Below are 121,896 nucleotides of genomic sequence, written 5' to 3'. Positions count from 1 at the left end.
TCTGTCCTGGGGACATTTGCTCTGTAGTGCTCACAGAGAAGAACCCCGGATCGGTGCAGTTCTCTTTTAACAGGAGAACCGGCCTAATATATCAGCCCAGGTCTATCATTTGGCACGCCCAGTGATATATACTTTCCTTCTGCTTATTGTACTTTTCCATTGGTCCATAAAACCACGCGGAAATAACCATATACTCATTCCGCCTTTTCATGTATATCAATAAAAAGTACTAGGGTTATTGCCAAAACAAATTCAATTTACCAGTACAAGGCCTTGTGGATACTAAGACTAAAACTGATACACTTTTATTAAAATAAGGCTAACAGTCACTTTGAAATGTATACTAGGGCTAGGTGGTCAGGCCCAAAACCAGCAGATAGGGTGGGTTTGGGCTGAAAACATGGGCCAGAGTTTGGGATTTAGTCCCACTTCAAAATTTTGAATATTTGTGCTGCACTTGGGTCCAAATCTGTTCCCAAAGCCCTGATATTATTTCTGACCTCAGCTCAGATAACAGAGCAGGTTTGGGCCTTAAAAGTACTTTCTCAACATCAAGCCAGGCTGAGAAGGGACGTGTTTAGGTGGATGTTGGTTGGAAAATGTCTAGAAATCACTAGCACAAAAATATGAATACAGTATATGAGTGTGTAAATATGGCTACTGCCACTATTGATAAAATGCCTTTGCAGTCATTTGGGCTTGTGTATCCAACTTGGGACACAATTCAAAGTTCAAATAATGCCTGTTTTGATATAGTTTTTAAAAAAAAATAAAAAAAAATTGATATCACTTGAAATGTTATAGCTATGGCATTAATAATATTAACTGTTATTATTATTACTAATCTGAGCATTGGTAGGTTACCTGGATTGGGGAGTTAGCACAAAAGAATACAAAAGTTGTATCTTAGTGTGTATCTTTTTTGTTGCCATTCTAAGACAAATATGGCTCACATACTAAATATTATCACCAGTCACTTACTATGTCAGCGGTTGCTCCAGACACTAGTTTTTCAAAAGGCTTCCCCAGGCAGCAAGGGAACACAGCACAAAGATTAAGAGGTGTAACTACAACGTATCAGGATGTAATAACACCAATAAAATGTAAAAAGCCTCGGATATTAAGCAAAGTTAAAGTACCAGGAATCCTCATTAACTATACCAAGAATCACATTTATATGAGAAAGTCATATGATTAATAAATCATACACAGCTCCTATGGATATACCATAATTTCAGCAATAGAGTAAGGCATTTCAATGTATATTGCACTTGCAATAAAAAGATAACTTTTACTTTAAAGAAAACAATTGTATATGCTCAGGATAGAAAAAATTGATATGTAAGTTTGTATGAATATCCTTCATTTTGTTTGGATGTTGCTGGTCCTTTCATTGAAACATTACTTTGGGTTTTTCTCAATTATTTCAAGATTTACTTCTCAGAAGTGTCAATACAGGCAGTCCTTGGGTTACGAAGGAGATAGGGTCTCTAAGTTTGTTCTGAAGTTGAATTTGTATGTAAGTTGAAACATATACATTTACTTATCAAATGCAACTTAAGGCAGATATATCACATGCCCATGTAGAAATGTAAATATAAAGTCCTCATAGCATGGGTTTTGTACTGCTACTGACAAGATTAACATCTATCTCACAATGGTGAAAACCAAGATATCCACAATTGATTCCAGTCAGACATAATGGGGGGCAATTTAAAAGTTAAAAAAACTGACACACAGTACTGTAGACCTGAGTTAACTGGAGGTGGTGCAAAGATAAAGCATCAGAAACATGGCCATAAACAAACTACCCAAAAGGTGGGCTGAAAGACATTTCAATGAATGAGTGGGATCTAAAAGGATGTGTTTTTCCAATACCCAACTATCATGAAAATGATTCAGAGGGCGGGTATTTGAACAGTTATTTTATGAAATGATAATACAGTATTAGAGCGTAGTGTTGTTATGGTACATGTTCACGAACTGTAATTATAATACAGCATAGATTATCACCTGGTAAAAAAACCCTACCCAAACATTCACCAAATCTAACCACTGAACAGAAGCTGATGCTGCACTGCCTTTCCTGCAACTAGGGATGCACCAAATACACTATTTTGGATTTGGCCGAACCCCCTAATCCTTTGCGAAAGATTCGGCCGAATACGGAACCGAATTTGCATATGCAAATTAGAGGTGGGAAGGAGAAAACATGTTTTACTTCCTTGTTTTGTGACAAAAGTCATGTGATTTCCCTCCCCACCTCTAATTTGCATATGCAAATTAGGATTCGGTTTGGCCTGGCATAAGGATTTGGCCGAATCTTGCTGAATGCTGGCCGAATCCTGAACAAAATCCTGGATTCGGTGCATCCCCTACCTGCAACACTAGGTACATTTTTTTTAAAAGTATATAACAAGATCCACATGATAAAGTAAGCATCTTCTCTGAGTAAATGTAGCTCCTCTATTTGTTAATAAAAGCTGGCAAAAAGTCTCTGTAAGAGTATCATGCAGCACTCACTAAAGCATAGTTTTTATCCTTGACTACAAGGAAGAGGCACAACAGAGCAACAGGACAGAATTAGGATTCATCAAGAATCATGCCATCCCTTGCTGTAATCACAATGCGAAAGAGTTCTGTAAGAAGGACTCTCACGGTGCATAGCTAAATACCTGAAACAGAGAAAAGCAAGAGTTTAGGAGGGAAAACATCACTGATACAAGTATAGGTGGGGAAGATGGAGGACCATAGATATAATCCTCTTTATACTGTGCATAGCGAGAAGCAGGAAGCAGCCTCCAAAAAGACCCACGTTCAGTCCTAAATCCAACGCCACAAAGACTCTGTAGATTATTTCACTAGACAACTTGATAAGATTCAGCCACATGGACAACTATTTCCACTGTTTGACTTCTATTCTATGTATGAAGACGGTAACGGGTGATGTTTCATTTAATGGTTTAACAGACAGACCTACACTGAAAGGTGAATTGCCTTGAACAAGCAGAATCCTCAGAAGAGAATATGTCGGAGCATCAGTCACTCATCAGCAGATTGAGATTGGAAGACTTACTGAATAACGCTCCAAAGAGTACATAGCTGGCTATATTTAGTGTTTGAGACAGACTTCAAAATGGTAACATCTAAGGGTTAAAGTAGCACACATATTAGCTGCATGTCTCAATGGAAGACTGAACTACCCAGCATCTTTACAAGAAAAGCAATTACAGTTCCGTTGTTAAAAAACTAAAGCAATTGAGACTGCCTTGTTAAATCCACGTTGCATTGACAATAGGTAGCGCTGCAGTGTCCAGAGTGCTGCTCCTTGTCTTATATAAATGGCTTGGAAAGGCCACCGCTTTATAAATCCTTGCATAGGTGGTGGGGGGGCTATGTATTGCTCTGCAATGTGTTGTGGGGTCCTTCAGCACCTTGCTTGCTTCAAGACCCTTTGCAAAATCAACCCCTAATAAAGATGAAATTGGATCTTTTGACCATAATATGTATCCACTGACTTGCCATAACAATGAAATTCCATGGACAGTTAGAGGCTGGATGACATTGCTTTTTCCAGGGAGTAAATGACAAAAAGATAAGATGTGGAAGAGTCGCACTGAGTAATAAGGTAGACTGTAATAGTGGACCTGATAATATGGGAAGGTGCAGTGCTCAGGCAAGGAGCACCAGGGAAAAAAAACCCACCCTGCTGGCACTGAAATGCTTAAACCTTATATTGAAGTCCCATTTGCTCAAGTAAACTTTAGGACTGCAATTCTAGTAGGCCACATGGTGTGTGTTTTGGTGTCTTTAGAGCATGTCCACTGGTGTCTTCAAAGCATGTCCATTAGTGCATGAAGCCCTTGTTTTCACGATTGCCAGTATGTTAGTGCTTTGACCTGTTGGGATCTTTAGTTAGTGCTTCAATCACTTGAAATATGTGTATCTCTGTACGTTTAATTAAAGTCTCCCTACGCAACCCTTACCGAACTTTAAAAACGAAATATATGTTTATATATTTATAATCCGGATCCGCCCATTCGTTACTCGGGCTTAGTTTTTGCAGCTCAGTCTCTTGGGCTGAGACGTTCCACTGGTTAGTTCTAGGTCAAATAACATTGTTTCATCATCTGCTGGTTGCCTGGGACTGTGGTGACATGATGACGTGTGATTGCAGAATCTGACTGTGGCCATCTGTCCTTTGGCTGGCCATTTGTGTGAGCACGGAGGTGGCCATGTGTTCAGCCGGAGAACGGAGGCCATTGGGGGAGGCAGCAGTCAAGGAGCTGTGCTGAGTGACTGGCCCTGGAGATCTCGTTGCATCACAGTTGTCCTTTAAAGTTTCTGAAAAGGAATTAAAAGGTATTAAACCAATAAATTGTCAAGTTTGTTACATGTCTAGTAACCCAAAGGTAGCATTTATTGGTCAGCTATTTGAAAACAAACATCTGATTGGCTGCTGTGGGCTATTAGATGTTAGCAAATGTAAGACGTTGCACTGTATACATTTTTAATGAAATATACACCAAGCTATTTGTAAAACACCATAATTCAGTAACCTAGTTTATCAGACCAATCCTAGAATTCCCCACTTAACTTCTAGCTTAACCAACTCTAAGGTTAAGGTTATACATTGTCACCCAAGCAAAATATCCTCTCACAGGGGACATCAACCACTGAATACAATATAGCTGTTCCTTTATCTTCAGGTTTGTCTACAGCTCCCAACTGTTCCTTTAATGAATGGCACCAATTTTCACAATTCAACTTTCCCCCAAGGTCGCAACTACAGTTCAGTGGTGATTGAGCCCTTATGTAACTACACAGAAGCTAAGACTTACTGTACCTGGAGCATTTTCTGGTATTTCTTCCCAGTGCCTTTATACAAAGACAGGTGGTCATAAAAGGGAAAGTGATTATGGTGCAATTATTTCCTCAACCCATATGACTGCTTTTAGGAGTTGATAATTATAGACAAGCACCATAACCACAGGTATTTTCTAGGGATACACTGAATCCAGGATTCGGTTCGGGATTTGGCCGTTTTCAGCAGGATTCGGATTTGGCCATTTCCTTCTGCCTCGCCGAACAAAATCCTAATTTGCACATGCAAATTAGGGTTGGGAAGGAAATCAAGTGACTTTTCGACACAAAACAAGGAAGTAATATAATTTTTCCCCACGTTTCCCTTTCCTGACCCTAATTTGCATATGCAAATTAGGATTCAGATTTGGTTTGGTAATCGGCCAAATCTTTCACAAAGGATTTGGGGATTCATTCGAACCCAAATAGTGGATTCGGTGCATCCCTAGTATTTTCCCTTACATTTTTCTCTGATTTCATACATTTTAACTTCAATGCTCTACATGTTTTTAGTTTGTGTAACTCACCCAAATAAACTTGATTCTTCTTCTGCAGAGCTGTTACGGGACAGTCCTTGTGGGCCAGCAGCAGCTGCTTTAACTGGGCCACTTCATTCCTAAGAAGTGTCACCTCATTCTGCAGGTAGAAGACAAAAAAATGTCTAAAGGAGCTACTGACTTTCAATAATAATAATATCACTACATATGCTAAAGTGACCTACATTAAGCTGGACATTTTGAGTGGTCAGCTCTTCTGCCTTCTTCTCCAGAGAGCACACCCAGACCTTGCGCTTCTGACGACAACGAGAGGCAGCTGCTCTGTTCCGTTCTAGAAATCTCTGCCTGCGCTCATCTGGATCATCATCCGCTGCTCTGCGCCTTCGACTTCCTGTGGGCTGTGCAGGGGAGAACTGAAAGGAAAAAAGCATGTCACCAGAAACTTACACTTTCATTAAAGAGATTATTTATTTGTTTCCTGTATTTATTGCTTCGATTCTGAAAATTTCTGGGAAAATGTATTTAAAATATACAAATCCTGTAAGGTACTGGCACGATGATGCATTCTCAGTGTCTTAAAGGGGTTGTTCACCTTACAGCACTTTTTTCAGTTCGGTTGGTTTCAGATTGTTCAGCAGAAATACATACTTTTCCCAATGACTTTATATTTGTGACCATTTTTCGAATATTGAAGTGTAAGTCTTATTTTTCACCTTTCTAAAGGTGCTCGGGGGGGGGGCACCCTCCAAACTGTTCTAAATTGGAAATTTTTGGAATGTTAACAACCCCTTTAAGCCAAGGGATACCTTCTAAATGTACTGATTGTATTCCATGATAACCTTTGTATAAAAATGTTATTAGGTATTTCGTTTGTAGTTTTTACTAGACATTCTCAATGTCAGATATATGAAGAGCACAACATCATCTAAAGTCTGTAACCTGATTCTTACAATAAAATAAATGTAAATGCATAGTAAGCAAAGATGTTTCATAACTTGTTTTCTACCTTGCAGTCTGGTGGCAGGTTTACAGTTTGTGATTATAAAATCAGGGGCTCAGAAGGATGCTGGGATTTTTAAGTCAATAGCAGAAGGCAAGATTATATAGGGGGCAAACAGAAAGTTGAGTGGCAGCTCTACAGTGAGCAAGTGTTGGTGCCACTGGAAAAAAAAAATGAACATGACATTCACTCATGTAAAATATTGTTCACTTTATGATCACCTGAGGTTGTGCGGGAGATGGTGCATCTGGGTGCTGGACAAGGATCTGGCTCTGTTCAGGCCGTGGTGTAACCATTGCCATGCCTCCATTTAGAGAAGATGGGCTCTGTTGGGTTAGGGAGGCTTTAAGTCTCTGTAAAAGGCAAAGTAGAGTCAGACAAATTACCATTTTGTTTGTATGGATGTGCAAACTATAATGACTTGCGCTTGTATACCAATGGCAGTATATACAGTTAGGTCCATAAATCTTTGGCCAGAGACAACTTTTTTCTAATTTTGGTTCTGTAAATTACCACAATGAATTTTGATGTTTCAATGAAACAACTCAGACACAGTTGAACTGCAGACTTTCAGCTTTAATTCAGTGGGTTGAACAAAAAGATTGCATAAAAATGTGAGGAACTAAAGCCTTTTTTTTTTTTTTTTAAAAACACAATCACTTCATTTCAGGGGCTCAAAAGTAATTGGATCATTGACTCAAAGGCTATTTCATGGGTAGGTGTGAGCAATTCCTTTGTTATGTCATTATCAATGAAGCAGATAAAAGCCCTGGAGTTGATTTGAGGGGGGGGGGGGGTGATTGTATGTGGAAGATTTGGACAACATGCGTTCAAAGGAGCTCTCCATGCAGGTGAAACAAGCCATCCTTAAGCTGCAAAAGCAGAAAAAACCCATCCGAGAAATTACCTACAATATTAGGAGTGGCAAAATGTACAGTTTGGTACATCCTGAGAAAGAAAGAAATCTCTGGTGAACTCAGCAACGCAAAAAGACCTGGATGTCCAAGGAAGACAACAGTGGTGAAGAGAAACCTCTTCACAACAGCCAAACAAGTGAACAACACTATCCAGGAGGTAGGCGTATCAATCAAGTCTACTATAAAGAGAAGACTGCATGAAAGAAAATACAGAGGGTGCACTGCAAGGTGCAAGCCACTCATAAGCCTCTAGAATAGAAAGGCTAGATTGGACTTTGCTAAAAAAAAAACAGCACAGCTCTGGAAAACATTCTTTGGACAGATGAAACCAAGATCAACCACTACCAGAAAGATGGCAAGAAGGAGAAGGCGTGGAACAGATCATGATCCAAAGCATACCACATCATCTGTAAAATGGTGGAGGCAGTGTGATGGCTTGGGTGTGCATGGCTGCCAGTGGCACTGGGACACTAGAGTTTATCCATGATGGGACACAGGACAGAAGCAGTAGAATGAAGTCTGAGGTTTTAAGAGACACAATGTCTGCTCAAATCCAGCTAAATGCAGTCAAATTGATTGGGAGGCGTTTAATAATGACCCAAAACATACAGTCAAAGCAACCCAGGGGTTTATTAAAGCACATAAGTGGAATATTCTTGAATGGCCAAGTCAGTCACCTGATCTGAACCCAATTGAGCATGCATTTCACTTGTTCAAGACAAAACTTCCGACAGAAAGGCCCACAAAGAGCAACTAAAAGCTGCTGCAGTAAGGGCCAGGCAGACCAATAAAAAGGAGGAAACCCAGAATCTGGTTTTCAACCAAGTATTAGTAATGAACATTTTATTTTCAGTTTTTTAATTTGTCCAATTACTTTTGAGCCCTTGTAATGAAGTGATTGTGTTAAAAAAAAAGGCTTTAGTTCCTCACATTTGTATGCAATCTTTTTGTTCAATTATCCTATATACAAAAGAGGACTTATCCCCCTATCCCGTTGCACTGTAGAAAATTAGACACAATGTATTACAGTAAAAAGCAATATTTATTAATAACCATGCTAGTGAAACAAATTAAAACATATTTAAAAACCAACAGCGCTGCTGGAAACAAAAAACGGGGAATACCCTGATGTTAATTAGTGATCACTATTTTTCATACTGGTTGAAAAACCTTGCGTAGGTAAAGAAATGTGGTTGGAGCAGTAAAGGTGGTTTGGTAAAACGTATTAGGGGTGAACTCCCGGCAAAGACCACATTAAGGGCATGTATGCCAAAATGTCCCTTCTTCTCTGTATAAGAACTATGTCCCAAGCAGGGTAGGGGCTGGCTCCCCTTGCAAGTCCCTCAGCGGAAGCCCCTTGAGCCGAGGTTAAATGCAGGGTAAGTAAGGAGTTAGCTGTAGCAAACGCTGGATCCAATGTAGTAGCCAAAAGGCTATATATGCAGAACCCCAGTTCAGTATGCTAGCAATAGGTTTCCTATACTTGCCCTTGTGTGGATATCGTCCGTGGTGTGGAACGCTCACAAATATCCGTCAGATCATCCCCGGGATAAAAACTGCATCCAATCCGCAAGGGAAAAACACCGCTTTTGCAATCTTTTTGTTCAACACACTGAATTAAAGCTGAAAGTCTGCAGTTCAACTGCATCTGAGTTGTTTCATTTAAAATTCATTGTGCTAATGTACAGAACCAAAATTAGAAAAACGTTGTCTCTGACCAAAGATTTATGGACCTAACTGTAATAAGCATTTACAAAACTGGTGCTGTCTGACAAATACAGGTTTTTCATGAACAGAAAAGGCTAATTGAAGGTCCAGCATTAGAATCCCAGTACTCACTGTAATGAATTAATGAGTACAAATGCATTTCTTCTTTTAGTGAATCCTTTTGTGGGTGCTGCTCCAGAGCATTCTGGATAACAGGTCCAATACCTATCTATACATATTATCTCTAGCAGCATAAGCAAGGCTTGTGCACAGGATGCATTTTGACTTTTTTTGTCTGTATCTATGGTTTAGACCATCTTGATTTCATAATAGCACTTACCATTTTGGCCTCTGAATGAGCAGAAAGTCCTGAAGGAGATATATGTCCACCACCACCAATTAATGGTGGGCCAGGGATTCCAGGAATGTTAGGTACCATGGATAAAGGCCTTGCCAACTAAATCATACAAGTAACGGATGAGTTAAACAATAATGAGCCCAATAAAGGACTTAAGAAAAGAAATATACAATATAATATAATATACAAGTAACAAAAATTCATACCGATATAACGGAGGGCATCTGTACGTGAGGACCTGGCAGGAAAGGGACATTATGTCCATTTCCCAGATGCATCATTAGAGGGACAATACTGCTGGGAGAACTGTAACACATAAAATAAGCACACTGCAATACTGTATATTGTAGCAATAATGATAATAGAAAGTCAATGTAACATGAGGGTTCAAAAACTTGATGAGACAACATAATGGAAGACAACAAAATTAAGATGGGAGGATAAAGACAGGAGAAAAGCAAGTAATAAAAGTGAGTCTTTGGGATAAGAAAGAGACTTTAGAATAAGAGGTGATGAAATGTGTTTCACTGTAAATGACAACATAAGAAGATAACAGATATTTCCATTACAGCTGCCTTACCCCAGCTGTCTGTTGGATGGCGGAGCCTGTGTGATGACAGACGTGGGGGAAGGCAGTGTAGGGTGCAGGGGGTCGTAGCCCAGGTGGAGGGGTAGAGAGCCAGGTCGAACTATTGTCGGAGTGGGAGTAGAGCTGACCTGTGGCTTCAGTGGCACCTTAACCAGAGCAAATCATCATTTACAATTCAGACATAAAATAATGTAGGCTGAACACTTCTCATAACAAAAAGAAAGCATAGATCTTAAGAAAACATCTCCCTAATTAAATAAAAATACATATACACAGCTATACATAGGGCAGCACACATTCATCAAGTTCTATATCTAAAAAACATTGACCCTTTTTAAAAGTCACTATACAACTGATAAAAGCAAAAATAATGAGCATGTAGATGTAGAGCATGATTAGGCAGTGATAAGTTGGTACAGTTGTGAACACATTTAGCATAGATATTAAAAAATAAGATAATGAACTATGCCCAGAAACCCCTCATTCAAATCACTATGATTTCTTATTTAGAGACGGTTCCTAATGGCACTTTCCTATCATGTTCTGGAGCCTTTTGCAAATACCAGCACTGCATCGTACCTTTTCGTCAGTAAAAGAATTTGGGCTGTCAGGAGGGGAGGAGTCCACTTCTACTGGTTCCTCTTCCTTGATTTTTATGTCAGGGGTGGATGGCAGAGACATGTCCAGTGGTCCTGCACTCTGCATCGATAGAAGAACAAACTTGTATTCAATTTCTGAAATAACCTGTAAGATCTATAGTGCCTCAGCTTGACATAGGATCGGGGGGAGACATCAATCGTTGCTACATCATAAGAATGAGCATAATGAGTTGTTTTATGTGCATGTATGGTCCCCAACATGGCCCCCCACGCATCAGGGACTCCCTCTCAGTGCAAGGAACTCTTTATTGAGCAGCTACTTGAAAACATGAGAAGGGAAAATATTACATTCATTTAGAACAATTTTTATGAAAGGGGATTGAAACAAGCGAAAAATAAAAAAATAATTAATTGTGGTATACAATTTTAAGAACAATGGGACATGCATACAGTGGGCAAATGTGCACTAGTGTAGGAAACCATGCCAACCAATTAAAATGTTGCTTTCATTATTCTTCCTGCAGCTGGCGGAACACAGCTAAATACTCAATATCTCTATAGGTTACTGCCCAGATTGGCAAACTTGTCCAATGTCTTTTATATTTAATGCCATGTGGGATAAGTCAAGCACCTAATTCTTAGAAGTATTGCAAGGATATTTTACTATTATAAAACATATTTCAGGTTATTCACTAAGAACATGGTGCCCAAAGTATCCCCCCCCCCAGCATCAAATAAAAAAACACACCACCCCTTTCTTAAAAAATAATTAATTATAAAGCCAATTATGGCTCTCTTTATCTTGCAATTGAAAATCCTGTCTGGTCCTTCGGGTCAATGACCCTATAATCAAAAACATATCGACTGCTAGTCTTTAATTTTGCAATTATTCTTGCTGCTTATTGCTAATTTTTTTCATCCCATCCACTATTTATTTTCAATTTCAACATTGCTTCATTATAATTACCAGCTGGCTACCATTTAACAATTTCCAGGTCCAAGCCTGAGAGATGTGGAACAAAAATGGTAAATAAGTAAATGAAAACAAAGGAGTAACTGCAAAAAATCTTAGAATACTGCAGCACACTCAAATTTAAAGGGGAAATTTGCCTTAATTTTTTTTATTTATTTATTTTTATTTTTTTTAGAGTTCAGGTGTTTTCAGATAGTAGACCAGAAATAAAATACTTTAACTGCTTTCTGAATTTTTTATACTTTTCCAATATTTTTGTAAGTTTCTTTTATTCCCATGTCTGCCTGGAGCAGCTCTGGAAAGGGGGGTGATTGATTCTGTAAACTGTAACTTCTAATTTGACTTTCCCTGCTGAGCATAACCCCTGTGTTTTGTGAAAGACAGCTGTTATAACTGGTACAATATTTGCTGCCAGACAAACACCAAAGACAGCAACAAAGTCATTTAAACTACAATTTTAGAAAAAAATGTAAAAAAAAACACAACTGAAAAAGGTCTTTAGTTGATTTTAAAAAGTACACCAGAAGTAAACTGAAAAATGTATAAACTACCCATTTATTCATTACTGAATCTATGGCATACATTCCTTATAGGTCATAGATGTTCTAAGTACACACCTTCTTGTCTTCATCATCTTCTGCTCCTTTTTTAAAATCATGTTCAAATGAGCTGGCAATCTCACTAAACAATCCCACTTCTTCACAATTCTTCAGGAAGCGTGTAGGGGTTGGGGTTTGATCTGCTCAACAGAGAAGACTCCATAAGGAAAAACTACCACAGAAATGTAGTATGTAGAGATTTTATACATAAAGAATATTATTTGGGTATGTAGAGATTGTATACATAAAGAATTTTATTTGGGTATATAGAGATTGTATACATAAAGATTATTATTTGGGTATGTAGAGATTGTTTACATAAAGAATATTTTTTGGGTATGAAGAGAGTGTATACATAAACAATATTATTTGGGTATACAGAGATTGTATACATAAAGAATATTATTTGGGTATGTAGAGATTATACACATAAAGAATATTATTTGGGTATGTAGAGATTATACACAAAGAATATTATTTGGGTATGTAGAGATTGTATACATAAAGAATATTTTTTGGGTATGAAGAGATTTTATACATAAAGAATATTATTTGGGTATACAGAGAGTATTGTATACATAAATAATATTATTTGGGTATACATAGAGTATATACATAAAGAATATTATTTGGGTATGTAGAGATTGTATACATAAAGAATATTATTTGGGTTTGTAGAGATTATATACATAAAGAATATTATTTGGGTATGTAGAGTGTATAGATAAAACATATTTGGATATACAGAGAGTGTATACATAAAGAATATTATTTGGGTATGTACAGATTATACACAAAGAATATTATTTGGGTATGTACAGATTATTTACATAAATAATATTATTTGGGTATGTAGAGATTGTATACATAAATAATATTATTTGGGTATGTAGAGATTGTATAAAAAGAATATTTTTTGGGTATGTAGAGATTGTATACATAAAGAATATTATTTGGGCATGTAGAGATTGTATACATAAAGAATATTATTTGGGTATGTAAAGAATATAGAAGATGTTGGCACTGCATCCAGGATAAACTGTGCACAATTTAGTTAATTTGGGAAAAGGTTGGGCCTTGAAAGACAGCTGCAGCCTATTGTAAATATACTGCTCCTTTTCAAATAAAAAATATGGCATATGAAGTGCACTGTTAAAGTATCAAGCTGAAAGATACATGCTAGCAAATGCAACAAAGTAACAAAGCATTGCACTGAACACCTAACAAAATGCTAAAAGAACCCAAACCAATTATGCTTACCCTACATTAGATACAATACCTGCAATGATCACAGAGTCTGTCCTTGCTGGCCCAAACTTTAGAGTCATTTCATGTTTGTGCTTGTGGACAGCCAAATGGTCTTCGTTTGTAAATCGCTGTATTACAGAACAAAGATTAGAGAATGAACAGTGTGCATTAAGGTCAAATGAAGGTTAAAGAGTATAGTAATATTAATCTTTATTTACTGAACAGCAAGTGTTGTTAAAGCAGATACCTAAAGAGATGCCTTTACATAAATACTCAACAAAAGTACAGAAATCAAGCAACCAAGAAATCACAATGCCCAGTGAGAAAGTACCTAAACAGTCTATCCAAGTAAACACAGAGAAAAAATATAGCACAGAATGGGTTAGGTAATAGATTGAGAGGAATTCTCCTTCCTGGGCTTGAAAGTAGGTACCGTACTATTTTAACCTATTATAATAACGTTTGACTTCACTTCCCAGGTCCTTCCATGAACTCTTTTATAGCGCCGTGCTTTTCCCCAGTTAAGTTATGTGTTGGCTAAAGGAACAGTTCAGTGTAAAAATAAAAATTATGTAAATAGATAGACTGTGCCAAATAAAAAAAACATTTCTAATATAGTTAGCCAAAAATATAATGTATAAAGGCTGGATGTCTAACATAATAGCCAGAACACTACTTCCTGCTTTTCAGCTCTCTAACTCAGAGTTAGTCAGTGACTTTAAGGGGGGGGGGCACATGGGATATAACTGTTCAGTGAGTTTGCAATTCATCCTCAGCATTCAAAAGCAACAGATATGACCCATGTGCCCCCTCAAGTCACTGATTGGTCACTGCCTGGTAACCCATCAGTGGAAACCAAAAGAGCTGCAAAGCAGGAAGTAGTGTTCTGGCAATTATGTTAGACATCCAGTCACTCCAGCCTTTATACATTACATTTTCGACTAACTAACTATATTAGAAACATTTTTTATTTTGCACAGCCTATCATAGTTACATAGTTAAATTGGGTTGAAAAAAGACAAAGCTCATCAAGTTCAACCCCTCCAAATGAAAACCCAGCATACATACACACACCCCTCCCTACTTTTAATTAAATTCTATATACCCATACCTATAATAACTATCGCCACGCGAGCAAATCTTTCCCCTAATAGGCTCACATTGGGTGGGTAATACTGTGGTAATGAGACCGTTGTGGTAATGTTGACCATTTGGAGGCCTGTCGGAGGGCCTCATACAGGGGCAGGTAACCTGTCAAATCGGACTAAAGGACACAGCCAGCTGGTAGATTCAACAGCCATTAAGCTCAGCATCTAAAATAAATCATTTCTAGCTCATTTTCGTTTTTCGATTTTATTTCTCCTTAAAGCGTCTGCTATACTAGTATGCCAGTTACAATGTGCAGAACTACCTTCAGCGTTCAACTCCAACTGATCTAAAGGACTGTCCTTCCTTACAGACTTGTAAATGTAAAAGATTTATAATGAAAAGCCAGAGTTTTCTAAAAATGGTGAAAATGAAGCAAAGCACTTTGTCTAATATAGTAAAGACATACACAACACTAGTATGGATGTTAACATTAGTTGGCATTAGTAGAAATGATGTAACTGTTCCAGAATATGAACAACACAGATCTATTTATAATCAATCAGACTGAAAAACAGGTGTGTTTCCAAGCTCAGCTGAATGTTTTTCTGTTTCCAGGAGCAGTTATGGAGTTTTGGGTAGACAGACAAGGGTCAAATGCCACTAGCTGCAGTGTACACACCCACGGCATGAGAAACATGACTAAAATGCGGAACGTCAAAACACTGGATGACAAACAGAATTGTAAAGCATACGAAAATAGACCTTATAGATCCTATGAAATGGGTCCATCTTTAATGTAACTTTTAGTATGTCATAGAATGGCCAGTGCTAATGAACTTTTCCATTGGTCTTCATTATTTATTTTGAATAGCTTTTGAATTATTTGCCTCCGTCTTCTGACTCTTTCCAGCTTTCAATTATGGGTCACTGACCACATCTAAAAAAACAAATGCTCTGTAAAGCTACAAATTTATTGTTATTGCTGATTTAATTACTTATCTGCCTATCCTATCAATATTCCAGTCTCATTCAAATCAGTGCATGGCTGCTAAGGTCATTTGGACCCTAGCAGCCAGATTGCTGAAACTGCAAACTGGAGAACTGCTGAATAAAAAGGTAAATAACTCAAAAACAACAAATAATAAACAATGAAAACAATTTGCAAATTGTCTCAGAATATTACTCTCTACAACATACTAAAAGTTAAATACCAGTAACATAAAAATTGTTTAAAAAAATGTGTTTCTACATAAAGAAAAAAAAAACCACCAAGACACTTAACTTTAAATTTGCAAAGTCTTTATTAAGAAATAACTTACCAGTTCTCCGCTTGCGCTCCTCTTCAGAAACTGCGACATGGCGACGATCCATCGTGAGGCGCTCAATTTCACCTCCCTGCCTTCTATAGGAGATAGCCAGGGAGAAGAAATCAAGTGCCACACGATGGATCGTCGCCCTGTTGCAGTTTCTGAAGAGGAGCGCAAATGGAGAATCGGTAAGTTATTTCTCAATAAAGACTCTGCGAATTTAAAGTTAAAAGTGTCTTGGTGTTTTTTTTCCGTTAAGTACAAACTACATTTTTTTTACTTTTTTTTATGTTACTGGTCTTTTAACGCAAAGCTGAACAACCTCTTTAATACTTCTGTCCTGTGACGCTGATGGGCCCCATCTGAGATCATTTTTCATTTTGTTTCAGTCTTTTTACTAGGGATGCACCAAATCCAGGATTCGGTTTGGGATTCAGCCAGGATTCTGCAAGATTCGGATTCGGCCGAATCATTCTGCCCGGCCAAATCGAATCTGAATCCTATTTTGCATATGTAAATTAGGGATGGGGAGGAAAATCGCGTGACTTTTTGTAACAAAACAAGGAAGTAAAAAATGTTTTCCCCTTCCCATACCTAATTTGCATATACAAATTAGAAATCAGTTCGATATTTGGCCGAATCTTTCATGAAGGATTTGGGGGTTTGCCGAATCCAAAATAGTGGATTCGGTGCATTCCTACTTTTTACATATTAGGCCATTATCTATTATTAAATGGACAATTATCAAAATGTGAATAACACTGCCTCTGCCAGTAGGCATGTGATATGGCTGTAAATAGTGCCCTCTACATCTGACCACTGTCTTCTGAACACTCCTACACATGAATAAAACAAAGTTCTTACACACTTGCAACCCATAATCAAGCTGGAAAATCAGGTACAGGAAGAGAGGGCCCCTCAATAGGCAATTACTTACTGCTCACCCCATATCTTTGCATGCCAATAACAAGCTCCTATGTATGTGTCAACTACTATAAAGCGGCTCCAGGTGCAGCACCTCAGAATGCTGTTTTAAGCACAGGTGTGGAATAAGCCTAAGGGCTCTTACAGACAAGCGTTTTTACCTGCGCTCCCCTGTGTTCCATTTTTCTGCGTTCAGCCGCAGGGGAGCGCAGGAATAGACGCATTACATTTTTTACAATGGGGCTGTACTCACACAGGCGCCGAACGCAGGTTGAGACGCAACATGCTTTGAGACGCAACATGCTGCATTTTTCCTGCGTTCGGCACCTACACGCGCCTGTGTGAGTACAGCCCCATTGTAAAAAAATGTAATGCGCAGGGGAGCGCAGGTAAAAACGCTTGTCTGTAAGAGCCCAAAGGGCAACACCACAAAGAGCTGAAACTTGGCCTGCAGAAAAACATAGGCCCAGAAATAGCCCCAACTTTTCAATCTGTCCGTATCTTGTCTGCATCCAGAACCGTCGGCCCCAGTGCAGGCACACGAGGCAGATTTCGGTGCCAAAAAAAGGGGTAAAAGAGCACCTTGGTGTGTGTGTGTGTGTCAAAGAAAGCTGTAACCCTTCCATAAAGCAGTCTGTCACCTCTGACTGAAAGCCTTGCAAATTACTGTAGTGTTATTAAGAAAAATACATAATAAAAGGTACAGCATTTTCTTCCGCACACACATTATATTCCCTGACAGTTGTGTGCTGTTCCCTGAAAGTAAGCAGAATAAAAACAGAGCACAGCATATTTTTAAACCACAAATATATAGTTTCTAATGAATTGGCCGTGAATCTTTAACCATTGCAAGCACTCCTCTCTTCTGTACTCATTACTGCTGTATCCACCACAGTGTGCAACTCTGAGCAAAGATGGAGAGCTTGTTAAAACAAACGATAGTCGTTTATAATAAAAATAAAGAAGAGTGAAGCTGAACACAATTGTGACATTCTTTACAGGAGTGAGTTACATTCCTGCAGCCAATAAAGTGAATAAAGGGCAGTGTGCCCCCTCACATCCAGCAATTTTGGTGCCAAAACAATCTCACTAAAAGCAGGCCCCTAGACCTGGCACGCATACCCTGAGGAAACATGAGAACGTCAGGATTACTCCATACGTACAATCACATAACCATACTCCTACACTTCCGCTGGGCTCAGGGAAAATGTGTGCGGGGGTGGAGGACCCAGAGAGGGTAGAAAGACATAAGTGCAGGAGCCCAGGAGCATGAATTACAGATAGGAATGGATAAAAGTAAGCTAGAGTTAGCATACACATACCTTTAACCACGGCATTTTGGATATTCGTGTAAAATTAGCCCACATACACAAAAAACACTATAAAAAAAAATAATAATGATATCCCACTAAGAATTGCTCATGGTAATATTCAGCAGCAGTTGTCAGCAAGAGTAATATAGTAGAGGCATGCTAAAAAATATTAGTGTCTTGAAGTGAAAAGAGGCAAAAAATAAAATGAAAGTTGTTTATCAGTATTACGGTTTACATTCATTCCAGTAATATAGAAAATATGTCTGTATGGCTATTACTTGGTGCCTACATAAGGGGGAAAAAAGGCACTTAAAAAAAAAAACATCCATCAAACATACTGCTGAAAACTGGCAGCTAAAGCTGGCAGTGGAGCTGTGGAAAGCAAACCCTTTTCTGAGCAACCAGAGCATGCACAGGACAGTATGCAGAGCAGCAAGTGAAGTGGAGCAGGTGGAGGTCTGGTTCATACCTCCCAACTGTCCCATTTTTCGCAGGACAGTCCCGATTTTGACAGCTCAACTCGCAGTCCCGGATTGTTACTAAAAACTCTTTGATCTCCGGCACTGAACAGCAAGAAAAAGATACAAAGTTTCTAAAACCTTATTGCCTTTTGGCAGAGAGCACAGAATATGTGGCACGAACACTTAGATATATTTGTAACAATTTAAGAAAAACAAAGATACAATTGTAACTATTTAAGCAAGTCTCTTCGGGAAACAGTGACTTGCAGCTTAAAGGGCAATCCACCTTCATTAGCAAAACTGTAATAACATTAAAACCACAGAAATGTGTTCAAACTTTCATAACCTGACAAATTTTGTAAATGAACATGGTAATTAGGGTGTGTGGCCACAAAACAGGCGTGGTCAAAAAAAAATCACCAGGCTCTGCGTAGCAAATCTTTTTGTCCCTCTTTCTATTTCCAAAATGTTGGGAGGTATGCTGGTGCTGGGGCAACGTCGGAGCTAAATACAGTTCTGATAAAAGCTCCATGGAAAGTTTTTCATCTGTAATGGGTAAATGAAAGCCGCTAGTATGAAAATGAAAGTCTGGAGAGAGATACTGGTATTTCTAACATCACTGCCATCGAGTGGAAAACTGCATTGAAAATGACCTCCCCAGCCTGTCGGTGATTCTTATATTCATTTTATAGGAAGTGCTGTGTATGAAGCTCACATAGCAGCTTAGACATGCTTGCAGTGTCGGACTGGGACACCAGGGGCCCACCCGAAAACCTTTGACCAGGGGCCCACCAATTAATCTTAGACAAGGGGCCCACTTTCAGTATTATTATTCTTCCTCTACTCACTCAACCTCTATTCTCCTAGTCTCTTTTCTTTACATACTATAATCTATTATTCCATCTATTTAGTCTCTTTGTTCTCATAGAAATAGGGAATGGCCATAAAATAGGCCAAAAGTTTAGCCCACTGACACCTTGGCCCACCGGGAGTTTTCCTGGTATCCCGGTGGGCCAGTCCGACACTGCATGCTTGTGCAAATATTTTATATTTTACATGTACTTCAGGACTTCCTATAAGCATATATGGGAAGCTGTAACATCCAGAAAGGATCCTTTTCCCAACCGATATTTTCCACTATACCTCTTTTGCCAGAGTCCCTTCACCAGCTAAGACCTGCTGAACGATAAGATGAAGCTACATCCTCCTCAATCTTATGTCAGTGACATTGTATACTGTACGTCGAAGAAAGTGGGATTTCCTTCAAAAGTCCTAAAAATTTTTCTGTTAAATCTAGTATAGGTAATCCTAAAACAACTGGACTTGCTGAATAATCATTGAAGACGTTTCACTACTCATCTGAGCAGCTTGAACTGAAGAAGCTGCTCTGATGAGTAGTGAAATGTCTTCAATGATTACTCAGCAAGTCCAGTTGTTTAAGAATTACCTTTACTAGATTTACCATTAACGGGATGAATGAAAATCTCCAGTCATTTTTCGGTTTTCCTAATCATTTGAGGGGCATATCACATTTGTTTTAGGGTGGGCTCAGGTCTAGGACATAAGAGTCCTCTTTTGTCTTTATCATGCATCCTTGGACATTTGTAACAAGTGGCCAATTCAAGAATTTGCACCAACATCACTAATAAAGATGTCTATATGACCTATATGTAACCGCCGTATTCAAATTGACATAAGCGCAAGAGTACCAACGAACTTTCGTTAGGCAGAAATGAACGCTAGTGAAAGATCGCTAAGAAATGTTTGCGCTAACGAATTAATGCTAGTGAAACTTCGGCAGCATTCGGCTACATCTTTGCATTTTAGTGAATTGGCGTAGTGGTAACTCGTTTACACCTGGCGAAGTGGCGCAAAGTGTGGCAGAGTGTTCACTGCCAAGAATTCACCCTTAAGTAAATTTGCCCCCATGTGTTCAGTTAGAAATAGACAAGCTGGTAATGACATTTCCCCTACTCAGTAGTAGTAAAATGATTTTCCTCCACACACAATAGTTTCCTGTTTACATGTGACTGCCAAGCAGTGTTTTTATAACTCCCTGTGTACCAGGTCTGGCCTTAATCAAAATAGGAATCAAAATAGGCCCTGGCATTTCAGGTACACAGAGGCCCAAACAGCCCCTCACCACCCCAATAAATAGCGACGGTCTATGGAGACATACAGCAGCCCCTCTGGCATTTGCCAGAACCCACAGATTGCCAGTCCGGGCCTGCTGTGTACTAGTGAAACAGCCCTGTCAAATGGCACTATTTCTAGTGGTCTCTTATGCAACACAATCTATTAGCTTCAGGTCTCCCTGGTAGCCTTTTCACAGCAACGGAGGCTTTAACCCCCAGCTGTCATTTTGTGTGCGCTCTGATTAGACAGCTGGGAAGTCTCTATTTGCGGCATGAGTAATGTCCTGGATATTACTCAGGTGCTACGATATCCTGGATGACTAAATTAACTCTACAGAATGGTAGTCAAATAAAACCCTGGGGTATGTACACATCATAGGACGTTTCACAGATTCTGATATAACTTTTGATTTCAAATACATGAAAAATGTGTGTGGAAGAACAGGAATAGAACACAAAGGGGTAAATACCTCATGGGTAAATAAACACAAACGTGCTGCTTCTAGCTTCATAGGAACTCAGCTACACACAAAGCACTTGCCTGTTATTCTCTTTGTAGGAAAGCAGCGCTAGAGTGTAACCCTGGGAAAAAGTCACAGGAATATCAATAGACTACATGTGCTTTATAAAAGAGTGAGTTCATCAGCCAAGTCAGACAGAGATCATCTGCAGTCTCTTCACTTCAATGTGTAAGCCATTACTCCCCAACTTTAATGAACAATACAGACAATTACTCATCTCCGTTTTAATGGGGGCACACATGACCCAGAGGGAAAAAACTAAAATTATGACAATATGTTGGTTGATCTAATTGAAGAGTTCTGTTTTACTCTGTAGCTGTCAACTGCATAATTTCTTACGCCACTGTTGTACCGGTTATCTTTCCTTGGAATTGAAGATCAATAAAATTTAAATTTCAAAAAAATTATGACAATATTTATCAATAGTAGGCTAGTGAAGAATGAAAAAGGGGCTAACATTTTTTTTTTTTGGCCAAGCCAAATCACAGCAGAACTCAGCCCATGCACCTATGTAAGCATAGGACAAAAAGTATTTAACTCAAATACGGGTGTGAGATATTTTATATGGAAACTAAATATCCAGAAACCTTCAGGAAGGCCATCTCTCACATAGCCCTTTTGAAAGGGATTATGTTGTCATGTTTATGGTGTAGTTTTTATTTCTAAATTACACTTTTTACACTGCAAATAATTCACTCTACCATGTAAAATTTCATTCCTTACCCAACAAGTGTATTTTATTTTGCTATAATATTGGTGTGTAGGCAGCCATCTCAGGTCATTTTGCCTGGTCATGTGCTTTCAGAAAGAGCCAGTGATGCACTATGAAACTATTTTCTGACAGGCTGTTGTTTCTCCTACTCAATGTAACTGAAGGAGCGCGACATGGATTTTTACATTTGAGTAAAGGGAGCTGTTATCCGGTTACCTTCCAATTGTTCTGCTGATGGGCTGCTGGAGGGGGGGGGGTTGATTTCACTCCAACTTGCAGTACAGCAGTAAAGAGTGACTGAAGTTTATCAATGCACAAATCAAATGACTGGGGGCACCTGGGAAAATAACAATATGTCTAGCATAATTTTTAGAAATGTTTCCCTTGCATTTGATGGTAATTAAGTTTCACAAATCAGTGTTGGTGGCAAAAACAATCCTATTGGGTTTAAACTTGGGATTTATTGCTCCACAAAGGTACTGGTGAGAGATCCTGAAACATGCAAATATATAGTTAACAAATCACACAATTCCAAATATTAGTGTATTCCGCACAGCAACATATTTAAATATAGTAGTAGTGTGTTTCATTACCAGGCCCATTAACAACCTCAATTAGATGTTCAGCAATATATCCAGGTATATGCAGCAATTCCCAGCAATTAATAACTCCTTTACAATACAAAGTCCTGTGTCCTACAGAAATTGCCACAGCACGCTCATACGCTCATCTCTTTTGAGAAACGGATTTCAGTGCAAAATTCTGCTGGAGCAGTATACAGTATATGGTGGGGACCATCCAAATATGAGAGGTCGGCTTTAGGAGAATAAAAGTGTGATCAGAAGAGGGACTTGTCAGGTATCACTATGCATTGATCATAGGCAGAAGTGGCCCATTAGGGGGGGATCATTCACACACACATATGTCTGTACTCACTATTGTATGTCTTGTGCATGTAAAGCTGTGCTCAGATGAAACATGGATGGGGATGGAAAATATGTAACGTTCTGTTAGCCTTTATATCTGATGACAACTTTCACCCCCTGGAATAACCAATTGTGGAAATTGTTGTAATAATAGTATTGCATTTACATTATGGCCTGCATGCCATAAACCTTACTCCCTTTAAAATAATAAAAAAAAGTCTTCCCCTCTGTCATAGCATTCAGTATGAATCACACTGTAAATCAATTAATTGAAAGGAGCAATTTTACTAAGAGCATGCTACACCTAGGGGCAACTCGAATTTCAAGTTTATTTTAGTGTAATTCGACTAGGGAATAGTCCAAATTGGATTTGAGTTTAAAAAAAATTCAAAATTTTTCATGTACTGTCCCTTAAGGATTCAAATTCCGACTATTCGCTAAAAGCTGCCGAATTGGTGCTGTAACCTATGGGGGGACTTCCTACAATCAATTTGGAGTCGTTTGGTGGACTTTTGAAAAGCAAATTGTTTTTTAAAAAAAAAAAAAGTTTCTAACTCACTCCAAAAAACTCTAAATTCGACCCTTGATAAATATGCCAAAATCCTGTCAACAAACAGAGCTCAGCTGCTCACTCTTAGGGGCAGATTTATCAAGGGTCGAAGTGAAAATTTGATGTAAAAAAAATTTGAATTTTGAGCTATTTTTGTGTAGTTTTGAATAGGCCAAAATTTGATTTGAATTAGAAAAAAATTTGACTATTCGAATATCGAACTTTATCATGTCTCTTTATAACTTCGACTGTGACCATGCGCCATCTAAAACCTGTGAATTGCTGTTTTAGCCTATGGGGGACCTCCTAGAACCGATTTGGAGTCATTTGGTGGACTTTGAAAAATCAAAGTTTTCTGGGGCAAATCCTTCTATTCGAATTCGATCGAATGTGCTAAAACTTAGTTTCAAACGATTTGATTACAGCCTATTCACCTGAAGTTAAAAACTTTGATTTTTTTTTTTAAATAAATTTCGATTGTTTTTTTTTTTTATTTGAATTTCAGAATTATGGGAGTTCAAAAAACTCCCGTTACTTCGAAATTCGACCCTCGGTAAATCTGCCCCTTAATGAATACAGTGCTAGTGAACAAAGTTATTGTTGTATTCATGGGACAAACACAGATCTCTGCACCATTTATGGACAGCAGTCTGCCAGCAATACTTCTATCTGTAAGACAGGGTGCATAAAACATGGTGGTACAGCACCTTTTATTTGCAATTTCTACCCAGCCCTACAGGTAGTAAATGACCCCTCACATCTAAATTATTTGTGCCCAGTTCAGGAAATGTCATTAATTAATTTCAGTCCAGTCTGCTTTCAATGAATATCGTTATACAAAAGATAAACTGAGCTGCCTAATCAAATGACTAAACCATGGCAAGAGAAGCCCACCCCTGTAAGGTCACAAAAGTCAAGTGAGGTACAGACAGCTTTTACGTTCTCAGCTGTGTTAGCTGGGGAACCGAGAGCCAAGTCCCAAAATAACAGCAAGAGGAGACTTAGCAACCATACAGTGTTTATACCTCCATCCAACAGAACCCTCCTCCCTCCAAGGATAGGGAACCTAACTGTTGTGGGCTCAGCAAGATTGTGAACATTCTGCCCTGAATTGTCACACTGATAATCAGTACTTTGAATGGCTGCCCCCATTGCTACACAGTAACTTATGGATATAAACTAGGGATGCACCGAATCCACTATTTTGGATTCGGCCGAACCCTTCTTGAAAGATTCAGCCGAATACCGAACCGAATCTAAATCCTAATTTGCATATGGTGGGAAGGGGAAAATGTTTTTTATTACCTTCCAAAAAAGTCACGCGTTTTTCCCTCCCCGTCCCTAATTTGCAAATGCAAATTCAGATTTGGTTCGGCCTGGCAGAAGGATTCGGCCGAATCGGAATCCTGCTGAAAAAGGCCGAATCCCGAACCGAATCCTGGATTCGTTGCATTCCTAATATAAACAAAAGTAGTGTTTCTGAAGCAAACATAGGGTTTTACCAGTGCAGGGCAACACTGCATTATATTTGTTTTACGTTAAAACACTTTCATTTTTTGATTTTACTGTTCATTTAATTACAAAAAGTCCAAGTTCCATAGACTCCATTAAAATCAACATTTTTAACACATTTTGTACACAATAGAAGGAAAGAAATGCAGTGTTTCTTTTGACAGAGGACTTTACTAGTATTTTTAAATAGACCTTTCTGATAAAGCTTACTTAATTTTAGCCTTTCCTTCTCCTTTAAGGTATAAAGAACCAAATTACGGATCCATTATTCGGAAAACCCCAGGTCCCAAGCATTCTAGATAAAAGGTCCCATACCTCTAGAGAACTAAAGCTTACATGCAAAATGTAATTCCCAGGCTAAGCTTGTAGATTTGTTCCGTAGTCTTGGAACAGAAGTCAGAATAGAGCTCAGAGTAATGGGTCCATACTGGAAACTAGATGCTAAAGGCTACCTGGTGTTAATTTCCCATTGAACTTCCTTGCCACCATGAACTTCCCATTAAGGAGTCAATAAATTAAACAGTCTCTGCTATCTAGAGGTAGAGTAAACATTAGGAAAAAGTGTCCCTGTACAGAGCCCCTATCTGCAGCCATTGGCTCAACAATGTCCCTATTTTTGTCTCAGCTGCCCCACTATTCTTCGGTAAGGGAACTGAGTTTGCATTGACAGCAGTGTAACAGCAGCCACAAAGTAGAACATTTATTTTCTGTTTTTTTTATTAAATTCAACTTTGTGACCGTAACCTTAAGTTGGTGCTATAAAGACAAAATAGTCAAAAACATAGAGTGACCTAAGTAAAAAAAAAAGATGTCCCAGGGTTTCATCTTGAAAATTGTCAACCTTAGCTGAAGGGGCAGAGTGAAGTCTCAATGGAATGGTCACAGTTGAGATTTGTTGAAGTCAGGTACTGTGAAGGTAAGCAACCCAGTAATGTAGGCTATAGGGAGCACAATAAAAGGGAGATGAGCAAAGCGTAACCTAATAAAGCGTAACCTAATAAAGGCACAGAGACAAGGTCCTGGGCAAGATTGACAAGTGTGACTATTCTACGGACTGCAGCTACTTACTTAATTACTACTTACTTACTACTTACTTACTGTGTGACTGAGCCTTTAGATACCAAAGATGCAGAAGCATGCTGATGGCAAATATTAGTAGAAGCATATGAACTGCAATAAGCGGAGTACACTACACTACCCCAAGGATTCCCAACTCCCACATACAAAGTCATCCCCCACTCTTAAAAAAACACTCATATATATCCAACCATGTTTGTATAGTTGCAGCCACATGCCCTCTATTTTGGCAAGACCAAGACTGTTGGTCATGTGCAGAATAATGAAGGATCAGGTGGTGCATTACAAAACTTTAGTAGCGCACCTTCTACTTCAATGAGCCCTACCATTCCAAGCCCTCCCCTCTTCAAGCGTGTGCCAATGGCAGCAGCCTGGTATGGTTGCCATGGTGAGGCACAAAGCTAAAGAAGAAAGGAGCGTGTTTTATTGCAGCACACAAGCTTCATAGACATGCTTGTGTCCAAGGGGTGGCATAACTGGCACGTGCACATTTAGTTCGCTATCACCATCTTGATGACATCAGGCAAACTAAAATGGCGGCTGTGAGTAAGGAGAAATAGAGGTAAATTCGAGACAACTCTACGGGAGACGAGCGGTATTTTTAAAAAACCCATCAACGGTCTGGTACATATAAGGGACCTCTATAAGATAATGTGAAATTTTGCAGCAGTTGCACATGCAGAGTAAGGGAAGCAGAGCTCATGGGCGCAATCTTCTCTTCAGTTATCTTCATGAAGTGAGCGGCGCATTGGTGCATGCGCAATGCAAGCAATCTTCCGGTTTGTGACAACTGCGCATGCGCCAAAAGAGACAGAACTTGTCAAAGGGGAGGAAGAAGACACTAAGATTAGCGAAGAGAAGAAGATGGCGCCCGTGAGCTCCTCTGCGCCCACTCTGCACGTGTGGTCCCTATTTCAAGAGGGGACAGAATTCTGGGGTAAGACTATTTAGAGGGGAGGCAGGAACGAGGGTCAATGGAGGGGGGCCAGTGGGGACTTCATTGTGGGAGGTTTAGTTCTCCTTTAACGTGTATGGTCAGCTTTAGAGTTGCTCAGCATAAAACCAGTGAGTATTATTATTTATGAATTCATCTTACCTGCCCACAGCCAGGAGCACTACACACAAAGGGTCGATCGTCTCCCATTTCTCCTGCTAAAAAATACCAAAAAAAAGATGTTAGAATGCATGTATGAATAATGCATCTTTTCTACAAGAAGCATGATGTCATTAAAAATCTTGAAGGTCAAGTTTCAGAACTATAATGCACAATATTACCTTTAAGTATACACTACCAGATGTTGTCCAGCAACACCAAAATACCAACACAGACCGCAAATTTGGAAATACAAGTGTAATAACCCCGTTTTGTACAATGCCCCTAAGGGAGGGAATTTGTCCATCCCCATACAGGACAGACAGTACAAATACAGAGTAATTACACTTGTATTTCCAAATTTGTGGTCTATGTCTTGATATGTCCGTGTGGTTTCATCTATGTGGGTGAGACCAGACAGATGATTAAATCACAAATTTCACAACATCATTCGGCTATTAATTTGGGAAATATTACTTTGCCTATCTCAAGACACTTTGTGGAAAAAGGACACACCTCTGACCAGCCGAGGTTTATGGTATTGGAAACTATACCCCATCAGAAAAGGGGGGAAGTTGGTGGATTAAAGGGGTGGCTCACCTTCAAACAACTAGTGGTTTTCAGACAGACCAGAAATAACGACTTTTTCCAATTACTTTCTATTTTCTAAGTGTCACTGTTTTTCTAATATTGAAATGTAAAGTGCAATTTTTCACCTAAAGCAGCTCTGGGAGGGTGGGTCACCGACCCTGCAAACTGTTGTAAATTGATACATTTAGTTGATACATTTCTAATCTTTGTCTCTGCTGAGCAGAATCTATGGGTTTCATTACAGGCAGCTGTTAGAATTGATACAATAGTTGCTATTATTCCAGAGATGCTGCTGAGAAATGTATCAACTAAATGTTGCAAAATCGTAACAGTTCAGAGTCTTCCACCTGAATTACTGAGCTGCCAGACTGAAACACCAGAGACACAGAGACAGGAACATTCAACTTTAAACTTAGATTTTGAAAAAACTGTACAAAATAAATAATGGATAGTAATTGAAAAAATAATCCGGGGAACAATCTGAAAACAACTGAACTGAAACAAGTGTTTGGAAGGTGAACAACCCCTTTAATAAACTAAAGTCACTATATCCTATGGGTCTCAATAGAGATTATCCTCTGTTCTTGTTTGTGTGAAATACAATGATGCTTGATAAATTTGACTGTACATTTCATTATATAGTTGTTGTTTATATGGATTTGAATAATGAATGCATTATAAATGCAGTCTGTTTGATCAGTTGCATATTGCTTGATAAAGGGATTTACGGATGTGATGTAATTCTTTTAATAAACTTTTGCAGCATTTACAAAACTGTGTGCCGATTTGGCTTATGGAAACATATTGGGACGTAGCGGGATTCCTTATGCTTGCTGAGCACCGGGACTATAAGCTGTTTGTGAGATATATAAATATGTATTGCTTGAATGGAAGAGTTTAATAACATCTGCACACCATGTATGTATAATGATATGATATGTTTTATTGAGAAATATGTAAATGATTATGTTTTATGATGATGATGATACGTCAATTTCTATTGGTCTATTTTTCCTGCCAATTCTTATATTTAAGACATTCTTACAACTGCCTAGACACTTTGAGAAAGGCCTCGGAGGAGGCCGAAACGTTAGTCGCATGTAAACAATAAAACTTTTTATTATTTTCATAAGACCTGAGAGTGTGGATCTTCTTTGGTGGATATATATATATATATATATATATATATATATATATATATATATATATATATATAAAATGCAAAGATAGACAGCACTCACAAATATTATGCAAAAGCTTGTATTATTGTTCACATGGCTTGAGAAAGAGCCTATATTGGCTCGAAACGTCGCTACATTATGTGTACATGGTGATGTATATGCTTTTTTCACTTTAATACAAGCTTTTGCATAATATTTGTGAGTGCTGTCTATCTTTACATTTTATATAACGAGGGAAGACCGGAAAACCTCAATGGGACGTGCACCACAGACAAAGGAAGAGAATATAGCGTGAGTGCTGTTACTAACCAATACAAGTGGAATTATATATATCTATATATATATATATATATATATATATATATATATATATATATATATATATATATATATATATATATCTCACAAACAGCTTATAGTCCCGGTGCTCAGCAAGCATAAGGAATGCACAATTTTGAAAAATAAATGTATTTTTGGTTCACTAACCAAGGAGTGCGGGTCCTCTTGAACTTTATATATATATATATATATATATATATATATATATATATATATATATATATATATATATATATATATATATATATATTATATATATATATATATATATATATATATATATATATATATATACACATATATACATACACACACACACACTGGAGAGATTCTGCCTTCGAAATGAGAACAGTCCAGGCAAGGCGCAAGCGTGGAATGCAATTACTGGAAGGAATTCAGTGGGTGTGAAAGTGCCATTTGCATTCCTTCCTCTCTGTAGAAGTACAAACCAATGTCGCCCAAAGAACAGATTCTATTAGGGGCTCATGTTCTTGCTGATTCATTTCAGTCTCTGTGACTCATTTTATAAAGAAAAGCAAAACCAAATTATCCACCTCTCTGACTACAAGTTATACAGCCAGCCGTTACATGAAGATGCTTATCTTGTTAGCTTTGCCAAGAAACAATAACAGATGAAATGATGTTCTCAAACAGCTGCATCATCTCTGAATGTCCTTCTGCATCAGAGATTTGCAGTGTTAATGGCAACTAATTCTGTATCATTCTGCATGATAATTGATTTCAGGGTGTGCAGCTGCTGTTTTAAGAAGGGACACATTTTGAAGACAAATTGAAACCACATGAAATGAAAAATGTTAAAAAAAAATTTCTCTCTCTTTGGAAATAAAATGTTGAAAATATCAGAATCACAAAGTTATGCCTCGTTAGTAGCAACTGCAATAGTATTTGTGTTTCTTTATGCTGTTGCTCCATATGGGAGCATGGACTTTATGGCACATTTTAAGGTAATTTCCTGTTGTGGGCACTTCCATGGAGCAAACTGGCCATTCACAATGATCATGGCCCAGTAATCCAGATCAAAGACATTTGCCCATCAATGTGTATGGTTAAACTGGACAATATGTAACTAATCTGCAGCCTAATGAGTTGTATACAAAAGCCTGGCATGTCTCAAACAAACAAGCTTTACGGTACAGCCACTAGGACCGATGCAGCCTGATGTCAATAATGGTGTGGTTCAACTTTTAGGGTCAGTCCACATGAGCAGATTCGGGGAGATTAGTCGCCCCAGCGACAAATCGCCTCTTCTTCGGGGCGACAATCTCCCCAAACTGCCTTCCCCCTGCCCTCCGCCAGCTAAAATGAAAATTGGCTGCAGCAATTCACACACGCCACTTTCATTTTAGCTGGCAGAGGGCAGGCAGAAGAAGAGGCGATTTGTCGCTGGGGCGACTAATCTCCCCGAATCTGCTCTTGTGGACTGGCCCTTAGGGGGTTATTTAAAAGGAAAATATCCAAAAAAGTCATGCATTTCGGGAAAAAGCCCAACAATAATTAGGGATGCACCGAAACCACTATTTGGGATTCGGCCGAATCCCCGAATCCTTGGTAAAAGATTCGGCCGAATCTCCGAATCCTTGGTGAAAGATTCGGCCGGATTACCGAACCGAATTTGCATAGGCAAAGGAAAGGAAAAAGTGAAAAAAATATTTTGTGATGAAAAGTCATGTGATTTCCCTACCCGCCCCTAATTTAAATATACAAATTAGGATTCGGTCCGGCCAGGCACAAGGATTCGGCCGAATCCCAAACCGAATCCTGTATTTGGTGCATCCCTAAAAAAAAGAGAGCGATTTGGGGGGGGGGGGAAATATTGAAAAGAAGATTTATCGAGTGTTTCCCCCAATCAAATTAAATCATCCTATTTTTTAATAAAAAATAAGGTCAAATCGTGGATTCTAGTTTGATCTGACTGTTTTAATAAAATAATCAGAAAAATTCAGATTTTGTAAATAACCCCCTTAGTATCTTATAGAATGGCAAAATCAAAAAAAATGTCAATAGGTCATCATTATTTATTCAAGTTTTTTAAATTATTTACATTTTCTGTCTCTTTCCAGCATTAAGATGGGGGTAACTGCAGCTTTTTAAAACTATTTCTTTGTAAGGCTACAATGTATTGTTATTGCTATTTATTACTCATACTAATTATGCCTCTTCTATTCATATTCAAGTCTCTCATTCAAATCACTGCATGGTTGCTAGGGTAATTTGGACCCTAGCAACCAGATTGCTAAATTGGCCAACTGTAAAAGCTGCTGAATAAAAAGCTAAATAAATCAAACACCACAAATTATAAAAAATTAAAACCAACTGCAAACTGTCTCATAATATCACTCTTTACATCATACTAAAAGTTAATTTTTTAAAGGTGAACAACCCCTTTAACTATTGGCATCTGTTTGCTGAACATGTAGGATGTTAATGAATGTGTAACTGTTAATAATGAGGCAACATTCCAACAGTAAAGTTCATGTTTTAGAAGATGATCTTGTGTGTTTTGCCTGACAAGGGAACATGGTCTTAACTGCAGGAAATTACATTTTAATGTGCCATAATGTTTAAAAAAAATGCTGCTGTTCAGGCTGGACTATTGAAATTCAGTTTTATTAGTGAGCAAATGAGCAAATCTGACCCGTTCTGCTAAAAATCCGTTAAAATGGCTAGAAATACAGAAAATGCATTGACGTTAATGGGGCTTAACTATACATTAGAATCTATGGGAGTTTTTTTTCCCAGCGAAACACAGTGAAATATTTTGGTCCTCCCTAAAAGCTACATAATGAGACAACCAATATATTTCCACATACGATAAAAAGTTATGTGGCTAAGCCCTGATCAGAATATAGGTGAGGGAGATTGCTTACAGTCTTCAAATATCAAGGTATACATTATCTAAAAATTAATCTTCAGATGTACAGGTATGTTCCCATTAAGTGCAATAAATGTGTTTTATGCGGAACCCCTTCATGCAACAGAAAATTATTTTGCAATTTAATACAAAAACGAAAAATGTTATGATAAAAGCATCTCTTAAAATATGAAATGTAGAGCAGATAAATGATATGCTCTTGGAAAACTTGTGTCATTGAGGTAAGCTAATAAAAGGAACATTAGCAGGTTTCAGTGAATCCAGCTGCCAGGATTCCACCCAAGAGTTGACAGCACAAACCATGCTGGTAATACAGAAAGCAGAATTGCTGTAGAGGCTCAGAAACCATGAGTGCTGACACAAATGATTTGTTCTTTTACACATTTCCTATTCTGAGACTACTGTTAAAACAACTGGCCCACTAGTCTGGCTCTCTGTCTACATGGGACAAAGGAAACTAAAATCAACTGTGGAGGACAAAGTAAAGTATTTGTTTTTAAAGGAATTTAAGAAAATATCTCAGGAACCAGGCAGAGGTTGACAATGTTCTTAGGTTTGTTTGCACTAGCAAAATGAGGGCTCCAAATAAATACAAATGCATACAAATTGTAGCCCCGTGTGGCTAGTGCAAAGAAGCCTTAAAGGAGAAGGAAAGTCTTCTTCCACTTGGGGGTGCCAAATGTTACACACCCCCAAGTGATTGTTTTTACTTACCTGAAACCCTGGGCTGGTGCTCCTATCAGCAGAAAACTGTACCGGCCCAGGGTTATACCAGTGCGCACCACGGAGCGATCCTCTTCCGGCTTCTTCTTTCTTAAATTCCCCGGGGGAGACGCATGCGCAGTAGAACGAAATAGCTGACTTTTTAGTTAAAGTTCCGCTTTCACTCTACTGCACATACGCAGCTGCGAGAAGAAGAAGGCGGAAGAAGATCGCTCCGTGGTGCTCGCTGGAAGAACCCCGGGCCGGTGCAGTTTTCTGCTGATAGGAGCACCGGCCTGGGGTTTCAAGTAAGTATATACAATCACTTGGGGGTGCCTAACATGTTGCACCCCCAAGTGGAAGAAGACTTTCCTTCTCCTTTAAAGGGGACCTGTTATTTGGAAGAAATACTTCCAAATATATCTTCTATTGGGTTAGTCAAGTAAAATAAACTTTACTTACACTATATACTTTATTAATCTTGTTTCCTTGAGTCTTGGAATTATACAATCACAGCAAGCAGGCAGTAGCCATTTTGTGAACACTGCTATTAAGACTTTCTGCATCATACTTCTTGTTTTTCCACCAGAATGGGGGACATGATGTCCATATCCATACACTGGTTACACAATTAGATGGTGAAGAGGGAGGGGGAATGTGAGGAGTGCAGTGACATCTAGGAAGTGCTGAATGGAAAGCAAAGTAATTGCCTGAGGCATAGAGGTGGAGCAGACAATATGTGATTGAGAGCTGAGAATTTTAAATACCTTTATAACAGGTATGGATGTAATGAATTGATAAAAATTAGAATTTGATATTTCATTTGAAAAGAACAATAATTAAACAGGTTTTTATGTCTCCCCCCCCCCCTTGTATGGCCCCCCACATCAATGTCTGCCTGCTGTGTCTGTTTAAAATGTATAAGCTTTAAAGTGTATCACTACAGAGATTAACTGGTGCCTGCATTGTTTAAAGGACCAGAAACAAAAAAAAAATTCGTTAGTATACATCAAAAAATAAACACCAAGACAAATAAAACTTTAAAATAGCGAAGCCTTTATAAGAAATAACTTACCGAAACTCCACTTCCGTTCCTGTTCAGAAAAGGCAACAGGGCGACCATCCATTGTGCGGCGCTGGATTTCTTCTCCGTGGCTGTCTCTCATGGTGTACTGACAGCATGTGAAGCGGCTGCTGCATCAGGGAGCTCTATATTGTACACATCACCCCGGCTTCTGTGTAACTACCCGTTCCAGAGTACAGAGTCTCAGCAGGGAAAGAGGGCACCGGGCTGCTACTGTCTGGGCCATAATCCACAGGGGGCAGCTTAGGGATCTAAGCGCTGGCTCGGGTTCTCCGTGCTCTTCTGGAAGTCGCCCTCTACATTACCCAGCTATACAGGCTTGCCAGATCCCTGATGCTCACAAGCTGTAGGGATCACATGTGGAATCCATTTGACTCTTGCCAGGCACAAGAAGCCAGATCCTGCTGCTCTCTCATACCGGACCTATTCCCCCCTCTCTCCAGGCTTCTTGTCACTCAGTAATATATACACTGTCCCTCCTTCGCCGCACACGGATCTGAAGACCCTGTAGGCTGGCCGGGGTGGGATGATGCCATTTGCCGCCGCTAGTGCCAGTCCTTCGGCAGTTCCATAGAGCAGCTGCAGCTCCAACTCCCGGGCCTCATTTTCTTCCTGGGCTTGCTGCCTCCGGAGCACAACTTGTGCGCCATCACCCTCTGGCGCTCAGCGTTCACTTTGCACACATACAGTCTTTCCAGCAGCAGTAGCGCTTCTGGCCCTTGAGCGCAGACACTGCCCCGTGATTCCTGCCGATTTAAAAACTGCACGGATCAGTGTCTATAGATTATGCAACTATGGCCGCGCAAGTTGTGCTCCGGAGGCAGCAAGCCCAGGATCCGTGTGCGGCAAAGGAGGGACAGTGTATATATTACTGAGTGACAAGAAGCCTGGAGAGATGGGGGGGGGAATAGGTCCAGTATGAGAGAGCAGCAGGATCTGGCTTCTTGTGCCTGGCAGGAGTCAAATCAATTCCGTATGTGATCCCTACAGCTTGTGAGCATCAGGGATCTGTCAAGCCTGTATAGCTGGACGATGTAGAGGGCGACTCCCAGAAGAGCACAGAGAAGTCGAGCCAGCACACACAAGCCGGGGTGATGTACAATATAGAGCTCCCTGATGCAGCAGCCGCTTGACATGCTGTCAGTACACCATGAGAGAGAGCCAGGGAGGAGAAATCCAGCGCCGCACAATGGATGGTCGCCCTGTCACCTTTTCTGAACAGGAACGGAAGTGGAGTTTCGGTAAGTTATTTCTTAATAAAGGCTTTGCTATTTTAAAGTTTTATTTGTCTTGGTGTTCATTTTTTGATGTATACAAATGAATTTTAAAAACATTTTTTTCATGTTACTGGTCCTTTAATCAAATTCAGATTGTAATCCACTGTATTGTTCACACATGTAATCCCCCACCAGTATTGTTCACACTTGTGACACCTCTATTGTTCACATCCTAAAGCCCAGTACTGTATTAGTATTTCCGGTACAATAGTATTTCATGAAAGCTGTGCCACCCACCGGGAGGGGGCTCCCTTTGCTTCAGAGGTAATATGTGGCTTCTTGTAAGGGATTAACTAGAAAAGAACTAGAAGAAATATACAGATGCTTGGAAAGACTGCAATCAGTCAAAGAACAACTGATTATGTCTCCAAAATGCCTCAGTCACATTCAAAAATAATTTTAGGGAAGCTAGATAACATAAATCAGGAAAACAACAACTAAACATGCAGTTTGTATAGAGAGAAAAAACAACAGTAGAGTCCTTTGTGGAACAAGTTTTTGAAACATGGACATGACCAAGACCGGACTCACATTTTTACTTGCTTGGATCCGCTATCTGACCCGCAACAGCCTTATCCACAACCAGATCGGCAACTAGCTGACCACCCTTAAATTAGGAAGTGCTGTTGCTGCAAACTGGAAGTGAATTTATCAGAAGCTGGCAGGGCAGAATAAAAGTTAAAAAAAGGAATAAAGATAATATGGAAAACAAAAGAAATAAAGATTAGACCGTGACCCACATCTATACCTGCACCCAACAATCTGAAATGCAACCTGCAGGGTATCTGCTTTTTTGTGGGTAACCAGTGGGTACGCAACCCAATGCTCTAAAAGACTGTAAAGTTTTCCTGTAAATATATTTGTAATTCTAAATCTAACCCATGCTTGCATTCTCTGTTTTAATGTATGCACAAACCTTTCCCTTGCTGGAGCCCAGGTACTATACAACCAAAATCAGTTTCCCAAAAATTGTCATCTATGAACCGCAGGTTAGTAATTCCATTAACCTATATACATCCAGACTAAAGTTACACGTAACTCACCACATGTAACGATGTAGTGTCCGTGAACTTCCAGCTTACCAGTTCAGAGCTAGATAATAAGTGAGTAATTTAAAACGTAACTTTTAATAATATCACTCTTTAAAAAAGGTGTACACACGCTACCATATATGAACCGACTCACTACTCTCTGTCCTAGAGAGTAGTGTGGGACCGTGTCCCAAAAAAACACATTTAATTAAAACTACAGACACAAGGTGGATCGGTGGTTGTTGGTAATCATTCTTTTATTCTTTTAAGTTTCAAGTAAAGGTTAAAGGTTAATAGTCTGTACCACTTGGAATTAAGCCCATTCACCCTCCCTTCCGTTCGATTCCCCAAATAATTCTACCTGCCTTTGCGGGGAACGAGTTGGCACTGGTCCCCCACCACGGTCCACCTATGCCACCTGCCCTACGCGTTTTGCCGTTCGCTCGGCTTCTTCAGGGGCATAAGTAAGTCTTAAATTACTCACTCCGACAGTCTGATAAATGTAGTTCTTACATGAGATTCTCCTTCACTTCCTGTTTCTTCACAACATCAGACACGTCGCATGGCGACTTGTCAGCACCAAACGCATCATGGAGTTCCTCCCTTAAACATTAATAGAATAAGCCATCACAACATCATCTGCAGTACATTCCACAACCTCACTGTCCTCACTGTGAATAATCACCTATGCTGCTTCGAATTAAAGTTCAGTTCCTTTAGTCTATAGGGGGTGACCTCTGGTGCAGTGATCCATTATAAGGGAAAAAGATCTTCTGCTATCTGACTATAATGCCCTCTAATGTACTTCTAAAGAGTAATCATGTGCCCTCACAAGCGTCTTTTTTCCCAAAAAGAACAATTCCAACCTCAACAGTCTACCCTCATAGTTTAAATCTTCCATCCCCTTAACCAGTTTATTAATATCATTTATATCCTTCTTAAAAACTGGAGCCCAAAACTGAACTGCATACTTCAGATGAGGCCTTACCGGGGACCTATAAAGAGGCAGAATTCTTTTTTAAGCCCTTTAATGCCCTTTTTTATGCAAAACAGAACTTTATTTGCTTTAGTAGCTACAGAATTACACAACTTCTCTTCAAAAACTCAGATACTTCTCAATTAAGGAAACCCCCAACACACTTCCAGTTAATAGTATAACTATATAGTATTTTATTTGTGTCAAAGTACATAAACTTGCATTTATCAACATTCAACCTCATTTTCCAGATTGCTGACAAGTTTTCCAATTTTGTCAGATCACTCTGCAAAGTGGCAACATCCTGCATGGAACTTATAGTTCGGCAAGTAGCATCAGCAAACATAGAGATTGTACTTTCAATGCCCTCCTCAAGGTCATTAATAAACAAGTGAAAAAGCAGTACTCCACTAACAACACTAGTCCAATTATAAAATGCCATTTAACACTACTCTCTGTATTCCATCCTTCAGACTGTTCTCTATCCAGGTGCAAATACTATTTTCCAGGCCAATATCCCTTAATTTTACAATTAACCACCTGTGTGACCGACCCTGTAGCAAAAGTCCAAGTAGATTACATCCACTGCCAACCCAGAGTCAAGGTTCCTGCTCACCTCCTCATAAAAGGCAATTCAATTAGTCTGGCAAGATCTGTTGCATATAAAAAAAATGCTGGAACAAATTCATGGGGGGAAATTCACAAAAGTGAAGGAAGCTTTTTTTTTGGTGTAAAAGTAGTGTTAAAAGTGGTGTAAACACAATCTCCATATTTCCAAAGATCTGCCAAAATACCGGCTCAACTGGCACTTTTCATATTCTGGTGAAAGAAAGAACAGTTTACAGAGACTTTTGTGAATAGGTCGTTAAAACGGAGAAGAAAACAACATTTTAACAACATTTTCTCCTTACATTTTTAAAATCGAGTACAGATCAGCGTAAAACACTTCCACATGTGTGAGCTCTGCATTGTTTGACCCAATCTCCATTCACCCCACTTTTTAGTTCAGTATGGGGGACTAATTAGCATATTCATTCGGATTAACAGCCTATTGTCAGGGTACAATCTTATTCTCTGTGTAATCAGAAATGAATAAAAATAGATTATTCATTTTCAGGGAATAGAAAAACAATTTATATTATTTTTAAATATAAAAAAAATCATTTATTTCCAGCATAAAATAGGTGACAAAAAATGATTTTACCCCACATTTGCATTATTTTGCTATTTGCTAAATGAATGAAGCAATGTTAGAATTTAGAGTAAATATATATTATAGATCTTTATTTAAAGGTGAAGTAAAGCTACCCTGACAAATGTTCATTTTGTACCAGTAAGCAGCCCATCCCCCATCATGCTCACTACTACAGAGTTGCCCAGCAGTGTTGCACCATTTAACTGTGCCCTTTCTGTTCCCAGCATCCATCAGTCAGCAATGCATACACACTGGAAGCTAAAGGGGGATCTTGGTCATGTTACTAGGTGAGATAAATAATGGACACCATGAGTTCAGCACTGCGGGCGCTCAGCTGGATAAAGCAGGAGGCGTATATTGCTTCATCCAATATGGCAGAGCTATCAGCACTTCATCAGCTCTGATGAAGTGCCGGTAGCTCTGGGCACAAAACGCGTAGGCTGATCTGCACTATTGTGTGCCACTCTATGCCACGCTGTTTGATTTAACAAAGCCATATTGGATGAAGCAATATACGCCTCCTACTTTATTCGTCGGATCGCCCGCAGTGCTGAATTCATCGTGTCCTGTGTAGAGTTGGGAGTGTATGCGCCTGTGGAGTTTTCACGGGATGCTGCTGGAGGGGAGACGTGCTTCGAAGACGCTGAACGGGTGAGCTCCACTTCCTATATTCTCCTCATTATTTATTTCTCAAAAGAGATAATGGGAATGGATATGCGGTAAAGAAAAAAAAAAAGAAAAAAAGAGGGAACAAAAGTTGGCGTGTGTAGCATGGCAAAAATCTTTTGATCACGCCCCTTTTTTGTGGCCCCACACCCTAATTACCATGTTCATTTGGCAAGATATGAAAGTTTGAACACATTTCTGTGTTTTTTTCAGTTATTTCAATCTGGAACTGTTCTGTTTAAAAGACATTCACAAAATCTGAGCTAGAGGTTTGTGAATATGGCGAGAAATCCAACAATTTTATCTCCACTTTTGTCTCTATATTATTTGCAGTGAATTCCTTAATACCCTTTCCAAAAGCGTTCCTGCCATCGACATCAAACTAACCGGCCTATAGTTTTGAGGCTGGGAACCGAATCCCTTTTTAAATATCGGCACCTCATTTGCAATTTGCCAGTCTCTTGGCACCATGCTGGACCTCAATGAATCCTGTAAATTTAAATAAAGAGGTTTGGCAATCACAGAGCTAAGCTTGTTTAGTACCTTGGGATGAATACCATCCAGTCTTGGACCTTTGTTTAGGTTTACATGTCCTAGTTTCTTTTGAATTACCTCTTGCATGAACCATGGATCAGTAGTTGTATTACTAGAATTGGGAGTATTAAGAAGAAAACCATCATTAGTAGGTTCCTCAGCTGTGTATACAGACGAAAAACAAGCCCATTTTTTTTTTATATTGGTTACATATTAAATACCCTTTTCCATCCCAACTGCAGCTCGTCTTTTTTGCATGATTTATTGGCCTTCTTGTACCTGGCAAAAGTTTCAGCTGTCCCTGCTAACTTAAAAGCATGTTTTTTCTTACGAACCACAAAGGTTTTGCTTTGTGATGACGTTTCTTGCTTACAAAGGGAATATACTGAAATGTATATTTATCAAGAAACATTTCAAAGACATCCCATTTTTCTTCTGTGTTTAACCCTGTGAAAATCCATTCCGAGTTGCTAAGAGGTGCCCTTATATTGGCAACGTTTGTGCATTTTGTGTTTTGGTTGCACTTTATAGAGTTGCCTTTGTATCATAATCTCAAAGGAGACCATGTTATGATCACTATTCCTTTAATGCTCACCCACACAAATGCTAGAGTTGCATCCAGTATTATTAGTTATTACAAGGTGCAAGAGAGAGCCATACCTAGTAGGTTGCTGAATGAGATGAAATAAAAGTTGTCATTTAGCATATTAACAAATCTGATAGCTTTATCTGACTTGGCAACCATATTCAATGTCTGGATAATTAAAGTCACCTATAATAATAACAACGTGACCAAGTTTATAAGTCACCTCTATTTGTAAAATTAGCTGGGCTTCATTCTCGTCACTTATACCTTTTGCGAAGTTGATAACTCTACCAAGAGGGATTCCACATTGTCACCAATGCTACCAATTATCGTTTCTTTAGTGCATGGCGTTAATGGAGGCTTTACACACAGACAAACTACCCTACCCTTTTTCATCCCACCAGGTCTCTGTTATACCAATTATTTAATATTTTTTAGTTCATGTAATTAACTCTAGCTCTCCCATTTTAACTGACAAACTTGGTGCAGTCGTCAACATACATTGGAGATTACTACTAATATTTACATTACCTAAAAGAGAATTAGTTCTTAAATTAGTATGAGCCTGAGGGATCTCACTCTTCCCTCATTATCCCTTACTAATTCCACTGCCCAGTTTACCATAGCTTCCCCATAATTCTCTAGCTCTCCCACCGGGCCTAGTAAGACTCCTCCAACCTATTATCCATTCTTTCCCCCAGCACAGTGTACCCCCAGGAAGTGTCAGCCATGTGCTCTAGGAACCCAAATCCTTCCTTCCTACACCAAGACTTTAGCTCCCTAAGCTCCCGCTGTCTTCCTAAACTTGCATGAGGCACAGGCAAAGTTTCCGAAAAAGACATTGAAAGACCTTGCCTTAATCTTAGAGCCTAAATCCCTGAACTCACTCTTTAAGGTCATCCATCTACCATTGATTTTATCATTAGTACCAATATGTATTAAGACAGCTGGGTCATACCCTGCCCCACCCAATTATTTGTCAACTCTATCAACCACATGCCAAACCCTGGCACCAGGAAGACAGTAAACAGTTAGGTTGTATTGACCTGGACGACAGATTACCCAACCCATTTTCCTAATAAACGAATCCCCAATAATTGAAAAAGCTTTTGCAAGGAGGTGGTCAGTGGGGACTTCAGTGACGAATGGACAAAAACTGCAGGAACCAGAAGTTCAAAGCTGATAGAACTGGGCATTGTTGTTTAGTTGCATCAGCCCATTTGTCCATTATGCAGATGAGTTTTTCTCTTGGAATTCTACTATATTCCACTGAACGTCTATAGTAAACTCTTATAGATCTTGGCCATGTGGTATTTAAGGAGGCATTATTCCTAGAAAGTTCTAGTACAATATGCCAGTTATTTAATATTTTTTTTGCGATCAGTTTGCTTGGCAGCCCTCTTGCTAGTGGAGGTATCATGTGCACCCTTTCAATAGCAAAGGTGGGTGACAACTGCTAGACACCATTTGACACTGCATTATTCATATTCAAAATATTGTTTTAGTAGGTGCAAAAAAAGTGCACAATAGTCTTTTCAAGCAATTTAAGCCTATAGTAACTATGCACAAGAAAATACTCACTTGGAGTGTTCTTTATAAGTTTCATTAGCCATTGAGAGGAACGTAGATGTTTTGATCCTGGCAATTGTAGCACCTGTGAAGACGGCATTTACAAAGTCCAAGCTCTGAATTTTTTTATTAAGAAAGTCGCCAAAACACTGTTTCTACACTGCTTCTGCACGAAGAACTAAACCGATTGTCCATTTCACACTGATGGTTTGAAACACATGTCAAATTCCCCCAGCTTTGTTCCCCCCTAACTCTCATATCCAGACCGGTGCTCCTAAAATAGAATTCCCACAACTGTTCCTTACGGCTCAGCTATTTTCTGTCTGCATTAAACACATCCTCAGGAAAACCTCTTTCTTTTGTGAGAGAGAACATTATGTTTTTTGTGCCCCAGCCAGCAGCTTTTTATCCCACTTAGGGTGAAGCTTAAACAATATGCATGCACCTAACATGTACAACCTGGTTAGACTGGAAAAAAATCACAAGGTGTCACGTCCAATGTGAGTAAAGTTGAGATATTCCTTAGGTCAGGAGCACCCATACTTTACTAATGTGAAGTCTACTTTTAGGGATGTTGTACCACTTTGATCTACATCCACAAAAGCATTGTTAGCTGTTCTGTGGAAAATGTTACTTATATATGGATCAATGGGAAAATATATATTATTAAAGTCAACAAACAACTATTTCTTATGTAATTTTAACATACTAAATATCTGAATGAAAAGAATGAAATAGGAGGGTGATTTAAACAAGCTGTTTGTTTATCTGAAATCATTAAGAAACCACCCACTGGTCATGGAATCGTCCCAATACCTCAGAAACTTACATCAGAAATGGAAACAACCAGACTACGCACCCCCAGGAGTCACCAAATTAACAGATTATTGGTCGCTTATAAATTATACTCCTCATAAGTCTCTATATAGAATTTAAAAGAGCTGAAAGTTAGACATGTTACTAAAATGTTAATTATTTACTGTTGATGTAACCATATGAATCGTCATAAGCCTCATTGAAAATAATTGTACATTTGATACAAAAAGATTTCATGTTACAATAATAAATAAAAACAAGTAAAAAAAAACAAAAACAAAACAAAAAACAAACTGTTTGTTGACAGTGTCTTGAGATCTGTTGATCACCAGCTAACGATCTACTGGTAGATGACTGTCTACCTTTTGGGCAGCCCTGCCTCATGTGTTAAAAAATATATCACATTGTTATTCCTTATGCATTTTAGCAATCCATTTTATCTGGGCCTACCAGCATTCATGAACTAAACCACAGTGTATACAGGTCAGAAGGAAAACATTTATCCTTCACTGCTGTTATATAAACACAAATGCAACCTTCGTGTGTACAAGAAATGAGAAGTCACCTAGTATACATCCATCACCCACTAAAGTGCCCCTTACCCTTGCCCCCAGGTAACATGCCAGAAGATTTTTATTAATATAATTTTGAATTGAAACATGTCCTTACATTCTCTGGGTCATTATGACCCTTTGGGGACCACAGACTGCAACTTTCTGTCTGGTGTTTAAAGTGCAGCATGGTGGATAGTATAGTTTTACAGTGTCTCATTAATAAAGGCATTCCAAATATTTTAACATTTATCAGCAAATTCAAATAGTTGGACTTTACAAAGTTGAAGCATTAGTCCATGTTGAGAGAATAATAATTTCATGACCCAAAAACCCAACTGACCAACTGTTGAAACGATTGTAAATTTTATAATCAATTGTACTCGATCAATGTAATGAGACAATCAACCTGAATCCACTTACATCCAGTTTCACCGGACGAAATCTGCCCGTTTATGGACTATAACACAGAGGAGCAATTAGTCTCCTTGTTTTTTTTTTTGTTTTTGTTTTTTTAAAAAAACTGTTTGCAACAACTACTTGCTATATATGGATAGCGATGTCGATTTTTACATTCCGGTTGTATAGATTTAGCAGCTAGCCCAGCGGTGGATTCAGAATAGCACAATTTTGTTTACACGTGTCGACTTTTATTTCTTTGGTTGGGGGGGGGGAGACTTTGGTGATTTGTGATTCGCAATCAGGGTTTTTAATCATGCCGTGAGTCATTGCAAGGGCACCTTCATTGGCTTCTAACCTTCTTGAGCAACAAAAATAGCAATCAATGCAGTATGTTTTCTGTACTATCAGACAAGTCCAGGTAACAATCAGGCATCAGAAACTCGCATTGTACCAACAAGAGTTTGTGAAACATATGCAAACAAGCACCACCATCATCATCACCATCAACCACCACTACCTGGCCCAGGAAACAAGCATATTTTCAGTGTATGCTCAGCTGGTTTTAGTAGGGTGGTTTGCAAAATAGGTTTGAGACACCACCAATAAAACACTTACAATTTTCATTTTTTAGGGCACGTACACACAGTTCTATTTGTCACCTGTGTTTTGCCACAGTGGCATTTTTCAGCAATAACGCAATCTGAGTGGTATTTTTCTGCCATTTTCTAACTTCGATAAAGAGCAGACAATAAATAGCTTTGTGTAGCAACATTGCCCTTAGTTATTGCAAATATCACACACACAAACAGTTTACAAAATAAAATATTTTCATAATGATATTGTTTGTATAAGAGATAGAGACATTATTATGATCAGTGCTCTAAGCTTTTCCAAAGTCAACAGGGCAATGAGATCTTACAAAGGTCTAACTTTACCACCCGACTACTTTCTTATCTCCCAAAAACAGAGGTGCTGTCATTCTTTCAACCACTGCCCTATGCAATGTGATTAGCATTTGTCCTTACCAAGTGTTCCAAGCACATGCCCTGTAGGACCTGTTTCTCCGACTGACAGCATGCACTAATAAGCTAGATATCATCACTTCCACTAAATGCTAAAGCTGTTATACCATTTCAAAGAAGCACAATTAAAAGACAGCACTTATTATGCACAATATTTATATTTATAATATGTTTTACAAAATAATGTTTTTATGAGCCAGATTTCCCTGCCAACACATATCAATAAGTACCTTGCCACTGTGCTATTGCCTAGCCCTCGCAGCAACTTAATATTTTAGCTTTAATCATTCATACTTTCAGCCATATTTAGCAGAAATAATGAAAATTGCCATACAATCTTATAACATGTATAGATTTAAATGCTGTAATGTCCAAAATCAAATAGTGCCATCACAGAACATTATATTGAATATACTTTAATAAATGGACCCCCTTAACCAAAAAAAGCCACTAAAGAATGAAGAACAGAAGAATGAACATCAGAAGAATGAACATACATTTTGATAAAGGGAAACCAACATCACATGCACATGGTGCAGATTTACACTTTACACTGGGGAATTCGGTGGGATTATTAGCAATTTGGGTTTATTAACACTTTCCTGTCTTTTTCCTAGAGAGTCCAGCTCCATTCTGTGCTACAGGATGTTAAGAGCTCAGCAGCGCCACATTGTTTTGCTGGTTTTTGATTTGGATCTTAATACCGTAAAGGGATCCTGTCATCGGAAAACATGTTTTTTTCAAAACGCATCAATTAATAGTGCTACTCCAGCAGAATTCTTTGCTGAAATCCATTTCTCAAAAGAGCAAACAGATTTTTTTATGTTCAATTTTGAAATCTGACATGGGGCTAGACATTTTGTCAATTTCCCAGCTGCCCCTGGTCATGTGACTTGTGCCTGCACTTCAGGGTAGAAATGCTTTCTGGCAGGCTGCTGTTTTTCCTTCCCAATGTAACTGAATGTGTCTCAGTGGGACATGGGTTTTTACTATTGAGTGTTGTTCTTAGATCTATTAGGCAGCTGTTATCTTGTGATAGGGAGCTGCTATCTGGTTACCTTCCCATTGTTCTTTTGTTTGGCTGCTGGGGGGGAGGGAGGTGGGTGATATCACTCCAACTTGCAGTACAGCAGTAATGAGTGACTGAAGTTTATCAGAGCTCAATTCACATGACTTGGGGCAGCTGGGAAATTGACAATATGTCTAGCCCCATGTCAGATTTCAAAATTGAATTTAAAAAATCTGTTTGCTCTTTTGAGAAATGGATTTCAGTGCAGAATTCTGCTAGAGCAGCACTATTAACTGATTCATTTTTAAAAAAATGTTTTTTCCCATGACAGTATCCCTTTAAGGCTACTAGAAAATCATGTAAACATTAAATAACCCCAATAGGCTGGTTGTGCTTCCAATAAGGATTAATTATATATTAGTTGTGATCAAGTACAAGGTACTGTTCTATGATTACAGTTACAAAGAAAATCATTTTTAAATATTTGGATTAGTTGGATAAAATGGGAGTCTATGCCTTTTCGTAATTAGGAGCTTTCTGGATAATGGATCCCTTACTTGTTCGTACCTGTAATAAAAAACTACATTTGCCCATGTGCAGTAAACCATAGCAACCAATCAATGGGTAGCATTTACTGGTCGCCTGTTTAATAGCAAACATTTTATTTGTTGCTACATGTTATTGCAACTGGGGAAACATATTAATAACATTAATAGTGGTACAGTACCAGTAGCTTGCTTGTGAGATTTAAATACAATCTCAATAGTAAACCTTAATGTAAGATTTTCAAAATATGAACATAAAGTTATTATGGGGGAGACTAATTATGTTCATTTTTTAGGACAATTCTCTTCATTTCATTCAGGGATTGTGTTTTCCAAAATAAAAATAAAACAAATTCTTGTCTCTTAGTGGCACTTTGCACATCGTACACAGTATTTCAGTTCCATGACGGATATAAGAAATATCCCTGCAATACTGTGACTTACCATTGTAGAACATGTCCTTTAAATCTGAAAATAACTTACTTAGGCTGTAACAGAGTTGCCATCTTTACTGCCCATAATGCACTGCTTTGTCAGTGATGATGAAAAATGTAGAGCTATGCTTTTAAATCAACTGAATCTATGGAAAAGTTACAAAAATAGTTTCTCAAACATCAGTTTTCTGCTTTCACCATGGTAAGTTGAAACATCAACTTTTTAGAAGCAGCAGCAGCTATCAAGTCTATGTGATAAGAGCAAATGGCACCAACATTTAACATTTTATTTATCTCACAAACAAAATTCCCCATGAGACAGCAATTATATTACTACTTTATTGCATCACCTGCCAAAAGCATTCTGTTACTGGAGATCACTGTATTCCTATAGTTATTCCATGATGAATTATACTGCAGGCCAGCAACACCTGAGGGTCGGTAATAGGTTTTCTACTTGTTTTAGGTTCTAACGGAGCACTTCTCCAAGGTGCACATCTGGATTTTTACATGGCTTCATCCATTCATTTGTATACTTTGTATTCAGCGTGTGTACTGGAGTCTGCAGCACATTCAGCTGCCAGAGAGACAAAGGAAAAGTTGTGGTTGATAACAGGTAGAAAACACCAGCAACATAGAGTACTTCTATGCACGTCCATTCAGCCCTATATTGATATAGTTTTTGGTTTAAATGGCATCCATTATAAAATCCCTCCAATAACCGTGTTATACACAGTACCCACAAAATGAATTACCAGGTACACTAAATGGTGCTTTTATTCACATATATACGGTTAGGCGCAAACCACTGGCTACATAAAAGGTTGGAGTTGGTTTCGAAATTGCCCATGCGAGTTGGTTGCACTCGGACACAGGGCAAAAATCGGACAACAGGAGCATACACGACAGTAAACTGCAATGAAAACACATACAGGTATGGAAACCCTTTATCCAGAATGTTCCGAATTACAGAATGGATGTCTCTCATAGATGCCATTATAATCGAATATTCCAAATTTTGAAAAATTATTTCCCTTTTCTCTGTAATAATAAAACAGTAGCTTGAACTTGATCCAAACTAAGATATAATTAATCCTTATTGGAAACCAGCCTATTGGTTTATTTAATGTTTACATGATTTTCTAGTAGACATAAGGTATGAAGATCCAAATTACAGATGGAGCTTTTATCCGGAAAACCCCAGGTCCCAAGCATTCTGGATAACAGGTCCAATAACTGTATTACTACTTTCGATGTTGCTTAGACTGATGCTTAAATGAGAAGAAAAGCTACCAGAGCATTATATTTATTCTGCAGAATGCTTTACCATACCCAAGTTAACAGCTCTAGAAGCTCTCTCTGTTTGTTTAGGATAGCAGCTGCCATATTAGCTTGGTGCAACATCACTTCCTGCCTGAGTCTCTCCCTGCTCACTCATAGCTCTGCGCTCAGATTACAGCGTGGAGGAGGGGAAAGGGGGGAGAGGGAAGCAAACTGAGCATGCTCAAGCCCAAGACTTGGAGGTTTATGCTGAAAACAGAAGCCAATGTATACACAATAGAAGGAAAGAAATGCAGTGTTTCTTTTGACAGAGGACTCAGAGCAGCATTACTTTGAGGGGTTCCTGGTATATCAACATAGACCTTTCTGATAATGCTTACTTAATATTAGCCTTTCCTTCTCTTTTAAGTGATACAGACACAAAACAACTACCTTTCAAAATATGAATGTACATCAAAAGTTACCTATAGGTCATGTTGACCATTTTATGCCGATAGTTTTGTAGGAAATTATTGCTTGGAGTTCCTAAACTAGACAATTTTGCCAACCTGACTGTGGCTTCTCAGCCTGTCAGTTAGCGTTTTTAATGCTAATGGACTACTGCTGACAAATATGGCAGCCCCTTCATAGAGGAACTTTGGCTGGGGGGTCAGATAGGTAATTTAAAATGCATCAGGCAAATACTTTTATGTTAAAATTATACAAAGGATGCAAAGGCAATATTCTGGGTTTCATTTCTGGTGTCAGTATCTCAAAATCAAACCAATTCAACCATACAAAGAAGATCAACTTATAGCATGCAAGGATAGAACGGTGTACTGTATTCTAATGATCCTTTCCAGAAAAGTAAATACGGTAATGTCTTAAAATGCATGTAATACTAATATATTCAAATTTGCAATAGAGGCATATTATTGCCTACATACAGAATAAAGATAGAACATATTGAATGGAAATAGATAGTATTAGTGGCAATTTATAAGAAGTCTAACATAAAAAAAAAGTCCTATGCCCAAAACTGTAAGGTGCACCTGACCACATATTGTGAGGCTATGGCTACACATGATACTTACACTGACCATTCTGAAATTGAGAGTAATTCATATATCTGTCCCTACTAAACCACTGACACCAAGATTTACTGCCACAAAGCGCCGACATGCATAAACGTGTGTGAAATGAACAAAAACCAGTCAGAGGTTCTACATTTTTGAGCAATTCACAAAACTAAATGTTATTGTGCTGGTACCTCAGCTGAAAATCTGACTGTCACAAACTGAAATTGCATCTAATATGTAACAGTGTGTTTTTATTGTCCTTCAGCCATCACATTAGTATGCACAGACATGGCCTGACATGCCACAAGGTTTGCCAGAAGCCCAAACTAGCAAAAGAAGCCTACGGATTTCTTCATGTATTTAACCATGACATGTCTGCACAGGGAAAAGTGAGGAGAACCATTACGCTTCAATCAAAAAGGAACACAACCATTCAGTGGTTTGCCTTTCTAGAATGGAGTGTAGAGACATTTTTTGAAATTGTGCAATTGATATAAAGAGCTGTGTGACATAGTAAAGAAATGAAAGTATGGTATACAATAATATGATTTGAACTTGTTTAGTGTTCTTCCCTCAAATACCTGTACAAACATACATTCATACTCACGTGTTCCAACTTGTTTTAGGGCGGCAGTTCATAACTGTGGGGATGGCCCTAGAAATTGGGAATATGGTCTGTGTGCCATATTTATTTATACACCATGTCCACAGCTAGCTTTCTCTTACTGACAAATCCAAACTACACCGGTTTATTTTTAATGTTTAAAAAAGACTTTAAAGGGGGTGTTCACCTTTGAGTTAACGGTTAGTATGACGTAGAGAGAGATATTCTGAGACAATTCGCAATTGGTTTTCATTTTTTATTATTTGTGGTTTTTTGATTAACTTTTTATTCAGCTCTCCAGTTTGCAATTTCAGCAGTCTGGTTGCTAGGGTCCAAATTACTCTAGTAACCATGCATTGATTTGAAGAGACTGGAATATAATAGGAGAGGGACTGAATAGAAAGAAGAGTAATAAAAAAAAGCAATAACAATACATTTGTAGCCTTACAAAGCATGTTTTTAGATGGGGTCAGTGACCCCCCAATTTGAAAGCTGGAAAGAGTCAAAAGAAAAAGGCAAATAATTCAAAAACTATAACAAAATAATGAAGACCAATTGAAACTTAGCTTAGAATTGGTCAATTTACAACATACTAAAAGTTAACGTAATGGTGAACCACCCCTTTAAGGCACCACTTTAATTTTTTCTATGTCCACTTGCAGTAGAGCATGGCAGAAAGGGCTACATTGGTTGTATTTCAGATTGCCACATTGAGGAAGTCTTCCAGACATGATTTAAAAACACAAAACTGAGCAGAACCACATGCTCTCAATTCTTTATTTTTTTAAAAAATTTTTTGTAGCTTTAACCCTTTAAGTGCCACCCCACGTAGAATCTACGTTCTGTGGGAATGACACTTGAAATGCCACAGAACGTAGATTCTACGTTCTGCAGCATTTCAGGGTTAGGGAACGGAGGAGCGGCTTTTCAAGCCGCTTGCTCCGTTCCTTTTCGTTCCCCAGCCCCCAGGCAACGAGCAGGGGCTGGGAACGAGTGGCCCCTGAGGCGTGATCGCTCAGGGGCCCCAAGGCAGCAGCAGGCACGTGCAATATATGTGCCCTGCTGCTGCCTGCACTTTCAGAACGGAGGAGCGACTTGTAAAGTCACTCGCTCCGTTCTAAGTGCTATCCTTCGGTTCCCCAGCCCCTAGGCAACGAGCCTAGGTGAAGAACAAAGGGCCCCTGGGTCGCGATCGCCCAGGGGCCCCTAGGCAGCAGCAGGCACGTGAAATCTACGTGCTCTGCTGCTGCCTGCACTCTGTGAACAGAGGAGCGGCTTGTAAAGCTGCTCGCTCTGTTCAGACTCATTCCCCAGCCCCCAGGCAACAAGCCTAGGCAGGGAATGAGTGGCCCCTGAGGCTCTATAGCCCAGGGGCCCCACAGGCAGCAGCAGCACGTGCAATGGACGTGCTATGCTGCTGCCTGCACTTCCTGGCCGCTAAGCCCCGACCCTTTTACCGGATCATCAGAAGAGGACGGTGCCATCTCTGCCTGCAGCTCTCCTGAACGATCTGGACCCTACTACACCCAGGTTAGTGCCCATCCACACACACAAACACAAACACAGACTCATTTTCCCATTACACACTTACATTCACACTTACACACAATCACATACATTTTTGGGGGATCAGGGGGGTCACACACATTCACAGCACCCCCACACACTTGTACACGCACACAACATGCAATTGGTCAGTTGTACACACACATACACACTTACACTATGTTGTGTCTTTGTTTTTTTGTTTTTATCGCATCGTCTGTTTATTTTGCCTGAAAAAACTGTTTTATTGCCATTGCGAATAGCGTATTCGCTAATTGCACTGCGCAATACCTTTTGTACGTTATTTTGGTGATTATACTGCAATTTTGGTGATTTTTGTGCATTTTTAGCCATTTTATTGCATGTTTAGCCATTTTATTACATTTTCAGCTTTGCGATGGTGTTGTTCCCCTGTTTTTGTCTGTAAAACTTATTTGGCCATGCTAAAATATTCAACCATTGATTCTGACTGCTGATTACAGTAGGCGGAAAAAAAAAGCATTAATTTTTGCGGTTTTGTTGGATTTTAGTGATTTTATACCATTTCGCTTTGTTCTTTGTTACTTCATTTTGACCATGAAAATTTTGTCTGCTATATAACCATTTGGAGGTCTCTGTGTGCAAAATAGTTTGGTAAATCTTTTCATATCAGGCATCAAACTGTTCAGTACACCCCTGGCGTTCATATTTAGGATGACTTTTGTTGGTACGTTACAAAATGTGGGGTATATAATGGGGTAAAATGCTTGCTTTGTGACTATTTTCAGAAATTCCATAAAAACTGTTATGTTTAGCATTGCTTTGCGGTTTGGTAGTTTGCAGTAGAAAGATGTAATTACCTGCTTTAGAATCGCCTGAATGTGTACTTTCAGAAACTATATAGTTTTCTAGGGTCTCCATACTGTTAGGGGGTCTTATGGTGCATAATGCACATACCAGGTGCTTGTATTGTAGCAGTCAGAGTGTCATATGTGAAAATTCATATGTACTATTTTCATTTGGGCGTCTCTGTATGCCACCTAGTTTGGTAAATCTTTTCATATCAGGCATCAAACTGTTCAGTACAGCCCTGCCGTTCATATTTACGATGACTTTTGCTGGTACGTTACAAAATGTGGGGTATATAATGGGGTAAAATGCTTGCTTTGTGACTATTTTCAGAAATTTCATAAAAAGCGTTATGTTTAGCATTGCTTTGCGGTTTGGTAGTTTGCAGTAGAAAGATGTCCTTACATGCTTTAGATTTGTCAGACTGTACTTTCGGAAAATATATGGTTTTCTAGGGTCTCCATATTGTTAGGGGCTCTCATTGGGTGCTTATGTTGTAGTAGCCAGAGTGTCATACGTGAAAATTCATATCCCCTATGTGGATTTGGGGGTCTCTGTATGCCACATAGTTTGGTAAATCTATGTTTATTGGATATCAAACTGTTTAGTAGACCCCCGGCATTCATATTTAGGATGCTTTATGCTGGTAATGATACATGGACGACACAATGCTGGAAAGTTTAAGCTTTGAGGCAATTTTCAGGTATTTCACCAAAACTGCCATTTTTGGGAAAGCCTTGCGACTCAGTAGTTTGGAGTAGAAAGGCATGGGTACCCATTTTAGATTCGGTAGAATGTGTCCTTTCCAAAAATATATGGTTTTGGGGGGTAAACCTATTTTTCTGTGTTTTTACCCCACAAAAAATGCAGTCAATGTGTTGATTTTTCATTAGCTGAAGTTACCCACAGGACTATTTGTATGTGCTAACTTCATTTTGGGGCCTCTAAATGCCAGATACTTTTGTAAACCTATGCACAGTGGGCACCAAACTGTTTGGAGGACCCCTGGCAATCACAATTTGGGTGCTTTTTTGTGATACGTAATGATACATGGGTGATATGGTGCTGGGAAGTTGAAGGTTTGAGGCAATTTTCAGATATTTCACCAAAACTGACAATTTTGGGAAAGCCTTGCGACTCAGTCGTTTGGAGCAGAAAGGCATGGGTACCCATTTTAGATTCGGTAGAATGTGTCCTTTCCAAAAATATATGGTTTTGGGGGGTAAACCTATTTTTCTGTGTTTTTACCCCACAAAAAATGCAGTCAATGTGTTGATTTTTCATTAGCTGAAGTTACCCACAGGACTATTTGTATGTGCTAACTTCATTTTGGGGCCTCTAAATGCCAGATACTTTTGTAAACCTATGAACAATGGGCACCAAACTGTTTGGAGGACCCTTGGCAATCATATTTAGGGTGCTTTTTCTTGGTACCTAATGATACATGGGTGATATGGTGCTGGGAAGTTGAAGGTTTGAGGCAATTTTCAGATATTTCACCAAAACCGACAATTTTGGGAAAGCCTTGCGACTCAGTAGTTTGGAGCAGAAAGGCAAGGGTACCCATTTTAGATTCGGTAGAATGTGTCCTTTCCAAAAATATATGGTTTTGGGGGGTAAACCTATTTTTCTGTGTTTTTACCCCACAAAAAATGCAGTCAATGTGTTAATTTTTCAGTAGCTGAAGTAAAGTCCTGGACAATTTGGATGTGCTAACTTCATATTGGGGTCTCTAAATGCCAGGTACTTTGGTAAACCTATGCATAATGGGTATCAAACTGTTCAGTGGACCCCTGGCAATCATATTCAGGGTGCTTTTTCTTGGTATCTAATATAGTGTGTGATATGCGGAGCAGCAAAATAAAACCTTTGAAGTGACTTTTCAAAATTTTGATACATTTTTATAAAAACCGCTACATTCAGACAAGCTTTGATGTTTGGTAGTTAGGAGTAGAGAGACATAGTTACCCATTTTGAAATCCGCAGAATGTGTACTTTCTAAAAATATATGGTTTTCTGGGGTAAACCTACAGTTTCAGGATTTTGTGGCCTTGGAATCTAAAGTATGCCGTTTTCTGCCTTCTGCTTTCAAAATTCGGTAATATACTGCCGGGAGTTTTTGCTGTACAGATGTCCTAAATCTGGCTAAAACTATACATATCTGGTATTGGCACGTTCGTGAAACACGAGGCTTTCCAAATCAGTTGGATTTTCGTGCGTAAAATGAAATTTTTCTGGTATAAATGCATATATTTTGAAAAATAGGATTTTTTCATTTTTTTTTTGTATTTAGAGCTATAAATCTTTTTGCAGAGGTGGAAATACATGACAACTCAGGCAGATTTAGAAAGCTCAGTTTCTCCCGAAAAAAACAATGTATAGTTTTCCTAGGTAAACTATAGGTTTCCCCTCAGAAAATGCCACTAAAGTGAGAGAGCACAAATGTTTCAAAAACGGCTGGCATTTTGCGTAACCAAAATGTGAAATTCTGCTGGCACTTAAAGGGTTAAAGGGGAGCTGTCACCAAACACAAAAAGGTGTTAAATAAAAGCACCTTTCAAATTAAACACCAATTGTTTTTTTAAACATCGTAAACTGTTCATATACCACCTGCCCTGTGGCAGGGGTACTAGGGATGTACTGAATCCATGATTTGGTTCGGGATTCTGCCTTTTTTCAGCAGGATTTGGATTCGGCTGAATTCTTCTGTCCGGGGAAATAAAAAAAATTTCCGCTTCCCACGTGTAATTTGCATACATAAATTAGTATTCGGATTCGGTTCGGTATTGGGCCGAATCTTATGCAAAGGATTTGGGGGTTCGACCAAATACAAAATAATGGATTCGGTGCATCCCAACACATATACTGACCTTACACCAGCCTACCTCTTCACTGTCTATAATCTAGCAATAACCGTGCTTGATCACGTGCATCAGGTAATTTTTTTTTTTTGTGCAAAAGCAGCATTGGGGTTGATACACCTAAATTTTCAACTCCAACAAAAATGGCAATTGCCTGTTCACGGTCATCCAAACATAAAGATTGGAGGAAAAAAGGCTTTACTCAACGGCATGTGTGAAGTCATTTTCCACAATTAATAGTACATAAAAACATTAGGAACCACTTCATAGGATGAAAGGTCCCCTTTAAAGAAGAGTGCCCCAAATTACAAAAGGACCCCTTGTCTCAAGAATTCAATATAATAGACCCCATACCTAAATAAGGAAAGTTTAAACTACTGCGAGAGTATAGTCTACAACAGAACATCTATAAATGTATATTGTCTGTTCATTCCAAGCACCTTCTCAGAGAAGCAACATTAAATCCGAGAGACAACTTTACTACCCAAAAATTGGATTAGAATGAATTATACACCTTTTTGATCACTACTGCCTTTGTAGCATGAATTGTAACGGTTAAAGGAACTACTGAACCCACCTTAACACACATGCTAGGAATTCCCGCTTGTAGCAGTTGAAAACCATCAGATAAAAATGCTGGTGGAAAAACTTTCAGGCATTTTCCTTTGTGTTCTACTGGTTGCTTTTGGACTTGCTCAAATGAAATCCAGATTTCAGTTCCACACAAAAGTACAGTCTTTCAACAATTTTCTAACAGAGGAAGCAGCAATTCCTTTTCAAAATAAATGCCACGGCTGCACTAAAACACGTTGGAAGCATTTGATAGAGTTGAAATGTTACTCTGAAATTTGGGACAACACCCACAATCCAGTTATGAGGGCTCTTAATAGTCGCTGTTACGAGAACAAAAACATTCACCAAAGATATTTTTAAAATCAAGCACAATATAGTATTTCTTTGAAAACAACACCGCTTTTCTTTTACCTGAAAACAATCTGAAGACAATATTATCAGACGCTGAAAATCTCTAAAACATTTTATTGTGCAGTCTTTCTACAACATGCATTTCTCACTTAAACTACCAACCTACCCAAAAATGTGATTGGTATTAAGCTAGCTGTTAGTTGGGTTTCACTCAGACACCACGTTCAACCTTGTTGTCTTTTTTTTTTTTTTCATTCGTCTCTACTATGTATCAAAGGAATTGAAGAAGATCCCACTCGTGGGCCCAAGGCACCCACTGCTCTCTTCTCCCTACAAATCTATGGCAGTAGTTCAATCTTACTATGGGGGGTTGTAGTTCAACCTTGTTGTCTTTTTTTCATTCTTTTCTACTATGTATCAAAAGAATTTCAGAGGAAGATCCCACTGGTGGGCCCAAGGCACCCCCTGCAAATTTGTGGCAATACTACTTCCAGATAACTGGCATCTTGTCTAGAAAAGTCAGGTATGGCAGACAAAGTGGGTAGCACTGGTGGATTACTTTATGAAAAACATCAGTTTAACTTCTCCACTTTGACATCTCTCCTGACACATGTCTTAGTTTCAGTTTTGAACAGTGATGCCAGAGGCCCATCTTAGAAAGCCGTATATATCAAAGGACGAGTCTATACACTTCAGTAAACTTCTTTATTCTAGCCTCTTCCCTATACATGCTATGATCTATCTTTTCCTCCACATCCCCTTTCTGTTCTGGTAGAGAAATGAGAAATGTCCATAGTATAGGCCAAAGTTGAGGCAGAATGTATTTATCTTAAAAATTAAGAGTGATGGGGTTTGCCCCCGTTTATGACACCCCAAGTGTATTAAATCTCAGTTCTTTGACCGAATCTACCCACGGAACCTCTTTCTAATAAAATGCACATGCAATTAGCAGTCTGAAAGAAGCTGGCATATTTTCTAACATAAATATGGATACCAATACAAGAAGCGGAGAGAACAGTGCATGCGCAACGGTCCCTATGACAATAGGGATGAAAAGCATAATGCCTATTATTCATACATAACATTCTGAGAATAACGGACAGTGTGTTGATATGAATGTTAACGTGGAATAATTCAACAATTAATAATATGTATAAGTAACATGACCTTTTATTAGGAGGTCAACTTTTACACTGCTAAGAGAAATAGCCAGTTTGAAAACCATTGGTTTTTTTGTTAACTTTTAAACTTACATATACATGTATCACTGACTGTATATATCAATAAATCAATGTTTATTAACCAAATACAGAATCAGCTTTGAAATGGCCAGGCTTGCTTTAGAACCTGTTTTACACTTTGTTTTCTGCTCCATATAGGGAAAATATAATTAAGAGCAGTTAATATACATACATATACATAATAGATAGAGATAGAGATATATATGTGTGTGTGTGTGTGTGTGTGTGTCTTTGGGTCTTCATACCTTAAATCTACTTGAAAAACATTTAAAAATTAAATAAACCCATTAGGCTGATTTTGCTTCCAATAAGGATTAATTATATCTTAGTTTAGAATCCAAAATAGTGGATTTGGTGCATCCCTCCAAAGCATCCTGATGATTCTTAATATGATTGACAATAAGAAATAATAGCATTGATGTTTAATTGCAATAGATTAAATCACTAGGGGGCAACAATGTGTAAATCAAACCCCCCCTTCAGTCTCAGTGGGACTTGGCTTTTACTATTGAGTGTTGTTCTTAGATCTACCAGGGAGCTGTTATCTTGTGTTCGGGAGCTGCTATCTGTTTACCTTGCCATTGTTCTTTTGTTAGGCTGCTGGGGGAGGGGGGGAAGGGAGGGGGTTATATCATTCCAACTTGCAGTACAGCAGTAAAGAGTGACTGACATTTATCAGAGCACAAGTCACATGACTGGGGGCAGCTGGGAAACTGGCAATATGTCTAGCCCAATGTCAGATTTCAGAATTGATTATAAAAATCTGTTTGCTCTTTTGAAAAATGGATTTCAGTGTAGAATTCTGCTGGAGCAGCACTATTAACTTATGCATTTAAAAAAAACAAACAAAAAAAAAAACATGTTTTCCCATGACAGCATCTCTTTAACCTTCCTGGGGAAGCACCACCAAGTTTTTTCATTTCTCCTGTAATCCTTGAGCTGCATTGGAGTAGGTGCATGTGCAATACACAGAGAATTGCTATATTGTGCAAAGATCAATTCTAAATCAATGCAAAGACCACCTGGGAGCTGAAAAAGTGGGTCAGCAGCCCTTTCCAGACAAGTACCCCAGGCCGTTGATTTAAATTTTCCGTGTCCTTTAAAATCTCCATTAAAGAAACAAAGGGTAATTTTAAAAATGTGTGTGGAATGGAAAACGATTGTTTACTTTGGCACAAGTAACTAGCAATAAGTATTTTTTTTAACTCAAATTCGAATGTACTCACAACTCAAATGGGAGGCTGTGTCTGAAAAAACGAGAATGTCTTATATTTGGTCTAATATGAACGACTATAGAAACAAGGTTTGTGCTACTGCCACAACATAGTAAATAACTGTGGTACCACTCAATGAATATTAGATCAAAAATACCAAATAAAATAAAGAATAAAGGAGAAAACACTCACAGTTCACCTCAGTCCCAAGGTGCAAAATCAAAATTACTGTGTCCAAACGGAATGTGAGGGTCTCCGAAAATAAGAAAACAAATGTAAAAAGTAGAAAATTTATTAGGACATGAAACCTAACGTGTTTTGTGCCTATTGGGGCACTTACTCATAGCCTATGAGTAAGTGCCCCAATAGGCACGAAACGCGTTAAGTTTCATGTCCTAATAAATTTTCTACTTTTTACATTTGTTTTCTTATTTTCGGAGACCCTCACATTCCGTTTGGACACAGTGATTCTAATACGAACGACCCGAAAATTCTAACCTAATTCAAATCGAGTTTTTCTACTAAAAAAACCTTGAATGTCAGGAAGGCAATTAACATCTTCAAATAGTTCAACAGACTTCTGCCATTGGCTTGTAAATTAACTCAGCAGGTTTTAGGTGGCAAATATACAAATTAGAACGGTTTCCAGGGTCGAGATGAGATAAATCACACATTGTAATTCAAATTTGAGTTGGTGATTTCAAATTTGAATTTGTGAGTTTTGACCGCCCAAAAAATTCGAAAAAGGTGTTCACCTTCCAAACACTTTTCTAGATGAGTTGTTTTCAGATTGTTCTCCAGAAATAAAGACTTTATTCAATTGCTTTCCATTTTTTGCCGTTTTTCCAAAATCTGAGTTTATTGTTCGTGTCTCTAGTGTTTCAAACTGATAGCTCAGTAATTCAGGTGTACACTCGGGATGGTTAAAAAATTTTAGTGGATACATTTCTCAGCAGAATATCTGTAGTATTAGCAACTATTGTATCAATTCTAACAGCTGCCTGTAATAAAACTCATGGATTCTGCTCAGCAGGGACAAAGATAAGAAATGTATCAACTAAATGTTTCAATTTATAACAGTTTAGAGAGTCGGCGACCCCCCCGAGCTGCTTTACAGGGTGAAAAATTCGACTTTACACTTCAATATTAGAAAAACGATCACAAATAGAAAACAGAAAGTAACTGGGAAAGTCTTTAATTCTGGTGAACTGTCTGAAACCAACTGAACTGGAAAAAGTGTTGGAAGGTGAACAACCGATTTAATAAATCTGCCCCTAAATCTACTATGGATGCATAACAAACCACGTACATACAGTTTCAAAAGTGTGCAAAACTTTTTGCACATAAATCCGGCAAAACATCCACACAATGATATAGTCATTGTCAACTTAAAGGACCAGTAACATAAAAAAAAAAAATAGTTTTAAAGTAATAAAAATATAATACAGTGTTGCCCTACACTAGTAAAACTGCGGTTTGATTCAGACACACTACTATTGTTTATATAAATATGCTGCGGGGTTGCCAAGGGAGCAGCTATTCAAAGGAGAAAAGGCTCAAGTTAAACAGCAGATAGCAGATAAGCCCTGTAAAACATAATGTTATCTGTTATCCATTATTTAACCTGTGAAATATAGCCTTTTTTCAATTTCCGCCATTGCTACTCAGCAGCTTGTTTTATGAACTATAGCAGTGTTTCTGAAGTAAACAGGTCAGTTTTACCATTGCAGGGCAACACTACATATGTTCATTAATTTAAAACACTTTCATTTTTTGGTGTTACTGTTCCTTTAAAGCGATACGGACAGGTTCCTATGAAAATCATAGGAATGTGTCAGTATCAAGTATGTGCTGCATCCGGAATATTTTTCTTGAAAGCCCCCCTTAAAGCCGCCCACCAGCGACACGCACCTTTTTCGCAGCAGACTGCTCACACTACTAACTGATCTTCTGCCTTGCTTCTGTGACGCGATACTGACTGATAATTTTTATAGGAACATGTCAGTATCGCTTTAAGGTGGACCGGTGCCTACACGGTCTTATTCTGTCCTTCAACATGTAGCTGCCAGTTCAAATGAGGCCAGTACTGTTCTCTACTTGACCTACCAATTCTGAATTTCTCCTGCTTTCTACGAAGACTTGAGTGCTTCATGTCACTTAATGGCTTTCAAAGGGCTTTTATATTTTTGCTTTGCAGTATGAATTATTACTTTTGTCATTATCAATTTCAATCATAGTCAATTTTTCTGTCTTGGACTTTCACGTTTTCACGTTTCTGAAATATCCAACTTTCTGCTCTGTCGTTGAGATTGTCCACTCTTGGACAATGACATAAATGTTGCAAGTGCAAGTTGGGTGGAAGAAGTGCAGAGTTTTTTTTTGTTTTTATTACCACCACTTATCCACCTCCAAGCCCAGCATTAAAGGGATACTGTCATGGGAAAAAATGTTTTTTTCAAAATGAACCAGTTAATAGTGCTGCGCCAGCAGAATTCTGCACTGAAATCCATTTCTCAAAAGACCAAACAGATTTTTTTATATTCAATTTTGAAATCTGACATGGGGCTAGACATTTTGTCAATTTCCCAGCTGCCCCTGGTCATGTGACTTGTGCCTGCACTTTAGGAGAGAAATGCTTTCTGGCAGGCTGCTGTTTTTCCTTCTCAATGTAATTGAAGGAGTCTCAGTGGGACATGGGTTTTTACTATTGAGTGTTGTTCTTAGATCTACCAGGCAGCTGTTATCTTGTGTTAGGGAGCTGTTATCTGGTTACCTTCCCATTGTTCTTTTGTTTGGCTGCTGGGAAGGGGGGGAGGGGGGTGATATCACTCCAACTTGCAGTACAGCAGTAAAGAGTGATTGAAGTTTATCAGAGCACAAGTCACATGACTTGGGGCAGCTGGGAAATTGACAATATGTCTAGCCCCATGTCAGATTTCAAAATTTAATATTAAAAAATCTGTTTGCTCTTTTGAGAAATGGATTTTAGTGCAGAATTCTGTTGGAGCAGCACTATTCACTGCTTCATTTTGAAAAAAAATTTTTTTCCCATGACAGTATCCCTTTAACTTCAGTTTCCCACAGCCTAAATGAATGTTTCAACAACAGTGTGTCAATTACAAAGGCCATTTCAAGCATCCACATCTCAGGGATTTATGAACTGGAAGCTATCTTAACAACACTTTTGGAATGTCTAAAAAGTAATACTAGACAGAAGAGGGAGGTTTTTAAAGGGGATCCGTCACCCAAAAAAATTATTCAAAATCCTATTTTATCACATTAGTCAAGCAAAATGAACTTTAATTACACTATATAAATTATTTGAATCTTGCTTCCTTCAGTCTGGGATTTCAAAATTATAGCAAGCAGGCAGCAGCCATTTTGTGGACACTGTTGTTAAGACAAGCCTTGCATCATCTCAGAATCTTGTTTGTGCACCAGAATGGGGGACCTGATGTCCATCTCCATGCACTGACTGCACAATTAAATGGTAAAGAGAACGGGGGAATGTGTGGAGAGCAGTGACATCTAGGAAGTGCTGAATGGAAAGTGAAAGTAATTGTCTGCCCCACCTCTATGCCACTGGCATAGAGGAGTGGCAGACAATATTTGATTGACAGCTGAGATTTTTAAATGAGCTTACAACAGCTATGAATGCTTTAATAAAAAAAGTAAATTGGAATTTATGTTTAATTTGAAAAGGACTTTTATTATACAGATTTTTGTGTCTGGGTGACGGGTCCACTTTAAAAACACTACCACATGTTTGGGTAACACTTACATCCTCAATCTTTGAAATGAATAGGTCAGGGTCCTTTAATCTAGCAGAACTTTTTGGAAATTGCCATGTTTCCCCAACAGATACACCATTTCTTTTTGACTACCAAAAATATTGCCAATAACACCAACATAGTCATCCCTGATTCAAGTACCTAAGGCAGGCTTCAGATGGGTTAGTGTGACAGAAAGCAGGGTTTATGAACGTATATCTTCCTGCAGCTTCATACAAAACCTTGTGCAAGTGGCTGTCCAACTTGCAATCCCCTTAAAGGAAACGTAACACCAAAAAATAAAAGTGTTTTAAAGGCATGAACATACAATATACTGTTGTGTTGCACTGGTTCAATTGGTGTGCTTGCTTCAGAAACTCTACTGAAGTTTATATAAACAAGTTGCTATGTAGCCATGGGGGCAGCCATTCAAAGCTGAAAAAGGATAGACAGCAGATAACAGATTAGCTCTGCAGTATACAAAGGGATGCTTCTGTTATCTATTCTATACCCTGTGCTTGAATGACTGCACTCATAGCTACACAGGAGTTTGTTTATATAAACTATAGTTGTATTTTTGAAGCAAATACACCAGTTTTACCAGTAAAGAGCAACAGAACATGTCATTCCTTCAAAACACTTTCATTTTTTGGTGTTCCTTTAACTAAAGGGCCACGTGATGCACATCAAAGAACAATCAGCATAAATACATTACAACCGAGGGCTGCTAAAGTAGATCTGAAAAACAAGGTTCGCTGTGTTCCTCAAAACGACAAGTATTTTGAGGAAGGGGAATAACAGAAAATATATATAGTGTAGTATATTAAACACTTAAAATTTTCACCCTTAGTCATATTCACAACATTTGTGCCTTACTACACAAACCTTTCACGTGACACTTTGTGTATGCAAATTGCTTCCCGTGAGCAGTGTTAATAAGAAATCTAAAAAGAGATTTCAAAAAACTGTTTCTTTTAACCTTTTGGTGTGTGATTAAAAACACTCTAAAAATTCTGTGTGTGAATATATATTTAAAAAAAAATTTTTCGTGACCCCACCAGATTCTAGCAATCACACGCAACTTAGTGGTAGACAGGTAGATTCTTATCTATGAAAGGAAAATCAGAGGGTATAACCCTGGGATCCTAGTGCCTCCAGTGGCACGATACACTCACCAGACGTGAGTCAAAACAGGCAGAGTTTAAGAATATTCTATTCCAGGTTCTGGGATCCTCATCCGTTATTCATATATAGAGAGATAAAAACAGCAGCATGTGCAGAATTACTTAAAAACGGTTTAATCAAAATTCAAAGTTACACAGTTACAGTTTCTTTGTAGACGCATTAAAAGTTTAATGTCCCTCAGAGTTCCCTGCGCAAATGAAAAGGGTTGCTTCTGCACCGAACACACGTAGTCCCGCTTACGCGTTTCGCCTCAAATTCGCTCAGGAAGAAGCCTTTGGAATAGAATATTCTTAAACTGCCTGTTTCGACTCACATCTGGTGAGTGTATCGTGCCACTGGAGGCACTAGGATCCCAGTGGTTATACCCTCTGATTTTCCTTTCATAGATAAGAATCTACCTGTCTACCACTAAGTTGCGTTTGATTGCTAGAATCTGGTGAGGTCACGAAAAAAATTTTTTTAAATATATATTCACAAACAGAATTTTTAGAGTGTTTTTACTCACACACCAAAAGGTTAAAAGAAACACTGTTTTTTGAAATCTCTTTTTTAAATTTCTTTTTAACACTGCTCACGGGAAGCAATTTGCATACACAAAGTGTCACGTGAAATGTTTGTGTAGTAAGGCACAAATGTTGTGAATATCACTAAGGGTGAAAATTTTAAGTGTTTAATACACTACACTATATATATTTTCTGTTATTCCCCTTCCTCAAAATACTTTGTCGTTTTGAGGAACACAGCGAACCTTGTTTTTGGAAGATTATTATAAACGGGCAGAGGAGAGCCTAAAGATTTGCTGGACTTGTTGGGGGGAAACCGTAATTTCCTTGGACTCACATTGATTTTGGATGTTTAAAGTAGATCCCAGCATCACTAAAGCTACAAAAAGGGATGCTGGAGGTTGTGCCACACACACTTGATGGCCAGAAAAGGCAGAGCTTTGATGGGTGACTAACAGGTGGACTTGGACAGTGGTCAGTTCAATACGGTCTCTCCTTGTAACTTCTAAACTGTCTGCCACGTTTGACACCGAAAGTACTTAAAAGGAAGTTTCCCTTTAAATCAACTATTCTAAGCAACTTTTCAATTGGTCTAACTTATCTGTTATTTGGATTTAATTAGCTTTTCACATTATATTAGATCCGGTCTAAATGCAATGTCTGCCTATCACCCACCACTCAGAAATCATAAAAGAACCAACTAAACTTTGCTTTAAGACTAGTCTACTGAGTTGATGGAAAAGCACCGAACCAGTGCTGAAAGGAGCCCACGAGTGAGGGGTGAGTGGAAAAAGCCAGAGCACCCCACTATAAATTATAAACACATAGTAAAACAAATATTGAAAGTTTAATTTTCTCTTGACAGTAAAAAGTAACTCCCATGTCACCAGCTCAGTCGGAGCCGCGCGTATTATGGCGAGTATATAAAGGTCGGCTCAAGTAAAACATCAGGTAGACACTTCTGCACTCAGACTACACATCCTCGGGTGGGTACAGTCTGTCTGTCGCAGGCCCTCACTTAATCCCGCCTCTTAACACACCACCATTGGCTCTGACTGCTCTCACTCTACTGACTGCTACTCCCCATTGGCCTTTAGGTCTGTTCCTCTAAGAGTGGGCGGGCTCACTTCTTCGGGCCCTCTTCTGCTCTCTAGGGTATTAGAGGCGAACGGAAACAAGATAGATTACGGCGCATTCTACATTGGTTATATGCCACGTACTTTGCACTTCCGGAGTTCCCCGCCGCTGTGAAAATCAGTTTCCGCCTTGTGTCTGTGTCCCCGTGCAGCACACCTCCGCCAGCTACCGTCAGCAGCGCGCGAGCGCCGTGAGCCTTAGCTATCGCGAGAAAATCCTGGGCGGGGCACACGCTCCCTTAGTGACGTAGGTTATTGCCAGCTGACTGTCAGAGCCTTGAGGAGAATTCAGGGGTTGAAGTCTAATGGGAGGAGTTTAAAAAAATCCCATTGCTTGGAGGGTTGAATTACAATGTGTATAATCTGTGGAAGGCGCGGTTTGTCCTGTTTGGAATGTAGGAAGTCTGACTGAATAGGGATGTAGCGAACTCTGCAGGTGATATAGCGCATTTAAAGTATGTCCCATATGGTCGTGTTACTATTTCTACCATAGATTTTGTTTCTTTAAATAACCTAATTTTGCCTGTTACCCCCCATGTCTTTAAAATAGTAGCCGCGCCCTTTGTCAGTCAGCTCATCTCCCATTGGTTCTCCTTAGGTAACACTATCAGCCCTTCTTATATAGTGAATAAAGTACCCCCTTTTGTAAAATATAGGGATATTATAAGTTACCGAGGAGTTTCATGACCATATAAAAACACGAGGCCGAAGGCCGAGTGTTTTTATACAGGTCATGGAACTCCGAGGTAACTTCTAATATCCTCATATTTTACAACTGGGGGTACTTTATTTATTATAATACACAAATTTCAATGAGTCATGTGACAGAAATTACATCAGAACTCACCGTTTATAACTGATGACATCAGAACTCACTGTTTATAAGGATATAATTTACAGGATATTCATGGCTTTTGTGTATTATATATATTATAAAAAATGCCATTCAGTTATTATCCCCTCACTGTTGTCAGTGTCACATCTGTGGCCTCACACCTTCCCTCCAACTCATTTCATTAAATAATAGTGTTTCTGAAATGGAATGTCCGACCTTTTAAAGGATGGTGGCAGGGGCCTATAGAGTATCATAATAATACATTGGTGGCCAGGGGGGAAAAAAAAAAAAGCACACACACACACACATTGCTGTTCAGTAGAATTGAACCCATGGCTTCAGGACTTCAACTTCGCCTCCTATCGTGACATTGGGTCTTTTCGCTGCTTCAGGACTTCAATTTCGGCTGTTTTCGCGGCTTCGGGTCTTTTCGCCGCTTCTGGACTTCAATTTCGCCTGTTTTTTGTGACTTCAGGTCTTTTTGCCACTACTGGACTTCAATTTCAGCTGTTTTCGTGATTTCGGGTCTTTTTGTCACTTCCGAACTTCAATTTCGGCTGTTTTCGTGGTTTTGTGTCTTTCGCCACTTCTGGACTTCAGCATTTCAGCTGTTTGGGACTTCGGAAGGGCGGCACGGCTTCGGCGCTGTCAAGGGGGGCCCGGCTCTTTTGAAAAGTTCAGCACTGTTGGGCCCTCATTCAGGCCCGGGCCCAGTACACTTGTACCCCCTGATGGCGGCCCTGCCTGTACTTGCTTATTCTCTATCAAAAATGTCATCTATTCTTTGACTGTCACCTCAGCTATGTAAAGATGAGCAGCTCATCTTAACATAGCTGAGGATGATGATCATCAGTTTTGTTTTAATTACTACTTCACTTGAATTCTGTTTGTTGTGAATGAAAATGTCATCTCTTTTCTCAATCAACTTGTGCGAAATAGCTTTTCAAATGCTGCTTTGTGTCCATTTTGAAATCACTCCACAAAAATCAATATCTATCAGCGGGGAACTACCAGGGGAGCGGCACCCACGCCTGCACCCCACCTCTGGGCCTATCGGTGGTTCACGCGCATGCGAATCCACTGTGGAGAGCGTATGGAGTGGTAGTGGGGGCCCTAACTACGCGGCCTGCACTTGGAGATGGGTAGTTACATTAACAAAAGCTATATTTCACATACTGGCATTTTTCTTCTTTTACTTTATTAAGCAGTACTTTATTTCCATAGATATGGTTTTAACACAACAGTTTTTTTGAATTCCTCCCTTACAACTCACTGGGGCTCATTTATCAACACTGGGCAAATTTGCCCATGGGCAGTTACCTATAGCAACCAATCAGTGATTAGCTTTTTGAAGCCAGCTGCAAGTAGAACAATGATTGCTGCATTTTTACATCACCTCTTTTTTTAACAAAATTCTGTAAACATTTAGAAACTGAGATCAAATACTGTATTTTTGAAAATAAAATGCTGCCTGCTTTCACCTGCTCAAGATTTTGGGGTCTCCTTTCACAGTTTTCACAGGAATTTCTTGGATTTTTGTAGGAGTGTCTGTGACACGCACATGCTCAGTGGGCTCTGAGCAGCTTTTTAGAAGCTAAGCGTAGGGATTGTTGCAAACCACCAAGCAGAAAATAAGGTTTGTCTGTCAGCCTTGTATTGTGACATTTATATTCTATGGGGAAGATTTATCAAAGGTTGAGGTGAATTTTCGAATGAAAAAAATTAGAATATCGAATAGGGACCATATTTATCAAAGGTTGAAGGTACTTTGATTCAAAGTTTTTTTAACTTCGACCTTCGATCTCCCAAACTCCCCCAGTTGCCTCCATACAGGTTCTAGGAGGTCCCCCATAGGCTAAAACAGCACTTAGGCAGCTTTTAGGTGGCGAATGGTCAAAGTCGAAGTTTTAAATTTCGACGTATTTTCAAATTCGAATCGAAATTGGACTATTCCCTAGTCGAAGTACCCAAACATTACTTCTTAATTCAAAGTTTTTTACTTCGAAAATTCACTTCGACCTTTGATAAATCTGCCCCTATATGTACATAGACTTATTTACATGTAGTCTAATATTAGCTTTTATTTTCTAATTACAGCAGAGTTAATCAAATCTGTTGATGTTTGGTTGCTACTGCTTTTTAGCACCTTTATTAGTAGATCAGCCCTTTAGGTTTGATCTCCTACTCTTTAGAAGTGGATTATTTAATCCAATGAATTCTGTACAGGCAACATGGATTTATAAATAACAATTTACATACAATATATTGTTGTGTGATCCTCTGAACAGAGTGTTAGTCAGAGGTTTGTCATCAGTGGTGTAACTATGAGGGCCTGGGCCCCACTGAATTTTTTTCCCTGGGCCCCCACCCAATTTTGCATGCTTTGTGGGTCACTCTTGGACGTCTCTACAAAGGAAGGTTCTGGCCTACTGCAGAAGGAGCTGCTCCAGACCAGTGCTGGAAAAGTACGAAGAAGCTGCACCAGAGAAGAATGAAGATGCTGTCGCCGGAAAAGATCAAAGAAGCTGTCACCGGACAAGAATGAAGATCGTGCACCAAGGAGGACAAAGGACACCTGCCGAACTTTAAAGGTAGTAAATTACACTGAACACAAATGTTCTTATTGTATCTAACAAATACATAATGTGTACTAGGCATAGAGGAGGGGCAGACAATATTTGATTGACAGCCGAGATTTTAAATAAGTTTAGACCAGCTATGAATGCTTTAATAAAACTTGAAAAGGACTTTAATTTTTATCTGTCCGACAGGTCCACTTTAATACATTTCCTAAAGGAAAACTATACCCCCAAAATGAACACTTAAGCAACAGATAGTTCATATCATATTAAGTGGAATATTAAAGAATCTTACCAAACTGGAATATATATTTAAGTAAATATTGCCCTTTTACATCTCTTGCCTTGAACCACCATTTCGTGACTCTATCTGTGCTGCCTCAGAGATCACCTGACCAGAAATACTACAACACTAACTGTAACAGGAAGAAGTGTGGAAGCAAAAGACACAACTCTGTCTGTTAATTGGCTCATGTGACCTAACATGTATGGTGTGTTGTTATATTTGTGAGTACAGTGAATCCTACGATCCCAGGGGGGCGGCCCTTATTTTTTAAAATTTTTTATTTATGATTACCCAATGGCACATACTACTAGAAAAGTATATTATTATGAAAATGGTTTATTTACATGAAGCAGGATTTTACATGTGAGCTGTTTTATGCAATATCTTTCTATAGAGACCTACATTGTTTGGGGGGTATAGTTTTCCTTTAACTGCAGCTCTACTGCGAATGTTCTAATTGATACATGAGTTACAGATCTTACTCTAAAACTACTGAAAAATGTATCAACTATGGTGGCAAATTTTTACAGATTAAGAGAGTTGTCAACTACAGGGAGACACCATGCCTTAGGGAAGAAAACAGAAAAATAAAAAGCAGTCATTACATCTGGTGTGCTATTTGACAACAGTTGAACAGAAAATGTTTTTGGAATGTGAACTTTTAAAGCTGCCAGGGGACCTCATGCACTGTGTAACATTTGATTGAAATTCTGTTTATTAATGTTATTTAGCCTCTTAAAGCTTTATTTTAATCGGAGAGGAAGAACTGTGATTAGAAATATTTACCAGCTGGGATGCAGATTTCCCACACGTCTGTTTTGTCTCATAGAATATGTAGTTTTTCCAAAACATGGGAACAACTGCAATAAACAGTCCTTCCTCTAGAATCCTAGCAACGCACACAACAGGGCCTGGCAGTAAGTATGCAAGCAGCTGTTCTTAGGCTTCTACCATCCCGGTGAGAAAGTCATCACCCATGCTATTTCTATAATGATCAGTACAAGTATACAGGATCTTTTCTTCCTCTGCTCAGGCAAATGCTACTCAAGAGTATAAATATGGTACAAATAGGAGCCACAGACACACATCTGGTGGGGCTCATTAATAAACACTGGGCAAATTTGCCCATGGGCAGTAACCCATAGCAACAGTGACTGGCTTTTCTTCAGCCAATTGCATGTTAAGCAATGAAAGCAAACATCTGATCTGGTTGCCATGGGGTACTGCCCAGATGCAAACTTGCCCATTGTTTATAAATGAGCCCCCTGCATGCAGCTACTGCCTTGATGCTATTGAATGGAGACACCTTGCCAGGCATCCAATTAGCATATGCCACTACTAACCAAACTTTAATTAAGTTGCTGGAACGGTTTTTTGGCTCATTAGCTCTTAAAGGAACAGTAACATCAAAAAATTAAAATGTTTTAAATAAAAGTCAGTTATAATGTACTGGTGCCCTGCACTGGTAAAACTGGTGTTTTCTTCAGAAAAACAACTATAGTTTATATAAACAAGCTGCTGTGTAGCCAATGGGGGAAGCCATTCAAGCACAGGACACATAGTAGATAACTTCTGAAGAATCTCATTGTATACTACAGCACTTATCTGTTATCTGCTGTGTATCCTTTACTCCTTTTTCAGCTTTGAATGGCTGCCCCCATGGCTACACAGCAGCTTGTTTATATGAACTATAATAGAGTTTCTGAAGCAAACACACCGGTTTTACCAGTGCAGCACAACAGTACATTATACTTCCATTTTTTAGTTACTTTTCCTTTAAGTGAAAATATAGCCCAATTTTTTAGCTCATTACACACAAAAAATTGGTTGCTACGGGTTTCTGCCCAGGTGATATTTGGTAAGAGTCCCAGTGTATCCATCTTAGTACATCCTCACAATAGCCCAGTGCGTAGGCCAGCAGTGTACTTAGAAGCAATTGACATAATATAAGGATCCCCTTAAAGTTTGGGCATACAATATTTTTGATGAATATATTCTGAAACTGCTCAGTGGCCCATTGCACCTAACAGTACCCCAGTAATAGCAGGTTGTGTTTTCTTCTTAATTATGCCCCTGATGTAGGCAAAAATCACAGAGGGGCTTGTTGGTAACGGCCATTCTCTCCCTGTTATATTTAGCCGTTCGGTTTTCAGCAAAAGCCTGTATTTTCCTGTGGCATATCTGCCGGTCACTGTTACTTTATACTTGTCTGCAGTGACGAGAATAAACCTTGTGTAATTCTGTTGCTCAGCTCTTTTTTTCATGAACATTATCAAATGCAATTAATATCTTTAGCTCAGGGGACAATAAAAATAAAAACAGTTGTCAGCCGGCAACACAGCCTCTTTGCTACTTGCCCTGCAAGCATAATATTCAGACCATGCAGTATGTCCAAACAATTATATATCATCCTTTAAAGGAGAACTAAAGCTTAAATAAAGATGTAGGCTAGAAATGCTGTACATTATCTTTTGGTTTTCTGTACCAGCCCAAGGCAACCACAGCCTTTAAGCAGGGAAGATCTGTGTCTCCAAAGATGTCCCAGTAGCTCCCAATCTTCTTTTCTGCTGATTCGCTGCACATGCTCTGTGCTGCTGTCACTTACGGAGCTAAGGGACAGACTAACAATATACAGTACACATAGAATAGAAACGTCACAATATAAAGCTGATTAGTAATTAATACAGATAATTACTACAGAAACCAGAAATCAGCTTATTGTCAACCTCATTTTCTGTTTGATAATTTGCGACAACCCCTAAGCTTAGCTTCTCAACAGCTGCTCAGAGCCCACTGAGGATGTGAGTGTCACAGACACTTTCCAAGATGGTGACCCCCTGTGACAAGTTTGAAGTCCTGGATCATTGCTGCTATTGACAAGCTGAAACTTTAGGCTGGTGCAATAAGTTCAGTATGTAAAATATGGCATTTTAAGCCATATTCATTTTTAGGGTTTAGTTTTTGTTTAAAGGCTTTTTTTCTAATAGTAGCCCTGCTGGTGTCTGTGAAGGCCAGCACTTATCAGTCTCGTTTACCTGCTCAAGCTCTCAAATAATTATTCACAAACATTAAAAAGGCATAGGAAATAAGAAGAAATGTCCAGGTGACCACTTTAATAATGACCATCACTTATTTCTCCATCCAGAAAACTTTATGCACATGTGTACCTTTTTTTTTTTGAGCGAGCTCCTGAAATACAAGACCCACAATGTATTTATAATACAGGAACATCAGATTATACAGAAGCAGAGTGATGAGGGATCTGCCCTCACCACAGAGCTCTAGTACAGGGATCCAAAACAATCTAGTGAGACAATAATTTTACATGGCAAACAAGATGAGGAAAGCAACCATAAGACAGAACAGTCCCATAGCTTCAGACAGGGCAAATCCCAGGATGGCATAAGAGAAGAGTTGTTGTTTCAGAGAAGGATTCCTGCAGAGAAAACAACTGGTTAGAAAACTCAAGAACAGTTAAGATTCCAAACATAAAGCCCTGACCCAAGCAAGAAAAAGCTGCATTTGGAACAACAATATAAATGGAAACTATAGTTTGTAGAAGGTTAATTATGACAATGTGTAGATAAACTTCTATAATTATCTTAATATTCTTCAGGTGCCATACAGTCCTAATGTACACACTTTATTTCCTCCATGTCACCTCTCATTTAGGTGTAAGCACTTGGCTTCAACCATGTCTTAAATTTCCAAGCCTTTATATATTTGTAGTTACTGAACACCTGTCCACTTTTTAATGTTGTAGATTGCTTGTAACCTTATACACAGAATATAAAATACAACAGCATATTGCAGTAGCAAATTTCCAAATTAACACTGTATATACAAAGCATAATTTAGTGGGAACTAGAAATACCCCCAGTTAAGCAATGGGGTCTTGCAGGCTTGCTTGTCAACCCTCCTCTGATAGCAGGGCTTGCTTTTTTCCAGAGAAAACTTGAAGGGAGCATACTGTCCTATATATCTAAAGATTTTAAAACAGAATCTTACTATAGCCCATGATATAGCTCTTCTAGTCTATTACTAAATTAGCTGGCTGGTTGCATATAGTCCATTTGGTAGCTCCCTGGACAACTGCTTGGAATCCAACATGACAACAGATAGAAAAAAAAGTATTGTGCCCCCACCCCTTATAAGTTGAAGGTGCCCAACAAGCAGCCATGGGGCTTTCATCACAAATCACTGTTGTTATTCTTGTAAATATATAAACATGTTTCTTCCACCCATGCCCCAGTTGGTGGCCTCACCATTAATTTATGCCCTTTCTACAATAGGTTTAGCTGAAAGAGATGGACCCTTCTGCCCTGCTATTAGTAGTCATCAGATCTGTCCTTCCCAACATTGTCCACTCTGATGAAATTGAGACAATTATATACATATTTTTTTTACCTTGCATATCCAATAATAAGGCTGCCAAACACTGTCCCGATACCAGCACCTGACCCAGCCACACCTACGGTAGCAGCACCAGCTCCAATAAACTTTGCAGCTGTATCAATGTCCCTGCATGTTACACTGCTTTGGATTCCCCTAGCTGGAACAGGCATTAGCTGTAGGAAAGAGACAAACAATATAGAAGACATTAAATATCTGCAATGAAGAAACCTTCAGGGAAAAAAACATATTTGCTTAAAATACACATCGATCAAATCTGCCCTTAGCCACAGATCTAAGAACAACTGAAGACACTGCCTAGCTGAGCTTGATAAGGATGGCCATTGCCCTTCTTTTACAGCAGTGATCCCCAACCAGTGACTGTGATCAACATGTTGCTCTCCAACTCCTTGGTTGTTGCTCCCAGTGGCCTCAAAGCAGGTGCTTATTTTTTAATTCCAGGCTTGGAGACAAGTTTTGGTTGTATAAAAACCAGGCGCACTGCCAAACAGAGCCTCCTGTAGACTGCCAGTCCACTTAGGAGGCTATTAAATAGCCAATCACAGTCCTTATTTGACATCCCCCAGGACTTTCCTCATGCTTGTGTTGCTCCCCAACTGTTTTTACATGTAAAGGAGAATTCAACCCTGCCCCCCAACCCTACGTAAACCCCCCTCCCTCCTCCCCCCCAGCCTACCTGGTACCCGGGGCAAATCACCATCGGTGCAGACTCTGTCTTTGGGAGTTTACTGCATCCATCTTCTTTTCTTCAGTAAACTTCGGAAGCAGACCGTCGTTTTCGGCGCATGCGCAGTTGGAGTAATATTTCTATAAGCCACGAAAATTTCTGCATTTTTTGTGACTTTCTGTGCATGTGCAGTTGTTCGGGACCGTAATATTACTCCAACTGCGCATGCGCTGAAAACATCGGTCTGCTTCCGAAGTATAACGAAGAAAAGAAGGTGGTGGTCGTGAACTCGAGAGGACAGAATCTGCACCGAGGGGTAAGTAAAAAGTTAGGGGCATTTGCCCCGGGTACCAGGTGGGCTGGGGGGTGGGGTTTATGTTACGGGTTGAATTCTTTAAATGTGTCTCACAGGTAAAAAATGGTTGGGTACCCCCTGTTTTAGAGTTTCATGTCATTGCTGTGTATACAGATGTATGGTATGCTCCTAGGGCAGATGCTAGCATAGACATGTCAAAGTGAGCACATGCCCTAGACACAGCATATCCTATTTACCTGTATTGGAAGCAAAGCTCACAGATGACTGCGGTGTTTGGACCACTACAGTTTTCTGCTTGATCACCATGCCAGTCAAAATGCCCCATATAGCTTAGGCATAAACATATTATTCAATTAAAAAGGGAGAGGAAGCCACAATGGGGCCTACGTACACTAGGGGATTTGTTTAAGGATGGAGTGATACGCCCCAGGACCGAAATTTAACATGTCCAAACCCAGGAGCCTCTTCCCTCGTTCTCCTATTTCCAGCTTAGACAGGCCACCAATACCCAATTTCAAGGGAACGCTTAAAACCTCCAAGATAGAATCAGCCCTTAGAGCCCCCACCACCAAGAAACTTGTCACCAGGCTGTACTCGCTTCTCCTAGCAACTATTAAGCCTCCATTTAACACAGCGGGTGCAGCCTGGAGCAGAGACATCCCAGGGTTGGAGGATGAGGACTGAGAGGAGGCAACTGATAGAGCCTATGACTACCTCGTCTCAACCAAAGATAGACTGATCCAGTTCAAGATCCTTCATAGACTCAACTTAACCCCAAATAGGCTGTTCCGTATGAACAGACTCGACTCACCACAGTGTCCTAAGTTCAAGGCCTCAGAGGCATCTTACCTTCACCTCATCTGGTCATGCCCCCGAATCCAAGCCTTCTGGTCTCAGGTTCTGAACTATATTTAGGATAAAACTGCACTACCTTAACTAATAACCCCTAAGGTATACAATGTTCTTGGGGTAATAGATGAGGTCACCCCAAGGGCGACCATGAGAATACTTTTCCGTACACTACTATTCTATGCCAGGAAATGTATCCTCCTGAATTGGATGTCCCCCCCAAGCCCCTACATTTAACGACTGGTTGAACTTGCTAAAAACAACACTCCCCCTAATACAACTCACCTATGCTGCAAGAGGGTGTCCCCAGAAGTATGATCTGGTGTGGCAAGGACAAGTTAACAGTGGCATAACTATCTATACCACTTATTCAAGTGGTCTAGGGGTAACATGTACAGAATTATAAATGAATCAAAGTGTATACAAGTGTACAGGACTCAAATATATTAAATGCTTACGCTGTACTGTGATAATTATGATAAGATGGAACCAAACATGATATAATGTTTGTTTGTTTGTTTATGGTTATAAAATACAAAATAAAAACTTTAAAAAAAAGATAGATATACTAACCATTACTAGTCAATCTCCAAACAATATCAGCTTATAATATTTATCATTTGCACTGGCAAATAATTCACCCAACTTGGAATTTAAAGAGGATGTTCAGCTTTTTTTTTTTTTTTTTTTTTTTTACAGTTTTGGGAAATAAATAGATCTTACCATGTTAACAATATTTGCAATTTGGTTTAAAAATTTTTTTAATGGTTTAAATTTTTTTAAATGGTGCATTTTCAATATATTTACCTGGTAAGATAGTGATAGCTCCACGATAGTAGCAGAGATCCACTCCCATCCTGCTTAATAATATCGCAGGTAAAAGCACACATCGCTAGATAGCATGCATGCCCCAACTTCTGCTAGTCATTGATCTGATTGGCTGAATTGAATCAGCCTTTGAGATTAGCAATGAAAATGAAAGGGGCATGTGCAAGTAGAGATTAATACCTATGATTCCTGCTCTCTGCTGCTGTCAGCAATAGCCTGGCTTGGGCAGAGAGAAGAGCCCTAAGGAATTATGCATCACTACCATTCCAGGAGATATATTGAAAATACTGCAATTTTTGTAAATTAAACCAAATTGCAAACACTGTTAAAATGACAATATTTATTATGCAAGTTTACTGGAAGTTGCGTCAAGACACTTATCTGTGGCCACATGAAGTTCTATTTTGTTGTACCTGTTCGGTCCTTAATCCAGTGTAGCTCAGTAGTGGGATAGAAGCTGGTCGAGAAAGGAGACAGACTCCGCCCCTCACCTAGGCATAAAGAAATAAAAGATGAATGACTGTTTTGTTCTCCTTTAAATGCTGGCAAAAACTAACATCATATAAAGTTTAACGTCAAATTGGGCACCTTCCAGTGATCAATAAAAGCGCGCACACTCCAATTGGTGACTTGGACATGTTCGTAAAGAACCCATTCAATATTTATATTTATATGCACGCTATCACTGGAGAAGTGGTAAAAGACATTGCTTTTATGTTGCAAGGCCTGATCATTTTTTTTTTTTTTTTTTTTTTAATAAATGTGCCTCAACTGAAAGGTGTGAATTGTAGTAGATCATTTATTAGCCTGGCCTCCAGGGTTGCATGTTTAGCGTAGTCAGTTTCGGCAAGCTAGCTACATTTAAAATATAGAAAATATAGGAAAATGCAGATACAGTAGAACCAGGGGCGATCCGTGGGCCACTGCCACCTGAGGCAGCAACCCCAATGCCGCCCCCCCCCCCCATCCTGCTCTGCGCTTAAAAGTTTAGTGTCGGAGCAGGTCAAATGGGGCTGCATCGATAGCGCAATGAGTGCTACATCGCTTTCTGCCATAGCAAAGCCGAATTTCCGGTTTAAAAAACGGAAATTCAGCTCTTAAAGTTACAGGAGACAGCTTTTTGCCGCCCATTGTAACTGCTCGCTCACTTGCGCCTGAGGCAAGTTTCTCACCTTGCCTCATGGCAAGAACCCCCATTTACGTTTTCCAGGGACCAGGAAAAAATGATGTAAAAGCCGAGAAAATGTAAAATCAGGGAAATGTGTTAAAAGTAACTTTTTTTTCCCCAAGTACTGAAAGGATTTAAGCACAGCAGTCAGTTTTACTTTGAAATACAATATTTACTGTGTTAACAATGGTTAAACATTGCAGCATTAATGTTACTCTATGGGGGGCATGTGCAAGGCCTCTCTGTCAGTCATATATACAACCTAAAGCAATCAGTGATTGGTGCAGCACTGTATAAGGGGCAGACTAATTGGAATTGACCGTTTATAGGCAGAACCAAGGCAAAATATACATCTGGTTAGTATTTTAATCCTATATTTCACAGTTAACATTCATAGAGGAAAAATAAAGCAGTTTTTGGGGCACATCAGGTCAAAACTTTGATGTAAAATCCAGGAAAACATTACTTAAAATCAGGGAAATGCACCCATTGAAATGCATTATAAATTGGTGGGACCACAAATAAAAAATGTAAAATGAGGGGAAACTTAAAATCAGGGTACTTAAAATTGAGGTTTCACTTTACAATGAAGCCATGATTGCTGTTAATTAAAGGACAAGTAAAGTGAATCACAAGGCAACCCAAAGTGATTACACTGATCTTGCTCCCCATGCCAGTGCTCTACTTTGCTGAAAAATGGTCTATGGCATACTAACATCGCCACCATCTTCAGCTGCTTCCTAATTGCCGTTTCAGCTATTCGAATGCATATTTGGACAGCTGAAAGTGCCCTTGGGAAGATGGCAGTTTGGTGGTATTAGGAGTATAACCCTGGTGCATTTTTCAGTAAAGAGGAGCAACAGCCACAGGAAAAAGGTCCGTGATGTTCACTTTTCATTTCCTTCAAGGGCCCTGATATATCATAATGAGAAGTATACAAGGCAAGCCAATGTTTGTGCTGGTGTAGTGCCTAACTTATTTATTTTTTTAGATTTCTACCCTGTGGTCAATGTTATTATTATCGGTTTATTTGAGAGAGGGCTTGTACACCTTGAGCTTGCAGGCCAGTATATTAACTTTGATTAAGCTGTCAATGATTGTTAAGACAGCTTTGTCTTTTCACAACTCTACACAGCACTTGCTGCCTTCCGAACGGAGTATGTGCACAAGGGTGTCACTAGCAATTAAGCCACCAAGTGTGGCCTTATGTTAATTGCTATTGCTTCTCTATCAGTAACCATTTTAACATTAATCACTAAAATCCTAAACACCCCGAATAAAAATAGTTGCCTAAGAAAATTGACAATACTGTATAACCAGCTCAGCAGCCATGAACCCAATACTAAATAGAGGGGAGCACTGGTAAGATGTAATGGGGACATTTTTTTAAAAAGTTTCAATTTATTTATTTTTGGTTGGCTGGAAATGAGAATAGTCTTTTAAAGGAGACAAAGGATAAATGAAAAAAAAATTGTAGGCAATTATAAGCAATATATGATGTTGCTTTTACATGGTGTTAAATTAATATCTTTAAAAATAGCCCCTTATTGGCGCTTCCTATAGATGTTCACTGGTCCCTGTCCTTGTTTCAAATGAGGGGTGGCCGTGTCCTAACAGTCTCTGCCAGAAGCACAGTAGGAGGGGGACAGCCAATCACAGCCCTGCAGTCACACAAGCAAAGACAAGCTTCAGTTCCCTATCAGGTCATGCTAGTTGCTGATTGGTTCCTGTCCTACAGTGCAGTCAGCTGAGTGCTGCAGGCTCCCCTGCACAGCTTGGGAATTCAAGGAGCAGGAAGTGGAAGAGAAGGGAGGGATCATTAAGGTTTTTGCAGAAATATTCAATAAATCAGCCTGAAACTACTTTTTAAGCACAATTCTTCTATATCTAAATGAGTATAACACACTGGTACATTCTTGTTGTTTTACACAAAATGTCTCCTTTATAAGGGAGACAGGCTAAAATAGAAGCCCAGCTTTTAGTTGTAGCATTTGGATGTGGAGTAAAAACCCAGAAATAAGGTTAAACTGAATCCCCACACTAGACAATATGCAAGCATGCTACAATAAGATAGAAATGATTTAGCCATGAAGGTTATGGTTTGAGTATTTGCCAAGAGCAGGGTTGCCAGGTTGGCGGTTTTCCAGCCAATTTGGGCTACTAAATTAAAGCCCAGGCTAGTTTTTAAAGTACAAACTAGCCAAGGTACGGATTTGGCTACTTTTTGGGCCTCTGGCTGGTTTGTAATTTGGAAATCAGCCAAAGTTCTTTCTTGCCCTAATGTGCCAAGCCTGCACCTCCTAATGCATGTTGGGTAATGTAGTTTTTATTTAACAACTTGCCAACTGCCAAGTTTAATGAAAGACTACAATACCCAGAATGCAATGAGGATTGACTTGTGTAGAAGTCAGGACTTACCAGATTTTGGGTGCTGTCCCCCAGTCACGCTTAAGCATTTTCCAGTGACTTTCCTCAATTTCAGACAATTTTGGGGCAAAAATCTGCTGGCCTCCAAAATGTCTAGAAGTTGATCCGGTTTACCAATATTTATTGAAATTGTCTATGTATTGGGGCCTTATGGGGCCCCACCTCTGTAGTTACACAAATCTGTCCCATTTTGCTTCGTGAAAAAACTTGCAAAACAGTGAAAATTTGAAAAGGGCTTTTCACGTATATTCATTTATTTTTTAGACTTTTTTTGGCATATTGGGCTATTGTCGGGCTACCTTTAAAGTGCTCGTTTTGGAAATTAGACCTGGCAACCCTGGCCAAGGGAATGCAGAAACAGCTGGGCATAAAAGACAAGAGAGATCAGAGTGGAATCTACTTACCAGGGCTGGGTTAGACACAAGCTTGGCACAGGAGTACATATTTAAAGGGAATGTGGCGCAAGAATAGCACTTTCTGCTGCAAAACAAGAAGCAAAAGGCAGTGAAAAGCCTGTGTGGTGCCATCCTTATATACAGACTGAACTAAAGAGTTGCTGCTGTCCTTGAACTACAACTCTCACCATTCTCCTATAGCGCAAGCTTCTATTAGGGAGAAACTCTATAATTCTATGAGAGCCTGGCCTAAAAACGCGTATTTAATCGCTGCTGGCTGGTGCAAACGCGATTTGCGACAATGCAGCTGCACCTGCTACACCGCACCGCTCTAACCCCAAGGCAAGGTTAGATGTGTGCTGCACATGCTCTTTTTCTTTAATAAATAAGATTTTCACGGGGATTCAAAGACAGGTAAATAAATAGAATCTTACGAAGCCCTGCGACAGCGCGGTAGAACTCTAACGACCCGTAAACCAACAGAGCTGGACGGACACCCTTGATATGATCCGGGCCTCACCTTGGCGGGGAAAGACAGAAGGAGAGCAAATGTATTACGCATGCGCAGGGAAGACGCTTTGACAGGAAGGAATGGCGCATGCGCACAACTCCATTTCATAAGGAAAGTTCTTTGAACCCCTACAGAAATCGCAGCGCCATCTTCTGTGTGGCGGAGTATGTACAAGGCGGCCATTATTTAGGTATGTGAACTTGGTTGTGCCGCTCGTATACGTAGAGATGAACTTTTCTAATATCGTAGAACCCGCATTTTATGTTTTTCTGGAGACTACAAAACAATATTGTAAAATCCGGGGAAGTGTAAAATCAGGGAAATGTGTTATAAAGGGGTTGTTCCCCTCTGTATTAACTTTTAGTATGATGTAGAGACTGAGACTGATCAATTGGTTTTCACTTTTAATTATTCCTGCGGGATTAGTTACAACATATAAGGGGCATTTTTGCAAGAGTATACACTGATTATAAATTATTTTGTGCATCGCTAGTGTCTCATTGCACGGGGATTATTGGCAAGTGCAAGTTCTGCTGCGATTCAGCTCCTGCAATGTACCCCCTACTGTAAATGATAAGGATATTAGAAGTCACTGAGGGGTTGTTCTGGGACCATATAAAGACACAAGGCTGCAGGGTGAGTTATACAGGGAACTCTGAGTATCACTCATGTATTATAATGGATAATGTACCCCCTACTGTAAATGATAAGGATATTAGAAATCACTGGGACCATATAAAGGCACAAGGCTGCAGGGTGAGTTATACAGGGAACTCTGAGTATCACTCATGTATTATAATGGATAATGTACCCCCTACTGTAAATGATAAGGATATTAGAAATCACTGGGACCATATAAAGACACAAGGCTGCAGGGTGAGTTATACAGGGAACTCTGAGTATCACTCATGTATTATAATGGATAATGTACCCCCTACTGTAAATGATAAGGATATTAGAAATCACTGGGACCATATAAAGGCACAAGGCTGCAGGGTGAGTTATACAGGGAACTCTGAGTATTATAATATCACTCATGTATTATAAGGGATAATGTACCCCCTACAGTAAATGATAAGGATATAAAGGGGCAAATTCACTAAAGCGCGAAGCAGCGAACGCTAGCGCAAATTCGCCAGCGTGACGTCATTTCGTTACTTCGACGATTTACTAAAGGGCGCTGACGTAAATTCGCTAGCGAAGTGGACCTACTCTAGCGCTACTTCGCACCCTTACGCCAGGTGAAGTTGCGCTATGGCGAAGGGACCTAACTACGCTAATTCATTAACTTGAACATTACCTTTTGCGCCAGACTTGCCTTCGCTACCTCAGACCAGACGAAGTGCAATAGAGTAGATAGGGATTGCTTCACAAAAAAAATTTTTTTCTAAGTCCCAAAAAACGCTGGCGTCCTACTTTTTTACGGGTGATAGGCTTAAAAGGATCGTAAATTTTTTTGGGGTACCCTCCTCCCCCCCTACATTTCCTAACATATGTCACCTAAACTATACAGTGGGCACATGTATAGGGAAAATAACAACTCTATTTTATTTTATGAAGGTTTCCCAGGCTTGTGTAGTGTAATGTATTTGCTGCTACATATACGTCCATTGTACTTTAACTTGGCGCCGTATGCAAATTAGGCATTGCTAGTGTAACTTCGCTTTGCTTGACGAAGTAACGCTAGCGCAACTTCGCTACCTTTCACCTCCCTGAGCGCAACTTCGGATTTTAGTGAATTAATGGCGCCCTGGCGAAACTTCGCCTGGCCCAACTTCGAAGGTAAGTAAATTTGCCCATAGAAGTCACTGAGGGGTTGTTCTGTGACCATATAAAGGCACAAGGCTGCAGGCTGAGTTATACAGGGAACTTTTGGATCACTCATGTATTATAAGGGATAATATACCCCCTACTGTAAATGATAAGGATATTAGAATTCACTGAGGGGTTCTATGATCATATAAAGGCACAAGGCTGCAGAATCTTTTAACATATTTTACATGAATTGCACTTAAGTCAGAAAGGCAGCTCTTTAAGCACATAATTTTTTGTAGTTTTACCCCAATATATGAGTGGATGAGTACAAGACCATCATATGTTTACTCCTAGTCTGGCCCTGCCTGTGGGTATAAGGCCAGCCTGCATATACTGGGCATAAAATGGAAAAAAAATTTTGGAGGGGGGATCTATTATCCGTATTAAGAATGCTTGACTCCTAGGGTTTGCCATATAAGAGATCTTTTCAATTATTTGTATCTCCATGCCTTGAGTCTGCTAAAAATCATTTAATATTAAACCCAATAGGATTTTTTTGCCACCAATATGAATTCATGCAGCTTAGATAGCAGGCTACTTTTTTATTATTACAGAAAAAAGGGATTTTTTAAAAAAAAAAAAAAAAAAAAAATTAGCATTATTTGCTTATAATGGATTCTGTGAGAGATAATGGCCTTTCTGTAATCAGAATGAGGGATCTCATACCATCGCTTAAAGAGATACTGACCACAGAAATTAAACCTTTTTTTATATCTACCATAACATTGACTTTGCATGCTACTCATAATTTTGCCATAAAGTATTTGCCCAATGCTTTTTCATTACCTATCTGACTCCCTGCGTTCGCCTATGAGGGGGCTGCCATATTTGTGCAGCAGGAGTCCGTTAGTATTAGAAACTTTAACTCACAGGCTGAGATGGGACAGTCAGGTTGGCAGGTTTAAGAACTTCAACTAACAATCACTTACAAAAACAAACCTCTAAGCAAAAAAGCAGCATGACCTATAGGTAACTTTTAATGTACATTCATATTTTAAAAAGTAGTTTTTTTAGTGTCAGTATCACTTTAATACAATGGCCCACCTTTGAAAATGTAGCTATTTAAAATATTTAATTCTCTAATGTGGATGTGTTGCCGTGATACATTGTTTACTTGCTGTAGTTTATTACTTCTTCCTGAGTAGAGCTATTAAGTTATTAAGTATTACATGTTGTGTCTGCACATCTTCTTTAATAAACCACAGAAGCAGCTGCCCTGTGTATAATCTATTTTATATTAAAATGGCTTTTTTTTTTATGAATCTGAAAACCTGAGCACTGATGTTTTTGAGCTGCTATTTGAGACTCACATTCTCCCCATAACCAGTGTAAAGTGAGCAAGCTCAGCACTGGGCATTGTAAAGCTGGCCATAGATGCAAAGATCCAATCGTTCGAATCCGGACTTCCCCATCTCCCGACCTGAAATTAAACATTCAGATCAAATAAAGCAGAAAAGAACAGATCAGCCGATGTTCTGCCGCTGTCCGACAAAAGCTGGTGACAGTCTCCCACTGAAAATCCTACATTTGGCAATACATGCAGAGATATTATCGGCAGCCGATAGAAAATTTTTAACTTGTCCGATCAACCAAATGACCGATCTCTGCCGGATGAAAAATGTCGGGACTCTCCACACACTGTCCGAAAATCATACGAATCCTCGATTCGTACGATCGGATCTTTGCGTCTATGGCCAACTTTAGAGTGTCTGTTCCTGACACCTGGAGGCTGTAGGAAGGGATGAAGGGAAAACAAATGTAGATTATTACCTCGCTCATTAGAAATGACCACTAGGGGCCAGTATAAATTACACTTTTTAGTAAAGTGCACAGTAAGTGGCCAGTATGATGGCCCCACCCACCCTGGCGCCAAGCCCCACCCCAGACCCCCCCACTCCACATCACAGTTAAAAGACCACACATCAGTGCTAAAAAAGTAACACAAGTTATAAAAAAAAAAGTAACAAGTTATAAAAAGCTATTGATGGTCAGGGCCCCCTTATAAGTTTAAAAAAAAAACATTGGCGCCAGGGCCCCCCAAAAAACATATATTTTTTAAAAAAACATTGGCGCCAGGGCCCCCCTTACAAGTGAAAAAATTGGGCCCCCAATTTTTTTTTAAAAAAAGCATTGGTGCCAGGGCCCCCCCTTACAAGTTAAAAAAAATTGGGTCCCCCCCAAAACATTTTTTTTTAAAAAAAAACATTGGTGGCAGGTAGAATATTAAAATAATACATTGGTGGCCAGGGGATTAAAAAACAAAAAAAAACAAATTGGTGTTCAGTAGAATTGAACTGAAGGACTTCAACTTCGCCTCCTTTCATGACTTTTGGTCTTTTTGCCGCTTCAGGACTTAATTTTTGGCTGTTTTATTGACTTCGGGTCTTTTCGCAGCTTCGGGACTCTGGTTTCAGATGTTTTCATGACTTCGGGTCTTTTCGCCGCTTTGGGACTTCGGCTGTTCGGCACTTCCGCATTTTCGGCTGTTCAGAATCAAAAATGGCCGCAAATCTTCGGCACTCGGAAGGGGGACCCTGCTCTTTCAAAACTGCAGTACTGCCAGGCCCCCCTTCATGCCGGGGACACTTGTCCCCCCGTCCCCCCCTGATGGCGGCCCTGGACATATATGTTAAAGCTGAATTTGCACTAATGGGGGTTTCTGAACCAGCTTCTTAAAGGTATTCAAATTAAAATCCCTAGCTGAATTGCTTACAGGGATCGGAAGTAAGGAAACCCCCACAAAATATAGTAAACCTTTTAACTGCATAAATAATTACTTTAAAGGGTGGTTCACCTTCAGATAAATCACCAGAAAAAATACTTTTTCCAATGACTTTCTATTTTCTATCTGTGACCGTTTTTGTAATATTGAAGTTTAAAGTGTTATTTTCCACCTTCTGAAGCAGCTCTGGGAGGGGGGTCGCCAACCCTATAAACTGTTCTAAATGGAAACATTTAAAGTCAAAGTTGATACATTTCTTATCTTTGTTCCTGCTAAGCAGAATCTCTTTAGTTTCATTACAGGTAAGAATTGATACAATAGTTGCTAATACTCGAGAAGCTGTTGAGAAATGTATCAACTAAATGTTGCCAAATTCTAACAGATTCAAGTCTGCACCTGAATTAAGGATGCCATACACCTCGAGGTGGGCAATATCGGGCTGATCCGATCGTGGGCCCTAGGGCCCAACGATCGGATCCTAACGAATAGTAATGGGCGGTCGGATCACAGGACCGCATCAACGAATAGATGCGGCCGCGATCCAACGGGATTTTTCGTCCCATCCAATCGAGATCTGGCCGACTTTCGGCCAGATCTCGATCTGTGAAGCCCGTCGGGGGGCCCCATACACAGGCCAATAAGCTGCTGACACGTCTGATTTTTACTCATCCACAGTAGATGGATACGGATATTTATGGTCAAAGGGTCACAGTATGAGGATGCACAACAAACAGGGTCGGACTGGGGGGCCCGGGGCCCACCGGGACTGCTGTCCAGGGGCCCCCCTCCGACCCCCGCCCCCCTACTAAAACGCGTCGGGCCAGCAACAGCGCCGCTCGGCGCGCATGCGCAACAGCCCCGCTCGGCGCGCATGCGCAAGAACGGCGCTCGGCGCGCCACACGGCGCGCATCGCCCGAAAACAAAAAATATTTTTGCCGATTGGAAATATCTGGAGAAGGGTTCTGGCCCGGCGGGGGCCCACGAGGGTCGGGGCCCACCGGGTTTTTTCCCGGTATCCCGCCGGGCCAGTCCGACACTGACAACAAAGCTTTAGAAATGGAGAGTATGTCAGACTCTTCAGCTGCCCTTTTAACAATGTAATGGTATATAATGGTATATATTCTGTCTGTCTCTCTGTTTGGTGGCATTTACAAAAATAGCATTAGGATATTAGATGTTACAGGTATGGGATCCGTTATCCAGAAACCCGTTATCCAGAAAGCTCTAATTTACGGAAATGCTGTCTCCCATAGACTCCATTTTATGCAAATAATAAAAATTTTAAAAAATCCTTCCCTTTTTCTTTGTAGTAATAAAATCCCAACTAAGATATAATTAAACCTTAATATATCTTAATATAACTAAGATATAATTAAACCTTATTGGAAGCAAAACCAGTCCATTGGGTTTATTTAATGTTTAAATAATGTTCTAGTAGAGTAAAGGTATGAAGATCCAAATTGCAGAAAGATCAATTATCCGGAAAACCCCATGTCCCGAGCATTCTGAATAACAGGTCCAACACCTGTACTATAATTATCATATAAAGTATTAATAAAGTGCCTACATATTCTGCAGTGCTATACAATAAACAAGTGTGGTCCCACATTTCTTCTTTAATATACAATATTCCATTCCAGCCTGTATTTTTATTTAATTGTGTTAGCAGATTAGCCAGGATTTCTACCGTGGCATGAGAATTCTGTTTTTTCAATACCAGAAACTGATTTTTTTGTACATTCATGTGAAACAACCTCTTGCCACAGGGGGCATGCTGACACAAGTAAAGGGAATTATCTGGCAGTTGTTTCTCCACTGTCACCACTGAGGGGCACAGTGACACAGGCAGAAAACTACACAAACCAGATGTACGACACATCAGTATTAAACCAAATGGGGTGCACAAGGAAATACAACTTTGCACCAGCCACAGACAATTGGATTTGGTACACCAAAGCCAGAATACCTGCATGAGTTTCAGAGGAATATGTTTTATAACTGGCCTTTAATTCAAAGAAATTGCAAAGGATACAGATAAAGACTGTCACTTGTTCTGCAGACATGACCTGCGGAAGCAGTATTTGGAACTGATCAAGCAATTCTAGAATGTCATACACACTAGCGTTCTACTCTTTAGGGCTCATTTACAACATAGAAGGTAGGGTGCAAAGTGCAAAAATTAGACACAATCTGCTTCTTTTCTTTTGGACTTGACTTTACATCCTGCCTTCCATGATGAAGGACCTTTGAATAGCCCTTGACTACAGTACAGCGTGTGTTCAGCACTTCTGTATATATCAGTGGCGGGGGGGGGGATGTAGTTGTACCCCCTCCTGGGTATGCTGGCCACAATGGAGGCCCTATGGTGGGCTTTAAGGACAGTAGCTTTTGTTCTTATACAGAATAGTAATTTATTGAGCCATATGTTTTCCTGTGCTTTAGAACTTAATTGCTTAATTATTGACCACTGAAGACTATCCACACCTTCTACTGTAAACTACTTTTAATTTTTTTAGATCAGCATTGGAAAGTCTATTTAGCTTTGTGCTTCAGGTCTTATATCTACCAAACAATTACATATCCCTGTGTCTTCTCCATCAAGCCCTCACTCCACATCTATAATACAGCTCCATAGACTATAAATAGATATATATATATATATGTGACCCCTACCATTTGTTGGTAGTTGCTAAGTGAGCTACTAAGAATCCAAGTTCCTTGTGGGGCTCTTGGTTTCCACAGCATGTATATTCTGTGTCATGGACTAAGCTGCATCAGCTGTCTAAGGAAGTGCTGTCCAACTTCTTTGGCCAAGGCCTACGTGGTGGAGGGACGATAATGAAAACCAGTGTTGATCACTCCCTATTTTTAAACCTACTACATCTACTTTAAACCACACCCATGTTACCACAAGACCATGTCCACATTAATGGTGGTAGCACACCAAAAAAAAACACATTTTTGGTGCTCACTGCAGGGATATCACCTACATGACACAGGTAAGCAGAATAGGACACACACAGGTAGGCTAAGTATTAGTGATATGAGGGCCAGTCTGATACCCGCGGGTCTGTTGGGTTCGGGCCGACCTCGCATCCCCACCTTACACTGCTGGCTTCCAGTTTTATAGCCGTGCGTCTGCTCGCCCCACCCCTTTTGTGACATAACCGGCCTATAAAAGGAGCCTGAAAGTCGGGCTCGGGCATGGGTGGAGGGCGGGTGCGGGTTGGGTTTTAATTTCTGTGGGATTTTTAGAGTTCACCATTTGATGAATCTGCTTTTAAAAATCCCATAGGAATGAATAGAAAGTGGGTGATTTTTTCTGCATTGGGTTTTAATTTCACACTTTTATAAATCTGTCCCTATGTGTTTTGCTTGTTGATTAAGATATGGATTACTTTACTACTGTACAATTGCCCTTTACAATGTCAGGTTTCCAAGACGTGTTGCAGGGGGATATGCATTGCACCGCCAAAAATTTCAGTGGATGTGAAAATCAGCGGAATTTTTGCCTGAAGATTGCGGGAAATCAGCAGCAAAAACCGGGCAATGCATTTGAGTGAAGGGAGAACAGGGGACATATCGGAAAATCTGGTATCGGGAAAATCGGGGGAGTTAAAAGCTCTGGGGTTACTTCAGCAACCAAGTTGCTGTGATGGAAAGCTTCAACCTTTCTTTGCACGCCTGTCTACTGTCCTGTTTTTCCAGAATTTCATAGTGCAAAAGTAATGAGGTGATCACACAATCTGCATTTTATGGATACTGCCTGGGGATCTCCTTAATGTTTTGGCCTCTTTCTTGTGAGTTGTAGCTGGAAAGTATCCAATAATGTTTTTCTTAAAGGACAAGGAAGAAGTAGCTAGAAATTTTGTACATTATGTTTTGGGGTTCTGTACCAGCCCCAGGCAACTAAAGCTCTTTAGCAATAAAGATATGTGCCTCCAAAGATGCCCCAGTAGCTCTCCATCTTCTTTTCTGCTGATTCACTGCACATGCTCTGTGCTGCTGTCACTTACTGAGCTTAGGGACCCACTCAAAATATACAGTACACATAGAATATAAATGTCACAGTATAAGGCTGATTAGTAATTAAAATGGATAATAACTACATGGCAGCACAGAAAGCAGTGTAATTAGCACCAGAATTTAATAATCAGCCCTGTAGCATCATCTTATATTACAGGCCAACCTATTTTTCTGCTGGATAATTTGCTTCTCAGCAGCTGCTCAGAGCCCACTGAGCATGTGTGTGTCACAGACACTTTCCAAGATGGTAACTCTCTGTGACAAGTTTGAAGTTCTAGATCATTGCTGCTATTGAGAAGCTTAAAATTTAGGCTGGTGCAATAAGTTCAGTATATAAAACATGGCATTTTTAGCTCTATTCATTTTTAGGATTTAGTTCTCCTTTAAAGAGTCTCAGAAAGGATGCCAGGAATTATCTCAGAGAAGTCACCAAAATAAACTTATATTAAGTAGTGCATTTTCCTTAAAAGCAGAACTAAAGCTTATCTAAAGCTTACTGTTATGTTATGTTATGTTTTGGGCTTCTGCACCAGCCACAGCCCTTTATCAGGGATGATCTATACACGCACTTAAACTGGGGACACACAGGCAAAAATGGGCCACATTCAAAGTCGTAAGAAAAATACAATTAATCTCTTGGTTATCATGTGAAAGCGCCTTTGGATAAATCTGGAATTGGATTAGGAGATGCATTTTTTTTTAAATTAAATAATTGGTAAATACAAGCCAACGCTGGGCGGCCAACATACTTTCCAAAACACTGGATTGTAAAATTGAATAGTTTTAGGCCACCCTGATTTGTGATGGTCTTGCCAATGTTCAACCCTATACCACCCACCTTAAGCTAAGGTCCATCCTATAGCCCCTTTCTTTTAGTTTGATGGGTGTATTAATTGTGTCATTGGCAGCATAAAACCTAGGGTAATGGCTGACTGTACTTAAAGGAGAATGGGTATACCATCCCTTACAGGGCACTCGTATTCCCATTAAAGGTTTCTTTACTTGTGCATCCACGTATGTGGTGTACAATATTAAGTGTCCCTGCGGAAAAATTTACATAGGAAAGACGTTAAGGAGTGTCAGGGAGAGGCTTACTGAGCATAAGTCGGCTATTAGGAATAAACTAAACCAACCTGTTGCCAAGCACTTTAACGAAAATGGTCACACTGTAAGTCAACTGCGGTTTCAAATTCTGGATTCAGTCCCAAGAAGGAGACGTGGGGGTGACCGGGATAAGGAATTATTGCGCAAAGAGGCGCAATGGATAAGGAGATTAGGGTCACTATTCCCAAATGGACTGAATCATGAATATGACTTGAATCCTTTTTTATTGAAATAGCTGTTCTTCTTTTAAAATGATTTTATCTTTTGTAGGTTGTTATATGGATACTGTGTATCACTTGTCTGGGATTGTAACCAACAATGGACATTATCAAGATAAGTCCCCTTTTTTGATACATTTGAAGATAATCAACTTATGTGATATTAAGTGATACATATGACAAATTGTAACCTTTTAAATATTTTGTATATCTTGTCAATATATGTGGTGACACCAGGGGGCACTGTGCCCAATGGTATTTAAGGTCAGGTGGTGGTGGAGTGTTTTATGCTTGACAAAGAGTGGGGTGCCGCTCGAAACGTTGCATCTGTGCTGCTGTCCTACAAATAAAGACGGTTTTAATACTATTGGAGTGCTGTCTATTGGAAGAAAATATTTGTATGGTTGAGAACCTTTGTGAACAGGTCTCTGGACGTGCACCCAAGAAACAATTGGCCGAAGTAACAGGTGCGGTATAATTGCATCTACAATGGCTGACTGTGATACAGAAGCCCAGGGTTTGGGATTTTGTTATGTTTCAGAAAATAAGTAGGTGACCATTAAATCTGAAATTCTGAGCCAGAAAACATGAATATCAGAAGCTCAGTCCAACAACTCCATTGTATTAGTGATTAATTATAATTAATGAGGAAAATATTACGATCAATGTACAGCTCTACTTGCACAAGTAACACTAAAATTCCAACCACATACCTCAAAACATTTTGGAAATAGAAAGAGGAACGAAAAAATTTGCCATGCCCATTTTTGTGACCACACCACGTAATTACCATGTTCATTTTACACAATTTGGCAGGTTATGTAAGTTTGAACACATTTCTGTGTTTTTTTTATGTTATTACAGTTTTGCTTATGAGGGTGAATTGCCCTTTAAGCTGCAAATCACAGTTTCCCCAAAAAATGTGCTTATCTTAAATTGTTACAATAGTTTCGTTGCTTATCTTAAATTGTTACAAAAGTACCTAAGTATCTATTCTGGGCTCTCTGCTAAAAGCCAATTAAGTTAGAAATGATGTATCTTTTTCTGGATATTTAGTGCAGGAGATCAAACAGAAAGTCGGGACATTCCAGTAACAAAAGCGGGATTGCTCATTGAGCTGTCAAAATCAGGACTGTCCCACGAAAAACGGGACAGTTAGGAGGTATGCAGCCAGCTGCAACTTTCCAGGACTACTGAAGTGTGAAACACAATTCTTCATTGCACTATTGTGTTCTCACATGATCATAGCCCTTCATTTTATTTTTATAGTGATTTAATTCACTCTATTGATTAGTTCAGTAAAATTATGGATAAGCATAATCCAAAGTATGTTTGGATCCTCTTGTTTTCTTCTGCAGTCTTTGGAGCTCCACAGCGCATGTACAGTAGGCACAAATACCTGGCTGTGAATGCGTGAAAAAGCTGACTTATGTGAGGAATCCGAAGATACTAAAGATGGCGCCCATGAGCTCCTCTTTGCTACTTTGCATGAATAAGTCAACTTTAATGACAGGGACACAAGAAACACACTATGGAGGGAGAAAGCAGGGAGGTGGCCAATGGAGGGAAGGGGTCTTTCTTAAAGGGATGGTTCACCTTTAAAGGAGAATTCAACCTGTGGGGGAAAAAACCTTTACCCCCACCCCAGGTAGACCTCCCCCCAGGCTAACTGCCCTCTCGGGGGAAATGCCCCGTACTTCTTACCCCTTGGTGCAGAATCTTCCAGTGGAGTTCCACGCATCCATCCTCCACATCCTCTGTAAGCTGACTGGGAGATCGGCATTTCTGCGCATGCGCAATTGGAGCAGTTTGCCGGTCTGCGACAACTGCTCATTGCACTGAATTACACAAATTGCCGATCTTCCTTACCGAGGAGCCGGAAGATGGATGCGTGGAACTCCACTGGAAGAATCTGCGCCAAAGGGTAAGTATGAAGTATGGGGCATGTCCCCGGGGGGGGGGCAGTTAGCCTGGGGGGAGGAGGGAGGCAGGTCTACTTGGGGTGGGGGTACGGGTTTTTTTTCCCACAGGTTGAATTCTCCTTTAAGTTAACTTTTAGAATGTTATAGAATGCCCAATTCTAAACAACTTTTCAATTTGTCTTCATCATTTTTTTTTATAGTTTTTAAATTATTTGCTTTATTCCTCTGACCCATCCTAGCTTTCAAATGGGAGTCACTGGGGGTCATTTATCAACACTGGGCAAATTTGCCCATGGGCAGTAACCCATGGCAACCAATCAGATTGCTGCATTCATTGTTCTACTTGCAGCTGGGGTTAAAAAGCTTTCTGCTGATTGGTTGCTATAGGTAACTGCCCATGGGCAAATCTGCCCAGTGTTGATAAATGAGCCCCACTGACGCTGTCTAAAAACAAATGCTCTGTAAGGCTACATATTTATTGTTATTGCTACTTTCTATCACTTTTCTTTATATTCAGGCTCTCTCCTATTCATATTCCAGTCTCTTGTTTACACCAGTTCATGGTTGCTAGGGTAATTTGGACCCTAGCAACCAGATTGCTGAAATTGCAAATTGGAGAACTACCGAACAAAAAGCTATATAACTCAAAAACCACAAATAATAATAAATGAAAACCAATTGCAAATTGTGTCATATATATCACTCTCTACATCATACTAAAAGTATTTAAAGGTGAACAACCCCTTTAATGGGGGTTAGTTCTCCTTTAAGTCCACAAGGAAAGACATGGTTAAAGAAATCCAAAGGCAAATTTACTGGACTTATAATTATGTTGTACTGTTTACCTTCCAACACTTTTTTGAGTTCAGTTGTTTTCATATCGTTCACCAGAAATAAAGACTAAAGTCAGTTTCATGCAGTTGGGTGCCATTTGCACTAGTGCAGGGGTGTCCAAACTTTTGGCTTCCCTGGGCCACATTGGAAAAAGAAAAATTGTCTGGGGCCACACATGAAATACACAAACACTTTTGATTTGTAAATGTAAAGGAAATACACAGAAAAGAACTACAATACCAGTTGGATAACCAGATGGAGCTATACACTGGAATATGGGACACCTGGATATTAAATAGACTTATTATTATTACTTTTCCTCTGGAACTGAGCGTTTCAAGCTGGGCCCCATTCATATCCAGGTTGGACACCCCTGCACTAGTGTGTCCATGGTGAGGATATTTATGTGGTATTTAACTGGGGCAAAATTGAGCACCTATAGGTGTAACATTCAAAATAAGACCTTATATTAAAGGCCCGTCCAAGGCAGGTGTTATATACAGGGCTTTCTGACACCCATAGAGCTTTATGCGCAAAGGCAACCAGGAAATTGTCATGGGGGCTTGTATAGATCATCATCATTTATTTATATAGCACCAACAAGATACGCAGTACTTAGATGAGTGCAAATAGTTGGTGTGTAGTTTTGTTGTCCTTTGTGTGGCAAGTGCTCTCTCTGTATTCATAAATTCTCTGGTTACAAGTTTACTGAGGGCTGGAATAATTTCGCTATAAAATGCAGAGCGAGAAATTCCAGGGAGATAAGATGGAATTTCACTGGTCAGACCATGAAAGCGAGCTTGCCCCTATGGAAAGGGTTAATGTGAGGCACTGCAGAGGAATTCTTCAGCTCTGGCCAGATCCTTCTTCCCGAGGCGGGATTTATATGGGATGTTATTTCATCCTGAGTCTGTAATCTGCATTTTTATGGGGCTCTGCAGAACATGTACACTGGTCTTTTCTTGGGGCGGACAGGAGGGGGGGAGCTTTGAGGAGAAGCAGGGAAAAAATGGGGGATGGAGGCAAAGCTGTTACTCTGGTATGCTGAGTAAGTAAAGCATTCCTCTAAATGTCTCTGGGAAAGAAATGGCATTAAAATTGTGTTACCCGCAGGGCAGAGAAGAGAGTGCCTAGAAAATAAATTCTTTCTCTTACCATCTGCTCCTCTCACTTTATATCTCGCCAACCTCTTTTTATGATATTTTGCTATTTTTTCATTACTGTATCGCATTTGCATGTTTACTTGTGCGAATCACTTCAGCTTTTTTTTTTTCTTCCTCTTTTCATTATTTTCATTCCCTGTTTTTCACCATCTCGGTTTATTGTTTGCACAGTATTAGATATAACCGGATAGTTCTCAGCATCAGAGACTCTTTTATTTCATCTATATTTTTTTTTCTACAATTTTTTACAGGCAAAGCAGCAGGGATAAAAAGCTATTCATCACTCAATGCACAGAGACTGGAGATGTACAACATAAGGCATCACATATTATTATTATTATTATTATTATTGGCATGCATTTATAAAGCGCCAACATATTTGCAGCACTGTACAATGAATGGGTGTATATAATGAACATACAGATTTACATACAAAGCAGCCAATAATTGATGCAAGATAATGAGGGCAAAAGAGCTTACAATCTAAAAATAGATTGGAAAACAGAAGACATTAATAGAGAATTCCCTAAACTGGGGTGCTCAGAATGAGAGCTCTGAATGATATGACATGCATACAAATAGCCAAGGGCACAATTTTAATTTAAAGGAACAGTAACACCAAAAAAAAAAATGAAAGTGTTTTAAAGGAATGTCCACTGGTAAAACACAGAAATAAAACTAATGTTTATATAAACAAGCTGCTGTGTAGCCATGAGGGCAGCCATTTAAGCACAGGATACACAGTATTATTATTATTAACATGTATTTATATAGCACCAACATCATAGATAACAGAAGACTCATTGTATAACACAGAGCTTATCTGACATCTACTATGTATCCTGTGCCTTTTCTCTTTTTTTTCTCTTTGAATGGCTGCCCCCATGGATACACGGAAGCTTGTTTATATAAACTGTTAGCAAACACACCAGTTTTACCAGTGCAGCCTAACACATATAACATTTTCATTACTTTAAAAACTTACATTTTTTTGGAGTTACTGTTCCTTTAACATAAGCAATAGTAACAAAGATAAAAAGGTTAAGCCCTGGATATGACAATGGTAAGGGTAGTTGCATCCAACACACTGCTTGCACTTCCACTTAGCTGGGCTCAACACCAATTTGTCAGTAATGGCTCTTCTGGTAATATGTTGACAATTGCACGTATTGAAGATGTGGAATTCTGGGGAAAAATGCATGATGATTTGCATCCAAAAATTGCACTGGTGCCTTTATGGGACAAGCATTGCAAATCTGTACAAGATATTTTTGCAAGTCAGGGGTTCCTTTTGTATTAAACCATGGCTGGTCAACTGGAGGCTGGTATGTCAGATGAATGGGCGAATCTGTCCCGCGAAACTCCGGAAAAATTTGCGTTGAAGTCAATGGGCGTCAAAACTATTTTGATGAGCAACAATTTTGTCAAAAGCGACAATTTTTATACACGTGACCATTTTGTCCAAATGCATTAAAGTCAATGGCCATCCTAATAATTTTGATGTGCACCAATTTTTACATACGCGACAAGTTTTTACACGCGCGACTCTTTTGTCCAAATGTATTAAAGTCAATGGGAATTTTCACAGCAGTTTTGCGAAAACATTCACCATTGCTCGGAATCCAGAAATTTGCCATGCCTGGCAAATGAATTCACCCATCACTAATGAGAACCAGGAGTTGAGTTAATTATTCCTTTTATATCAGTTTCCATCTTATAATACAAGTTTTATTTCTGTAGATAAAAGTCTTTCACATTTAATTTTGGAGATAATAGTGACCCTCTCCAAATACAGTAGCTTGAAAACCCCCTGCACAACATGATCCCTTTAGATACAACGTGGGGGAGCCAGAGGCCTAGCAAAACGCTGGATGTCTCATGGCTACGAAAATGATACAGACATATTATTTTACTAAGTATATAAGGGACAAGCATGTCCACATCTATCAGCTTTGAAAACTGTGTTTTCTTAACGTAATGTTATTTAAGGAATCAATGTTATGATAGTGAGAAAGCTGATGCAATGATTATTCAAGTAATATGATTTGGTAGCCTGTAAATCTGCGATCCCCATCAAATTTCATCGCGCTTCCCTCAGGATTTTTTTCAAAACACATCAGTTAATAGTGCTGTTCCAGCAGAATTCTGCACTGAAATCCAGAGGAAACATTTTTTTTATATTTAATTTTGAAATCTGACATGGGACTAGACATACTGTATGTGTCCCAGCTGCCCTGACTCATGTGACTTCAGCCACTCTTTACTGCTGTACTGCAAGTTGGAGAGATATTAACCCCTGCTTCCCCCCCCAGCAGCCTAACAACAGAAAAATGGGAAGGTAACCAGATAACAGCTCCCTGATACAAGATAACAGCTGCCTGGTAGATCTAAGAACATCACTCAATAGTAAAATCCAGGTCCCACTGAGACACATTCAGTTACATTGAGTAGGAGAAACAACAGCCTGCCAGAAAGCAGTTCCATCCTAAAGTGTTGGCTCTTTCTGAAAGCACATGACAAGGCAAAATGACCTGAGATGGCGCCTACACACCAATATTACAACTATAAAAAAAAATACACTTTCTGGTTCAGGAATGAAATTTTATATTGTAGAGTGAATTATTTGCAGTGTAAACAGTGTAATTTAGAAATCAAAACTACATCATACAAATCATGACAGAATCCCTTTAACAGAAGGAAGAAGTGATCTTGTAATCATTATTTTCAGTAGCTACTACCCAGTACCTGCATGCAACCTTCATTTAAAGTGTATCTGTCAACATTTGGCACATATGCTCATATAGGTCTGCCTCTAAAAGAAGAGCCCAGAGAGAACCTTTATGTAGAATAGTTAAAGATCCTAATGCAGCAGTGTGTTTATTTCTTCAGTGACACTTTTATGCAGGTAGAGGGCTGGAAAAAAATGGAATTCAAATGATAATTTCAACATTTGTATGAGATGATGCATTGGAGGGCTCCTGTGCAACTATTAATGCAGTATGGGCAACCTTGGCCGAGCCTGTCATTTGTCAAAGGATGTGCTAAGCAGACTCAAGGTGCCACCCACCCATTGCAAGTAGCTTCATTACACAACACTGCACAGTAGAGGTCAGTGGAAGTTTGGTAGGTAGGTAGTCTTTGAGTTTTGTTTTAAAAACACTGAAGGAGGATTCTCTCCTGAGAGATTCAGGAATGGCATTCCAAATATAAGGAGTCGCAAGAGAGAAGGGTTTGATACGTGAAACAGCAGTAGTAGGGGGGGGTACAACCAAGCGGTTGCTCTGAGAGGAGCGGAGGTTTCGGGCAGGAACATATAGAGAATGATTCAGTCTTGTAAATATCAGGCTATGAACTGGACAAGAGCACTGAAAATAAATGGGAAGTGAATGTGAATTAAGCTGGCCATAGACGCAAAGATCCAATCGTACGAATCTGTGATTTGTGCGATTTTTGGACCGTGTGTGGAGAGTCCCGACATTCTTCGTCCCTCGTTCAGTCCATCGGACAGGTTAAAAGATTTCTGTCGGCTGCCGATAATATCTCTGCATGTATTGCCTATCAGGCGATTTTCCAGCTTTGGTCGGACATAACTTTTGTACGATTGCTGTCAGGGGCCGAACATCGGCTGATCTGTTCTTTTCTACTTTATTTAAACTGAAGGTTAGTGGCAGGTCGGGAGATGGGAAAGTCTGATCATTCGAGGATTCGAACGATCGGATCTTTGCGTCTATGGCCAGCTTTCGTGAAAGGAACATGCATGCCAATAAGCCATTTTAGGCTTGTATCTTACAGCCCAACTGCAGAAGAATGTTGGGTTCTGTTAGAAACTCTGGGTTGTTGGGTCTTTGCTTCTTTAGAGGCCAGTGGCTGCTTAGCATCACAAGCAGGTTTAGAATTCAATGTCTCTGGATACTTTCTTCTGTAATCTCTCAGTAAGCACCAGTGATTCCAATCATAAACTGACTTACCTTTTAAGCTTTTGTTTTGATCTCATTAATATGAAGGGGTGACACCTCCAGTTTCCCTGCTAAGAGGGTCTGTGCTGGAGATATATGGAATAGGCAGACAGTGCTCCCCACCCCCCAGCCCCCTCTTCAGATCAGGACAGACGCTGCTATTGACAGAATGCCAGAGTCAATATGGTGCTGTATTTACTTAACCCACAGTCCTTCTTCTTGTTGCAGATAATTTACACCCTGTCTCCCCGGGCCAGGCCTGGCCAGTAACTCATCTTTATGGCTGCAGGAGAGAAAGGAACACACAGGAGACGCAAGTCAAATTAACCCATTGCCTGCTTCTACCACGGTATATTCTCTTCCATCATTTATTTCATTTTGCTTAAGTATAAAGGAATATATTGTATCTGATCAAATGAGGATAAATACCCAGAGTAAAATATGAATACAGATCAAAGTGGTAGAGAATGTACTATTCAGAGTGCTGACTTATTGCCTTCTGTAGCCATACATTTTATTTTCCAGTTAACATCAAAACATGTACTGTAATTCATAATCAAACTGACATGTAATATAAGAACAAAAGTGTTGTGTGTCAACATGCTGATTTGTGTCTGCGTTAAGGTACGTGCCAAGTCCTTGCCTTGTTACATATTTGCATATACATTTTAGAAAGATAAAGAATGGCTTTTATATGATGAGTTACCTACTGGATGTGAGTCTGCATCTTGCCCCAGAGCATACTGGGATATGTAGTCAGGGTGTTACTACAGAGGAAGCAGACCCTGTGGCTGCAGGGGGCCCCAGGAGGTATAGGGGCCCCATTAGGTCCTAATATACAATTTCAATAAATATTTGTAAAACAGGTCAACTTCTAGCCTGAAAAATAATTTGTTTTTGGCCCAGTAACCTCTAGTTACGCCACTGTATGTAGTCCATGTTTCAGCTCTCAGATGAGAATGCTACAGCACGTAACAGTTGCAGAAATAGAAAACAGTATATCATAGATTACTTTAATGGACAAAATAGTTTAGACAGGGTGGTTAAAGGGAATAAAGAACTGCAGGTGTGCAGTCAGTCTCTGATTTATACATGGTCATTCTTTGCATTGTATCCAATCAAGAGGCAGCATTTTTCCAAGCCCCTTTATAAATATATGTACACGTGTGTTTATATATGTGCGTGCTGAGAGATAGCCATAATAAATCCCGCAGCGGCTCTAATCGCAGCTATAAATAACGACCTGCAATAGCCATTAGTCCACTACAGGTCTTGTTGACATGGTAACTGACTGCCGGAGGTGAGAAAAATATAATAGAAGGCTTGAGTTTTCAGGCTTACCCCGCATAAAAGCCAACGTATTGTGTGGTAAAAGTGGGGACAGATATATACTTGGGAATTTTTGGAACGAACAATGAAATAATGAAAATTATTGCAGTCCAAAGAAGGCCACACATAAAACCATTTTCATTAACGGTGCTTGGGTTAAAATGCACTTCTTGTTTATATTTGTGCTTGGCACTGCTCAATCCAACCTGTCTTCATTTCCAAATCAAGAACTGCTCCACCTATTGATGCTGGGGAACCCTGAAGCCACCAACACCTCCTGAGCAGACAGTAGCTGCAGTGTCAGTAGGCGCAGCACACTTGCACCTAAAGAATGCATGTGTAGAGGTGGTCATTTTGGCAAATTGGTGAAATTGCTGTAGGCGCAGCGTCCCCATTTGCGAATGCATTAATGCAGTAATTCTGGAAAAAAACTACTGCATTGTGGAAAATCAACATACTGATTGCACTCAAACTTGCACTTTGCTTAATGCACTTGTGGATGCACATGTGCCCATTAGATTCGCTCGTCCAATATAAGGGTTCATTTGATTTGTGTCTAAGAAGGTTCTCATTTATCCAGGTCATGATATACAGTATCTAGTAGAATTAAGGCAACTGGGCAACCCTAAGGGGGTTATTTACTAAACTCCGAATGCCAAAAACCCGAAAAATTTGTTTTTCTTTTAGTATAAAATCCGAATTTTAAAAAAATCAGGAATTTTTCGGAACTTATTATACCCCGAGGATGGAAAAAGTCAGAATCCGAAAATATGCCGTCTCAGACCTGCTGAGGTTGCATATAAGTCAGTGGGAGAAGTAAAAAAAGATTTTATGATCTGCGTTTCGTGCAATAATTCAAATTATTCAGGTGAAAATTCAGAAAAATTCTGAAAATTCGGATTTTTCACGTGTATTTTTTTAAACACGTTAATTTCTTGATGTTACCATTCCTTTGAAGAAAACACAAAATGTGTAGCGCTACTTTTTGTTTCTACAGGCCTCTTTGGAGGACTGCTGATTGAGTGCACTGGAACCTCCGCCTGACTGTGGTGAGTTTTGGACTATTTTGCTTTTTTATAGAGGACACACTTCCCTATAAGGGCAGAGACACACGTGGAGATTCGGGGAGATTTTGTTGTCTGGCGTCAAATCGACTCTACTTCGGACGACTAATCTCCCCGAACTGCCTTCCTAGCTGGTGGGAAGGCAGTTCGGGGCACTCGAATCGCTTCGTTTTCCAAGGTAGCCCAAAGTTTCCTTGTGAGGCAACTTCGGAAAATGAAGCACTCCGAGTGCCATCCCCCCAGCGATTCACCTTCTAGCCGGCAGGAAGGCATTTCAGGGAGATTAGTCGCCCGAAGAAGAGGAGATTTGTCACTGGGCAACTAATCTCCCACCAACACTACGTGTGTCTCTGCCCTAAAGCTGACCAGGCTGTTTGCCATGTAATGTATCAATAAAGGCATTTTAATGTACCGGTGCTGTACGAAAAACTTCTTTCTGGATTAATGGTGGAGGATGGACCACTGATGGTACGTGCGCCTAGTATTGCTTTCATATTGGGGAATTTCAGCTGACTCAAGAAAGCAAGTTCTGCCCTAAAGCTGAACAAATGTTGGGTAGGCTAATCAGAGAAATACTTGAACAACATAACAAACACAAAGTAGTGCTACACACATAATCTCACCGCTCTTTGCAGCGGCGGGTGCCGTCTGTGACTCTGTCTGCCCAGATCTGATTCACGTACAAGAAAATACTTCAGCAGCACTTCTATTTTCTTGTACTTGAACAACGTAGATATATTGACAAATTTGATCAGCTGGAATGCTATGCAGAACAATGGCCAATGTTGTTTAAGGGATTTAAGGGTTACTAAGGTACAGATATCTGGTATCTATAAATAGTGCCCTAACATAATCAAGTTTCTTGTTTTGGCCAGTCATTGGTAGGGCACCAAAACATAAACCAAACATAAAAACAAATTCCCTGGCCCAAAATTCGAATTACTATTAAAAGGAAGCACAGGGATAACTTTCCTGTTGGATGAAGACCTGTCATAAAAACAACAGATCCTTCCCAGATATGAATTACATTTAACAGCACATTGATATATGAAATTATGTAAACGAATGCCAGCAATACTATGTGATAGAAATAATATCAACAAAAGGCATGGCTCATAACTTGCTTATACTATGACTATTCAACTTCACATAGAGAGGAATTAAATTTATGAATGAATACATGTGCTCATTTAGGCCAAATGAATAAAGTCTTGTGCTGATAAAGCATACTGACTATTTCTGAATTTTACATATTGTCTATGAAGGTTTTCATTCATTCAGGTCGGTATATTTGGGGGCAGATTCACTAAGCTCGAGTGAAGGATTCGAATGAAAAATACTTCGAATTTCGAAGTATTTTTTTGGTACTTCGACCATCGAATTGGTTAAATTCATTCGAATTCGAACGAAATCGAACGAATCGAAGTAAAAATCGTTCGACTATTCGACCATTCGATAGTCGAAGTACTTTCCCTTTAAAAAAAACTTCGACCCCCTACTTCGGCAGGTAAAACCTACCGAAGTCAATGTTAGCCTATGGGGAAGGTCCCCATAGGTTTGCTAACCTTTTTTTGATCGAAGGATTTTCCTTCGATCGTTGGATTAAAATCCTTCGAATCGTTCGATTCGAAGGATTTAATCGTTCGATCGAACGAAAAATCCTTCGATCGACCGATTCAAGGATTAGCGCTAAATCCTTCAACTTCGATATTCGAAGTCGAAGGATTTCAATTCGAGGGTCGAATTTCGAAGTATTTTTAACTTTGAAATTCGACCCTTAATGAATCTGCCCCCTAATGTCAATAGTGTATAAACACACACACACACAAATATATTTATTTAAGTCTTGGGATTCAGGCAGGATGAGGGACATCAGTGTTGGAAACGTCTTTCTTAAAGGTAGCTAGAAATCTATATCTCACAGCTTTTAAGCCCCAAAATACATTCAAGGTATAGCCTGGGCAGATTGGATGGCACGCCTCAGGGATGTCGTATTCTGCTTGACACAATAAACCGCAGGAAATTCCTGTGTTAAACTGCTTCCATGTGCTGCCACTGATTTGTGTTGTACTCCTGGGCAGATTGGAGCCTATGTCCTAGGCTTACAGATAAAAGGAGTTCATTGCATGGGGGGAATCTGAGCAGAGGAGTTTTATTAAATACCTTCTGTTCTTTGCAGAATTTCATAGTACCAAAAAGGTGGGATCAAGTGTAAAATGAAAGTACATTCAGTCTAACCGTTCTGCATTAATTATTGCAGTAAATAGCAGAAATAGGGTTGAGTCAGTGTGAACAGCTTGAGAAGGAATATAATGGTATTGGTGTTCACACGAGGAGCAATCTTCAGCAACAGATATAAAGTTATGTAGTAGGAAAATAGGTGGGAAACATCTGGTGTAAATATCCATTGCTGAGTGCATCAGGTTAGTCTCTGAAGTAGCAGCAGACAGGTGGTAATTGAGGAAAGTGCTGTGGGGTTGAATAGCACATTATAGCTGAAAGCATACAAGCGCTGAGAAGTAGATTTGTAGCCTTGGTTAAGGAAGGAAGAATAGAAATGAAACATTTGCTTTATGTCTTGGTAGGAATTTTTTTCTTCAGTTATGTTAGGCAGAGAAAGAATATTTTGGGAGAAACCTGGTAAGTTTACGGTGTCATCTCTACAGTTTTTTATTTTGCCACAGGGGATTTCTTGTATAAACCAAATAGGGTTGCCACCTTTGCCGGCGACTAAACCCGAACAAAGGGGGTGGAGCAGATAGCATTGGGGGTGGAGCAGTGGTGACAGAGGCAGACACAATGAAATAGGTGGAGTTATGACGCCAGGGCGGGGTTATTGCATCACTTAGACACAACTGGCTGGATTTCCCTCCAGTTTTCTCAATGTTGTAAACCAGACAGAAAGTTTTGATGTCCAGTTCAAAACCACACTTATCTTATCTATATTCTGCCTGATGAGTAATCCCAATTTTTTGCGCCCAGGGGGTTTCCTTCTCCTTTAATTACAGGTATTGGATCTATCATATAGAAATCAATCCAGAAAGCTCTGAAATACAGCAATGATAATTTATAAAAACAGTTTCTTATTTTTGATTGATTTGCTCTTTTTTTTGTTGTTTCTGTAATAAGAACAGGGTCGGACTGGGCCGGCAAGACACCGGGAAAAAACCCGGTGGGCCCGGGCTCTTTTGGGCCCTGCCAGCCCAGTCCCGAAAAAATTGCAAGCGTGCAGGCACGCAAGGTATTGTGGCACTTGATCGTTTGCAGCTGGGGGCACGGACCCACTGCTGCACTTCCTTTTACGGAGAAAAAAAACTCACAAGCATGCATGTGCGTGTGCTCATGCAAAGGGGGTATGGGAGGTATCAGCTGGGCAACCCTCTGGACCGGCTCCTGCACTTTCACTTTCTGCACTTCGCTCTTCTGCTTACTAGCGCATACTGCTTGCGCGCGTATGCGGAGGGGGTAGAGGAGATATCGGTAGCATAGTGTTGTAGAGTAGTAGTCCGACACTGAATATGAAATTAACCTCACTTGATAATTTATTGGCCAGAGTAGTGTTCGGTTTTCACAAGGCTCAAAACCGAACAGAAACCAAACAGAAACTTGAGACCTGAACAGGAAAACTGAACTGTATGGGTCAAAACCGGTGGCAACCCTATCACCAAATAATTTCACTTTCATAATAATGCTGAAAAGTAATTATAATATTATATAGGCTGGCTGATCTATAAATGAATGGGATGAATACCTCCCTTTTCTGAAGATATTGTTTAAAAAAAATGCAAATAATGGTAAATACACATAAGGCTATCGTCACGCGTTGCAGGCACAGAAAAGCCAAAACCGATGGGCTGTGTACAGACACACGGACAGATATCGGAGGGAATATGAATAGTTTTGGATTTTCTCACCAATGTTAAAATCTCTAATGCACATTTATCAAAATTTGAATTTCTAATTCATGTGAGCTTTTTTGAACTCCTATAAATTTGAATACACTCGAAATTTGATTCGGGGTTATTTTAATTAAAAAAAAATCGAATATCTAAAACTCGCACAAATTTTACCGGCTTGAAAACTCAAGTCAAATCTGACTTAACTCAATTCGAGTCTTTTTCTTCGAAATAAACTTGAATGTCAGGAAGGCTACTTACGTCCAAATTGGTCCTTGGACCTCTCCCATTGACTTATACATGAACTCGCCAGGTTTTAGGTGGCGAATAATCAAATTAGAGTCCTTAAAGGGCCAGAGTAAGATAAATCTCGAAATTCAAATTCGAATTAAAACTTGAATCAATTTTGGAAAATTCACAATTAGTTTAATTTGAGAGTTTTGACCATAAAACAAATTCTAATTTGAATTTTCAATTCGACCCTTAATAAATCTGCCCCTTAATTGCATATGGCTCCTTATCACTACTTAGTTTAACCACAGTCATAGTTACAGGTCTGCTTTGTTTTATTTTTAGGAATATCTTTGCAAAGGCAATTTGTTTTGCCTAAAACCGAGGTTTTTCAACGTTGCTTGCTCTGTGGCTGTCGTGTGTTAGGAGTTAAAAGCTGTTAGGTGTATGATATGCCTGTTGCAGTGTTGTGAAATCCACATGTATTTTTAAGCAGTGAGCCCAAGTAGAGCTTTCTTCTGTTCTTTCTTCTAATTTTGCAAATCCATTTCTGAAAATTCAACCCTTTATGAAATCCATTACTATAATTATTATTGTTTAGCAGGGATGCACGGGATGCACCGAATCCCGGATTCGGTTCGGGATTTGGCCAGGATTTGGCCTTTTTCAGCAGGATTCGGCCAGATTCTTCTGCCTGGCCGAACCGAATATGAACGCTAATGTGCAAATTAGGGGCGGGATGGAAAACGCAGGACTTTTTGTCACAAAACAAGGAAGTAAAAAATGTTTCCCCCTTCCCATCCCAAATTAGGATTCAGATTCAGTTCCGTATTGAGAATCTTTCTCAAAGGATTCGGGGGTTCGGCCAAATCCAAAATACTGGATTCGGTGCATCCCTATTGTTTATTATATAAAAACAAAGCGATAGAAACAATACCTTTGGTAACCCACATTTTATTCACTGACTGATCCCAGGTATAATGGTTTGTGTTGATGACGGAAATCTTGAGTGTGCGCCCCCTATGCTAGAGCTGGCCCTGTGTTAACTTACTTTTACATTCATTTGTTAATCAAAGACCATTTTTACCCCATATGAATTAGTATAGGTCACAGTGGAATAGTAAGTCAAAGAGCTAATAACTTAGCAGAAAGTTGGTGTAAAGACAACAACGTTTGCACCTGGTCTAGTAACCCATAGCAACCACTTAGGGACCAGTATACCAGTATATTCTTGTAAAAGAAGGAAGAAATTCTTCTCATTCAGCAAAGCCTTTTTAGCGTTTTATTGAACATATCTAATAAGCAGATTAAAGTCAATGACTGGGTGTCACTATGTTACAATGTCAGTACACGTCCTACAGACACAAACTCTCGTGCCCGGAATATCCCTCATCAGAAATGCTGCCATTTCAATTCTAAACACTATCAGAGTGACTAAGGCACCCCCTGTTCCTGTTGCAGGAGTAGCTTCCCCCTGAAACAAACTTTTTGAGCAACACAACAAATACAACCATTCTGCAGGCAGGGAAAATAAATTACTGAGCAACAACAATTTACACACAACAGTGTGTCAAGGTCATTTAAAAAAGCCTGTTTGTGTCCAAAGTTGCACCATCTTATGTGCTATCAGTTGATTGGTCGATGAGTTTCTAGATGTAGTGCACCCCACACAATTTCCAGAAAACCATGCCTGTTTAGAGTGCTTTATTCTTTACCATATCAATAATAATAACATCGTTTAGCTTATTTTAAATTGCCATGACATCAGAGTGGCAGAACTAGGATATTTAATGTCGGACGGTGACATCAGGGGCAAGGTTATGATGCGGCAGCCAGTGATTGGCCAGATTCCGTGTCAGTCAATGCCTGTTTGGATTTCAGACCTTTTGAACCATACGGCCTCTGTGTGAAAACTGATTTCTTTTTTGGATTTGTGCACTCGATTTGGATGTGAATGAATATTTCCATGCACTCCATTGCAAAGGGCCCACTGGCTTATGGCTCCCCTCACTAATACAAAGTTGACTGTGTTAGTGAGTGCTGCATTGGCGAGGGTTGGGGGAGGCATTTAAGCACCCCCGTAGCTTACGCGTCATTCAGAGGGACAAGGCAAGATTTTTGATCCAGCACTTTCTGCAGACAGCAGCAGAACCCAGGGTGCAAGTACTCTTTCGACGATTGCTAAATTACCCTTTCTGATTTGAATGCAGAAATGTGAGTAGTTTTCCCTATTGTATTTCAAATATTAAGTAGATAAATAAAAGTGCATTTCTTTCAGTGTCAGGCTTCGTTGCCCCTGCCCAGAAAGTTGCCTCTTCCCCTGCCCAGATCAGGTACTGGCAAATTAAGGAGAATGGAGGACTAGGTTGGATGCCAGGTTTTGGGAAGAGGGTCCTTCAGTCACAGTCCTGGTGGGCCCGAGCTGCCCAGTCCTGCCTTGATTTCTATTCCTATGTTTTTAGAAATGTTTTATGTATGGTTTATGATGAGGTTGCACCCACGCTATGTTTCTGTAAAACAGCCCTGTGCATAGACTAATATTGCAATAGTCTGACAAGCGGTGGTACAAGATAGTTGCCTGTGTATAGATACTGTTATGGGCTCTTGTCATGCAATTGCAAGTCTGTTGGAAGCCTCCCTTGTTATATCCCTCCTCGAGCAAACAGTCACGCAATCCAATTCTTTCCAGTGAAGCACGCAACTCTCTGCATTCTTTATAATGACGCAAAGCAGGCAATTGGAAACTTCCATCCCATCTTGTTTACACTGGAAGGAGATAGGATAGAGGTAGAAAGACTGATTACAATGGTGTGAAACATATTTTCTATGCTCTGCATGAATAAGAAACTCCCTGCGTTTTTTTTTGTTATACAAACCTCCAGAAATCCACATGGTTATAAGGACTACTTGCACATTACACATTGTGGACAAAACCCTTTTCAGTAACAAAATAATAAGCTTAATATTCTCTATAGAAACATGTACCTGTGTATTTAAGGATGAGTCTAGAACCAACAATATGTTTGGCTGCTGAGAGCTGAGGCTTGATAAAGGGCCAGGTGGGCCCGAAACGTTGCCTAATTGTATGATGTGGGCTAAATAAATTTTTGGTGCACTTTTGCAACTTAAATACAGTGTGCTGCTGGTTCCTTTTTACTAGCTGCTGAGAGCTGGACCTAGCAGATGCATTAGAGCCTGGAGTCTGACTTGGCGGCTGTAGTAATTGGAAAAGCAGTGTTTAATTCTGTCCCACTATGGTAATAAGAAGCATAGTTACAGTATATATAGCTCAATAGTAACATTTTCTGAAAAAAATATAAGCCATAAGGTTCAGCCTCTATCTAAAAGACTCTGCAAATTGATCCAGAGAAAGTAAGACAAGCCCCCACTCCTCCTTAGGCGAGCAGTCAAGTCAACTTCTTTACAATCATGAAAAATACGGTTCTTCTCTACCCAAAAATAGCAATTAAATAGCTTCCCCGCACTTTCTATGTGTGCTATTTAGCCCCTGCACGTCTTAAGGAATGGCTTTTGCAATTAAATATATATTTATGTTTATGGCATCCTTCTTTAAGAACTTCTTTTTTAAGGAACCATCTTCAGTTTCCCAGGCATTATCTTGTGTATATATATATATATATATATATATATATATATATATATATATATATATATATATATATATATATATATATATATATAGTGTGTCCAAGAATGTCCGCACTCGTTCTCCGTTTTAACTCACTCCGGGTGCTGTGCTTGATTTGTTAGTAGACAAATATAGACGGTTAGCACAAACTCCTGTTCAATTGCCATTTATCAAATAGTAGGCTTCATATCAAATCACATCAACGTTTCTGTTCATGGACTAGAACCTTTGCCAAGATGTACGGCCTTGACATGATATGAAGCCTACTATTTAATAAATGACAATTGAACAGGAGTGCGTGCTAACCGTCTATCGTTATATATATATATATAGAGAGAGAGAGAGAGAGAGAGAGGCCGAAGCTAAAGTTTCGGCTACCACTCGTAGCCTTTATCACTTTGATAAAGGCTAAGGGGCTGATTCACTAAATTCGAGTGAAGGATTCGAAGTAAAAAAACTTCGAAGGTTTTTTTGGGCTACTTCGACCATCGAATGGGCTACTTCGAACTTCGACTACGACTTCGAATCGAAGGATTCGAACTAAAAATCGTTCGACTATTCGACCATTCGATAGTCGAAGTACTGTCTTTTTAAAAAAAACTTCGATCCCCTAGTTCGGCAGATAAAAGCTACCGAAGTCAATGTTAGGTCCCCATAGGCTTGCCTACGTTTTTTTGATCGAAGGATATTCCTTCGATCGTTGGATTATAATCCTTCGATCGTTCGATCGAATTTTCTGCGCTAAATCCTTCGACTTCGATATTCGAAGTCGAAGGATTTCAATTCCTAGTCGAATATCGAGGGTTAATTAACCCTCGATATTCGACCCATAGTGAATCAGCCCCTAAGAGTGCTAGCCGAAACATTAGCTTTCTGCTCTAATAAACACAAGAATTTTTGCATTAAAAGACCAGTAACATAAAAAAATTTGTTTCTACATAACGAAAAAAAACACCAAGACACATTTAACTTTAAATTCGCAAAGTCTTTATTAAGTGATAAATTCTCCGCTTGCGCTCCTCTTCAGAAACGACGACAGAGCGACGATCCATCGTGCGGCGCTCGATTTCTCCTCCCTGCCATCTATAGGGATAGCCAGGGAGGAGAAATCGAGCGCCGCACGATGAATCGTTGCCCTGTCGCCGTTTCTGAAGAGGAGCACAAGCGGAGACGCGGTAAGTTATTGCTTAATAAAGACTTTGTGAATTTAAAGTTTAATGGGTTTTTTTTCATTAAGTACAACATTTTTTTTTTTTTAAATTTTCTTTTATGTTACTGGTCTTTTAATGTGTTTATTAGAGCAGAAAGCTAACGTTTCGGCTAGCACTCTTAGCCTTTATGTCCTGTGAGTGCGATCCTCTGTCTCTGAGTATATATATATATATATCCTACAGTCTGCCCCCCCCCTGGCCTACATGGTGGAGGGACGATAATGGAAGCCTGTGCTGACTACTCCCCCTTTTAAACCACATATGACATTAAAAAAAAACTTAAAACTTAAAACACTTGAGAGCAATGCTCCCTTGCCCTCTGCTTGTCTTCCTCCTGCCCACCGCGATTATCATTTTTCTTAATAAAGTGGCTGACATCGTATACAGCGACAGAGTAGTGTAAGTCACTGAACCATAATTAACTGCCCAAGCAAACCATAAGTCAGGCCGTCTACTACATTAATACATTGCAATAGCTTCCTGTATTGTTGTGGGCGAGACAATGAGTTAGTGGCCACATTTGCAATGCAGACAAGGAGAAAAAGAAAAGCTGAGTGATTGCGCACTTCATTATTTCAAACTGCAATATTAATGGGGTTTTAATCTGATTAATGTATGAAAGGCCATTGTAACTTTATACATATTACACCTATTCATATTTGCATCTTAAGATGTGATTATAAGGTGTGATGGATACTTAAATTGCCCAGGCTAAAGAGCTGCGAATTTGAAGCAGGTCATTTCCATAAAAAGCACATTTAACATCGATAGAAACCTGGTGATACAGCATATCATATGTAGGACTCTTTAGCTTGCGTACATAGAGAAGGAATACTCAACATTTTGTCTCTATTACAGATGAAGACTGGCGATCCAGAAGATGGCGCCCACAAGGTCCGCTGCTCCCCGCGGATGGAAAAAGTCTGATTTCGAAAATCCGCCAGAACTGCCAAGGTTGCATTGGGAGAAGTCCTGCAATAATCCAAAGATTTTGTGGTTTTCGGGCAAAAAATCCAAAAAAGACTTCTTGCGGAAAATCCCAAAAATTCGTACAATCCGAATTTTTCACAAATTTGTCCGGTTTTTTTCCAGCACAGGAAATTTTCAGGGAAAATGTATTGATAAATAAGAGGAAAAAACCCGTGCAAATTTGGTCAGAGTACTTTTCAGAGAATAATGAGATAAATTTGGACTTTGATAAATGGGCCTCCCCATGTGGTGTAAATTTGTCTGAACGCAAAATTGTCAGTGTGCACCACTATATGTTGTATGTACTTGTGTTAAATCCTGTGTTTAGCCTGGAGTGAGCATTGTCAGAACTGAAGCTTCCACCATGTGAATAGGACTTTCTTTTCTGAATAGCCTAAGCCAGTGATCCCCAACCAGTGGCTCTCAAGCAACGTTACTCAAAATTTCTCCACAAGGAACACTCTCTTAATCTCTTCAAGAAAAAACTCAGATTCTTCCTTTTGGAGAACTAGAACATTAGTCTAGTCGGCCACTTAAGGGACAATGCCTTTACTCTGTGCACTTTTCCCCTCCAATTTATGCCTGTATATTATCCACTTAGATTGATAGCTCTACGGGGCAGGGACAGGGCAGCTTTGTGTACGTGTATATATATATTTATTGCAGTGGTGTTAACTAGATATACAGCAGACCCCAAGGTCACAGGGGGCCCGACCACAGGGTCTGCTGTACTGTAGTCCCTCTCTGGCCCTTCTCCTATATATAGCAGAGCGCTGTGAGTTCTGGGAGATGCAATGCGAGTGGGCTGGGAGAGCGGGGAGGAAGCACTGTTCGCACCCTTGACAGCGCCAAAGCCATGCCACCTCCTTCTGAAGTCCCGAACAGCCGAAAGGGCGAAAAGACCCGAAGTCACGAAAACAGACGAAATTGAAGTCCTGAAGCGCCGAAAAGACCCGAAGTCACAAAAGGAGGTAAAGTTGAAGTCTTGAAGCCATGAGTTCAATTCCTCTGAACACCAATGTGTGGCTTTTTTAAAAAAAAATATATTCTTTTGGGCCCCAATTTTTTTTTTACTTGTAATGGGGGCCCTGGCACCAATGTTTTTTTCAACTTATAGGGGGGCCCTGGTCCTCAATAGCTTTTTATAACTTGTGTGTGGGTTACCTTTTTTAGCGCTGATGTCCGTGTGGTCTTTTAACTGTGATATGGAGTGGGTGGCACCTGGGGCGGCCCAGGGGGCCCCAAAAATTTTGTTGTACGGGGAGACATCATTTCTAACGGCGGCCCTGGGTGTGACCAAGTGATGCCATTGATTTATTGTATTTATATTGTTATTTGTTTTGTTACTCTCTGTATAATTCTATATATTGTATTGTTTATATACTGTACAGTGTATTTATTGTACAGAGCTACAGTGCTTTACAAATAAAGTTATACATATATTAACAGGGCCCAATATATTTGTAAGGAGTCCATGGCCAGTTTAGATCCAGTATATAATTTTCCTGCTAAGACTTTCTCCAGAATGACACAATCGCATGCACTAATTGTGCCTTTTAGTCCCCTGGGCACTCTGATATTTTTGATTTTTTTTCAATCCAATTTAGAAATAATTTCTGGTAATCATATGCCTATTGTTATCACATACGACAAAATAGTCACTTTGTGTTGTGTAAGGCATTTTAAGGAGCCAGTCAGGCCCGGACTGGCAATCTGTGGATTCTGGCAAATAGCAGGAGGGCTGCTGTAACATGTGACAGACACTCACTGTTTAGTGAGCTGCTGGGGGGGATGTTTGGGCCTCTGTGTACTTGAAATGCCGGGCCATAGGCAGATTTTCATTAAGGCTTGGAGAGGCTAAGGGGTCCATTTACTAAAGTGCGGTAAATCTGACTTTAAGTTTCCGCATGTTATCGCTGAGAATATTTTTCCGCCAGAATATTCACAGCGACTAAGTTTACTAAACAGCGATACGTTCAGAAGTCATTGCGATCACTTGCGGTAACTACGTTAATGAACCTGCATACGTTAGCGGTAATTTTAGCGAGTTGCGAATTTTCTGGTGACAAATTACGTTTTTGCGAATATTTATGCTATAAAATAGTCTTGTTTTATGGCAGTTATTATGGCAATTTTTTACTGTGACATTTATGGCCAGAAATGAATCTTCAAAATTCATAAACTTTATTGACTGATGATTATACCATCCAACAACATCACCAGAGTAACACCAATCAAACATGTCTGCATCATATAAACCCAAGAGAATCATATGAACAAGAAATGATACCAGTCAATCTCTTTGCTTCATAGAAATGCACAGTTTAATGTAGCCAATCACAATGAAACCAAAAAAGCGTAGAGGCCGACTTATCCTTGGACTGTGCTGCCAATAATACGACTCTGAGCTGAAACTGCTGCTGTTGCACCAGATAGAAGCAGAAGCCAAAACATCCTGTCAGCAATAGCTACAGATCTGTCTCCTGTCAGCAGAGAATGATGGGTAAAATAAACAATATTATGGGATATTTCCTGCCCCTTAAGAATATTCTGGTGAAAAAATACTTTTACGCCACTACATAGGTGGCGGTAAAATATTCTTGCATAAATTTTGTCTTTTGCACATTTTGCTGTTTAGTAAACCAGGCTTTTATGTGTGCGTAGCTTTATTTTCAGTGAATGCAATAACTGGCAAAAACATATTTTTGCGCAAGAAAATTCGCAAATTTATATTTACCGCAGGTTAGTAAACTGGCGAAAACAGATTTGGCGACAAATTTGTATATATTTTGTGCGAATATTTTTATCCCGCTTAAGTAAACGGACCCCTAAGCCTCCCCAAAGCTGTTTGCCTAAAGAATTAAAAGAAAAAAAAAGTAAAATCTTGTATCTCACCAATGTATCTATTTCAGTTTGTCTGGGGGGGCAGATGGTGCTGCTGACTAGTGTCTGTCTGGTGATGATTTCATCATGAGATTTGCACTGAAAAATCCTGTGAGATTTCGGAGCTGATCTGTGTACCGGGGAGTTAGGGAGTAGGTGAGACTGAGCTTTAGTAGAAATACACTGGCACACACGGCAATTCAAACAGGGAAATCCCTTGTGTCTTTATTTGCAGAGAAGCAACGTTTCGGGGCAGTACCCCTTTGTCAAGACTGAGCTTTACCCAGGATGGTTGTTTGTTCTGGGGATCAGGGCCAAGAGACAAAGGATAAGTGGTTTTGGAAGGAGTTATTAAAATGGGTTATTGGCACAAAACATAAACTGTGAAATGTGATGCAGATGTTATTGTGCCATTGTGGCCGATCACACTTTCACATCTCTGTGAGTTTCAGTCAACACCTACCTGAATAGTTCAATGGAAACATTGTTATTGAATATTGGTGACTGTTTCCTTAAGGGGTTAAAGGCGTTGTATCCTTAGCTGCCTACCAAATAAATATGCTATTCCTTCTTACTGGATTGCTGCCTTCATTTGTTTCACTGATTGCAGCATACATGCCTTAAATGTATTTCCCAGGGTCAGACTGGGCCGGCAGGACACCGGGAAAAAACCTGGTGGGCCCCCGGCTCTTGTGGGCCCCGCCAGCCCAGACCCGCAATCTGCATTTCTAAAGTTCCCTCAGTGTGTGCGCACCTAAAGGTTTTCCTGCCGCGCTCAGCTCTCACAGTGCGTGCGCGCACCTTAAATTCTTTCTGGCGCAACCGGGTCTTCCTTCTGTGACCGGCTCTCACAGTGTGTGTTCGCGCACACGAGTGGCCACGGGCCCCCCAGTCCGACCCTGGTATTTCCCCCATTCCTCTGGGTCAGCTAGCAGATCAGGTGACCATAGACGCACAGATAATATTAAACAAAATACATTTTCGTACGATATTCGGTGCGTGTATGGTGGATGGAAAACTGATCGGTTGCCTTTGAAGGTCCCAAACATCGGCCATTGTTAGTGCTGAATTGTCAAATACAGGTAGAATTCTAGTGTTTCTACCTGTATATCTACCTCTACATCTGATGATTCAGCTCTACACGTGTGTATTGAAATAAATGATCTTTCTTGGAAAGATCTTTTCCAAGAAAGATCGTCTATGGCCACCTTTAGGCTACTTTCCCTTAGTTTTTTTTTCAATCTCATATATTATTATACTGTATTACTTTGAAACTGCAGTAAAAAGCAGCCACTGTTTTTTGCAAGGGGACCAAAATATATCTGCATTACTTTCTGCATGTAAGATGTCTCATAAGTGACACAGTTATCATATCCCTTGTGTTTTATGTGAAAGTAGACCAATAATACACATAGTTTAATGCTTAACAACCCAATCATTAGCCCTGATTTCCAGTAATGTGGGTGAACTGAACTTTTTCTATCATTTTGCTAATAAGAGAGTGCTATGAATATAATTTTCATAGTAGTCTGGGCTTTGTCCATGGCAAGTGGAAAACTATTTAGTACTTAACCATGGAGTTTGTGGGCCCATCAGTTAGTAGCTGTTAAGTCGGCCCATGTATGGGTCAGAGTTCAGTTGTAATCCTCCCTGTTTGCTCAGACAGGTGAATTACAACTTTTGCCAGTGTTTATAATATGGGACTGAATCAGCCGTTTCTCTGCCAGTGAAAAATCTGTTGATGTAACATTAGACTTAGCCTACCCAAACAACAAAATCACCCTCCTCCTATAGACAGGGCCTAGAGATACTTTCCGTACTATATCTCCAAGCCCCGAATAGCATCTCAGTTAAGAGGGAATATGAAAATGATATGCTGCTGCTGCTGCAGAAGGTATTGCAACAGGGAACTACTGAGAAATGCCAACACATCGCCTCCCCCCATCATGGCGTAGCTCCCGCTCGAATGCAGCCAATCACAAGCAGGAGTGTGGCTTCCACAGACGGGCTGTTCATTTGCAGCGCTGGGCGTGATTTATCTGTGGGATATAGGCAGAGGAGAGAGGATGATGAGGGCTATTAAAATGTAGGGCGATGCTTTTTATGATTGAAGTCTGTATTACAGCGGCCATAAAGCAAGGCAGCGAGCGACCATTAACATTTCCATCATCAGATCTCGCAGCCTGTCACAGGCGCATAACTCATCTTTACTGCGAGGCTCTATACGCCAGGCCTGATACAATGTCTGAAGAGATACGCAGCGTTTGTGGGAGAGGTGGGGGGAGAGCTTGCTTGGGATGTAATGTCCTTCACGGAATTATTCCCCCATTTTTACCAAACTGTCTTCCCCCCCCCTTCCTTCACCCACACACTTGTTCAGCCAGACGCATAAGGACGCTCTATCCGTGTGTTCTTCACAGAGTGGACACTGACTCAGGACTGTCCTTCCCCTTCATCGCACCCTTCCATCCCTCTGACACTTTCTCTAGCCATCTAGTAAAGAGCTGCAGCTCCCACTCCTGTCCCATGCTGATCCCCTACTCACAAGGAGACACAACTGCTCACTAGGGTTGCCACTGGCCTGGCTGGTAAAAATGACGCTTGATATGAATGTTATAAAGAGGAAAAAACTGCAAGAATAAAGGAAGGCCAGTATTTTTTTCCAGAAAAGGTGGCAACCCTACTGCTCACCCATCTGCCCTTCTAGCTCCCAAATCCCGCTGGGACTGCTGATTTGTCAATACTGTTATACATGTCTTTGTCTCCATGTCCGTCTCCCGTCATTTATTAACCCTCTCAGTGACTGCACCCTTTCATAGCTATTTGGACTGGGACGTTAGATTCTGGAGGCTTTTGCTTTTAGATTAGGTACGCAGGCCCGGATTTGTGGAAAGGCCACCTAGGCCCGGGCCTAGGGTGGCAGGATTTTAGGGGGGCGGCATGCTGCTCAACCACACCTACGTTTGTTCAAAAACACTGGGGATGCGCTGGAGATACAACCATTTTTTAAATTTCCCATGCGCCAATCCCCATTGCTCCTGTCCCCCTGGAGGGGAGAGGGGCGACGAACGGCCCTGTTGGTACGCAGCACCTTTAAGAACACCGGCGCAGGACATCATAAAATATTAAATATACATTGACTATTTTCCAATTTCTTTTTGTCACTTTGTCTGCAGTGCACATTGCAAGAGTTATTTGCACTCCCAGAATTTTGTTTCAAAGTAAAATATTCCCCATAGCTTCCCATTTTCTTACTGTCCTCATATCTGACGTGCCCTGACTGGGTGCTAGCGGCACCTAATGGCTTAACTACAGCTTTCTATTTGTATTTCAGCTACAAGTTCCAGCACAGCATTATTAGGGGACCTAGGAGCAAGCACACAGATAAACTGGAGGGCCACAGGGTATGGGTAAGAGTGGCTGCTCATATTTTGTTTCTGCCCATACAGATTTAATAAATACCCACATACTAGAGGCCTGCACAAGTCTAAGCTGGACCCGCTTATCTGTCTTCTTGATCCCATGGATTCCACCGGAGCCGCTCCCAGCAGCCATTGCCAGAAGTGTGACGTTGCCCAGAAGTGACATCATGTTGACATCATTATTCTCATATAAATTGGTATAATAAAAGGTTTCAAGTTTTCCTCCTTTTACATTGTTGTTTTGTGGTCTCACCTATATATTATACATAATACATCGCCCTGATTTTACATTTTCCTGGATTTTACACCATTTTATTCTGGTCCCCTGTAAAATGTAAAATGGGGGTTCTACTGTATATAGTCAGACACAACAAGCCCTCTCATTCCATCTCACACAGATGTGACTTTATGTTTTAGGTCCCACACTGGTATTCAATGCCTAGCGTGTAGAGGGAGTTTATTTGGATATAACTGGAGCTACTGTGCAAGGGCTGAAAGCATTACCCTGTGATCCAGCGATCAAGTCATTGTATTGTTGGTGAGACACCAGCAGCTGTACAATGGTCTCACGCACATATACACACACATACACACACACACACACAGAAATAGAAGCTAAAGCAACCACCTGGCATGACCTTGTAAGCAGTAGGCCAGACACACCCATTCATACCATTCCCATCTGAGCTAGATTTTCCCTTGGGAAAGCCTCGGCTCTTCTAGGAGGTGCAAGTGAAATTGATCCGCAATGCAAGAATGACCAATAATCACTGCTGTAGATTACAACTGAAGTGTTAAGTGCGGGCATCAACATTAAATTATAGCACAGAGGTGCACTTGTCTACAAACACATTCATACAGACCAACGGAATATATAAAAGCCCTTAAAGGGATTCTGTCATGATTTTAGTTTTTATTTCTAAATTACACTGTTTAGACTGCAAATAATTCACTCTATAATATAACATTTCATTACTGAACCAGCAAGTGTATTTTTTTCAGCTGTATTATTGGTGTGTAGTAGGCTTCCAAATTAGGAAAACTGGTCAGGATTTCCTATGATTGACGCGGCGACAGGCCAAACGTCTGTGATTATGTCATAGCCCCACCCCTGAAGTCACTGTCCCACCCCCACCATCTCATGGCCGGCCCCCTGCACGGATTGCACCGGGCAGAAAGGTGGCAACCCTAGTGTGTAGGCGCCATCTCAGGTCATTTTGCCTGGTCATGTGCTTTCAGAAAGAGCCAGCACTTTAGGATGGAACTGCTTTCTGGCAGGCTGTTGTTTCTCCTACTCAATGTAACTGAATGTGTCGCAGTAGGACCTGGATTTTACTATTGAGTGCTGTTCTTATATCTACCATGCAGCTGTTATCTTGTGTTAAGGTGGCCATACACGGGCAGATAAAGCTGCCAATATTGGTCCTTTAGACCAATACAGCAGTTTATATGCCCGTTTATAGGGGCTACCGACAGGTCTTCTGACCATCAATCGGGAAGGTTTCATTTTTTCGGTGACCGACACGTCGGAGCCCATTGCTCCTCATTGTAATCCGATCGTTCGGCCCTAGGGCCGAATGTTCGGATTACCCTGATATAGCCCTGCCATTGGTGGGAATACCGGGGAAAGATCCGCTCGTTTGGTGATGTTACCAGACGAGCATATCTCTTTGTGTATGGCCAGCTTTAGGAAGCTGCTATCTCGTTACCTGTCCATTGTTCTGTTGTCAGGCTGCTGGGAGGGAAAGGGAGGGGGTTATATCACTTAAACTTGCAGTGCAGCAGTGAGGGTCTGGCCACACAGGCAGATTCAGGGAGATTAGTCGCCAGGTGACTAATCTCCCGGTCTGCCTTCCCCTGCGTTCCGCTGACTAAAATGTAAATTGCCTGGGGGCAGGCACACGGATCGCTTAATTTTCCGAAGTTGCCCGAAGTTTCCTCGTGAGGCAATTATGCGCGACTTTGGAAAACTAAGAGTTCCGTGTGCCTGCCCCAGGCGATTTACATTTTAGCTTGCGGAAGGCAGGGGAAGGCAGACTGGGGAGATTAGTCGCCGTGAGGAAGAGGAGATTTGTCGCCTGGCAACTAATCTCTTCGAATCTGCCCGTGTGCCCAGACCCTTAAAGGGATCCTGTCATCGGAAAACATGTTTTTTTCAAAATGAATCAGTTAATAGTGCTACTCCAGCAGAATTCTGTACTGAAATCCATTTCTCAAAAGAGCAAACAGATTTTTTTTATATTCAATTTTGAAATCTGACATGGGGCTAGACATTTTGTCAATTTCCCAGATGCCCGGGGCGAGACTTCGCTTTTAGTGAATTAGCGTATTCGTAGCGTATTTGCTCCTGGCGAAGTGGTGTGATGGGTGCGAAGCTGAAACTGGCGAAAATTCACCCATTAGTGAATCTGCCCCTTAGTCTCCATGGGAAAATCAAACTTGCCCAAATGATATTGGCCAGATATTGCTCAGGTAGCCCAGTAGATTGTCCCCATACACAGGCCCCTGTATGGCCAACTTTATTTGGAATTCTTATATTGTGCTGGGATAACAGATTTAGTAGTGTTGTGCCTCTAATTCCTAGCCTCTATACTGTGTCCATGATTATTCCTGCACTGGTGCTGCCTACAGTTGCTCGTAATTCTCTCATTTTACCGAATCCTTAGCTGGTATTTTGTTCTCAGGGATTTTCTTTTATTTTCAAAGTACTCAATATTATTATTTAATGCCACATTGTTTATTCGATCACTGCATCTGAATATTTTGATAACTGTTCATCTTTTGGTTTATTGTTTTTGGGCCCATTGGGCCCATTTTCCTGGGCAGATTTCCTCCGTGTTTCAGTTTAGTAGATGATGTTAGTGCAACTCATTTGTCAAACAGTTCCGAGTCTCGTTTGAAATGAGATCAGGGCTTCGACTTTCCCATTTATGACTTTTAGCAGATCCATTGCAGTGTTACTTTGGCCTTGTGTTTGGTATAACTGTCCTGCCAAAAGATGACCATTTACACAGCCTGAAGCATTTCTCTTGTACCATTTTGGTTTATTGTGCACCCCCATTGTTCCATTGTGTGCCCAGCAATCTGTTCTCTATGATGCTACAACCTCTGTACCTCACTGTAGATATGTGTCAGCCTTCTGGAAAGCTCTGCATTATAAGAGGGCGGCAGCTTGATCGTCCAATTGTTTTTTTTACAGATCTCTTGAAAATGAATGTAATTCCATACATTAACCTTGGAGGCCACTCTCATGGCACAGATTTGTAGTGCTTCGTGCATCCATGTTCAAGAAGGAAGTTTTGTCACGGTTTAGAAAACTTTACAAAGTCCAGTAAAATGCTGCTCACTGTTATATGCTTTATGCCCATGTTGTACACAGTGAACTACTGGAGATATAATATAATATAATGTTTCCAACTACTGAACTGCCAGCACCTGGCAAGACATAGGCAGTTGCAGATTACTATGGAGGCTATTAATGGAGCCAATTCCCAAAGCCTTTCATGGCTCAATGTAAACTCATTAGGAAACTAAACAAAGATCCAGATTTTTCACAATGAGAGAGGTAGAGCTCTTCATCAACAGTATTTAATGACCACCCTTACATCTACAGGCTACAGAGTATGATTCCTGGCAATCTAATGGTAACTGGGAGCTCAGTTTTTAAAGTTTTCCAGCACTGCCATCAAGAACTACAGGTCACATACACAGTTAAGCTTGTCCATGAGTTTTCATGAAATAACTTTTTCTCACTGAATTAAATCTGTTTGTCCCTCAGGGCTCAGTAATGGGTCCACTTTTATTAATCTTGTTCATTAATAACTTAGGGAGGGTGTTGTAAGTAATGTATCAGTGTTTGCAGATGACACAAAACTATCCAGCCCAATTAATTCCATCCAGAATGTGGCATCCTTGTAACATGATCTTGACAAACTGGCAATCTGGGCAGCTAAGTGGCAAATGAGATTCAATGTTGATAAATGTAAAGTCATGCGCCTGGGATGTAAAAATATCCACTTATACCCTTAATGGGACTGCACTAGGCAAATCCATAATGGAAAAGGACCTTGGAGTCCTTGTAGATGATAAACTTGGCTGTAGCAAGCAATGCCAGTCAGCAGCATCAGGGCAAATAAGGTCTTGAGCTGTATTTAAAGGGGCATAGAGTCACGGGAGGAGGGGGTCATTCTTCCACTGTATAGAGCACTTGTAAGGTCCCATCTAGAATATGATGTACAGTTTTGGTCTCCATCACTCAAACAGGACATTATTGTATTAGAAAGGGTACAGAGAAGGGCAACTAAGCTGGTAAAAGGTATTGAAAATCTTAGCTATGAGGAAAGACTGGCCAAATTGGGGATGTTCACGCTGGAGAAGAGGCACTTAAGGGGTGATATGATGACTATGTATAAATATATAAGGGGATCATATAATAATCTCTCTAATTCTTTATTTACCAGTAGGACTTTCCAGCTGACACGAGGTCACCCATTCCGATTAGAAGAAAAGAGGTTCCGCCTAAATATTGGGAAGGGGTTTGTTACAGTGAGAGCTGTGAAGATGTGGAATTCTCTCCCTGAATCAGTGGTACAGGCTGATACATTAGATAGCTTTAAGAAGGGGTTGGATGGCTTTTTAGCAAGTGAAGGAATACAGGGTTATGGGAAATAGCTCATAGTACAAGTTGATTCAGGGACTAGTCTGATTGCCATCTTGGATCCCCCCCCCCCAAATTGGAGAGGCTTCAAATGGTGTTTTTGCCTTCCTCTGGATCAACTAGCAGTTAAGATGGTGGCAGACCGGGAGATTAGTCGCCCTGCAAAAATCTCCTCTACTGCGGGCGGCTAATCTCCCTGAACTGCCTTCCCACTGGCAAGAATACGAATCACCAACGGGATCGTTTCGGATTTCAGAAGTCGTCCGAAGTTGCGGGATGGCAGTTTGGGGAGATTAGTTGCACACAGTAGAGGGGATTTGTCCCTGGGCGACTAATCTCCCCATCTGCCACCACCCTAAGGCAAATTTTATATAGACTTAAAAGGTTGAACTTGGACGTGTCTTTTTTTTACTATGTCACTATGACCCTGCTCGGTGAGTGTTCTCTGAGGCCAAGAGCTCAACTTTCCTACTGCTGTAATTACCCTAGAGGGACTTAATGGCTCCCTGCTCAGTGCCCAGTACCTTCGACTTTATTCTTCAATTTCATGTGCGTCATTTGCCTACCAGTTATCTCACTGTCTTCTTCCCAAGTTTGTTTTTAGGAACGAAGGTATGGGCCAGCTGTAGGGAATAACAAAGCCTTCCGTTAGCATATTTACAGTTGGTGGATATAAAAATTCTGCCAGAGATAATGGCTGACTTTCTGTTCCCAGACTGTATAATATGTGTGTATTTATATATATATATATATGCAAACATGACATATTTTCAACAGAAGACCTATTTATAGGGCTAAAGGTTTACACAGGGTGCTACTGGCAAATGAATCAGGCATACCATGGCCCTTTAAAAGGGATGTGTTATGTGTTGATTTTGTATAAATCATTTTTACTACTTCAGAGTTTATATATAATTAAATGTATATTATTGAAATGTGAAAAAAAACCAGAATTTAGTATCTGTATATTTTTAGTTTATGCATTTATTACTTAACAATGCCTCCATGACAAGTTATGGGAACCATT

General features: G+C 39.8%; 2 protein-coding genes and 1 long non-coding RNA gene across 10 annotated transcripts; 1 reads left to right on the top strand and 2 right to left on the bottom strand.

Moving 5' to 3' along the window:
• Positions 1-767: 767 nt before the first annotated feature.
• Positions 768-64,812, bottom strand: atf7.S (activating transcription factor 7 S homeolog). Of its 3 annotated transcripts, XM_018250145.2 has the most exons (13): positions 64,608-64,812; positions 46,724-46,950; positions 26,974-27,029; positions 13,382-13,478; positions 12,121-12,242; positions 10,511-10,630; positions 9,923-10,077; positions 9,549-9,648; positions 9,325-9,441; positions 6,582-6,713; positions 5,585-5,773; positions 5,391-5,499; positions 768-4,344 (listed from the first exon to the last, which is right to left on the bottom strand). In XM_018250145.2, exons 2-13 carry the CDS (start codon positions 46,734-46,736, stop codon positions 4,127-4,129), a joined length of 1,428 nt encoding a protein of 475 aa, XP_018105634.1. In that variant the 5' UTR covers positions 46,737-46,950; positions 64,608-64,812; the 3' UTR covers positions 768-4,126. The 3 variants fall into 3 exon arrangements, with proteins under 3 accessions (XP_018105634.1, XP_018105635.1, XP_041440402.1); XM_018250146.2 differs by lacking the exon at positions 46,724-46,950 and having other exon boundaries at positions 64,608-64,811; XM_041584468.1 differs by lacking the exons at positions 26,974-27,029; positions 46,724-46,950 and having other exon boundaries at positions 64,608-64,811.
• Positions 64,813-71,309: 6,497 nt separating this feature from the next.
• Positions 71,310-79,995, bottom strand: atp5mc1.S (ATP synthase membrane subunit c locus 1 S homeolog). 4 transcript variants are annotated; one of them, XM_018248272.2, is made up of 5 exons: positions 79,721-79,995; positions 79,296-79,371; positions 75,710-75,787; positions 72,631-72,791; positions 71,310-71,659 (listed from the first exon to the last, which is right to left on the bottom strand). In XM_018248272.2, the coding sequence occupies exons 1-5, from the start codon at positions 79,978-79,980 to the stop codon at positions 71,545-71,547; spliced, it is 690 nt and encodes a 229-aa protein (XP_018103761.2). In that variant the 5' UTR covers positions 79,981-79,995; the 3' UTR covers positions 71,310-71,544.
• LOC121400694 lies at positions 79,877-110,479 on the top strand. 3 transcript variants are annotated; one of them, XR_005965922.1, is made up of 4 exons: positions 79,877-79,987; positions 97,787-97,907; positions 99,885-99,936; positions 109,797-110,479. It is a non-coding gene; the product is annotated as an uncharacterized LOC121400694 (long non-coding RNA). The 3 variants fall into 3 exon arrangements; XR_005965921.1 differs by lacking the exon at positions 79,877-79,987 and adding an exon at positions 92,762-93,487; XR_005965920.1 differs by lacking the exon at positions 79,877-79,987 and having other exon boundaries at positions 97,279-97,907.
• The last annotated feature ends 11,417 nt before the right edge of the window (positions 110,480-121,896 follow it).

Source organism: Xenopus laevis, chromosome 2S, assembly GCF_017654675.1.
Source record: "Xenopus laevis strain J_2021 chromosome 2S, Xenopus_laevis_v10.1, whole genome shotgun sequence".
NCBI classification, from domain to species: domain Eukaryota; kingdom Metazoa; phylum Chordata; class Amphibia; order Anura; family Pipidae; genus Xenopus; species Xenopus laevis.
Note: the sequence above shows the minus strand (reverse complement) of the source record. Positions and strands in the feature narration are given on the sequence as shown.

What these genes read in the sequence shown, in the direction of transcription:
- atp5mc1.S (XM_018248272.2), bottom strand. Translation starts at nt 79,980, where the DNA reads ATGGCCGCCTTGTACATACTCCGCCACACAGAAGATGGCGCTGCGATT. An exon ending in CTGGATTAAGGACCGAACAG is followed by an intron (nt 72,792 to 75,709) that starts GTACAACAAAAT and finishes TCTTTCCTACAG; the next exon opens with CTAATGCCTGTTCCAGCTAG. An exon ending in CTTATTATTGGATATGCAAG is followed by an intron (nt 71,660 to 72,630) that starts GTAAAAAAAATA and finishes TTTTCTCTGCAG; the next exon opens with GAATCCTTCTCTGAAACAAC.
- atf7.S (XM_018250145.2), bottom strand. An exon ending in CTCAAAATGTCCAGCTTAAT is followed by an intron (nt 5,500 to 5,584) that starts GTAGGTCACTTT and finishes TTCTACCTGCAG; the next exon opens with AATGAGGTGACACTTCTTAG. An exon ending in GAAGAATCAAGTTTATTTGG is followed by an intron (nt 4,345 to 5,390) that starts GTGAGTTACACA and finishes ATTCCTTTTCAG; the next exon opens with AAACTTTAAAGGACAACTGT.